This window comes from Kogia breviceps, chromosome 18 (genome assembly GCF_026419965.1).
Source record: "Kogia breviceps isolate mKogBre1 chromosome 18, mKogBre1 haplotype 1, whole genome shotgun sequence".
NCBI lineage: Eukaryota > Metazoa > Chordata > Mammalia > Artiodactyla > Physeteridae > Kogia > Kogia breviceps.
In genome coordinates, this window is record NC_081327.1 from 7,103,825 (window position 1) to 7,244,016 (window position 140,192).

Sequence of the window (140,192 nt, forward strand, 5' to 3'; positions counted from 1 at the left end):
CCCTATTTGCCATCCCAGAGGGACTTCCTCTTCTTTCTCTCCTAAGACAGGACAATGAGCACAGAGAACCCAGACCCTCAGGTCTCCCCTCCCCAGAGTGGTCTCAAACCCCTATAGCGGGAGGCATGCAGCCTTAAACACCCCGCCCCGAGTCTCAGCCACCTCAAGAGCCCTAGAGCTACACTGAGCAGAGCCTCCCCTGGTCCAGGGGCTGGGCTCGCCATCTGTGGACGGTCAACCTTGTGGCAACCGGCTCAGAATAGACCTGAGGCCACTGAAAGAAAAGTCAGAGAATCAGACCCAGAATCCTCTTGGTTCCCAAGTAAGGCAGCGCTACCCTCGGGGTCAGAGTCACATCCCCTGTGGCTCCGGGTGGAGAGAGGGATGGAGGACGCAGGCTTGCTGGGCCAAGGCTGTAGCTAGGAGACAAAAAGAGTGGGCTGCTGATACCCGCTTTCAAGTGAGGGTGATTTTTGTGGCGGTGACAGTGGTGATGTTGGCGATGGCCGTGGCGCGGATGGCGGTGATGACGGTGAGAGAAGGCGGTGACTCTGGTGACGGTGGTGCTGATGATCACGATGTGATGCTGATGGTGACGGGGGATGTGCTGATGGTGCCGATGGTGACAGTGGTGTTGGCACTGATGCTGCGAGTGCCACCTCAATGCAGATTCTTTTTTTTTTTTTTTTTGTGGTACGCGGGCCTCTCACTGTTGTGGCCTCTCCCGTTGCGGAGCACAGGCTCCGGACGCGCAGGCGCAGCGGCCATGGCTCACGGGCCCAGCCGCTCCGCGGCATGTGGGATCTTCCCGGACCGGGGCACGAACCCGCGTGCCCTGCATCGGCAGGCGGACTCTCAACCACTGCGCCACCAGGGAAGCCCAATGCAGATTTTTTATTGCCGTCTCAGATTCATTTTGTAACCTAAGAAGATTTGCATTTTTTAAGCCTGAGCTCGGGAATGTCATTCATTTACATTATATAGTAATAAGAGAACAGCAGACCAGTGCAGCTCAATCTCACTGGCAAAATGGAGAAAGGACTAAATCAAAATTGTACTCAGTAGCAGTGAAATTTGGAGCATGTAGTGATTTCTCTCCTTGAGGACTGAGGCAGAAGCTGGCACTGTCGCAGACAACCTGTGTGGCTTTGGACAAGTGTCTTCACCTCTCTGAGCTCCGTCCATCTTGAAGTCAGAGGGGGTATCCCTGGAGACGTGACCAGGGGATCTGACCAACATTTAAAAATAGGAATACAGTAGAATAAAAAACATCATGCAGTACAGGGTGGTGTTTGGTGAAACCATGTTGATGTGAAATGATTTCTTACTGCGCGTCTCGGTCAGAAAAGTTTGGAAGCCTCTGGTAGATGGCATCCATCATCATACACTGATTTTCAGACAACTGCCCACTAATAGCACCCGATATCAACTCCCTTTCAGACGCCGATTCCACTTCACCCAAAGCAAACGTTCCGGGTCTCCCAGCGGCTCTGTCTTAGCAGAGCTCCGCCGCCAGGTGGCGCCCGTGCCCCGCTGCGAGCGGATTCTTCTCCGTCCTGACTCAGCGCAAGCTGGTGATTTCCTGGGGGTCCCCCCTCGCCCAGAGGATCGAGTTTACTGGGACTAAACGTCTTGACCATGAATAGAATTCCCCGACCAGAGCACGGCAGGAGGGCGCAGGTGGTCACGAAGGGATGTGGCCATCCTAAGATATCCACTCAGCCCTTCTTGATTCCACAATGTTCATTAAATGCCTGTGTGCGCCAGACGAGGTCCCCCCTCCCAGAGCTCACATCCTCGGACAAGATCCCAAATTCAAGGGCTTCCCTGGTGGCGCAGTGGTCGGGAATCCGCCTGCCGATGCAGGGGACACGGGTTCGAGCCCTGGTCCGGGAAGATCCCACATGCCGCGGAGCAACTGAGTCCGTGCGCCACAACTACTGAGCCTGTGCAGCTAGAGCCCGTGCTCCACAACAAGAGAGGCTGCCGCAATGAAAAAGAGTAGCCCCCGCTCGCCGCAACTAGAGAAAAACCCGCGCTCAGCAACGAAGACCCAACGCAGCCAAAAATATAAATAAATAAATAAATAAAGAGCGAACTCCCAGGTTTCCTCAATAAGTCAAGCAAATCTATAGGAATTCGCCAAGTCAATTGATTCTTGACTGTAGACAAGGAAACTGGATGTTTGGGATAAAGACTCTGGAATCAGATGTTCTGGGTGGAAATCTTGGCTCTGTCTCCACATGTTTCTTTAGGAATGCTTTTAAATCTCTATGTGGGGCTTCCCTGGTGGCGCAGTGGTTGAGAGTCCGCCTGCCGATGCAGGGGACGCGGGTTCGTGCCCCGGTCCGGGAGGATCCCACATGCCGCGGAGCGGCTGGGCCCGTGAGCCGTGGCCGCTGCGCCTGCGCGTCCGGAGCCTGTGCTCCGCAACGGGAGAGGCCACAACAGTGAGAGGCCCGCGTACCGCAAAAAAAAAAAAAAAAAAAAAATCTGTATGTGCCTGTTTCTTATTTCCCTTAACGGTGACAATAATAAAACTTACCTCTTAGGGTTACTGTGAGAAACAGATAAATGAATGCAGGCAAAACCCTTGTGACAGTGCCTGGCACAGAGTTAAGCCTTCTGTGAACGTTAGCTGCCTTAACAGCCATTGTCATCGTCACTGTTGTAATAATAATATACTTTACTATACTTCTGTTTTCAAATAAAAGTAGCAGAGATCACAGGCTGTATTTACAGACCACGCCGAACCAGATATCCTCAGTTCTTTTTGCTTTGACATGTACAATTAACCCTTTAAAAATGAAGCAATTTCAAATTAGTGAAAAATCACTGATTTCATTAATGAAAACAAATACTTGGGGCTTCCCTGGTGGCGCCGTGGTTAACAGTCCCCCTGCCAATGCAGGGGACACAGGTTCGAGCCCTGGCCCGGGAAGATCCCACATGCTGCGGAGCTACTAAGCCCGTGTGCCACACTACTGAAGCCAGTGCGCCACAACTACTGAAGCCAGTGAGCCTAGAGCCTGTGTTCCACAAGAGAAGCCACCACAATGAGAAGCCCGTGCACTGCAACGAAGAGTAGCTCCCGCTCACCACAACTAGAGAAAGCCTGCACACAGCAACGAAGACCCAATGCAGTCAAAAATAAATTTTTAAAAAAGAAAACTTAAAACAAACCAACAAATACTTAATGAACTTTGACAAATGGCACTCTTCTAGGACAGGTAAACTATCTATTTTGTTAGACTTCCTAAGGATTCTTTGATCTATGAAAAACACCTCTCTGAAGAAAATACTATTCACAACAAAGAAGGGACTGGCCAAAGGTTAGGTCACTACTCTATCCAGTGGGCTAGCACAAGTTCATTGCATTTCCTTCTTTTGATTGAGATGTAACAGCCATACATTAAATTGTATGGGCTTCCCTGGGGCGCAGTTGTTGAGAGTCTGCCTGCCGATGCAGGGGACACGGGTTCGTACCCCAGTCCGAGAAGATCCCACATGCTGCGGAGCGGCTGGGCCCATGAGCCATGGCTGCTGAGCCTGCGCGTCTGGAGCCTGTGCTCTGCAGCGGGAGAGGCCACAACAGTGAGAGGCCCGCATACCAAAAAAAAAAAAAAAAAATGTACCAAGTGTATGTGAATAGCTGGATTAATTTTATGTATGCATATTAATTTCTAAAATATCAGAGGAAATCATACAACTCAATAGCAAAAGAAAGAAAGAAAGAAAAAACTGATTAAAAAAGGGCAAAGAAGCTAAATAGACATTTTTTTCCAAAGAAGATACACAAATGGCCAACAGGTATATGAAAACATTCTCAACATCACTAATTATCAGGGAAATGCAAATCAAAACCAGATATGGAAAAAAGGGACCTTTGTGCACTGTTAGTGGAAACGCAAATTGGGACAGCCATTTTGGAAAACAGTATGGAAGGTTCTCAGAAAACTAAAAACAGAACTATTGTTCTATAACATCTTATGGAAAAACCCAAATGAACCTTTTGGCCAACCCAATACCATATGATCCAGCAATCCCACCTCTGGGTATTTCTCCAAAGGAATTAAAATCAGGATCTTGAAGAGATACTTGCTCTCCCATGTACATTGCAGCATTATTCACAATAGCCAAGACATGAAAACAAACCTGAATGTCCTCTGGCTGCTTTAAAAATTTAGTCCTTGCTTTGATTTTCAGCAGTTTGACTATGATGTGCCCAGGTGTGGTTTTCTTTGTGTATTTCCTGTTTGGATTTTGCTGAGTTTCTTGAATCTTTGAGTTAATGTCTTTCATCAGCTTTGGACAATTCTTAGCCATTATTACTTCAAATTTTGCTTCTCCCTCAATGTGTTTCTCCTCTCATTTTGGTACTTAAGTTATATTTATGTATGGCTTATATTCATATGTATATATGTTCCTTATATCTTTTATCATTTATTCTCTTCTGTGTGCTTCTTGTTTTTTGTTTTTTTTTCAATTGCTCTCCGTGCTTCCATTTGGCTATTTCCTATTGACCTGTCATTGTATTCATGAATCCCATCTTATCATCTTACTCGGGACCCAATATACAATTAAACCTATTCAATTAACTTTAGTTTTAGATTTTGCATTTGCCCCCAATCTTGATTTGATTCTTGTCTAGATTCCAATTCTCTGTTGAAATGTGCCCTTATTTCATCTGCTTTTTGATCTTCCCTATTTTCTTTAGCAGCTTAACCACAGTTAATTTGAAGTGTTGCCTGCTCATTCCAATCTGGGTAATATATTGATCTCTTTCCATTATCAGGTTTTTTTCTAATTATTTATCAAATTTTCTGCTTCTACCCCAGCTTATGAAGTTTTAGTTTTAAGTCTGACATTATAGATAAAATGACTGTAAATGTACCACATGATATCTTCCCCCAGAACAGGTTTCTGCTTTTAATTTTATTTATTTATTTATTTATCTAACTATCTATCTATCTATTTATTTATTTTTGGCTGCATTGGGTCTTCGTTGCAGTGCGTGGGCTTCTCATTGCGGTGGCTTCTCCTGTTGTGGACCACAGGCTCTGGACACGTGGGCTTCAGTAGTTGTGGCTCGCAGGCTCTAGAGCGTAGGCTCAGTTGTTGCAGTGCACGGGCTTAGTTGCTCCGCGGTATGTGGGATCTTCCCGGACCAGGGCTCGAACCCATGTCCCCTGCATTGGCAGGCGGATTCTTAACCACTGCACTACCAGGGAAGCCCTCACTTACGAATCTAGATGCTTAAATAAAATATTGGTGAAGAGAGATCATTAAGACAGAGTATACTATAAGCAGGTGAGATTTATTCTAGGAATGTAAGGATATTTCTGCTCTTCTTAATGTACTATAGTTCAGCGTATTATTAGGTCAAATGAGAAAAATCAGCATCATCTTAATAGATGCCAATAAGACATTTGATAAAATTTAAAATGCAAGCCCGTCAAAGGCACAGCTGCATATTAGGGCAGGGAGGACTAAGGGTTGACCTTAAACTGTGATGCCACATGGATAGGATCCACCTTATGATGCCTCCCGGGCGAATCCCTAGCTCCTCCCCCAATGCTGTTAAGCGTTTACATAAATTCCCGGGGGGGGGAACCTCTAACACGTTATGGAGGTGAAGCTGGGGACATGAAAGAAACAGCATTCAGAAGGTGAGAATCCATGGAGCTGAGGCCAGACCGTGAGGTGGGAGAGGGAGAGTTGAAGGTGTTCTGGAAATGTCCCAAATCACCAAGATCACAGCCCCAGTGACCGCGACATACTTCCTTGTGCTGAACTTCGTCCGTTAAGTTCAGCTCTCTCTTCAGAGACCACATCCGTGAAGGGCTGAGAGTAGGGTGGGTGGGAGGCAATACTGATCTTCTGAAAAATCCCACAAACCACCCAGGGGACACCTTCAGTACCCAGGGGACCTCTTCAGCACCCAAGGGACAGCTTTGGCATCAGCTGCATGATATCTGGGCTATTACTGGCTTAAAAAAGTACTGTCAGCAGAGCTGATCTCAGAGCTGGGATGGGACGACTTAGATATTCTGGACACCACCGTGGCCGCCATCCCATAAGCCATCTTCTCACACTTCCAACCACCTGCAAGGCAAGGTCCTTGAGAGCGAACGTGCATCCAAAGGTAGGGCTCGTGGAGCTGATGCTAGGGTCGCAGGGAACACTGTGCATGGTGTGGAAAGGCCTCCGACCATTACACGTTGATCTGACAGATGGGGACCAAGAAGCGGCCAACAGAGGTGGGACGCCCACCTGAAGTGCAGGTCACGCCAATGTCTGGCAAAACGATTGTTTCTAAAATGCCATACGCCACCAACTAGAAGACCTCAGCACCAATGGTTTTGCTGTGCTATGTCTGCAAGGACGTAACCCAGGGCGTCCACAGTGAAGAGTTATCCATCCATCTGTGAACTTCTTTAAATTTGACAAAAGTCACCAGCAAGGCCTTAGTACCAAAGGTCTACGTACAGGTGGTGGAGGAGGACCCAGAAGTGCCCACATTCGAGAAAGGCTCCTACGGCTCCTACCTGCATTTGTGGCTACCCTGATATTCTTTATGCCACAAGCCACCAATGGGACATCCTCACCACCAGATGACCTCATTACCACATTGACGTTTTAGTAAATGAGGAACACTGACACTGCTACAGGGCCGCCTAACATGTTACACATGGTAGCAGCTCTGATTTGATTAAAGTTATTACCATGTACGTTAATACCACATAACCAGTGTGCTCGGTTGGGTGTGTGCACTTGCTACCCTGGAACGAGATATATAAATTTTCCTCTTGGCTTTGCAGGGGAAAAAAAAAAAAAGGTTTTGTTAAAGGCCCTCTGCAAAGTCCTTCTCAAGAATATTAAGTATATTAAGTGGCGCACCCATGTAAGCATCGGTGGCAATTCTTCAAATGTCACAGTCACTACCAGGCACCCCTCATGCCTACATACCTTAGACCTGTGCTTTCCAAGATGGCAGCAGCTAGCCACCTGTGGCTGTTTAAATGGAAGTTGATTCAAATTTAGTGAGTTTAAATATTTATTTATGTTTTGGTGAGCTCTGAATAAGATCTGTACCTGAGTTAACAGAATTGTACTGGAATCGATTTCCTGGTTTTTGACAACATTCTAAGGTTATTTAAGATAGTATCCATGGGGGGAGCTGGGTGAAGGGTACATGGGAAGGCTCTGTGCTATTTTTGCAATTTCTTGTGAGTCTTAAACGATTTCAAACTAAAAAGTTACCCTCCCCCCACAAAAAAATCACTTCCACAGGGGCACTAGCCGTATTTCAAGCCCTCAGAGGACCACATGTGCCTGGTGGCTAAGATACTGGATGGCACAGATGCAGAATGTCTCTCTCTCTCTCTGCAGAGATGCTGTTGGACGGCGCTGTCCTAAATCAAGCCTCCATTGGACATGGTTACCCCCCATTCCAGCTCTGGGGACACTGGGCCCTCCTTGTACCCCCACTGCCTGGCACCCCGCCCTCACCTATCCCGATGCACCCTCTGATGTTGCAGCAGGTTGCTGGGATGCGCGAAGCCCTTGCCGCAGAGGCTGCACCTGTAGGGCGTGTCTCCCGTGTGTACCTTCTCGTGGACAGTTCGGTAGTTCGGGTCCTTGAAGTGCTTAGGGCAGAAGCGGCAGGTGTGAGGGCGCACGGGGCTGTACACGCGGCGATGCTGCAGGAGCAGCGAGGGCCTCGAGAAGCCTTTGCTGCAGCCGTCTCAGGGGTAGGGCCGCTCGCCCGTGTGCGTGCACCAGTGGATGGCCAGGTAGGACGATTGCTTGAAAGCCTTGCCGCACGTGGCGCACGGGTAGGGCCGCTCGCCCGAATGCACGCGGAGGTGAGAGGCCAGCGCGTTGGACTGCTCGAAGGCCTTGGTGCACAGCGGGCAGACGAAGGGCCCATCTCCCATATGCACGCGCTTGTGCACCCGCAGCCTGTGGCGGTGGGTGAAGCGCTTGCTGCACACCCTGCAGGTGTGCGGCGTGTCCTCGCAGTGCTGCCGCTGGGGCAGAAGCAGGGCCGGCCCGGCCGCGAACGCCTTGCTGCAGCCCCAGCAGGGGAAGGGCCGCGAAGGGGCGTGCAGAGGCTCCTAGCGGTGCAGCTTGTAGGGGGTCTTAAAGCGCTTCGGGCAGGACGGGCAGGGGAAGGGGAGCTCGCCCATGTGGAGGCGGCGGTGCTCCTGGGGAAGAGGACAGCACCGGGAGTGAGGAGCAGTGGCTCACCTCTGCAGGACATGCCTCTCCAGGTAGGTTCTCCCCTACTCCTTGCAGGTCTCCGAGAAAGAGACCAAATGAAGATACACATACCAATTGTCTAAAATTTTTAAAATTACAAACCAAACTATTAAATAAAATACGTTCTTCCTCCCCCCTTGACAAATAGACCTTCACAATGACCCGGAAGGCCAGGTTCAAATTTATATTCTTTGGAATCCTCAGAGTTCCACACTAGAACTTGGTGGCCCAGGAGAGCTGGCTGGGGTTTCCCAGGCCTCGGGGGATATCGCACCCACAGAAGGACAGCCCAGCCCACATGCCCAAGCCTCCCTTCCACCCTTCCAGCCTAGAGGTTGTGCACACAGGCGGGGCAAAGTGCACCCCGGGGATGGTGGATCCAGAGAGCCCTGGAAGCAGCCTTTGGGCTCCTTGGGTAGGGAATCCCAGGGTCTCTTGTCCCCTTGGCCACACAAGGAGGGCCAGCAGGAGGGGGTCAGGGCAGCATCCAGCAACAGGAGAGATCCAGGGTAGGGCTCTGAGAGCTGAGCTGCCTCCAGGCTAACTCCCAGCCTCTCCTTTCCTCCCATCATGGCCCTCAACACCCCTCCCCAGCCACGGAAGCCTCCCTTTCCAGTACCTTCTCCTCCAAATCTGACCCCTATCTCCTTCTTACCTTCCTCGAAAACCCATCACCAGTTTCCTATCATCTCATGATCATCCCAGTTGCTACCTCCCGGAGTGCCAAGACCACTTCCTCTAAGCCTCTCCCCTCACATCTTTCCTGGGATTCTTCTACCTTCTAGCTCACCTCCACATACATTCAACCCCTCCCCACCTCGGCCTCCTGGTCACCCCGCCCACTTTCCCTTCAGGCCCAGCTCTGCTCTCCCTCTTCCGGTGGGCTCCGCCTCTCCCCACCGGCTCCCGCTCACCTCCAGTCCAAGGCCCTGCTCAGCCTGGTCCCAGAAAGCTCCACCCCTCCCTTCACACCCGGTCCTACCTTAGGTCCATTGCCTTGCCCTGCCTTTCCCCCGCAGGCCCCGCCCCTCGCAACAGGCCCCGCCCACCTCGGGTCCACCGCTGTCCCCCGCCCCTTTCGCGTAGGCCCGGCCTCTCGTCGGTCCCGCCCCCCTCTCCGCAGCTGCAGGCTCTTGCAGCCCGAGTGGCGTTTGAAGGCGGCCGCACACAGGCCGCAGCGAAAGGGCCGCGCCGCCGTGTGCACCACCTCGTGGCTCAGCAACACCCACGCGCGCTTGAAGGCCCTCCCGCAGGCCGCGCAGCTGAACTGCCTGGGCCGCGCCAGCCCCTCCCGGCCCCCGGAGCCGCTGCGAAGCGAGCCTGGCTCCTCCTTACCGGAGCGCTCTTTCGCCGAATCGTCGGGAACCAGGCGTGCGGTCGAGTAGGTCCCGTGCTCGTCGATGAGCTGCATCAGGGACGGAGCCTCCGCCTCGTCTCCTCCGGGCGCCTGGGAGAGGAGAATGGGCTCAGTCCTCTGGTCATCCCCCCCATCCCACCCCTGCCCAGACGTGACTGTGGATTTGGGGCTGCAGCCGCCTCATCTGTAAAATGGGCAGATAACGGGACCGCCCTCCTGGAGCGGCAATGCGGATTAAATGGGTTAAGATAGAAATTCTGCTCCCCCACCCGCCGTGCTTCCTGACGCCTTCATTTCAGCAAAAGGCAGCTCCTTCTTTCCTTCCAAGTGCTCGGGGCAAAAACCTGACACCCCCTTTTCACACACCTTCATCTAATCCCTCATCAAGCCTGTTGGCTCTAACTTGAAAATACAGCCAGAATCGGGCCGCTTCTCACCATCGCCACAGCCAGCACCCTCCTGTGAGCCAAAATCATCTCTCGCCCAGGCTATTGCTGTGCTCTCTTCTCTGGGTTCCCTGCCTCAGCCCTCCACCCCTCAGGTCTGTTCCCCACGCAGCCGCCAGAAGGCGCCGGTTAACACCTAAGTCAGCTCAGGTCCCTTCTCAGCTCAGAGGCCTCCCCTGGTTCCCCTCTAACTCAGGGAAAAGCCCAAGTCCTCATGACCCAGGAGGCCCTGCATGACCCGCCTGTGTTCCCTCTTTGACCTCCTCTCTCGCCTTCTCCTCTGGCTCACTAGGCTCTGGCCACACTCAAGGCCTCCTCAACGGACTTGGTGCCTGGAACCCTCTTCCCCTCCACAGCTGCACAGTTCCTCCCTCACCTTGGTCAGGTCTTTGGTCCAATGTCACTTTTCCCTGAGGCCTCTCCTTACCACTCTATCTGAAATCGAAACTCATGCTACCCTTCCGATTCTTCCTACCTGATTCCTGGCTTTACTTTTCTCCATAGCACTTATCTTTGGATGTGAGCCTGGACCTGCCTGTGTCCATCTTTTGCACCCTGTGGGAAGAGTCATCCTGGCAATGAAATATCCATAGAGGAGAACAGCCTCAAGAAAAGAGAGAAGACGGCTTTCTAGATCTAGCTTCCTAGATCTAGACAACACCTAGATCTAGCTTCACCTGAAGCATCCTTTCCTCCACTCTTTGGTTAGGTGAGGCAATAAATTACCTTTTGTTGCTTAAGCAAGTTTGAGTTGGGGTTTTCTGTCATACGGTAGGCTGAATAACGGCTTCTAAATATATCCAGGTCTTAAATATCTAGAACTTGTGAATGTTGCCTTAAATGGTAATAGGGACTTTGCAGATGTGATTAAATTCAGGATCTTGAGATGGGGAGATTATCCTGGATTATCTGGGTGACCTTGAATGTAATCATAAGTGTCCTTATAAGAGGGAAGCAAAGGGAGATTTGATGCAGAAGAAGAAGGTGATGTGACGGCTGAACCAAAATACTAAGCTGCTGGCTGTGAAGATGGAGGAAGGGGTCAGGAGCAAAGGAATGCATCTCTAGAAGACAGAAAAGGCAAGGAAATGGTTTCTCCTCTAACATCTCCGAGGGAGCACAGCCCTGCTGACACCTTGATTGTGGCTCAGTGACATTCATTTTGAACTTCTGATCTCCAGACTGTAAGTGAATAAATGTATGTAGTTTTAAAGTCACCAAATTTGTGGTAATTGGTTTCATGGGAAACCAATACATGCCATTTGCAGCCAAGACCCCACAGAGGAGACACAGCTAAAAAAAAAAACACCTTTTATTTGGCGTTTATTCAGCACCTTCTGGGTACTAGGCACCAGACTAAGTGCTCACAATAACCCAGTCTTCTGCAGGGAAACTGAAGCTCAGAGAAGGTGAGCCACTTGCCCGAGGTCACAGAGCTTGGGAGTGGAAAAGTCAAGATTTGAATACGGAAAGTAACACTGAAGCAGCCCTCACAAACCCATACTCATCTGTGAATTCGGGGATGGTGTTAGAGATAATGTGATTAGCTAATATTTATTTGATACTTAGAGGGTGTAGGTACTGTTCTGAGCAATTCGTGTGTATTAACTCCCTGAACTCACTCTATGAGGTGAGGACTTTTATAATCCCCATCTGACAGATGACAAAACTGAGGCTCAGAAATTAAGAAATATCCGGATCAGATCATAGAGCTGGTAAGAGGCAGAGGTGGGATTTGAACCCACAATATCCTACCCTTGTAATAATGAACCTTCATGTGATAGATGGGGACCCAAGGGTCCAGAGAGGCACAGAAACGATTCCAAAATCACTTAGCACTGACTGGCCTCTCCTGGGCTGGGACCCAAGCCAGGCTGCCTGCATGCTGTCCACATGGTCTGTGACCTCAAGAAGTCAAGATGCCACCCTGGACCTCAGTTTTTCACCTGAGAAGCAAGGGGTTGGGCTGGACCAACGTGTGGTCCTCAGAGCACCCCCATCAGAATCATGGGAGAGGCTGGTGAAACGTACTCACACACGAGTGTCACCCACAGAAGCTTCTCAAATCAGGAGCTTGGGAGAGGGAATACTCCCTACCATTCAACAGCCTAGATGATGGTGGTGGAGCAGTGAACAAAACAAGCAAAACTTCCTCCGCTCTACTGTGGCCCAGCAGAAAGTAAACAAGTAAAACATCAAGTATGGTGCATGAGTTTCCATTCGAACCAGGTTGAATGCAGCAGTTTGCATGAACATTTCCTTGTGCACAAGAATTTTAAATGAGCTGACAGCCAACGGTTTTCCTTGAAACAAATTTTTGTACCCAAAGGTTTCACTGAAACCAGCTTCTGCAGAGGACTTTTGATTAACATGAGCTAGTTTACAACTTTTTCATTTAAGTTACCACAAATAGGGGACTTCCCTGGTGGCGCTGTGGTTAAGAATCCACCTGCCAATGCAGAGGACATGGGTCTTCAAGCCCTGGCCTGGGAAGATCCCACGTGCCGCGGAGCAACTAAGCCCGTGAGCCACAACTAATGAGCCTGAGCTCTAGAGCCCGCGAACTACAACTACGGAGCTCGCGTGCTGCATCTACTGAAGCCCGTGCACCTAGAGCCCGTGCTCTGCAACAAGAGAAGCCACCACAATGAGAAGCCCGTGCACCGCAACGAAGAGTAGCTGCTGCTCGCCACAACTAGAGAAAGCCTGCGCACAGCAACGAAGACCCAACACAGGCATAAATAAATAAATAAATTCTTTAAAAAAAAAAGTTAGCACAAATATTGGTCTGGCCAAAAAGTTCGTTCGGGTCTTGCAGACAACCTGAACGAACTTTCTGGCCAATTCAATATATACGTTAGGGTTAGAGTTAGGGTTTTGTTTGTTGTTTAATAAATTCCTTTATTTTATTTTTGGCTGTGTTGGGTCTTCGTTGCTGCACGTGGGCTTTCTCTAGTTGCGGCAAGCGGGGGCAACTCTTCTTTGTGGTGTGAGGGCTTCTCATTGCGGTGGCTTCTCTTGGTGCAGAGCACGGGCTCTAGGCGCGCGGGCTTCAGTAGTTGTGGCTCGTGGGCTCCAGAGCACAGGCTCAGTAGTTGTGGCGCACAGGCTCAGCTGCTGCTCTGCGGCACGTGGGATCTTCCTGGACCAAGGGCCGAACCCGCGTCCCCTGCATCGGCAGGCGGATCCTTAACCATTGCGTCACCAGGGAAGCCCTAGAGTTAGGGTTTTTTATGAAGACTAGCTTGAAGGCAAACGTTTCGTGAAAGCCTGAGAAGTAAAGGAGGGAAAGGGGATAGGAAATGCCTGGGGTGGGATGGGAATGCCACCTGAAAGGGGATGACCTGGGAAGGCCCGCTGAGAAGGTGACACCGAAGCAAAGACCTGAAAGATGTACACGGAGGAGGAAGCGAGGGAGTCCTCACTTTCTCAAATGGCTCTCAAGTTTGAGATCCAGCACGATCATACATCTATCACTACCTCCTGTTCTAGGTACAGAAATAATGAATACATTCGTTGTGCAACTGCTCTGAATCTGACACCATCTCCTGGCATCCCCACGACAGGGAAGGTTTCATTCTCACAGAAGCAGAAACTAAGGCTCAGAGCAGCGTGTCCGTGGGTCAAGTCACAAAGCCAGGAAGTGATAGATCTGGGATCAAACTCACAGCTGCCTAAATCTCTATTCCTGCTGAGACCTGACTCTTGGGGTGGGTGGGCGTCGGAAGGCTCACCTCTTCTTCTGGGACCTCAGGCTCCTCCGGCTGTATCCTCAGTTGAGATGGACTGAACCCCAGAAAGTCTGGGGGGCGGTCTCCAGGACCCGCTTCTCCATCTCCCGCCTTCATTGGGTGCAATCTGTCCCAGACCCAGTCCTTGGCTCTGGATGCTGAAGTGGGGGTGAGGTGGGGCTACCGTCGGTCAGCTCCAAGGGGGCTGAGGAAGAGACAAGGGAGGTGACAGGGAGGGTTTTCTCCAAGCTGCTGGTGTTGGGAGAGAGGTCTCCTCCAAAGTCTCATTTGCCCTGGGGGCCCAGGGAGGCCCTCTCTCTCCAAGACCCTCCTCGGAGGGACGGCAGATATTCCCATGGCCTCCACCAACAGCTACACGCTGTACTCTCCATCCCCACAGCCCTGAAACCAGCTCATGCGTGGAGGCTCACCCAGCCTCCTCCAGGCCTCCCTGCCTCCAGTCTCCCCTCTCCAGTCCATCCCCCACGTGGCCCTAGAGGAGTCCTTCTATCCTCCGGAGCTGCTCCTGCCTCTTGCCTGCTCACATTCCTCCCATGGCTCCCCAGAACCCCCAGTAGAAAAACTGAGCCCCTCGGGACTTCCCCCGTGGTCCAGTGGTAAGGAATCCGCCTTCCAATGCAGGAGACGCCGGTTCGCTCCCCGGTCAGGGAACTGAGATTCCCCCATGCCGCGGGGCAACTAAGCCCACGTGCCCCAACTAGAGAAGAGAAAACCCGCATGCCACAACTAAAGAGAAGCCCGCGCACCACAGCGAAGAGCCCAGGTGCTGCAACTAAGACCAGATGCAGCCAAAAATAAAATAAAATAAAAAAACAAATCTTAAAAAAAGAAAAAAACATTGAGCCCCTCAACCTGGCATTCAAGGCCCTTCACAAGATGGCCTCTTGAACTGAACCTCTGTCTTCCTCACTTCACTTCCCTCTCCCCAGCTAGCCCAATGAGCCTCACAGTACCAAGGACCAAGCACAGCTGACAGCAGACTCCCAAGCCCCCTGGATGACCTGCTGACCCCTCACACTCATGGCATCTGTGCTGACCTCAGAGTCCTCCTCCGAACACACCCCTCCTCCTGGGGTCCCCATCTGTGCCCATCATTGCCCAAGCAGCCTCACTGTCTGCCCCGTCGCTGGGTCAGATTCTCAGAAAGTTCTCACCCCTCCCTCCTCCTCCTTCTTACCCCCTCCCGGGTCTGTCAGCCTCCCAACCTTCCCACGTTTTCTGTCTTTTATTCTCCCCTCTGTCCCCACGGCCCCTGCCACAGCTCAGGTCTTTTTTTGCTTGTTTGTTTTTTTGGCTGTGCCACACGCATGTGGGATCTTAGTTCCCTGACCAGGGATCGAACCCTCATCCCTTGCAGTGGAAGCACGGAGTCTTAACCACTGGACCGCCGGGGAAGTCCCAGCTCAGGTCTTCTCCTCTCCTCCGGGATTATCACCGCAGCCTCCTCTCTGGCCTCTCACCTCCAACCTCCCCGCTCCAGTCCATTCCCACACAGCCCCATACTGGTCTTTCTACACCCAGAGCTGATCTTGCTCCTCTCCTGCTCACAACCCTCCCGTGGCTCCCCAGGACCGTGGGACAGCGTCAGGCCCCTCAGCCTGGCAGTCTAGGCCCCTTGGATATGTCCCCTGCATACTCTCCAGTATCACTCTCGATGTATTTGCCCACAGGCCTTACATTCCAATGGGCAGACCCTTCTTCTGCAAGTGGATCCTTAACTCTTCCATCATGGGGCGTTTGCACCTGTTATTGGCCCACATCTCAGAGCCTCTGTCAGAATCTAACTCCTGCTTCAAGGCACAGTTCAAACCTGTTACCCGCGCACACACTCACCGTGACCCTCCCCATTCATACACGCAGAGGTCACTCCTAAGCACTATCCAAATCTCCCCATGCAAACAATGGTCTCTCCCAACCATTCATCCCCCTCAGTCGGACACACAATGAACTCGTCCACTCCAACGTCCCACCTCCCCACCCAATGAACTCGCCCATCCAGAGACCCCGCCTTCTTTCCCTGACAAAGGTCTTCCAGGCCCCGCCCTCTGCACACAAAGGTCTCCTGAAATCCTCTCCGCTCTTCTCCCAACTGTTTGGACCCCCTTTCCACCCTTCCCCCCATTTTTCTCCTGACTTCCGTGACAATGGTCTTACCCGCCAAATGGGCCCCTCACTCAGGCCCGCTCCTCCCACCCCTCTGCTGGAAACTTGGTATGTCCTGGAGTGATAGAAGGGAACGGGAATCGGGCGAGACCATTACCCGAGTGTGTGTGTGTGTGTGTGTGTGTGTGTGTGTGTGTGTGTGTGTGTGTGTGTGTGTGTGTGTGTGTGTGTGTGTGTGTGTGTGTGTGTGTGTGTGTGTGTGTGTGTGTGTGTGTGTGTGTGTGTGTGTGTGTGTGTGTGTGTGTGTGTGTGTGTGTGTGTGTGTGTGTGTGTGTGGTGGGGGAGAGGCATGAGGGAGTCCCTTCAACTAGGGACTGACCAGACCTCTGGCTCCTACGGTGCCTTTCAGGTTCGACCCGTATCTTCCCAAACTTCGCCGCCTCACCTTTCGGTCCAGGTATACTGCCGGTTCACCGGGGTCTCCTTTCACTGGAGGACTCGGGGCAGCGGCGCTTCCGGCCACCCGAATGCGCATGCGTAGTGCATTTCTGGTACCGTGGCCGCTTTTTCTCGGGAGGTTGAAAAGGGGAGTCTTCCCTCCCTCTGCAGCGCCACCAAATTCCCCTCAAACGTCAACCCAGTGCTTCAGTCTCTCAAAAAGAAACGGGAAGGGCTGATACATAGTAACAACCAGTTACTGATGTACTTAGCATGGGCTAAGGATAAGCACATTATTTTCAGTTCTCAAAACAGCCTTGGTTAGTTACTATTATCCCCATCTTCCACATGAAGAAACTGAGGCTCAGCGAGAAGGAGCGTCAACAAGTGCGAGACAGCCGTATTGGGAGCCTGCTGTGCATGACTTCATCCAAGCACTCTTTCTGCTAAAATGAGAACCACTGAAAAAGTGCAGAGGTGGAGGTTGAGCGGGAAACTACCCCCCTCTCTGCTGTGTCCTTAGGCAAGTTCCTGAACCTCTCTCATTTAATTTCCCCAGCTGGAAAACGGGCACAATGGGGTGTTTAGGGTGATCCTCTAGGTAAACCACCTGGCACAATGTAGTTCAGGGCTAATTAAATATCACCATGGGGGGCAGGCATAGGATGTTGACGAGTGAAGAAGGCCATATGGGGAGCTATGAAGAGAGTTCTTTACTATCCACACAGAGAAGAGTTACTGCTACCCGTCTCCTGCCAATTGTTGCTACAAAAACACAGGCCCATAGTCGGAGATGGCATGCTTCAGCAGACTGGATTTCAAACCATTTTTCTGGAACCCCAGAGTTCTTCCCAGGTGCATGAGGCCAAGTTGGGGGACGGGGTGGGGCAGGGAGGCAGGACGCTGTGTATCCCAACTCCTGCTTTAACTTCAGTAATAATTTTGATGATGACAGTCTTCCAAACACATCCCATGTGTTACCTCAGCTATTCCTCCAAGAAACTTATGAGATGGATACTACTGTTATTTCCATTTTACAGATAAGGAGACTGAGGCACTGGGCGTTTAATAATTCTGCAAATAACAATGTATTCCATGGAACATCCCAAGTCCTCCTCTACCACCCCCTCATTTGTTTTCTAATGTAACCCTTGTGCCCCGGTTCCTCTTTTATCACCTGAATTCCTGGTATCTATTCCTCTTCTATGTCCCCCAGCTCCACTATGACTCTGTTTCTCTAATACCCCCAATCTCCCCTGTAATATCACTGCTTCCAAATTCTGAATCGCCTCTATTCATTTCATCAACATAATTTATGGAGTATCCCCTGTGTGCCAGGCACACTCCTGGGCCCTGGAATTTTTCATGGTAAACAGCACAAGACCTCCCCCTAGTGGGGAAGATGGACAATTAAATGACAAATGACCGACAAGATAATTTTAGATCCTGATAGTTTCTGAAAGGGGAATGGAATAGTTGCTGGTGGTGGGAATGGGGTGGTGGCTACTTTAAATAGGGCTGTCCAGGGGATCCTCTTCTGAGAGGTGACATTTAAGTCTGAAAGGTAAAGAGCTGGATGGGCAATCCAGGCAGGGAACGGCAGGGGCCAAAATTGGATTAAGCTGGTCCTGTTTGGGGAACGGGGTGGAGCCCGCTATAGGTGAGGCAGGAGGGCAAGTGATAAGAGATATGGCTGGACTGTTAGGAACCGGGAAACTCCACACTCGCCATAATATCCCAATTCACCCTATATATCAGCACTGGCCAACAGAACTTTCTCCGATGATGGAAATGTTGTAGATCTTCAGTGTCCAATACAGTGGAGCCATTGAGTATTTGAAATGGAGTGAGTGTGGCTGAGGAACTGAATTTTAAATTATATTTCACTTTAATTGATTTACTTTAGCCACATGTGGCTACCTGCTAGGGTATTGGACAACATAGCTATACAACTTCCCATTACACCTCAAAACATCAAACTCTTCTTATAATTTCCGCACTCTCCCCAAACATCTCAATGTTCCCTACAAGCCTCCACTCAACCCCTATAAGAATCCTGTAACAATTGCACAAATGTTCAGACAACCCAATTCTCGGTTCCTTTTACATATGAATTCACCAACACACTCCCAATCCCTTAGTACCTCCCCAACTCCGCCTATGTCACACCGATTCCCCCATCACACTCTCCGTTCCTCTATGAGTACCTCAGTTACTCTATTTCCTCCCAAGACAGTCCTTAAACACCTTCATCTCACCCCGCCCCCTTCCGCTCCAGGGTTACCATGGCAACGCACTCGCAGCAATCTTGCGCGCCTAGCCTGGCCCATCACCATGGAAACCAGAGAGGTCTCCTCCACGCCACCACCCCACGCTGAGATGGCCGTTCTGGGACCCAGACCCTTCGGACCCGAGAGAGCTAGGAGAGACTAGGGGGCCCCACAATGCTCAGCGAGAGCAAAGTGTCCTCCCCATTCTTCTGCCCCCATCAGACTAAGCGCCCTGCAGCAGGTACACACTCCGGGGGAATGTCGGGTGGCAGATTCTACTGCGCAGGCGCCCACGCTTAGCGGACCGCGTTGGAGGCGCTCAGCCTGCCGGGAGTTGTAGTTTTCTGGCTGCAACAGCTGGAGACACAGGTGGCCAATGGGTGAGCCGGATAGAGAAAAGGTTACTGAAGCTGAGAATCATCCGGCAGCCTCCACTGTCACCATAGCAACAATGAAGCGTGATGAAGCACCAGCCCTACTAGCCAGTCTGCCATTTTTATTCTTTCATCTTTCTTGCTCAGGGCTTACTTTGCACCGGACACTGTTCTAGGCACTGGAGATAGAATGGGAAACAAAATAGAGCTTATAATTTGATGGGGGGAGATTGACTATTACTAACAATGATGAACACAAATCGCTAGAGAAAACGGTATGTTAATAGGTTATTGAGATGCTTCGGGAGAAGTGGAAATGCAGATCATGTGAGAACATTGGTACACACCTGAATTCATCTATCTCACAAAGCCCCGTGAGACAGGTACTGTTATTATCGCCAAACTGTAACAAACAGAGATTAAGCAACAGAAGGGCACATAGCAAGGAGTAGAGCTGGGATGTGAACCAGGACCATCTGGATTCATACTCTGTAAGCTTAACTACAGTGCTAAACTGGTAGAGATGTGTGGCATAATTTCAGGCAGTGTTAATTGTCGTGAAGAATAAAGCAGAGAAAAGGGATGAGATGACTCTTTAAATGGACTGTTCAGGGATGGCTTTTAGGAGCAGGTGACATTTGAGTAGAGGCCTGAGGGATTGTGCTGGGCACGGGGGGCATGTAGAGGTCCAAGGGTCACTGACCTTTGGATTTTTCTCTTGCCTTCCCCAAAGGCAGACTGTTACACACGCTGTTCCCTCTGCTGAGAATGCGCTTCCCCGTTCTTTCCCTGTCAAATGCATCCTTCAAGAGCCGGTTCTGAGGGACTTCCCTGGTGGTCCAGTGGTTCAGAATCCATCTTCCAGTGCAGGGGAGGTGGGTTCGATTCCTGGTCGGGGAACTAAGATCTCACATGCTGCGGGCCAACTAAGCACGCGCCACAACAAAGACCCAGCACAGCCAAAAAAAAAAAAAAAAAAAAGATCCACTTCTGTGAAGAAACTACTTCTCTGTCCCGTTTTGCTAACCATAAATCTCTTCCTTCTCTGGACTCACAACCGATCCATTCGTCACAATAAAGCTGCTAGGGGTAATTTTATTTTTGTACATCGAATCAAGCCATGCTCCTGCTTGAAAATTTTTGAATGGCTCTCCCACTGCTCCCAGGATAAAGACTCACCTCTTCCTGTACCTATAAGGCCCTGATGGTCACTATTAACATCTCTCCCTTTTTCACACCCTGACCCCCCTCTACTGACCCTTCTTCAATTTATGGTATGGCTTGAGCTCTTTCCCTCCCTAGGACTCTCCCTAACCCACATCCAAGAGTCTAAGGATAAAAGAGTCAAGTGGGGAGGTTTGGGACGTCGGTCTGCCCTGGACTGCTATTGGGTTTGCCTGCCCAGAATTCCTCCTGCCTCCTTTTGATCTTAGGTGGCCTCCGCCTTCAGCGGCTTGAAGCAGGATTTTGGTTCCCAGCCACAGATTGAAGTCAGGCCACTGCAGTGAGAGCACTGAATCCTAGCCACTAGACCAGTGGCCAGTGGCAAGGCCCCTGGCCCATCAGCTTTGTAGAAATGTACTCCCACAGAGAAACGGAAAGTAGTGAAACAAGTAAAGTGTTTATTAGGAGGAAAAAGAGTACGTGTGAATAGGCACAAACGGGTGGGCTCAGAGTCGCGCCCTTGGGGCAGTTTGAATCACTTATATGGAACATTTCTTCTGGGTTTCCTTTGGCCAATCGTCTTGCTTTGCCTGGCTCTAGATCTGTATTTGGTTTATCTCAGGGTCCTCCCCTGTGTGCCCACGCATCTCTTAGCCAAGATGGATTCCAGCAAAGAGGCCTATGGGTAGGTTGACATCACACCCTTTTTGACCTCCAAGGAGCCTTTCTGTGCATGCATTGTTGGGAAGGTCTCCTTGACTTTGAGAATGAGAAATACGTGGTCTCTTTTATCTGGGCAGGGCTCAGCCTCTCCTATTATCCTGCTATTATCTTCATCTTGGAGTATCTGTCCACAGGGGGCAAACTGCAGCTGCTTAGCCTGGGACCCATCTATCTCCTGCCTCACTTTCTTTAACAACCCCTCTCCTCACTCTCTGTGACCCTGTACATTGTCTGCCCTGTCAGTCTGCTACAAGAATGGGCAGATGTCCAGGGTGACGGCTCAGAGCAGACCCTCCAAAAATGGTCTCTGAAGCAGAAGCATCAGCATTATTTGGGAACTGATTAGACATGCAAATTCTCAGGCCCTACCTCAGACCTACTCAATCAGAAACTCGGGGTGGGAGGGATGTCTGTGTTTTAACATGGTCTCTGGGTAATCAATTTCCTGAGGCCTGCTCAAGTTTGAGCACGTAAACAAGAAACAATAAAAGGCACGAACAATAAATGCTTATCACTAACTATGTTTGAAGTGTCATGGTTGTTACACAGCATCAACATAACCATAGATAATTGATACTGATACACTTAGTAAACCCAATCAGCTTCTTCTTTGAGATTTGATGCTGGGATGCTGGTAGAAAGGTCTTTGGGGATCAAGAACGGCTTCAAGTCGCTATCTTTCTCAGTCAAAGGTTTAGCCTCCTTTTGAAGGAAGCCATGACATAAAGGGCAGAAGCACAAGGGAGAAACCTGACATTATTTGAGCCCCTGGATTCAGCTGCACTTGAAGACTTTAATGTCCCAGCGACGTGAATGGCTGGATGACCTTTTACATTAAGCTCCTTCGTTGCTACTCAAAGTGTGCTCCACAATCCAGCAGCAACCACATCATCGGAGAACCTTCCACAATCTTGGGCCCCACCGCACGCCGACTGGTGATTCATCTGTTCATAAAGTTTAAGAAGTGCCGAGCTATTTCCACCTGAATTTCTATCCCCTGCAGTCCCTCTGCACCAGTTGAGAGAACAGAAATCCCAACTCAAACTGCCATGAGTATTAAAATATCTTTTATCTTACTTAGGAAGCCCCCCCAACCCCAGGGCAGACTTCAGGGACTCAACCAGATGCAGATTTTCTTTTTTCTTTCTTTTTATTTTATTTTATTTTTTTGCAGCACGGCTTATGGGATCTTAGTTCCCCGACTAGGGATCGAACCTGGGCCCTTGGCAGTGAGAGCGCAGAGTCCTAACCACTGGACCGCCAGGGGGCTCCTCAGATTTTCTTCATCTCTTAGCTCTGTCATCCTCAATGACATCCTTCATTCTCACATTCTATCAAGAGGCTTGCAAGCAGGTTTAGGCCTAACCATCTCATTCTGGGGCTTCCCCTTAGGATTGAGAGAAACTTTAGAAGCCTCCCGCCCTAAGCAGACCCATTGGGCAGGATCGGGCCCCACGCCCATTCTTAAACCGGTCGCCGTCATACTGGCCGAGACTGGCATGTACTAGTCATTGGAGGATCCACGGATGTTGGCAAGCTGTTCCCATGGCATACTGGTCCGGGCAAGGGAGGAGGAGGCCTGAGCTGCCATGAAGATGGATTCATTTTGGGTGCCTGCATTCCAACAACAGTAGGGCCTGTTGATAGAAAAAGTCAAAGAATGCTGGACCATCTCAGTGGCCCTCTGGGTCTGGGCCTCCCACCCTCCCCCACAAGCCAAGAACTCAGCACGGAAACCAAAATAATACTGTTTTATTCCAATCTTGAAGCACAGAAGTCCAGAGGGTTCCCCTCCCCCACTGGAGAGCCTCCGGCCCATCCCACCAGACTCCCAGGGCCCCCTCTTCCGGGAACGACCAACCGGAAGGTGAAGGGGCTCCAAGACTCCAGGCGTTAGAGAAATCCCCAAGTCATTCCCCTCTCGTTTCTTCTCTCCCTCCTCTCCCATTCCTTTCCTTTGCCATCTCCTTTTTCTCTTCCCTCTCCTCCATCCTTGTCTCCTCCTCCCCTCCCCCACCCCGCTCTCCTCTCCTCCCTTCCCATTTGTCCCCATTTCTTCTCCATTTCTGCCTCCTTTCTTGTCCTCTCTCCTCCATTTCTGTGTTCCCTTTGTCTTTGCCCCCCTTCCCTCCTCTTCATTACCCCCCGTTTTTCCCTCCTCCTGCCAGGCTCTCCCCACATCCTCGTGTCCTCCCCTCCCCCAGCTTTATCCCCTTCCTTCTCCTGGCCGGACCTGACCCTGTCTACACCCTCTCGCCACACACATCTCCTCTCTGGAGGGAAGCCCTCAGAATCCACCCTGGCCACCACCATCTGCCACAGCTGCGGCTCCAGGACCTCCGAGACCACACCGCCTGCTTCCCCTCGGACCCAGAGAGGCAAACTGCCCAGAGGAAGTCGCTGGATGCCCCAGGAGGTGGCCGGGGGGGACTGCGGTGGCCTCCTTGGGCTCAGCCCTGTTATCTTTGGGATCGAAGAATGCCCTCCCGCCCCCACCGTGGAGGGTGACGGGCAGGTGCGGGCAGGCTCAGGGCTCGGGGGCTCTCCCCCAGCAATCCCTGAGCAGCTCCATGTGGAATAAGGCTGCCCCCGTGAGCAGGCGTGCGGCGAAGAGGTGGCGGCAGGGCAGACGCCGGGCGGCATGGATGGAGCAGCTGCAGCGCGTCAGGGCTCCGTCCAGGAAGAAGTCCGAGGTGCCATCCTTCAGGGCAAAGCCAGCTCCTGTCCAATGGAAACCGCGGGTCCCGTGCTGCCGGGCGAAGGCCAGCTCTTCGGCCACCAGCTCTGCCAGCTCTGGCCCGCAGGCCGCTCGGAACTTGGCCAGGGGCTCCCAGTCCACTTCCTCCTCCTCCGAGGGGCAGCAGGGCCTCTTTGACTCCCTTGCGCCTTCTCCTCCACTTCCTTCCTGTGCGCTCTCTCCGGCCGCCAGGTATGTCCTCCTTGTCACTGCCCACTCTGGGTCACCCTCCAACACAGTCCCCACGGGAGTGCTGCATGTGACTCCATGCCCCAGCCCTAGACGGCCCCCTGCTGTGTCCCCACACTCCATGCCCTGCCCTCCTCTGCTCTTGCGGCCCCCAGCCTGGGCTCCCCCTCCGTCTCCATTCTCCAGGCCTGTCACCCTTGTGTCCCCCAGCTGGACCACAACTACATCCTCCAGGCCCCTTCTCCTTTTGACACCCAACCTCACTGCGCGCTCTTCTCTAGTCTCTGGCCCTCTCTGTCTCCCATCTCCCCATTGGGGCCCCCTTAGGTCTCTGTTCTCGGGGACCAATTCCAGGGGCTTCTCCACATGGACCCTCCTCCAGTTTCTGACCTCCAGCCCCCTTTCCTTCTCTGCTTCCAAATGCGGCCCTTTCCAGTCTCTGGTTTTCAGTCCACTTACCCTCTCATCGTGCAACTGGGCCCCCCTCCAGGAGCTCCCGTCAAGACTGCTGGCTCTCTCATAATCAAACAGGGTCCCCCTCCCGTCTGGGGTCTCCAGCAGCCTAATCCTTCCATCCTCCAGCTGGGCCAGCCTCCAGATATAACCTTCCAGTCCCCAGTCTTTCTCACCCTCCAACGGGCCCCCCCTCCAGTCTCTGATCGCGGGCCCTCTCACCTTCTGGTTCTCCAAGTGGACCCCTCTCCAGTCTCGGATTTGCAACCCTCTCCCCTTCTCACTTTCTACCTGAGCCCCCTCCCGGTCTCTGGTCTCCGGGCCTCTGGCCCACTCCTTCTCTAACTGGCCTTCTCTCCGAAAACTTCCTTCCTTCCGCGCCCCGCCCCAGTTTCCGGTTTCCAGGCCCTTCATCCTCTCGTTCTCCACTTGGGCTCCCCTCCCCAGCTCACCCTCCAGCCAAGGGCCCCCATCGTCGGAGACATCCGGCGCCGCCTCCCCAGCCGCGTCGGCCCACTGCATGGCCACCAGGTCGCGCAGGCACTGCGCCACGCTGCGCGAGGGGCTCAGGCGGCGCAGCAGGCGCCGGCGGTGGCCGCGCACCAGGGCGCACGCGTCCAGGTCGCGGGCCGCCTCGAAGGCGCGGAAACGCACCCACATGTCGCGGCGCGGCGCCCAGTTGCGCTCGAAGTAATCGACGAAGGCGTCCGGGCCGTGGGCGCGCAGCTCGGCCAGCGCCTCGGCGTAGGCGGCGGGCGACAACGCGCCCGCCAGGCGACACAGGCGCGGCCACAGGCCCGGGTCCTCGCGGCCGGCGCCGCCCAGCTCCTGCGCCTTGCTGAAGAGCGTCTCCAGGCCCTGCGCCCGGCAGATCTGCACGCGCGCGCCCGGCAGCAGCTGGCGCACGGCGGGCAGCTGTGCCGCCACTTCCGGCCCGGCCGTGAGGCAGCGCACACGGCCCTTGACGTCGGGCGCGCTCTGCAGCAGCGAAGCCAGCGCGAAACGCAGCAGGCTCGGAGTGCCGGGCCGCGCCACGCAGCAGGCGGCCTGACGCGCGCGGCCCGCGCCGTCCACGCACAGCACCGCCAGCAGATCCAGCGCGCCCTGCAGTCCCGGCAGCCGGTCCACCAGGAGCATGCGCGGGAAGCGCCGCAGCATCGCCCGGGTGCGCGATGTCAGGAAGAACACGGTCTCCACCACCGCCTGGTCCTCCACGAACACCAGCTTCACCTGCGGGCGGGGGCGGAGAGGCGGGGAAAGAAGTCAGGAGGTGCCCGGGGTCGCCCCGACCACGATTTCCCCCTCTGGGGAAACGGGACTCCGTTCATGCGTTCTTTCATACGTGCGTGCATTTTTGACCAGCAGGAGGCAGTGCAGGGGAATGATTAAAAACGCGGATTCCGGATTGCCTGGGTTTCCGATGCCGGCACCACCATCTAAGAGCTGTGTGCTTTTGCCCACTCGACAGCCTCTCTGAGCCTCAGTTCCCCCTACTAGGAACTGGGTATTCATTCCTTCCTGCGGTCAGAGGCACTCTTGGGCGGTGGTTCTCAGAGTATAGGTTCTGGAGCAGCAGGGTCAGCATCGCCTACTGGGACCTTGACAGAAATGCATGTATTCTCAGGCCCACCGCAGCCCTGCTGAGTCAGAAATGCCCGGGGAGGGGCCCAGCAATCTGCTTTGACAAGCCCTCCCGGGGATTCCCACGCACGCTCAAGTTTGAGAGCCACTGGTCTAGAAGTAAAGCGCATAGACTGCGGGGCCAGATTGCTTGGGTTTGAGTCCCGGCGTCACCAACGCTTTTAACTACGTGACTTGAGCTCTCTGTGCCTCGGCTTCCTCCTTAACCTCCTCCTTTCCCAGTTCCCCTTTCTGGGAACTGAAGAGTCATTCTTTCATGCATGGAGTGTTGGGTCCAGCTATAGCGCCTGGAGCCAGACGGCCTGGGCGGAGACGCTGGAGCCCCCGTTTCCTGGCTGTGTGGCTTTCCGCAACTTCCCTGACCTCTATCTCATTTGCAAAATGATGATGACGAGAGTGTGATTGGACGGATGAAATGAATGAAAGCATTTGGAAGATCGCCTGGCACAAATAATATTACTATTATTCAACACTACTCGCCCAACAAATTGTAAGTGCTCTTGAAGTGGGACCTTATTACCGTAATTATCATCCCTGCTTAAAGACCACGTGCTTGTAAAGGTCTTCTCTGACCATCCCATCTAAGCGGACACCACAGCTCTCTCTGGATGCTTCCGGCCATGGCACTTACCAGCCAGAAGCATGTTACATCGTTATCTGCTGCTTTGCTTATTGCCTGTTTGCCCTCCCTAAGACGTAAGCCCCACAAGGATATTGCTTCATTTAACTTTTGCATCCCCTGATGCTTTGAATGGCTCCTGGCCTGAGCCACAGCTCAATACATCCCGAATGAGTGAGTGAATGAATGTGCGGTGATATCCACTGGCCACGTCTCTGGAGTGGAAGGTCAGGGAATCGTGGCTTTGAATCCTAGTTCTGAATCCTGGTTTTGTCTCTCCCTAGCTGTGAGACCTCCGGCAAGTCACTTCCCCTGGCATTTGTTTTTGGCTGCGCCGAGCTGGCTTGTGGGATCTTAGTTCCCCAACCAGGGATCACACCCAGGCCCCTGGCAGTTGAAGTGTGGAGTCCTGACCACTGGACCGCTAGGGAATTCCCTCCTCTGGCATTTTAGCTTCAGTTTCCTTTTATGCAAAGTGGGAATATATGTCTATTTAACGCTTGCGGTGAGGCTAAATAGAGATTATCCGTTTCCAAAGCTTGGAATGATGCCTCGCGTGTAACAAATCTCAGTATCTTTACCGTCTCACTTGAGTTCTCAGCAGCATTCAGTACAGGGATCCTGTCCCCTTTCTGGAATGTAGGTCTCTTTGGGCTTCTGTCACCCTGAGAAACTCCTGGCTTTCCTCCTTCTTCCCAGCCGTCTCCTCTGCTCCACCTCTAAATGTTGCTGCTCTGCAGAGCTCGTCCAGGCCCTCTCCTCTCCTCTCTCGTGTCTCTAGGCTCAGCCAAGGTGATCTCATCCAGTTACATGGCCTTTAGCATGTCTAAGCTGATAACTCCCAGTTCTGTATCTCCAGGCTCCAGACCCACCTACTTACCCGTCTCTGCAGCAGCATGGACCCTTAGACAGCTCACGTGTCCCTTGAGACTGATGGCCCGAAGGCACCCCTGATTCTCACTGCCCACCCACCTGCCCCACCTTGGTCGGCCGTCACTTCCACAACGGCTCCACCATCCACGTTATAGCTCAGGGCCCCGGCACTCAGGGCTGATTCTTAGCTCCTCTGCATGCAGTCCATCCCCAGATCCTAGCAGCGACCTTCAGAATCTGACCCCTTCTCCCCACCCCCACGGCCACTGGTCAGAGCCATCACCATCTGTCACCTGGATTATTGTAGCCGCTTCTGCCTGGGCTCCCTGTCTCTCCCTGTCCCCCACACGGCTGCTGGGGGGCATTTTCAAGACTCTGACCAGATCAACCCCTCCCCTCCTTAAAAACCTTTCCCAGAATTTCCCATCACCCTGCAAGTCAAATCCAGAATTCAGGCCACGGCTGTGCACTGGGCGATCAGATCCTTGGACCTCATCTCTGTCCCTCTCGTCTGCCTTGGCCTCAGCCACTCTGGCCTCATTAGTTTTGCACAGAAGCCACTTAGTGGGGTAGGGAGATTAGCAGCGATGAGCTAGGGTCCCCTATACCAGGCAGACGGCTAGAATGTTTCAGCCAGGCCCTGCAGAGCTGGCCCACGGCTGCAGAACCAGGATTGGAATACAGTTTAAACACAGATCTATCTCTTCACAAACCATTCTGCCATAATCTGACCTCGTCCTATGAAACCAGTTAAAATACAATGCACAGTTCTCCACTTTCAAGACCAAAAAAAAACCCAAAACAAAACCCCAAAGCCAAAGAACACAACAAAACAACTCTATTTTTTAAAAAAAATGTCTAGTGGAGTCCAAAAAGAGCAAGAAAATTGCTTTCCTCACCCTAAAATTATACATTCAGCATCTTAAATAGGAGAGGCATTCAATAAATTTTATGGAAAAGCCTAGTCAGCTTACTACTGAATCGGTTACAATACCACTATCATTTTTTTCAACCATCATTAATTTTTACACCTACTATTACTTTATGAGTTAATTTATCTTAGCAGATGTTTCCATCTAAGACAGTTCTGTCCAATACAGTAGCGATTTACATTTAAATTCAGATTTAAAAAGGTATAAAAATTCACTTGCTCAGTCACACTGGTCATATTTCACTGCTCAATAGCCACGTGAGGCTAGTGTCTGCTCTATGGGGCAGTGCAGATAGAGGACATTTCCATCACCACAGAAAGTTCTATTCGACGGTGCTGGTCTAGAAACTAACGTAAAGATAAAAGTCATCGGATGTGAACTAGACTTACTGGGGTGATCGTTTCACAATATATACAATTATCAAATCATTATGTTGTATACCTGAAGCTAATAGAATGTTATAGGTCAAATACATCTCCAAAAAAAAAAAAAAAGGATAAACAACAAGGTCCTACTGTACAGCATAGGAAATTATATTCAACATCCTGTGATAAACCATAATGGAAAAGAATATAAAAAATCATGTATATGTATGTATAACAGAATCACTGTGCTGTACAGCAGAAATTAACACAACATTGTAAATCAACTATACTTCAATTTTTAAAAAAAGAAAATTTTAATAGGCATAAAGGGTTAAAAAGAAAAAAACAAGCCTTACATGTTCCTATAGTATTAGGTAAGTTCTTACCTTTTTCTCCTTGGGAAAAGGAATAAAAGTAAAAACAGCAAAACGTATTTGCCTTGAGACTTTTCTGGAACTGGCCAGCACTTGCCTAATTAGAAGCTGACTTTCATTCTTAAAGAGAAAACTTAGGGGCTGGGCTTCCCTGGTGGCGCAGTGGTTGAGAGTCCGCCTGCCGATGCAGGGGACGCGGGTTCGTGCCCCGGTCCGGGAAGATCCCACGTGCCGCGGAGCGGCTGGGCCCGTGAGCCGTGGCCGCTGAGCCTGCGCGTCCGGAGCCTGTGCTCCGCGACGGGAGAGGCCACAGCGGTGAGAGGCCTGCGTACCGCAAAAAAAAAAAAAAAAAAAAAAAGAAGCAGATCTGTTAAGCTCATGCTTTTTCTCGCCCCCAGGTGGCTGGAGATTTATTCTGTGGAGGCGGTAAAACAGAGAGGGTTGCTGGCCCTGGGGACACCGGGCCCATCTGCTGGTGGGGCAGGGGGAAGTGGAAGCTCCGTGCATCTCGCTGACGGAGGGCCGGCTCCCCGGCCCGCTTCCCCAGCATGGCTCCCAGAAGCTGGCAGCCTGGCCTTTACCTGCCTTCCAGCCAAGCGGTTGGAGTTTTCTCAGGGGGACTTGACCGGCCCCAGAGGAAGAACAAAAGATGCTACCATCTGGCACACACAGTATACAAAGCAAGATGCAGAAAAGTGGGTATAACGAGCTGCCTTGCTGGGGGAGGGGACAAGGGGAAATAAGGTTAAAAATAAAGACATGCAAATGTATCTGTGTATACAGCTGTGCCGTTCCATCCAGAAGCCACTAGCCACATGGGACTGTCGAAATTTCCATTAATTAAGTTAAATTACTAATTCAGGGGACTTCCCTGGCGGTCCAGTGGTTAAGACGCCACTCTTCCACTGCAGGGGGCGCGGGTTCAATTCCTGGTTGGGGAACTAAGATCCCACATGGCGTCCGTTGTGGCAAAAAAAAAAAAAAAAAAAAAAAATTAAGAATTCAGTTCCTCAGTCATACTGGCCATATTTCAAGCACTCAATAGCCACACGCGCTACCCTACTGGACAGTGCAGACACACATAATTTCTAGCATCACAGAAAGTTTCACTGGACAGCACCATAGAACAGAAAGATATATAAAAGATGGATAAGCCACTGATACTCCAGCGGCCTCTGAGGAGGGGATCTGAGGGGCAGGAGGTGACACGGGTACTTTTTACTACATACACTTTTGTACCTTTTGAATTTAGGACCATGTGAATGTCTTACATAATCAAAAAGCCAACTTAAATGTTTTTAAAAAGGAATAACCCTTTCACTGGTCTGTCTCTTGGTTTTCTAGAACTTCTTCATTTCTTTAAAAAATATTAAGGTGGGCCAACATATGACTCTGCAATCCCACTCCTGGGCATATATCCTAAGAAAACTCTAATTTGAAAAGATACAAGCACCCCGATGTTCATAGCAGCACTATTCACAATAGCCAAGATGTGGAAGCCACCTAAATGTCCATCGACAGAGGAATGGATAAAGAAGATGTGGTATGTATATGCTGTGGAATATTACTCAGCCATGAAAAAGAATGAAATAATGCCATTTGCAGCAACATGGATGGACCAAGAGATGATCATACTAAGTGAAGTAAGTCAGACAGAGAAAGACAAATACCATGTGATACTTACATGTGGAATCTTAAAAAAATGATACAAATGAACTTATATACAAAACAGAAATAGACTCACCGACATAGAAAACAAACTTACAGTTACCAAAGGGGAAAGGCAGGGGAAGGATAAATTAGGAGCTTGGGATTAACATACACACACTACTATATATAAAATAGATAACCAACAAGGACCTACTGTGTAGCACGGGGAACTATACTCAACATTTTGTAATAACCTATAAGGGAAAAGAATCTGAAAAAGAATAGATATGTTTATATGTATAACTGAATCACTTTGCTGTACACCTGAAACTAACACAATATTGTAAATCAACTATAATGCAATTTAAAAAATGAAGGTGGGGCAAATCACAGATCCAGGAGCCAAACTTGGTTTAGGCTACATTTCATGACAGCGTCCAAACTGGGCGTTAAAAGGATGATCCCTTGACATTGAAGGCTTTCCATTATGAATATGCTGCTTCTTGCAGAGGCGACCCTACATAGGGTGTTTCCAGGGTAGAGCTAGAACTGACTGGGAGGGGCCCGAACCTCATTTCCAAACTGGGGAATAGCAGAGTGGTGAAGAGCATGGCCTTGGATCCAGACTGCGAGGGTCTGAAGTCCAGCTCTGTGGTTAAGTAGCTGTGTGACCTCGGGCCAGTTACTTGCCCTCTCTGTGCTTCAGTTTCCTTATTTGTAAAGTGAAGATGAGAATGGTGGATTCCTTTCTCACAGTGTGCTAGTGGTATTTTAATGGATTACAATTTATAAAGCACTTAGGGTAGTGCCCAGCACATAGTAAGTGCCTGATAAACGTTTCCTAAAGTATTATCAATACTATGCGTGGATAGAGGGCTGGGTTTCTGTTGGTGGATTGAAAGAGGGCTGGTTACTGGGCATGAGATGGGGATGGGGGGAGTGCTCTGGACTTGATTCTGGAGAGTGGGTTCACCCCTTATCTCTACCCTGAGTTGGGACCTCTTCCATGCACGAGAGAAAAGCACAGCCCGAAGGAGAAACCGATTTTCCTTCTTTCCTTCCTTTCCTTCCTCCCTCCCTCCCCTCCTTCTTTCTTTCCTTCCTTCCTTCCTTCCTCCCTCCCTCCCCTCCTTCCTTATTTCCTTCCTTCCTTCCTCCCTCCCTCCCTCCCCTCCTTCCTTCCTTCCTCCCTTTCTTCTCCCTTCCCTCCAAGCCCACCCTAGCCCTGAAGTTGGATCAAAGCAGCAGAAAGATTCCTCGTGGAGCAGTATTCTCACCGTTCCTCCAGCATATGGATCTCACTCCAGCCTCTGGGCCTTTGCACTGGCTGTTCCTTCTGCCTGGAACTCACTTCCTTCTGCAGACAGAATGGGGGATCCCCTTCCTCCAGTCTGTCTCCTTTGCTTCACCATCGTGTCCTCACAGAGGCCTTCCCTGACCACTCACATTAAAATAGCACCCTTACAACTGTCCACGCCCTCGCCCTATTCTTCTTTACCATTCTCTTCCCCAATCCATCGTATTATGTCATGTAGCACCCTCCCTACTAAGACGTGACCTGGGTGGTGGGCACAGGGGTGTTTTTAACTTTGTGAACACTCACCAAACTCTATACTTATCATTTTGTGCATATTCTATGTGTGTCGTTTCAGTTAAAAACAATTTTTTTTAAAATAGCACTTTGTGTCACTCTGGACCCTCTTCCTCCTAGCCCCGACCCTAATATCATATTTGGATGCGTCTATGATTGGTTTCTCCCCGAACAACTGCAAGGTTGTAGCAGCCAATCGCTGCAAGTGGCATTTAAAAATTCGGTTCCTCAGCCCTACTGGCCGCAGGGCAAGCGCCCAATGACCACGTGTGGCTTCGGGGCTACCATACTGGACAGCGCGGAATCACAAGGCATTCGCATCACAGCAGAAAGTTCTAGTGGAGGGCGCTGCCTTAGGGGATGAGTTCTCTGAGGGTAGGGACGGGGCCATATCTTGCGGGCGGCCGCCCCCGACCACCACCCCAAGCCTCGATAAATCTTGAATGAAGACGCGAAGGAACGAATGAGAGGCGTGAATGGATGAGTGGGCGGATGGATGAATGAATGAATGAACGGCCCGCGGGTCTTGGGCGTGGCTCTCCGCAGCCGCGCCCCCCGCCCCACCCCCACCCACCCCCCACCCCGCCTGCCTCTCCCGAGACCCCACCTTGGCCTCGGGGTCGGTGCGGAAGAGCCCCTCGAGCACGTGCAGGGCATCCAGGACGCCGTGGTCGCGGCCCTTGCAGTAGGAGAGCAGGCGGCGCACGTCGGCCGGGGCCACGAACTGCTTGGAGATCTTGTTGGTGGTGCGCACCGGAAGGCAGGCGTTGGCCAGCAGGTGGCCCGGGCGGAAGTAGTAGGCGAACTCGAGCGGGCAGGCCGGGTGTGAGTGGGTCAGCTGGCACTCTGTCACCACGAGGCGGTCCCGCAGCGGGCTCAGCTTGACGATGATGAAAGCCGGGCAGCCGGGCTGGGGGGACCTGCGGGAGGAACGACCACGGCTGCCAGTCACATCACCCTGCTTCCTGCCCTCTTCTGCCTCCTCTCTCCTCTCTCCTTTATGCTCGTTACGATTTTTTAACATTTAAGAATTGCTTCAAGGAGGGGAAGGGATTCATTAGGAGTTTGGGATTAACACATACACAGCACCCGTATATAAAATAGATAACCAACAAGAAACTATATTCAGTATCTTGTAATAACCTATCATGGAAAAGCATCTAAAAACAAAAAGAATACATATATAACTGAATCACTTTGCTGCACACCTGAAACTAACACAACATTGTCAATCAATTATATTTCAATGAAAATTAAAAAAACAATTGTTTCAAGCACAGAGAAGAGTAGAGGGCCTTAAGAATATGCCAGCTCTGTGACCTTGGGCGGGTCCCCTCAGGTCTCTGGGCCTCCGTTTCCTCTTAAAAGGGAGTAATAATCACCATACCTTTCTCATAGGGTTGTTGTGAGGATTAAAAGAATTGATACCTGGAAAGCACTGAAAAACACTGTCTGGAACGTGGAGGAGCGCTGTACGTTTGCTAGAATTCTGCACCCCCCCCCCCAGCTCTATTAAAGGTGAATGCATAGTTTATTATACTTACCTCAATCAACTTTAAGAAATAAAACATTTCATATACTCCTGTATCCGCTTTTGATCTAGTGATAGCAACAAGGCAAGCTGAGGCCTTCTGTGAACCCTGTCCCAACAAAGTCCCCTCCCTCCTTCTGACCCCAGAGGTAGCCACTGCCCAAATTAGGTATTGAGCATTCCCACATATGTTTTAATGTATCTGTAAACACACGCCACGGAGCAACTAAGCCTGTGTACCACGACTACCGAGCCTGTGCTCTAGAGCCCGCGAGCCACAACTACTGAAGCCTGCGCACCTAGAGCCCGTGCTCGGCAACAAGAGAAGCCACCATGATGAGAAGCCCGCGCACTGCAACGAAGAGTAGCCCCCCACTCACCACAACTAGAGAAAGCCTGTGTGCAGCAGAGAAGACCTAATGCACCCCCAAATAAATAAATAAATATCTTAAAATACACATTTTAAAAAAAAAACAGTGGAAGGTATGTTACCAGGTTTTAAAACTTTGTACACATGAAAAGGAGCTCAAACTCATTAGGCATCAAAGGAACACAAATCAAAACCCTAGGGTGTTATATATACACAATGGAATATCACTCAGCCACAAAAAAGGATGAAATAATGCCATTTGCAGCAACACAGATGGACCTAGAGATGATCGTACTAACTGAAGAAAGTCACACAGAGAAAGACAAATATCATATGATATTGCTTATATGTGGAATCTAAAAAAATGATACAAATGAACTTATTCATGAAACAGAAATAGACTCACAGACATAAAAAACAAAGTTATGGGGCTTCCCTGGTGGCGCAGTGGTTGAGAGTCTGCCTGCCGATGCAGAGGACACGGGTTCGTGCCCCTGTCCGGGAGGATCCCACGTGCCGCGTAGCAGCTGGGCCCGTGAGCCATGGCCGCTGAGGCTGCGCGTCCGGAGCCTGTGCTCCGCAACGGGAGAGGCCACAGCAGTGAGAGGCCCGTGTAACGCAGAAAAAAAAAAAAATTATGGTTACCAAAGGCAAAAGGGGGGAGAGGGAGAAATTAGGAGTTTGGGATTAAAATATACATGCTACTATACATAAAATAGATAACCAACAAGGCCCTACTCTATAGCTCAGGGAACTATACTCAATATCTTGTGATGACCTACAATGGAAAAGAATCTGAAAAAGAATATATACATGTGTGGGTAACTGAATCATTTTGCTGCACACCTGAAACTAACACAACATTATAAATCAAGTATATTTCATTAAAAAAAAAAACACCCTAGGGAGAGGTCACTTTACACTAGCAGATAAAAGAGACTGATAACATCAACTGTTGGTGAGGACGTGGAGCAACTGGAACTCTCAGATGTCGTTGATGGGAGTGTGAAATGGTACAGTCACTTTTGAAAAACTGAGTAGCAGTAATACTGAAGCTGAGCATGTGCCTCCTCTGTGAACAGCGTTTCCACTCAAGATAAATGCCTGCAGATGGGCACCGAAAGGTGTGTACTAGAATGTTCATAATGGCACCACTCATATTAGCCAAATACTTGAAACAACCCAAACACAGAATAGAATAGGAAAACAAGTTGCGCTATATTCCTAAAAATAACATACTAATCAACAGTAAGAATCAACAAACCATTACTCTGCCCCCAAACATGGACGATCTCCCAAACCTGCTGGATGAAAGAAGTCTGACACAGAAGAAGACCTACCACATGGTTGAAGTTTAAAGGAATTTCAACAACAGGCAAAGCTAACCTCTGCTGGCCAAAGGGTGGACAGTGGTTCCCCCGAGGGGTTATGGGGCATGGTGGAGGGGGGCTTCTTGGCACTGGATGTATTCTGTCTCTCGTACTGGGTGCTGGTTACATGTGCATTTTACTTGGGGAAAATTCATCAAGCTGTACATGCAGGACGTGTGCACTTTTCTGAATGTGTTACACTTTTTAAAAAAGTATACTTGGGGGACTTCCCTGGTGGTCCAGTGGTTAAGATTCCGTGCTCCCAAAGCAGGGGGCCTGGGTTTGACCCCTGGTCGGGGAACTAGATCCCGTATGCCGCAACTAAGACCCGGTGCAGCCAAATAAATACATGAATTAAAAAAATAAATAAGTAGAAATTTACTTGGGAAATTTCTGCTTTCTAGCATGATGTCGGGCGGAATGACAGCCCCCCTCCAAGGACATTCACATCCTAGTCGCAGGAGCTGGGCAATGTTACTGTACATGGCAAATGGACTTTGCAGACATGATTAAATTCGGATCTTGAGATGAGGAGAAGATACTGGGCCCAAGGTAATCACAGGGTCCTTATAAGGGGAAGCGGGAAGCAGAAACGTCAGAGTCAGAGAAAGATTGAAAGATGCTACGCTCTTGGCTTTAAAAGTGGAGGAAGAGGGCTTCCCTGGTGGCGCAGTGGTGGAGAGTCCACCTGCCGATGCAGGGGAGGCGGGTTCGTGCCCTGGTCCGGGAAGATCCCACGTGCCGTGGAGCGGCTGGGCCCGTGAGCCGTGGCCGCTGGGCCGGCGCGTCCGGAGCCTGTGCTCCGTAGCGGGAGAGGCCACAGCAGTGAGAGGCCCGCGTACAGCATAAAAAAAAAAAAAAAAAAAGTATATAAAAGTGGAGGAAGAGGCTGCAAACCAAGGAAAGTGGGTGGCCTCTAGAAGCTGGAAAAGGCAGCAAAACGGATTCTCCCCTCAAGTTTCCAGAAGAAACGCAGTCCTGCAGACACCTTGATTTAGCCCAGGGAGACCCGTGTTGGACTTCTGACCTTCAGAGGTGTTAGGTCACACATTTGTATTACTTTAAGCCGCTACATTTGTAGTTGTTCCAGCAGCAACAGGAAACAAATATAAGCATCCCACTCTATATATCCTTCTGTAGCTTGCTTTTTCACTCCTCAGCTCTTCAAGACTTTTACGTTTCATTACTTGCTGCTTAATATTCCACTCTGCAACTCTGCCAACTGTTATGTTGTCTCCAGTTCTCCCTTCTTACAAACAACACTTGAGTGAGCGCTCCCTTATACATCTCTGTGTGTGTGAGCAAGAGTCTGTCCCGGACAGCGGTTTTCAAACTGAAGAGCATGGCCCAGCACCTGACATCAATTTAGGGAGTGACATCCAGCATGGTAGAAAATGAAAGAGCGCCACAACTACTGAGCCCACGTGCCACAAACAGAGAGAAGCCCGCGCACTGCAACGAAAGATCCTGCGTGCCACAACTAAGACCTGCAACCAAGACCCAATGCAGCCAAATAAATAAATATTTCAAAAACAAAAACAAAACAAAACAAAACAAAACAAAAAAAGAGAATGGGGAAAAGAAAATCAGAGAATATTTCCCTGATAATATTTAAATTGGCATCTGCTGTCTGAAAGCAGATTTCTCCAAGGGGAAATCCTTGTTTCTCCAAGGGGAGGTAAGATCAGCATTTTTGGTAGATTTCATGTTTCTAGAGCAGGGGTCAGCAAACTTGTTCTGCCAACGGCCAGACCCGTAGATATGTCCTGTTGCTAAACTGCAGACACAGCATGGGTGATATGTAAATGAATGGGTGTGGCTGTGTGTCAATAACTCTTTATTTATGAGCTGCAGGTTACATTTGGCCCAAGGGCTCCTAGTTTGCCAACCCTTGTAACACAGACCATCTGGGGCCTGGCATATAGTTAAGGAGCCTGGCTCCCAGGGGGTAAATGCCAGTAGCACACCCCACCCCCAAAATGCTCCTACGTTCTTTCTAAACAGTTCCTGAGGAGGGGGATCCTTCTTTGGATCCACCCTGAGAACCTCCAGTCTAAACACTTAGGAATTGTCTTTGTTAAATCAGAAGGGGATTCTTGACACACCCCTTTTCTCCTCTCTGCACGAAGTAAAACCCTGGAGCCTGACAGAGTTTCAATATCTACATAAGCATTTGAGACTTTCTGCCTAACTTAAAGTAACAAAAATAATGCAAATTCAGAAAAATTGAAAGTGTAAAATCATTCTAAATAAAATACAAATGTGGAGCCACCATGATGGTATCAGATGCAACTCAAACAAATTTCCAACACCCAGCCATTTCTGACCTACCAAAATGGCAAGTTCATGGGGTTCTACCCAGTACATTTGTCTAGAAAAATTCACGGGCTTTGGGGAAACTCTCTGGTTTGACCTCTTTGGGCCTGGGTGTTTCAGCCCCTAGAACAAACCCCCGCTCAGGGGAGGTTACCTCTTCTGGGAAGCCGTGCATCTTACCAGAGAATGGCCTGTCCCCTCTGCGGGTTCCCAGTATCCCACACAATGGTCTACGGCAGCCTCAATAGGCCATTTCTTTCCATCTATCTGGGGGAATAATACTACCCCACCCCACCCACCCTCCACCCCCCGTAACGGTAAACTCCACATGAGCAGGAATTTTAGTCTGTTTTGTTTACTGCTGTATCCTAAGCACCTAGAACAGCTCCTGGCCCCTGGGAGGTGCTCAGTTCAGTGAACGAACGATGAGTGAATGACTGTATCCCCCCGTCTGAAACCCAGGTACCCAGGCACACCACTGATCTCTCATCCCACCAAAACCAACCATCACAAGTCCTATCATGCCTTTTAAACTCTCCAAATCATCCACTTTTTTCACATTTCCATTGCAACCAACTTACTGTAAGTTCTTTCCCTCTTCACGAAACATCCTTTTCCCTTCATCTAGTTAACTCCAACTCCTACTCATCCTTCACAACTCAGAGCCAGCATCACTCCTCCAGGAAGCCTTCCCTGACCATCCCCAGGCAGATTCCATCACATATTGGGGTGATGATTTGATCGATGCCCATCTGTAATGAATGCTCCCCACTGAATGTGTGGTCTCACTAAAATCCCAGCATCTAAAACATATACACCCTGCACATAGTAGGTGCTCAAAACGAACCTCTTGGATGAACGCACAAAAACACATGGTACCTAGGACCAAAATATCCTTAGGGTGTCGACACATGCAACTCTCTTATTAACGATCCATGACTGAAACAAAGAGAGAGAGGGAGAGAGAGAGGAGAGGGAGATAGAATGGTAATTAGAAACATGGGTTCTGGGGCTTCCCTGGTGGCGCAGTGGTTGAGAGTCCGCCTGCCAACGCAGGGGACGCGGGTTCGTGCCCCGGTCCGGGAAGATCCCACGTGCCGCGGAGCGGCCGGGCCCGTGAGCCATGGCCGCTGAGCCTGCGCGTCCGGAGCCTGTGCTCCGCGCAATGGGAGAGGCCACAGCAGTGAGAGGCCTACGTACCACAAAACAACAACAACAACAACAAAAAACATGGGTTTTGTAGTCAAACTGTGTGGGTCCAAATCCTGGTTTTCCCTCTTAGCAGCTGTGTTATCTTGTGAAAGTCCTTTAACCTCTCTGTGCCCCAGTTTTCTGGAAATTGGGGCTAATAATAATACTGACCCTGCAGGGTTGTTGAGAGGATTCAATAAGAGGATTAAATTATGTATATGGTTAGAAAAGGGGCTGGCACCTGGTAAACAGTTAGTTAAAAAAGTCGCTGCTATTTTCAAACATCTTCTTTTCTCCTAAATGTACCATTGCTAGGACTTCCCTGGTGGCCTAGTGGTAAGGATTCCGGGCTTTCACTGCCGTGGCCTGGGTTCAATCCCTGGTCTGGGAAGATCCCGCAAGCCACGTGGTGCAGCCAAAAAGATTTAAAAACTACCATTGCTTTGTTTTGTACTCCCACTTGTCCATTTCTTCTGGATCTTTCAGGTTCTCAAGATCTTTATGTTTCCAAAGGCTGGTGTGTGTTGGGGAAAGTTGGTAATCCTGTTCTAGCGAGGGAAGTGCCGTGAGAGGCTGGGGGAGAGTGGGAGAGCGCCGGAGCTGGAAGGGGAAAGAGGCAGGGACGGTGATTTGGAGGTCACTGCGCAACCTCCAGGAAAGGCGGAAGGGGCGGCCGGAAAGACGGCCCTTCTGTGTGTTCCCTGGACCCTAGCCCCAGCCACCTGCCTGGCCTCTGGCTTCTCTCCTCCAGTCCATCCCCCATGAGACCCCAGAGGGTCTTCCTACCCCCAGAGCTGACCCTACTCACAGCCTCCCAGGGGTCCCCAGTGCCCTAGGATAAAGTCCCAGCCCTTGGACTCAGCCCCGCAGGTCTGAGCCTGACACCATGCCAGCCACATGTCCTGCCTTTTCTAATATACGAATTCTCCAGACTCTGTCCTAGGTCCCTGGGCTGTGACACTGGTCAGGCCCTGCCTGAGCAGCTAGAGGGATGGAGGGGCTCAGAAGTGATGGGCCCCCTTCCAGGGAATATCCCACTGTCTGCCCAGGCACCTGGCCCAAGTGCAAGGCACTGTCTTGTCTCCTGCTGGTCTGTCACTCCCTCCCATCCCTTCTGCCCCCTGGTTCCCCTCCGATATTTGTAGAGGGACAGTGCCTGCATGTAATTATGTGCCATGTGTTTAAGTCAAATACTGTACATACACAAATATATAAACAAAGAAAATCCTTCAAGGCTCCACTTACTACTGGTCACCTCTTCCAGGAAGCCTTCTAGATCCACCCTGGAAACTCTCAGTAGAGCTGACCATTCCTCTTTTATCCTCCTCCATCTCCCTCTTCAATGTCTTTCTCACTACTTTGGGCCATTTTTTTTTTTTTTTTTTTGCGAGGGTGGGGTGTCTTTGTCTCCTACATTAGATCCTGAGCTGCTCAAGGGCAGAGACCTGCTCTCTGGGTTCCACACGCCCCTCGAAGAGCGTGCACACAGTAGGGGCTCAGTTAGTGTCTGTTGCTTTGCATTGGGTTCTGTTAACAAGGAGAGATTCCAGACTGGGCCTAAGCTTCCGGCAAGCTCTCATGTTCTAGGTATCTGGGTGATGGTGGGTGTCTGATCCTGTTCTGCTTCCGGATCTCCAAGTCTGTTTCCGGAACAAGCAGTGAGTAAGCGACCGAGAACCGTAATGCTCACAATAAATGCTTAATTCACTGTGAGTGAGAATCACCGGTTCCGAGGGCTCACCTGGGCTCTCTTCTGAATGACTGGCATGTACTCGCTCACTTAATCCTCACGAAACCTACGCCATCCATACTATTACTTCTCGCCTTTTCCCAGGGAGGCAGCTGAGGCCCAGAAAGGGGCCGTCACGAGCTCAGCGTCATGGGCTGCTCAGCAGTGGAGCCATGGCGGGCACCCAGGCTGCCGGCTCCCCGGTCTGTGCTCTTGACTCCTGTAACAGCTCTCCTGTACCCAGCCGGCCCGTGTTCCAGGCACTGGGTAAACGCCTTCCTGCTCACGGTACCCTCTTAACAGCCCCACGAGGCAGGTGCTGCGCTAACCCCCTTTCAGAGATGAGAAAACTGAGGCTTGGAGATGTGAAGTCCGTTGCCCAAAGAGACCCACCCCAGGAAGCTGTGGAGCTGGTCTTGAGCAGCCAGCAGGCAGAGCCTGTGTTCTTAAGTGCACCCCTCTGTCCGTGGCTGCCACCCAAGGGTCTCCAACTCACACGTGGACAGGGGCCAGACAGGCAAAACAAGGATGTAGCAAAGGATGAGGTGGCAGAGAGCAGGGGAGTCTGGGGCAAACCTGAGCGCCAGTGCCCTGTCTAATTGGGGTGGCCATCCGCCCCGTGAGAACAAGGTCTCAGCCTCTTCCCGAGCTTGAAGGGAAGCTGGAAACCCAACATTGTATGGGAAATGTTTAGGGTTTAAAATTGGGGTCAATTAAAACACCCCTGGCCACTTGGGTACGTTTCCTAGCCCTCTTGGATCCCTCAAGCCCTTTGTAGCATTACATTTGGAGGGAACTATTTGTGAGCTTGTTCATATCATGACAGTCTTCTGCCCGGTATGAAAGTTCCAGAAGGGCGGGGAATTTGTCTGTCTTGCTAAACTCCCCACTCCCCCAAGTGAAATATCCCTAGTTCCCAGCATGGGACCTGGCCCTGAATGGATGGATTTTTACTGAATGGATGTATTTACTGAATGGATGTGTTTTTTTTTTTTTTTTTCTTTCTATTTTTGTCCTGTGGCTTTCTCTGCAGCTCAGCCTCTGATCTCTTTGTAGGTGTCCCAAATCTGGCTCTCACCTGTTTTTCTGGCTGGCTGGTGTCTCTGGTGCCATGTCTCCATGTTTCTGGAATTTTCTTTTTAAGTGTCTCTTGGGTGTGTGTGTCTATCTTGCTCCCTGCCTCTCCACGGGTCTCTGTTAAAATCTCTAAGTGGAGCCCACCCTCTGTCTGTGCCTCCGTCCCTCCAGCAAACTGGCTCTGTCTCCGTCTCAGGAAGCTTCCCTCCTTGACCCTCTCGGCTTCTCTTCAAGGTGTATTTAGCGGTTTTAGTTGGCATCTCTCACCTCCCAGTCTAAGGGGTGAGGGCTCACTGCCCCCCCCCTCCCCCGGGCCGCCCTTCCCCCCCAGCCCCCAGCAGGACAGGAGGCTCAGCTCACGCACCCCACGGCGGGCCGGCTGGGCGCGCGCACGTCCTTGCACACCAGCCGCACGTAGCTGTACTTGAGCACATCGATGAGAGTGTAGAGCGGGGGCGCGCTGGCCCAGCGGCAGCGCGCCAGGTGCATGGAGCTCTTGACGAAGAAGAGCGCCAGCCGCTGCTGGCACCACGCGTCGAAGAAGCGGCTGAACTCGGCCCACGAGAAGAAGGCCCTCTCCCGCAGCTCCTGCTCCTCCTGCCCCGTTGCCGTGCCGGGTAGGGGCTCCATCCTGGGGCGCCTGAGTGGGGAGGACACGTGGATATCAGATCCATCCCCTCCCAAGGCGTCCTGCTTCCTCCATTCTCGGCCTGCCTCTTCGGTGCTGATGCCTCTATCCAGGTGGGGCCTGGGGCGGGATATACCCGTTAATTTCTACACATGAACCTCTAGCCCATCTTTGGCCTCCTTCCACCCCCCTGCTTTCTTCCTGGGACAGCTGGAACCTGTCATCCTGATCTCTAACTCCAGTTCTGGGCGCCTCCTCCATAAATGTGATCCCTAGGCACAGTTGGGGTCCCTCTCCCAATATATGATTCTTAAACTCAATTGTGGACACCTCCTCGAACGTGTTCCCGGCTTCCAGGTAGGACCTCCTCCCCTTCCAGATGTGCCTCCATTCATCTGGAACTCCCCCTTCCATGAGGGCACGCAGGGGCTATAACCCACATCCCGCTGTGCCCGCCTCTAAAGATGCTCCAGCTCCGGATGTGCTCTGCGCATCCAGTCATGGACCCCTCAGCCCCAGTCATATTCTTCATGCACCTGTGGCTCCTTCCTCCCCAGATGTGTCTCAGATACTGGGCAGCTGTTGCTCCTCTCCAACATGTGACCCCTATATGGGTTGCCACATCCAGCTGTGCCTCTGCTTCCCAGAGATGCTCCCATACCCAGACTTACTCCCCACACCTAGTATGGCCCCTTCGCGTACAAGTGTGTGCCCCATTCACTTGTGGCCAATTCTCAGAAGTGTCACCAATATTCATCTGTGGTCCCCACCTGCCCAGATGCACCGCCCAGCCCAGCTGTGGCCCCCTCCGCCCATCGCCATCTATCATTCTCCCCCAGATATGGGTCCTCGTCCTAGACACGGCCCGTCGTCCTTCGATGGGCTTCATCACCCCAGATGCTCCCCCACATCCAGCTGCGCCTCCGTCCTCATGAAGCCCCTCCCAACCGGCTCCAGCCTCCGCAACCCCTCCCAGCCCCGCCTGCCTTGGCACCTCCCATCCGGGCTGTCCCACCCAGCTGTGCCTCTCCCCTCCCCCAGATGTGCACCCTTCCCGCCCCTCCCCACTCACCTACCCGCCCCGGAGCGGCGTCCACATCCCACAATGCCCCGCGCCGAGGCCCGGCCCGGCCCTTGCTCCCGGGATGCCCCGCGCGGCCTCCCGCCTCTCTTCCCGCCGTGCGTCGCGCAGCGGCTTCCACCAAATCTCCCTTTTCCCGCCGGTCGCTCCGCAGACCCCCAGCCACACCCACTCATCCAGAGCAACAGAAGGCTCGGGGCTGTTTCCCAGCGTGCTCTGCGGGAGGGCTCGCCCCACTTCACCCCCTTTCCTGGCACTCTCGCGTCTGGGAGACTACAACTCCCAGCGTCCTCCGCGCGGCGGCGGCGCGGACGTCGCCCGGCCCCGCCCCTCGGCTCGGCCCCGCCCCCGCCTGCCGAAGTCTGCGCGCGAAGTCCGTGGCGCGAATTTGGGACTGCAGTGTAGCGCCGAGCGGTTCCGGGTGTGACGCTCAGCACAGCGGCGCGCGGGCTCGGCGCGAGGCAAGTGGCGCCGGCCGTGAGGGGCTTCAGGGTTGGGGAACGGCGCGCGTGTCGTAAACTCGGGGCTCATGCCTTCGCCTGGTCGGTCGGCTGCAGAGAGTGAACGTAGGGGTCGCTGAGGCGGCGGGGAGCGCGCTGCGGAGGGGAGAGCGCGGGCAGCAGGCCGCAGGAGGGGGCGGGGCTGCGTCCGCTGGGGGTTCAGGGCCGGGTAGAAGGTAGACGAGGGCCGAAACCCTTGTACGGGACAGGGTCTGAAGAGAGGCCTGGACCAGGTAGTCCCAGATACGGGACTACCTTGGAGGGGCGTGGTTACATAGGGATGAGGGGCGGGGAAAAGGCTGTCTGTGGGCGGGGCCATCCGGAAGATGGACGGGCCGGGGGAGGTGGGCCCACCTGGAACGGGGTGGGACTAGGGAAAAGTTTAACAGTGGGCGGGGCCGGGGGAAAGGTTGAAAGGAAGGTGGTCAGCTTTAAGGGGTGAGCCCAGGTAGATGGAGGTGGGACCAGAGGAAAGTCAGTGGTAAGAGCTAGGCCTAGGCAAAGGCCTTATGAAAGGTCTCGAACCTTCTGGACGGGTGGAGGTCTGGCCTTGTGTATGCTTGATGAGGGGGCGGGGCCAAGGGAAGAGCAGTGAAGGGGCGCCTGGACAGCGAGGAGGAGGCCAAGGCCTGGGAGGGGGTGGGGCCATAGAGGAGGTTAGATGAAAGGTCTGGGCTAATTGTTACCTGAGATGGTGGAGGGTGGGCCAGAAGAGCTTGGGGAGGGAAGAGAGAAGGATCACGAGGCCCTTAAGTGAGGGGGAAGCTTCAAGGGTAAGGGGGAGGGTACTTGGGAGGAAGAGGGGGCGTTTGGAAAGGAGAGCTGGCATCTGAAAGCTGAGGGGAATCAGTGAGGGGAGCCAGCGGAAAATGGGATTAAGGACATCACTCCTTGGCCACCATCCCCTTTTCAACACGTTTGAATCTCTGGCTTATTAGGCAGCCTGTGAAGAAGGCACGAGGAAAAGACAGGAAGGACGTGTTAAGTAAGACCTCCTTAATTTCATCTTACCTCAGGATTCCCTGGGAGCTCGGTAGGCCTGCAGGTTTCCCCCCTCCATTCCCAGGATTCTGATTCAGTAGGTCTGGGAGTGCCTGGGGGATATTTTAAACGTGAATCCCTGGCGGTTCTCAGAACCGGCACCCTTCGTTTATAGTATCCGTCATTGACCAGCTGTGTGGCCCTGGACGAGGCAGTTTCCCTCTCCTGTCTCAGCTTCCTGAGTTGTCTTTTGGGGGAATGCTGAGCTGTTTTAAACCTCAGAGCAGGAGGGAGAGTAGCATATTTACGGGAAAGGTGTAAAATATTTCACAGGGGTCGGGTGAGGATAGGGGACAGGTCAGGAAATGTGAGCTTTTACTAAATAGAAGAAATGCAGACTTGAGCCTTCTGGCCTGTCATCCTCAGACCATTCACTCCCTAAACACCCTTTTACATCCCCCTTGTTACCATGGTCTCCAGGTTTGAAAGATCTTGCTTATAAACCCTAAATTCTTTAGTAATGTTTTTGTTATCCCAATTTTTAGTAATCAAAGGGTGTGGGGGCCAGTGCATTCAGTGCCAGCACTGTTTTAGGTCCCGTGGCCATATCTTTGAACAAATAGACAAAATCCCTATGTTTATGGAACTTACATTTGAGCCCTGCACTGCTTAATACAGTAGCCATTAGCCACGTGTAGCTATTGAATTTTTTCGATGAGTAGGTATTACTTTTATTATTTTTTAATTTAATTTTTATTTTATACTGGGGTATAGCTGATTTATAATATTGTGTTAGTTGCAGGTATACAGCAAAGTGATTCAGTTATATATATATTCATTCTTTTTCCGATTCTTTTCCCATATAGATTATTACAGAATATTGAGTAGAGTTCTCTGTGCTATACAGTAGTAGGTCCTTGTTGATTATCTATTTTATACATAGTAGTAGCTATTGAAATTCAGATGAATTAGAAACAAAAAAACTCAGTGCCTCAGTCACACTAGCTGCCTTTCAAATGCTCCGAAGCCGCCTATGGCTAGAGCTCCCTTTCTGGACAATGCGGATAGAGAACATTGCTATCAGGCAGAAAGTCCTGTTGGAAGCACTGCTCTAGAGGGTGAGACAAATTCTAATTTATAAGGTCAGGTTGTGCTATGTGCTGTGAAGAAAAAGAGGGAGGGGACAGCATAGCAGACCAGGGGTGGTGGTGGCCGGACCTGAATCATTGGTAACTCCATTGATTTTTTTTAATAATAAAAAAAATTACATATAGTAAAATTTACTCTTTTCGGCGTATAGTTCTGTTAATTTTGAAACATTTAGAGTTATGTCACCACCACCACAATCAAGGTACAGAACCATTCCATCACCCCCAAAAATGATTCTGGGGCTCCCTTTAAGCCCTCTGTCTGGCAACCACTGATTCCTCTCCATTCCTGTAGTGTATCAGAAGATCACTCCTTTTTATTGCCGAGTAAGCGTAAACAAAGTTTAGAATATTCTACAATGGAATACTAGGCAGCAATTAAATGCATTGTATGTTGTACCACAATTTGTTCATCCATTCACCCATTGAAGGACATTTGGGTTTTTTACAGTTTTTGGCGATTATAAACAGACCTGTTGCTATAAACATTAGGTTACAGGTTTTTGTGTGAACATAGGATTTCACTGGGTAGATACCCAGAAGTGGGATTGCTGGGTCGATACGGTAAATGTATGCTTAACGGTTTGAGAAACTGCCAAACTTTTCCAAAAGTGACTGGACCATTTTGCATTCCCACCAGAAATATATGAGAGTTCCAGTTGCTCCACATCTTCCCCAGCCCTTGGTATTGTCACTTGTTTGATAATTAAATAATAGGTATGTAGTGGACTCCAAGGTTTTTGACCTGTGCAGCTGGGTGAAAAAAAGCTACCAATGCTGAGATAGAGAACATTGGTTGGAGGAGGGATAAAAGTGTGTGTGTGCGTATGTGTGTGTCTTTTCTAGGAGTTTGGATTTGGTCCCATTGAGTCTGAGATGTTGGTTACATATCCAGATGGAGACAGCACAGAAAACTAGAAATATGAGTCCTTGAGTTTAGAGGGGAAGTCACAGCTAGAGGTAGACATGTTGGGGTCGTCATCATCCCAGAGTATGTTTAAGCCATCAAACTGGATATGGTCTCCAACGGAGTGGGTGTAAATAGGACAGAGAGGAGGGATTGGGCCTTGGGCACTGCAACCGTTAGAAAGTGAGTTGCTACATTTTCCGTTGCTGCTGTAACATATTACCAGGAACTGAGTGGCTTAAAACAGCACACATTTTTATTCTCCTACAGTTTCCGAGGCCAGAACTCTAAAATTGGTTTCCCTAAAATCGAGGTGTTGGCAGGGCTACATACCTTCTGGGGGCTTTAGGGAAAATCATTTCCTTGCTTTTTCCAGCTTTTAGAGGCCACCTGCATTCCTTGACTGGTGGCCCCTTCCTCCATCTTCAAAGCCAGCAAGGTAGCATCTCCAATCTGACTCTAAGCCCCTCCTTCCACTTACAAGGATCACTTGTAATCACTTTTAAGTGATTACACTGGGCCCCCCTGTATAATCCACCGTACTCTCCCCACCTCAGAGCGATTAATCACATCTGCAGTCTCTTGCCACGTAAGGTAACATATCCACAGGTCCAGGATTAGCATGGGGACATCTTTGGGGGCACTTATTCTTCTCACCTCAGTGGCTAAGGAAGACTCGTCACAGGAATCCAGGAAATAGTAGACACGGAGGTGAGGGTGTGGTTTGAAGGAAGAATTTCAATGGAGCAAGGAGTCAGACGTTTCTAATGCTGCTGATGGGCCAAGATGAGGAACAGGAAGTGACTTTTGGATTTAGCAGCCTAGAGGTCCTCCCTCACCTTGATGAGCAAGGTCCAGCTGAGTGATGTGGGAAAACTTAAAGGTTCAAGCGGGGTTGGGAGGAGAGACACTGGAGGAGGTGCCTTGGGACAGTTCTTTCTATGACTTCTCTGAAATGGGGAGCAGAGAAATGGGGCGATAGCTGCTAGGAGCACGTGGGGTCAAGAGAGGGATTTTTGTTTGTTTGTTTGTTTAGGTGGGAGGAGTCCCAGCAGAATTGTAAAGCGATAGGGATGGTCTAGTAGAAAGAAAAGTTGATGATGCAGGAGAGGAGGGCGTAAGATCTGGTTCGCAGGCCGAGGGTCTGGCCTTCAATGAGGGCACAGCTGGGTGGTCGCAGTATCGACAGCTGGGAGCCGGAGCGCCTGCGCGGAGGCGCAGTTGCGGAGGCAGATAAGGTGGTGGGAACTTGTCTTTCTCCCGATTGCTGCCATTTCCTCCGTCGAGGAGGAGGAGAGTGGAGGCGGTGCTGGCGGCTGGAGAAGCTGGTGGGAAGTACGGTCTGGGAGAGCAGGAGGGTTGAATGGTCTGGGGGAATGGAGAGACTTGGACGCAGCCCGAAGGACCCCTGGGGACCGGTCCAGGTCCGTTCTGCGGGTGCAGGCACGGGGTAGGTGGAAAGTTGGCTGGAATCAGCAGCTTTGGGGTTTTGCTCGGTGAGACGGAGGGCGGGAGTTAAGAGCAAGAGAGCGACGAAAGACGGTAATGGTGCACCGGAATCTGCCCGAGTCAAGGCAGGAAGGGAGGACGTGATGCGGAAGGAAAGTGAAAAGAAGGATTGACTGGTTTGTAGACTTAGGGAAGGACTGGGAAACTTTGGAGTTGGGTTCCTAAAGGAAGTTGGCTGGCAATTTAGGGGTGGTGGTTGGAGAATAAATAGGCTGTTTGAGATATAAATCAGCATATAAATGGTATTTAACGCCAGGGCCCTGAGCCCTGAGCTTCGAATCAAGAAATTGGGTTTTAGTCGAGTTCGTTAATTTGTTTGTTCGTTCCTTCCTTCATTTTTTCCGGTCTCCTTGTTGGAGTGCTGAGTCCTATTTCATCCTTATATACTGTGCACATTTTTTTTTTTTTTTTTTGGCCGCGCCGGTGTATGGGGATCTTAGATCCCCCAGCAGGGATCGAACCCCTCCCTGCTTCCTGCACTGTTAGCGCGGAGCGTTAACCACTGGACCACCAGGGACGTCCAGTACTTTGCATATCTTTGACAGTGGGGCCCGTGAGGTTTTTCAAGAGAAGGGACTGGGTTTCCTTCCCTGTGTTGTCCCAGAGACTGAAAGTCTTGGGAGCCCTGCAGTGACATCTGCGTGAGGCTCTGTTCTTTCTTGTGTGGAAGTGAATTTAGGGGCTCCCTGGCTGGTTGGGAAGAAAAGATCTTGACTTTGACAGATAATTCATGTCCAGGATAGATTAGAACTTTCTCAAGTGAGGGACTTGTACCAATACTAGTGTTTTTTGAGGGGGAAAGGGACTGGGTTATTCACTACCTTATTGATTTTCATGAATTCTGAGCTTTGGGCTGTATATGCAAATTATATTTTTATTCCCAATTTTAGGTTACTTTTTCATCTTTGATTTATAAACACTTTCAGACAGAAAAGTAAAGCAACTAGGATAATATGCCACCACCTCGATTTTACAGCTGTTAACATTTTGCTATGTTTGCACCGTCTAATTTTTTGAATAAAAAATTTAACGTTTATTGTAGGAGTTTCAAACATACACAAAATTAGAGAGTAGTGTCATGAATCCCTGTGTACCCATTACCCAGCCCCAGGAATTATCATAATATGTTCATTCTTATTTTGTCTATATGCTCCTTAATTCCCCCCAAAACCCTGAATTATTTTAAAGCAAACTTCAGGCATTTGCTGAAATATTTGAACTAGTTTACAGACGTCATGACATTTTGTCCCTATTTATTTCAGCATGCTTCTTTAAGCAGTAAAGGCTTTTTCTGATTTGAGTTTCACACATTAAAAAATTAACAGAATTACTTACGGAAACTTGAAGTGGTGTACGGGTATGACATTAAATAACACTAACGCTCTTAAGGAGAAAGTGACTCCCTTTATATTCTCTTTCAGTTTGTCTCAGAAAGGCTCCGTGTGGTGCAGGGTGCCTTTCACAGCCCCCTCTAGAACTTGGCTAATTACCACTTTGAACAAACAGAAAGCAGCAGGTCTGGGCTCAGAGCCTCCAGCAGCCAGTGCTTTTAACTAGAACCTCATCATCTGGTTTTGTTCTTTTTATTTTTGCGGCTGTCTCCTTTTTGTGACAAAAGATGCTGTTCTGTCTGTGGGAGTGACAGAAATGGGAGTGCAGGGCGCCTAGGGTCTGGGGCCAGGTTGTCTGAATTTGGATCCCCCGTTGGCTGCTTACGAGCTCTGAGATTCAGGACAAGTGATTTAAGCTTGCTGTGCCTCAGTTTTCTCATCGGTGCCACGGGGACAACAGTTGGAAATGCTTGAGTGGGGGGCTGGGTAGTACGGGGTCACATTATCGTTGGTACAGTTGTTATCTCAACAGCCCCCAGGTCTAAGGTCACCTCCATCTGCCTCGATCCCAATATGGAGGGACCCCTTCCTTCCTCACCCTCAGAATGTTAGTGGTTAAGGACACGGACTCTGGAGCCAGACATCTGGCTTTGGATCCTGGCTCTGCAACTCATTAGGCTGTGTGACCTTGAGCAGGTTACTCGACCTCTCTGTGCTCCCGTCACCTCATTTGTAAAATCAGGACAATGATGAATTGTAATAGCTTTTGTATGAATTAATTAATATAAAGTTTTGGAAGAGTGCCGACCGCCCACTAAGCACCCCAGTTCGTAAAAAATTTATTCTTTCACAGAAAAAAATCATTCAGTAAAAAAAAATTCAGGGTTTCCCTAGATATGGTGGGAATTGCCAAGGTGGTATGAAGAATGTCTGAAGGTTGGGAAATAATTTCTGGAGGAGATGGGAGTGAACCAGGCACAGCCCCTTGGCTCCAGAGCCCCACATCTGTTTGGAAAGTTAAACTGAACGTAATCTGGGGACCACGGGGTGGATGCAATAAGTATGATGAGAGAAGTACTAATTAACCACCATGAGAGGCCAGGAAAGTGAGCTGCTCTTCCAGCAGGTGCCCGCGGGAGGCTTCCTGGTGGCCCATCAGCTCAGAGCTGGGCCGAAGGGGACTGGCCCTTGGCGGGGGGGACAGGACCTCGCCAGATGGAAGAGCCAGTGGGGGGCTGAGAAAGAGAATTAGAAAAGTTATCTGGGGCTTAGATTTACTATTTTAAAAAAAAGTCAAACAGGTAATAAATATGTATGGTTCAAAAAAAAATCAGGACAGAGGTACACAGTGACCAGTCACTCACACAGCCCATCACCTTGTCGGCCCCAGCCACTTCTGTTGCTTTCTTGGTTATCTTTCCAGAGTTTCTGATTGGCTGAAATAAGCAGTACTAACGAATATGTATATTCTTATTTTCCCTTGTCTTGCAAAATCAATAGCATATTGTATCCACTGTTCTGCTTCCTTTATTATTTATTATTATTAGTTAAAATGTTACTTACTAGATCTAGGCCTTCTTTCTATAGCAGTAATAGTGCCTTCATTCTGTTTTGTTTTTTACTTTTTATTTTGAAATAGAGACTCACAAGTAGTTGTAAAAATAGTACACCCATCTTCCCCCAGAGGTGACATCTTTTTTTTTTTTTTTTTAATTTTATTTTTGGCTGTATTGGGTCTTTGTTGCTGCACGCGGGCTTTCTCTAGTTGCAGCGAGCGGGGGCTACTCATTGTTGCAGTGAGTGGGCTTCTCATTGCGGTGGCTTCTCTTGTTGCAGAGCACAGGCTCTAGGTGCACGGGCTTCAGTAGTTGTGGCTCGTGGGCTCAGTAGTTGTGACGCACGGGCTTAGTTGCTCCACGGCATGTGGGATCTTCCCAGACCAGGGCTCGAACCCGTGTCCCCTGCATTGGCAGGCGGATTCTTAACCACTGCACCACCAGGGAAGCCTGTGACATCTTATATTAGTGTAATCCAGTATTAAAACCAGGAAATTAGCCTTGGACAATGCTGTTAGCTGGATTCTAGCCTTGTTCAGTTTTTACATGCGCTCCTGTGTGTGTGTGACTGTCTGTGTCTATGCAGTTTGATCCCATGCAGAGATCTGTGGACGCACCACCACAATTGAGATACAGAACAGTGCCATCTCCCCAGAGGAACTCCCTGTGCTACCTACCCCTTTATAGCCCCCGCCCCCTGGCAATTGTTCATCTCCATGTGAGTTTTGTCCTTTGGAGAGTGTCATGTAAATGGAATCATCCAGTCCGCACCCTTTTGAGATTGGTGTGCCCTCCAGGAGGGTCTGCCCTTTGTTTCGGTTAATAGTATACCTTAGAAACTGCTCAACAGCTGATTTATTTAGCCCTGTGGGTATGATTTAATGAACTGCCGTGTCTCACAGCCATTGTAGCATATTATATAATCACTGCAAAACATTTTTTCATTAACCTGAAAATTTAGCGGAAAAAAAAAAGCCAATTGAACAAAACCTTTTGGTCTTCAGCATGTCATTGTATTAGACAAAAAGCAGGCGCCATACGGTAGAGGAAGCACCTGTTCTCTGACTCGGACCCCTTTTCTTCGCTAATAAATCTCACCAGCAAGTCATTTTGGTCTGTAAATCTGGAGTTTCTTCTTGATGGGGAAACTCGTGTTTCTGATTTTGTGGGGTTTTTTTTCTTTCTGAAAAGAAGTGTCAATGTAAAGAATTGAGAAACGATCTATAATGGGAATAGAAAAAAAAGAGTTTTATTCGAGCCAAACGGAGGACTATAGATCAGGAGACAGCCTCTCGGTTCTGAGGAACTGCTCTAGAGAAGCATGGTTTTCAGCACAGTCTTATATCTTGTTAGAACAAAGAACGTACATCAAACATGACTGGGAGTACATTCCTTCAAGGTTTCAAAAAGAGGAAAAAAAAAAGATTAGCATGCAGACACAGTGAATCAGTATGGCCGTGGCACCTGAGAAGGGAACCTTGTCTTTGAAGGGCTACTAGCCTGGCTGTCATAGGAAGGGAGACATTTATCCCTGTCTTCAGAGTGGACGTTCTTTATTTCTGGTAAATGCATTCTCTTCTTTAGTTGGTTAAAACAGCTTTACGTTGTACGTTTGACAGGCCATATGATGGGCTGTTCACCGAGTGTAACGTTCAAGCCAGGTGATGTAGATTTCAGGGTGATTTCCCCAAACCTCAGTGTGTGAAAGTTTCTGTTTTGATCTCTGCACAATCAGTATCCTCACCAAGTATTTGGATGTCTACTTCAGGAACGGCCCATTGGAGAAGAGGAGGAGGAGAGGGCAGGGGAGGATTCTGACGCCATCATGCAGCGAAGTATTATGTAAGTACCCTCCCCACACCCCTGCCACTGGCCTACATACTCCAAGTTCTCTGCTCCCCTCTCTGACGCTGCGCCTTATCTTAGAAGAACTCGGGTTAGTCTGCACGTAGGGATTTCCAGGAGTTGAGCAGTATGGAAAGTGGGAAAGGGGAACAGAAAAATGGGTAGTGTAGTAACCAAAATTTTTAGTTGCAGGGTTCAGAGACCCTGACCCCTGGCTCTCAATCAGGGGCAGTTTTGTCCCCCAGGGAACAACAGACATTTTTGGTTGTCACCACCTGGCGGGAGAGGGAATTTTCCACTAGCATTTAGTGGATAAAGGCCAGGCAGGCTGCTAAGCATCCTATCCTACAATGCCCCAGGTAGCCCTCCGCAAGAGTTACCTGGCCTGAAGTGCCGGTAATGCCCGGCTTCAGCAACCCGGTACGCAGTCAGGCTGGCTTCAGGAAAAACAGAAAAGGAATTCTTTGGCTTGTGTAGTGGAAACTTGGCTTTTTTTTTTTTTTTTTTTTTTTTTTTTTTAATTTATTTATTTATTTTTGGCTGTGCTGGGTCTTTGTTTCTGTGCGAGGGCTTTCTCCAGTTGTGGCGAGTGGGGGCCACTCCTCATCGCGGTGCGCGGGCCTCTCACTGTCACAGCCTCTCTTGTTGTGCGGAGCACAGGCTCCGGACGCGCAGGCTCAGCGGCCGTGGCTCATGGGCCCAGTTGCTCTGCGGCATGTGGGATCCTCCCGGACCGGGTCACGAACCCGCGTCCCTTGCATCGGCAGGCGAACTCTCAACCACTGCGCCACCAGGGAAGCCCGAAACTTGGCTTTAACAGTCAGATCCAGTTGTCCAGACTTTCTCACTGGGACTCTGTCTCCATCGTTCAGCTCTGCTTTCTTGGATGTTGTATCACTCTGGCAGGCTGTCTTCCTTAGGCTTTTAGTATCCTAGAGTCAGCAATCCCGGTGGAAAGAGGCGGTCTCTCTCCCAGCTGTCACAACAATATCTAGAGTTAAGTTTCATTGGCCCGCCTTGGGCCGCATGCCGGTCCCTGAACCAGCCACTGTCGCAGCCCCAGGGGTGCAGGGCCTTGAGCGGCCAGCCCGGGGCCTGTGCCCTGGTTGTGGGTGAAAGGGCCGACCCATGCGAACCATAGGGACTGAGAGGATGTGGGGGGACGGGCATCACAAGAGGAACGTGGAGGGCTCTTCCCAGAAGGAGGGGATGGATTCTAGGCAGATCCAGACCTGGATGTCACCCCCAGAGACCTGGGAGTTGGTGGCTTACACAGACCCCAGGCTGCATTTTTCTCAGGTGATGAGAAATCTGGGGAGCCCCTCCTGGGATGATGGCACTTTCGATTGCTTTCTGTCACCTTGCTTTATTTCATTTTATTTTTAAATTTTTTCCTTTTTTGGCCGTGCCGCGTGGCATGTGTGGTCTTAGTTCCCTGACCAGGGATCAAACCCAGGCCCCCTGCATTGGGAGCACAGAATGTCAACCACTGGACCATCAGGGAAGTCCCTATTTTATTTTTTAAAGATTAAGTAAACTTTTAATTTTGGAATTATTTTAGAGGTACCAAGAAGTTGTAAAGATAGTACAGAGAGTCCCTGTGTACCCTTCACCCAGTGTCCATTGTTGACACTTTACATCCCTGTGGTCCACTAGTCACAATAAGGAACCAACAGCGATACATTCCTGTTAACTAAGCTCCAGACTTCATTTGCATTTCACCAGTTTGTCTGTTAATGTTCTTTTCTGTTTCAGGATCTGATCTGGAGCCATGTTGCATTTAGCTGTCATGCCTCCTCTGGGTGACAGTTTCTCAGGCTTTCTTTGTCATGACACCTGTAGCCTTACCCCCGGTTTGGTTTGTCCGATATTCTCATAATTAGCCTGGGGTTTTGGGCACTGAGGTGAGGTGCCCTCTCATTGCCTCATATTGGGGGTGCACGACGTCCCCAAGACATCGTAGGCAATGCTCAGCTTCCTCACTTGGCCAGGTCCCTGCACCATCAAGCCCCTGTTTTTCGCCTCTCTGGGGCAAGCCACTCAGCCTAGCCAGGCTCAGGTAGAGGGGCGGGCACTTTTATCTTTTTCAGAGCACGTGACGCCTTTGGACATCTTATATTTAGCTACTTGCTAATGTCTGCCTACCGCACTAGAGTGTCAGCCCCTCCAGGGCAGGGGCATGTGTGTCTGGGTCATTGCCCTGCCCCTAGCTTCCAAGGACAGGCCTTGGCCCATAGTAAGTGCATAGTTAATCCCTGTGGAATGGAAATTGGGGTGTGTCCTGTCTCTCAGGTGAGTGGCGAGTTGGGGCAGAAAAATAAGCAGAGCGTTGCCTCCTCCATCTGATAAGCCTTAGTTTTCCTTTTTAGTCCGAGGGGGTCGTTTGAAGTCTTCTGTTGCGTCCTGGGACGGGGACGGGCATCGGAAGCTGTGGAATGTGGTGTGTGTTAGAGGGGTTATTGGTTCTGTTATCATTCCCTTTCCCCCCCCTCCTCTGCTCCTCCAGGTCATTTTTCCAGCCCAAGAAAGAGGGCAAAGTGAAGAAGCCAGAGAGGGAGATATCCAACAGCACCAGAGAAGCAGAGTCCCCTCCAAAGTATGTTCTGGGGCTGGGATGTGGTAAATCTGTTCCTTTTATCAGGCAGGACCTGGCTCAGAATGTCTCAGGGCCCCACAGGGAAATTTTTGACTCCGGTAACTGGACAAGCCAAAGGTAGGGTCATCTTCAGGCACAGCTGGATCCAGGGCCTCAGAGTTGTCTTCGGGGCTCCGTCCCAGTGTCTGGACTTCATTCTGGAGTAGACCCCACGAGGCGGAGACCCTGCTACTGGCTGCATCTAAATAGGAGAGAACAATGTTCTTTCCTCCAGCGTCCTTGTCACAGATTCTCGGGAAGACCCTGCCCCTGGACTGGTCAGCTTTCCAAAGCATACGCACCAAGGGTGGATTTAGCTCACATCCCCAGTTTGGGAGCCTGGGCAAGTAACTTCACTTCCTGTACCCCCGTTTCCTCACGGGTAGCAGGGTGTCGTGATCTATATCAAGCTTCCTGTGTGGATTTGATGCATTAACACACTAACAACTTACAGAACAGTGCCTGGTTCATAAAAGACGCTCAGTAAGTGGTAAGAATGAGGTCATAATTTATCAACACTCTTGACTTTTAGATCCGCCCCTTTTGTGTTTGCACTGCTATACATACACACTTATTGTATGTGGTTTTATTTTCTGTGACATGTTTTAATGTCTTGAAAAATAGAGATCATACCGTTTATATGGTTCCTGAACTTGCTTTCTTCAGTGACAGTATGTCTTAGAGATTTTTTCCACTCCTGAACACAAAGAACCATCGGATCCCTTTTACCTTCTGCTTTGTGTTCTGTTTTATGGATGTACTGTAGAAATTAGTAAACATCCCCCTACCGATGGAGATTTAGGTTGTTTCCACTTTTTGGCTGAAACAATCCATGCTGCGATTTAGTCAGTATGTGTGACTTCTTGGGCACACATGCAGATTATTTTTTCTAGCATAGATACCCACATGTGGAATTACATACACATGGTAATTATTAATACATCAACTCAGCAGTAGGTAAATAAAAATTTGAAGTGCTTCCGGTGTTTACTCTCCAGAGAAACTACTGTTACCAATTTGAGGTATATCCTGCCATACCTTTTTTCTATGCATAAAAACATACATGCACCTAATACAGTTAGTTGTGACACATAGTAGGTGCTCAATAGATAATTGCTGAATGAATGAGTGTTTCTCACACTTATGTATTGGATGGCAGGGACTCTCATTTTGGTCACTGTTATATCTCAAGTACCTGGCACGTGCCTGACATACAACAGATAATAATACACATCTTTAATTTATTTTTAAATAGGAAAAGCAGGATTATTCTGTATGCAAGTTGCAGGTACATATGGGCAAACATTCATGTATCTTTTACATTCATGGAATCATACTGTATAGATTCATTTAGTCAACAGATATCTACTGAGACTCTACTATGTGCCGGGCACCTAGACCCTGTGGGTTTAGCAGTGAATAAAATCAACAGCAACTCCTCTCACAGATTTGACAGCCTGCTTTCTCTCCCCACAAAAAAATGTCTTAGAGCCATGCACTTCATCTAAACTCACTTTATTCTCTTTCATGTTCCATGACGAGAGCGTGCCATCATTGACCCAAGTAGGGAGGTGTTTGTGTACATCTTGGTCTTTGTCCAGACCGCGAGCTTTATGAGTGCAGAAACGAGTAGGAATCAGCTGTGTTCTCAGCCCCTTAAGCGACCTCCATCAGCAAGCATATTGGCTGTATTTTGACGGCCATGTCTGTGTTCCTCACCAGACTGGGAGTGCCTCAGAGCTGGTGTCAGGGGAGTCGCTGGGCTGCTTTACCAGTAACCAAAGTCATGGTGACTTGGTTAAAGTTAAAATGGCCTCTTTCTCACTTGAAAGATTCTGAGCTGTTTAAGCAGTTTGGGGCAGCTAGGCGACTCTGTACCACTTGGTAGTCCTGGGACCGAGGTTCTTTCTCTCCCTCTCTCTCTCTGCTCTGTCCTGCCCTCATCTGCATTGTCAAAGGGGGTCAGCAAGTCAAAGTTCTAGGGATAAGAGAGCAGTGAGGACAAGCAGTCAGGAGCAGGTTGCAGGTGTCAACATCCTATTGGTCAGAACTCATCACATGGCCATACCTGGCTGCAGGGGAGGCTGGGAAATGTAGTCCCTACCTAGGGGACTCAGGGACTTATATGACTGAAAGAGCATCTCCAAAGGGATGTTGAAGGCCAGTCTCTGCCCTCACTAGGGACTTCACGTGCTCCTCAGCATCACCCATCACAGGGTGGGCACACAGGAAGCCTCCCGAGAGCGGGATGGGTGGATGGGTGACTAAGAGTATATGCTGAGGAGGCCCCTAGAAAATGTTCGTTGAATGCTTGAAAGGCAAGGAAGGGAATGAAACATAATAAAGGGGCTGGAGAATTTGGGAGTAGCATCCCCACTCTTATCTGCTGGAAAAAAACCTCCATTTTCTCATCTTCCAGGGTGGCGCTGAAGGAGTGGAATAGAGTGGTACCTGAGGGCGACTCTCCAGTGAAGAGGCCAGGGAGGAAGGCGGCCCGGGTCCTGGGCAGCGAAGGGGAGGAGGAGGAGGAGGCCCCCAAGCCCCCCAAAAGCCAGGTAGGGCCCCAGCAGCCTGCCCACATTTACCAGAAGAAACCATCATTCCCTTTGGCCTTTGGAGCCGAGTTCAGTGGCTGCTCAGGAGAATTCTGGGGATGATGCCCCAGCAGGTGGAGGAGTTGAGTGGTCCTGCCTGGTCTCTGTGCTCCTAACCCCGCCTCTGCCCTGGGGCTGGGCTCGGCTCCCTGGCCTGGGGTGCCTGGGCAGCCTCAGCTTGCACGAGCTGCTTGTGCAGCTCCCGATAGATAGCCCTCGCCTCGTAGGGTGGCCGTGAAGGTTCAGTGAGTCAATTGACATACGGATTGGAGAAGAATGCCTGCTACAGAGGTAGGGCTCGGAAATCCGTCCAGTCTATCCTGCTGTGGGAGGGCTTTCCAACTTCAAATGCATCAGTTCACTTGCTCCTCTCATTTAAGTCATTTCATCCCTGTTGGCTGCTCTGAGGATAACGTCTGAAGTACAGCACTTCTCAGTCTGTCGATGGTGAAGTGAGATCCTGTCTCCCCTCTGCTCAAACCCCCTGGCGTTGCCAGCTCAGGCCAAAGCTGTTCCTTACAGAGCTTCCAAGGCCCCTCAGAAGCCTCTTCTTCCCTGTCATCTTCATCTTTTCCTCGGCTAACTCTGCCCCAGGGTGCTTCTATACTGTTGCTTGCCATCCCTAGATGCCCTTGTCCAAGTGAATGCCCACATTCAGCCAGTGGGAAGAGCAGGGCACTCCACTTGCCTTTAGGTGAATGTTATTTGAACCAAGGGACCTGTATATCCTTACATTGCATTGTGTAGACCTGGGGCTTCTGACCACACCTAGATGTAAGGGAGGCTGGGAAGTGTAGTCTTCAGTATCCTGACCACGCCTAGCTGCAGGGGACCCTGGGAAGTGTAGTCCTCGGGCTCCTGAGCACACCTAGCTGCAAGGGATCCTGGGAAGTATAGTTTTTAGTTGGGCTGTATTATGCCTAGCTAAAAATCAAAGATTCTGTTACTTTAGAAAAAAAAAGAATTGTTATTGGGGTCCATGATAGGGACAGTCTGGGACCACGAAACTACGCAGGATGGTGGAGGGATGGCCCAGGTAAGAGGGGATGGGGCCTAAGCGGGGCTGAGCCCCTCTGTACTCTCAAGCGTTTGGAAAATGACGTAGCTGGGTGCCTCCTCCTTCCTCCTCTTACTCAGGAATTGCTCTTTCTCTCCCCTTCCTGAAGCCTGCTCCGGATTCCCCACAAGCCTCCCCTCTCAGTCCTGGCACACTGCCTGAGAGCAGCCCTCCCCACTCCAGCACGTCTCCCATGGTCGTCTCCCCATCAGGGATCCCAAAGCGTCGCACGGGTAAGGACCTCCCGGCCTCGCCCTTTCAGTTGCCTGTCTTTGTCCACACTTGGATTTCTGCATCATTCGGCCATCCTCGTGACAGCTCCGATTTTAGCGTTGTGGTTAAGAGCATGGCTCCACCATCCACTGGCTGTGTGACCTTGGGCAGATGACTTCCCTTCTCTGGGCTTTATCCGGAAAACAAATGATAATTACAGTACCTCCCACCCAGAGCTGTTGGGAGGATTAAAAGTGAATACGTGTAAGGGCTTGGAACTGGGCCCAGCCTGCAGTAAGCGCTCGGTAAATGTAGGTTATTGTCACTGTGATGTGTGCGGTGCTGGAGGCCACACAGCTCACTGTGGGAGCCCAGGGGAGGGCCCCTGACTTGAGGGAGACTTCTAGAAGAGAGCTTAACCAAGCTGAGCCCTGAGGGACGGAAGAGGAGTGAGCAGGGACTGAGGAGGGGAGAGGGTTCTAGGCTGGGGGAGTATGAGTGGAAAAGGCCTTGGGGGACTGATGGCTTGTTGGTGCTCAGAGCGCGGGGCTGGGGACAGTGAGAGCAATGAGGCTAGAGAAGGTCCACGGAAAGCCCGTCGGAGGAGTGGCGCCCCTGTCCCCAGGGGGGCTGGGGAGATCTTTGCACAGGGGAGGGACAGGGGAAAGACCCCCTCATGATGCAGGGTGATACGGCCTGCTGAGACCCTGAACCGTGGTGATTGAGGAACTAAAATTTTTTTTTAAATTTTTATTGGAGTATAATTGATGTACAGTATTGTTAGTTTCTGCTGTACAGCAAAGTGAGTCAGTTATACATATACATATAATCACTTGCTTTTAGACTCTTTTCCTGTGTAGGTCATTACAGAGTATTGAGTAGAGTTCCCTGTGCTGTACAGTAGAGGAATTGAATTTTTTTTTTTTTTAAACATCTTTTTTTTTTTTTTTTTTTTTTTTTTTTTTTTTTTTTTTTGGGGTACGCGGGCCTCTCACTGCTGTGGCCTCTCCCATTGCGGAGCACAGGCTCCGGACGCGCAGGCCCAGCGGCCATGGCTCACGGGCCCAGCCGCTCCGCGGCACGTGGGATCCTCCCGGACCGGGGCACGAACCCGTGCCCCCTGCATCGGCAGGCGGACTCTCAACCACTGCGCCACCAGGGAAGCCCTAAACATCTTTATTGGAGTATAACTGTTTTACAATAGTGTGTTAGTTTTTCCTTTACAACAAAGTGAATCAGCTATACATATACATATTTTCCCATATCTCTTCCCTCTTGCATCACCCTCTCTCCCACCCTCCCTATCCCACCCCTCTAGGTGGTCACAAAGCACAGAGGTGATCTCCCTGTGCTATGCAGCAGCTTCCCACTAGCGATCTAATTTACATTTGATAGTGTATATATGTCCCTGCCACTCTCTCACTTCGCCACAGCTTACCCTTCCCCCTCCCCATAGAGGAATTGAATTTTTAATGCCACTTTAATTCAATTTAAATTGGAAGGCTGCCTCTAGTTTCAATTATTGAAGCCTTGCAATAATTTGATCAACTCGGATATGTGAAGCTACTTTCTCAACGGTAAATTCCATGAAATCTAAACACATTGAGTATTTCTGGTGAAAATTTAGTGCCCAATTGAGATGTGCTTTTAAGTGCATTGGATTTTGAAGACTTAGCATAGAAAAAAGAATGTTACTCATTTCTTTTAATATTCAAAACATGTTGGAATCATCATATTTTGGATTTATCAGGTTAAGTAAATGATATTATTCAAACAATTCTCCTGGTTCTTTTTCCATTTCTCAGTGTAGCCACTAGAAAGTTAAAGATGATGTACGTGGCTCACTGTATATTTCCACTGATGGTGCCGGTATGAGGAAAAATAGTGGTAACGCCAGATGCTCGGGGAGCTCTGGACGGAAGTGGCCCAGAGGAGGTGCCATCTGGCCTGAGTCTCGGAAGATGGGTTAGGGTTGGCTGTGCTGAGAAAGGGCGGTTGGGAAGTGTTGCAGCCAGGACAGCCTGTGCAAAGGCCTCGAGGTGGGAACAGCATGGCACATGGGGGAACCCCATACACCTCGGCGTCTCTGGGCAATCAGATGCGATTTGGGGAGCAGGAAGGGTTTGAGGATAGTGTGTGGCGAGAGGTGAGGCAGACAGGACGCTGGCTGCTGGCTCCTAAGATTAAGGAACCTGCTCGGGGTCACACAGCCAGGAAGCAGCAGAGGCCTGCATGGGAGCCGTGGCTGTGGGCAGGCAGAGGAGGGCAGGGGCCCAGAGCCTTCTCAGGCCCCCATCATTGCGGGGTCTGAACTCACTGGGCTGGGGCAGGCGGGCCGGCACGGAGGCCACACTGAGACCTTTGCCTTCCCAGCGCGGAAGCAGCTTTCCAAACGGACATTTCAGGATGTCCTGCAAGAGCAGGACAAGGATGAGGACGGAGGACCCGAGAAGAAGAAGAAGGAGGAGGAGGAGGAAGAAGGTAAGGCCCTGGGGTTGTGGGGTGTGGACTGACTGCGTGTGTGAGTGTGTGTGTGCGCGCGCGCGCGTGTGTGTGTGTGTGTGTGTGTGTGTGTGTGTGTGTGTGTGTGTGAGAGAGAGAGAGAGAGAGAGAGAGTGTGATCTGGAGGGGCGGGGGCCTGTCTGAGAAGGCAGGGTGTGAGGACCCCACTGATTTGACACCTCTGTCCAAGAATCCACACGAGTCTTGTCAGAATCCCGCAGTCCCACCCGGGGAATTTTGTCATGAAAACATTCTGGAATACATTCGTTTGGCCATCTTAATTCAGTACGAATTCATATACAGCTTCTCACTTTTCTCTTCTATTTTTATGTTTCTCATATGGAATATATTTTCCTCTAAATGGTTTGTTTTTTGTTGTAAATCTTACCAGAAAGCAGAGAGGTTCGCAAACTTCAGGGCCCGTGGTGCCTTCGTAACTTTCATGGTGCCCCAGGCAAGGCCAATACCTTTACTGTTCGGTTTGTTAAGTTGTTATGTCTGAACAACTATTAATTTATGTTCTAGCAACTTGGGCATTTGAGAAAATAATACATATAACGTTGAAAGGAAAAATAATATTTAATTTCAGTGTTAAATAATAATTAGTTACTAATTGTGATGTCTCCTGGGCACTGCACAATTGCTCAGACTTTGGAATCCAGTTGAACGCTGCCACTTTCCTTGTTGATTTTTGTGCAGTACTTGGTTGGTGTTTTTTTTTCGTTTGTTTTTTGTTTTTCCCCCCCGGTACGAGGGCCTCTCAGTGCTGTGGCCTCTCCCGTTGCGGAGCACAGGCTCCAGAGGCGCAGGCTCAGCGGCCACGGCTCACGGGCCCAGCCGCTCCGCGGCACGTGGGATCCTCCCAGACCAGGGCACGAACCCGCGTCCCCTGCATCGTCAGGCGGACTCCCAACCACTGCGCCACCAGGGAAGCCCCAGTACTTGGTTTTTATCACACCACCAGTGAGTACCCAGCCTTGCAGAAAGCTAACGTCAGGAATTGCCAAGAATGTGATCTTATACTGACAAGCAAAATACCCAGAGCTAGTAGGTCATACGGTGTCCAGCAGATGTCACCAATTTCCCTTGAAAATGTAAAATGTCCTCCGTGGGGAACACAGCCATAAAGACCTGATCCATTGATCATTTGGGGCCTGTACGAGATTATAATAATCATAGCCTTTGCCACTGTCAACCTTTGCCACTGTCAACCTTTGCCACTGTCAACCTTTGCCACTGTCAACCTTTGCCACTGTCAATTTGTTTATTTAATAAAAGGTCCTTACTAGGTTTATCTTTCCCAGGGAAGATCTGAGTTTGGTGGAGATTTGACTTCCATTTGGCAATTTTTAGTCAGTAACAAATTTTACTATAAATCATGCAGTTTTAGCCATTGTCTGTGTCTGGGGATTTTGGGGGGTGAGGTGGGGCTTCTTTCTACTGAGGCAGATTTTTCCCAAGTTAGTTGATGCAGTTTTTATTATTACCCTGGAGGTGGGTTTTTTTTTTTTTTCCAGTCAGCTTAAAAAAAAAAAACTTTATTTTTATCTCTAACAAGTTATTGTTGGCATTTTGAACCCTTTCCAGTTCTATTTTGCAGTGAATAATTCTACAATAATGGTTTATAAGAAAAAACTGGCCCTCTCTGTTTCTTAGCTGCCCAGGGAGCGTCGGGGTTGGTTTCCCTCAGGGTCCCTGCCTGGTTCAGGGCTGACCAGGAGCTCTCACACCTCCCGTCACTTCACAGATGTTCAGTCAGCACAGCAAAGAAAAAACGGGGGCAGAGTGTCTTGGGAATCGAAATGCCCTTTGTGGGGGGCGGTCATAGTGACTTTGTGCCATCTGGCTTTTTAAAAATCGGTCCTCAGAATTAGAGACACCACCAGAAAGCCTCACAGAGCCTGAAGGGGGCAAGAAGAAGGAAGCAGAAGGGGACCAGCCCAGATCACCCCCTGAGCCCCTGAAGACCTCCAGTGAGTTTCTGGTCCTCTTCCTCCCTGAAGCCCCACCTCTCTGGTTTTGGGGGTCAGATGTCTTTGGAGGACAGTTAATTTAAATAAGGCTCAGATGAGATAAGACTTAAATAAGATTCTCCAGTGTGTTGTCTAAATGCAAATTCTAGGGGAAATTATAGGTTCTATTGCTATTATTATTATTTTAAAAAATATTTATTTATTTATTTGGCTACGCTGGGTCTTAGTTGTGGCATGCAGGATCTTCATTGCCGAGTGCAGGATCTTTTAGTTGCGTCATGCAGGATCTAGTTCCCTGACCAGGGATCGAACCCGGGCCCCCTGAGTTGGGAGTGCAGAGTCTTAACCACTGGACCACCAGGGAAGTCCGCTGTTATTATTTTTATTGTTATTTTTCCTCCGTGCATGTGAGGAAAAAAAGAGCCAGTCATCCTCCAGCAAAATATCTTTCAGAAATTGTAGGCACTGTATGTTATTAATTGAGCAATAATTTTCAAATTTTTTAATTAAAAAAATTTTTTTTGGCCACACCACACAGCATGTGGGATTTTAGTTCCCCAACCAGGGATCAAACCTGCTCCTCCTGCGGTGGAAGTGCAGAATCCTAACCACTGGACCGCCAGGGAAGTCCCGAGCAATAATTTTTTTAAGTTAGATAACCAGGGTGAGTTATAAGATTTTAGAGGTTAAAGTTACCCTCCCAGGCCATAGAACAGCTCCTGCAGTGAGGTGTCCAGAAGACTCCCATCGCAGAAAGAACGCTGTGGGATATTATTAGGATGCAGGATCGTATCTGATTTTCCGCACCTGCAGAAGTGGGAATATTTTCTTATCGTACCGAGCTTTTTTCCCCACCATCCGTAACTCTCCAATCTCAGGCCAAATGCTAGAATTCCATGAGTTAGTCCTGAAGCATCAGGCCTGAGAGGCTCCAAAATGAAACTATGGAAAGGAAAAGGGCAGAATTGATTATGTCTTCCATCTTCAGGGTCAGAATGACCTTGAGGTTAAAAAAAATAGTCAAAATAGTTTGCATCACCATCTGACCTCTCTCGCTTTCAAAGCAAAGCACCCAACAGAAAGCGTTTCAGAGCCCAAGGTGGCCGTGAAGCAGGGACCACAGGAGGACGGCCAGGCTAAGCCTCCCCCCAAAGCTCCCAAGACGCTCAGCAGTTTCTTCTGTGAGTTTCTCCCCCTCACCTTGCAGGGTTGCACCAGGGAGAGGCGGGTGGATCTTTCTCCAGAGAGTGCGGCCTTCCCGTGGGTTAGAACGTCTAACTTGGTTAGAAAGTCTAACCCGCCTCTCGCGATGCTGGCTGGAGAGTGGTTGGCAGGGGCAGGGGCTGTCAGAAGGAGGAAGGACCCACCATTTCCCTGCTTCACTCCCAGCTCCCCGGAAGCCAGCAATCAAAAAAGAAGCGAAAGAAGAGGGACCCAGCGCTCTGAGAAAGGACGAGACCAAGGGGTGAGTCAGGATCTACTGTAGAGATGACAGCGGATTCAACAGGATAAGGCAGTGAGTCCAAGATCTCTCTGATCTGATTGTAGGTAGGCCTCCGAAAATGAGACCGGTAGTCACCATACATTCTTTCAGCCTTAAAATTTTGTGATTAGGGTTTAATCTAATAAAAATTTGGGGGGGATTCTTAATGGCAATTTTGTACCCCAGTTGAGACCTGATTACTGAGATTCAATGGCCCCATTTCAGCATGTTACTGCACTGTAGGAACGGTCGGCTCCTTTTCTTGGATGCCTACTGTGTGTCAGATCTGGTGCTAAAGGTTTCTGTCACGCCTTTTTACTTCATCTCTGCAGTGGTCCTGTGGAGGAAGCAGGTATTTCAGCCATTGCACAGACATTGAGCCTAGTAGCCCAGAGAAGTTAGGTCATCTTCCCTGGGTCACACAGGGAGGTGGGGGTAGGGCCAGGCCTGAAACCTGGGTCCACTTGGTTCCTAAGCCTGGCCTCTTTTTCACCACTGCCCCATCTTGCCTTCTGGGCCTGTGTCCATGCTTATGTTATTTATAAATAAGTTTCTCTAACAAAATCGTTGTCTGACATCAAGTTTTATGTCCTGATTTTTATTTCATGTGATACTATGATCGTTTTCTGGGGTTTTTTAAAAAATTAATTTATTTATATTTAGTTTTGGCTGCGTTGGGTCTTCGTTGATGCATGTGGGCTTTCTCTAGTTGCCGTGAGCAGGGGCTATTCTTCATTGCGGTGCACGGGCTGCTATTGCGATGGCTTCTCTTGTTGCAGAGCACAGGCTCTAGGCGCGCAGGCTTCAGTAGTTGTGGCGTGCGGGCTTCAGTAGTTGCGGCTTGCGGGCTCTAGAGCGCAGGCTCAGTAGTTGTGGCACACGGGCTTAGTTGCTTCGCGGCATGTGGGATTTTCCTGGACCAGGGCTTGAACCCATGTCCCCTCGTTGGCAGGTGGATTCTCAGCCCCTGCGCCACCAGGGAAGCCCTGTGATAGTTTTGCTTACACCATATTCCCAGTCTCATCTCTGATGGCTGCCACCAGGAGACAGACTTTCAGGGCCTCCAAATTCCTTGCTTTTAAAATGGGGACTTATCAGTGGCAAAAAGCACACTCTTCTGTCCACTGTTAACGGTGTGCCAGGCAGCAGGCAGTTGTGCCTTCCGTATCCTAATGCATCAAAGCCTCACAGCAACTTTGTGCGTCGTTTCTGTTGGTATCCCCACTTCACAGGTGAGAAAAGTGAGGCTTGGAGGCAGGACAGTATTGTGGAGAGGTTAGAAATCCCAGCTCTGCCTTTGTCAGCTGTGTGACCTTGGCCAAGTGACTTAGCCTTTATGGGCCAGTTTCCTCCTGAGGGTTTGAAGCATTTAGACTAGGGTCTGGCCATGCCCAAGCTCAGCAAGTTGTGGCTATTATTATTATTAGGTTATTATTGTTACTATTTACTATTATTATTATTTTATTGTTGTTATTGTTACTAATTTTGATTGCCTTGCCGAGGTCACCGGCGGGGTGTACGGTAGAGCTGGGTCTGAACCAGGCAGTGTGGCTGTAGAATTTCTTACCCACCGCGCTCTGCCGTCTCTCGTTGTAATGATAGGGAGGACTGGGAGGGCTACCGCTTGTCAAACGCTGAGTCCTTACAACTCACTGAGCATGCCTCGTGCAGCTCAGCCACCTTCAACCCCGTCTGCGCATCAGGATCAGCTGAAGAGCTGAAAAAAATCTGAAGTCTTCTCCCTCGCCCTTCTGTCCCCCCACATTTGGTAGAGAAATAGGCCTGGGGCTGGGGAGTCAGTGTTGTTCTAAAAATGCTCCCCACAGAGTGCACCCAGGAGTGGGAACCCTCACCGTATTTTCTTCCTTAACCTCATGACAACGTGTCAGGGTAGGGACTCCTGGTGGCTCCATCATATAGATGGAGACACTATGGTTCAGAGAGGGAAGCTGCTTCCTCACCACAACACAGCTGGTCAGTGATGGAGCCGGGATTTTAACCCAAATGAGTGGGACCGCGGTGGCTCTAATGGGGTCAGTGTGAGGCATTTCTAGAGGCATGTATAATGTAGAGGTTTAGAACAGTCTCTGGAACTGTGCTGCTTACTAGCTGTGTGACCTCAGGTGAGCTACTTAACCACTCTGTGCCCAGTTTCCTTATCTGGATATGGAGGGTAGAAGAGTCCCTGCCTACAGGAATGATTGCTAGCAGATGTAGTGCTCTTAGCACAGTGCCTGGCTCTTTGTGGCACCCAGGGACCGTACCCTCCTCCTGCTCTTCCAGCCAGAGTGTGAGGGAGGGATTGGCCGAGAGGCCGGGGGAGGTCCTTGCTTCTTGGACTGGACTTTGAAAAACATTCAGATCACACTGCTCCACTCCAGCCACGCTGACCCCTTTTCTTATCCTCAAACATGCCAGGCGTGTGTCTGCCGCAGGGCCTTTGCACTCACCATTCCCACCACTTGGAACGCTCTTCCCTCTGGTACCCACACTGCTCACTTCTCACATCATTCTGCCCAAATGTCTCCTCTGGCCTTCCCCTACCGCCCTCTAAAGTAGCACCTACCATCCCAATTCCTCCCCCTACTTGGTTTTCTAAAATATTTTTTATCTAAAATGATTTATTCACTTATGTTTTTTTGTTTGTTTGTTTTTTCCCCCTGACTCTCCCTCTGGAATGTGAGCTCCAGGTTAGCAAACTTGTTTTCATTCACTTCTGTGCCCTTGTGCCTGGAATAGTACCTGGCACTTAGTAGGTGCTCAATAAATATTAGCTGGAGGAATGACTTCCCTTCGACTCACGCATCTACCCTACAGTCTCCCTTTTCCCTCCACAGACACCTGGACCCATCCAGCTACAATCCTGCCAAGAACAACTACCATCCCGTTGAAGATGCTTGCTGGAAGGTGGGCCAGAGGTGAGGCTTGGCCCTCCCCAGACTGTCCTTCTCCAGTCCCTGGCGCTGCAGGAGGCCCTGTCTCCGGAGGCTTCAGTGGGAGAAAACTGGCAAATCTCTCCCCTCCGTGTTTTGGGAGACCGTCGGCAGCTCTGAAGGGGACGGAGAGAAAGCCCCAGGCAGTGGCTGGGCGGGGTCGCGTGCATCTGGGGATTTAGCAAGGCTGTCCCCAGGGAGGTGTGGGGAGGAAGGTGGCTGGAGGGGCAGCGTGGGTGTACGCACAGCTCCTGTTTTCTCTTTTCCTCCCGCAGAGTCCCTTACCTGGCTGTGGCCCGGACGTTTGAGAAGATAGAAGAGGTTTCTGCACGGTAATTAACCAGGCCGCCCTGGCCGGGGCCGCTGGGTGAAGGCCCTTCCGGTTCTGTCTCTCTGGCAGTCTCTGTGCCTCCAGCTGCTTAATCCTTTTAACCTCTCCTCTCTCAGCTTCACCCTGACACACAAGATCACAGGCCACGGGCATGGCCACGAGAGTGGCTGCAGGCCCTCTGGAGGCCCAGGCTCAAGAGGCCCAGCCATCATTTCTGCCTCATTTGTTGGTCAGAGCAAGATGTGAGGGTGAGCCCAGACCCCTGGCGTGAGGAAACAGCCCCCGTCTCCTGGTGGCAGGAACGGAGTCTAGCCTGAGTAGTCAGAAGTAGCTGCCACCTGGCTGACATGCCTCGACGTTAGAGGAAATCCAGGTCTTGTTTGTAGCAAGAACCCCATCTCAGCCTGATACTAGCTGTGTGACCTTGGGCAAGTTACACGATCTTTCCACACCTCCGTTTCTTTGCCTGTAAAATCAAATAGTATCTAGCTCAGGGGAGCTGTGAGAATTCAGGGAGTTAGAGAATGCAGAGGGCTTAACGCCAGTGCCCGGCACCTAGAAAACAGTCCCTATGCGTCAGCTGCTACTTCTCTATAGATGACGGTCACATGGAACTCCTTTACCCCGCCCCGGCAGCCTGCGATGGTGCTGTGGCTCGGGTCACACACCGGGCGCTGGCCGTGAGCCCTCGCCTCGTCTCTGTCCCGGATCGCTTGTATTCTGCCGCCGCCGCCCGGCTTTGGTCCTGAAATGCCGGGTGGTCAACCCCCCGCCCCCCTCGGTCCGCTCCTCCAGGCTCCGGATGGTGGAGACACTGAGCAACCTCCTGCGCTCCGTGGCGGCCCTGTCGCCCGCCGACCTCCTCCCCGTCCTCTACCTCAGCCTCGGCCGCCTGGGGCCGCCCCAGCAGGGCCTGGAGCTCGGCACAGGCGACGGCGTCCTGCTCAAGGCGGTGGCCCAGGCCACAGGTGAGGAGGGGGCTGTGGTGGAAGCCCCAGCTGTGGCGGGGCGGGCGGGCGGAGAGGCCGGAAACACCTGGGAGACGATGGAGGGGGGCTGGGAAGGTGCAGAGACAGGGAGGGTGAGGGCAGAGAGTGGGGAGCGGGGGTGGCAGGGCGGGGAAGAGCAAGGCCGGGCGAGACCCGGTCGGGGCGGGAGGAGGTGATGCAGGCCCGGAGCAGGGCGGGGGCTTGAGAAGGTGGCGGGGCTTTGACCAGCAGAGTCGTGAGGGGAGGGGAGGAAAGAGCAGGGTGTGGGGCGGGGGGGCGGCAGCCTCTAAGGGCCCGGAATGCTCCCTGTTTGTGACGGCGTCGGGGAGCTGTGGAGAGGTCCTGAGCAGGCAAAGGGCAGGGTCGGAGGACGGACAGGAAACCAGGAGGCCGGGGAGGAAGCGGTGGCAGAGGTGCCGCGGGAAGAGGAGCTGAGGCCAGGGTAGCTGTGGGTAGCAGAGGAGAGGGCAGGAGAGGAGAGAGACGGGGGCCAGGAGGGAACTGCCTGCGGGGGTCAGGGGTGGAGGAGGTGAGAAGAATACCCCAGGATCCATCATGACGGACCCACCACCAAGACAGGACGCCTTGAGGGGCAGGCCGGTCCAGGGGAAGTTACTGAATTCAGCTTGGGACCGACCTGTATCTGTGGGCCGCCCGACGATCGAGGAAGCGAAGCTCGGGAGGTCTGGGTCGCAGAGCAGCATCCGGGAGCCCTGAGCTTGGGGGCCTGGCTGCGTGCCGGCCGGTCCTCGTGCCCAGGGAGGGGGCCTCTGGGGCGGGGCGGGGCGGGGCCTTGAGTCACACCTTGGGCAGCACCAGCGCTTCAGGAAGAAGAGGTTTGAGGGTTTCGTGAGAGGACGAGGTGCCCGGGGAAGGTTGACTGGGGATGGAAGAGAGGCGTGGGGTCGTCGGAGCCAGCGGAGCTGAGATCAGCATCCTCCCACACGTTCACTCAAGACACGGTCGTTAGGTGCTGACGCCACACCAGACCCGCTGCAGACCGTGTCCATCAGGATACTCCCTCTGCTGGTAACACGAACCCAACCACGCTGGCGCAAAGGGAGAAGGATTTCTCCTTCTTACGTGGTGAGGAGTGGAGAGTAGGCGGCAGCCAGTGCCGCCCGGCCTCCCTGCCAGACGGGACCGGGACCAACGGGCCGAGGCCGTCTCCGCCCTTCCGTGTCCGCGCTCACACGCGTCTCCTCAGGCCCCTCGGAGAGTTGGTCGGGCGATGCCACTTGCAGGCACGGGGCCTGGCAACTCGCTCGTGTGTCCTCGTGGCTTCCAGATAAAGCTTTGGAATGTAATTGTTTTGGAAGTGAGTTGGCGTGGATCCAGACACCAGAACCTGCTTTGTATTTTGCCTATCCGCGATGCTATGGAGTAGATGAGCGTAGGTCGTTGTCAAAAAAAAATCTCTGGCTAAGTGGCGAGAGATTAAAATGTGTGCTGTTTCATTGTGAATTGCTTTCCGTCTCTCTCTCTCTTTCGTACGTGAGCTGGGGCGTTGTGCTGAACTGATATGTGTGGGTAAGTTGTGTCATCTCTGCGTGTCTTCCGGAGTAGAGAGGAGTGACACAAAGTGCCTGTCCTGGGAAGGGCCTGTGGTTCTGAGAGGTTGAGAACCGCCGGGCAGAGCTGTTAGGATAACTTGCCTCCACCTTCCCAGCCTCCTGCTCTTTTAAAAATGTGTTTTATTGCAGTATAGTTGCTTTACAATGTTGTGTTGGTTTCCACTGTAGAGCAAAGTGACTCAGTTATACATATATTGGGTTGGCCAAAAAGTTCGTTCGGTTTTAAGTAAAAAAGACACATTTTTCATTTTTACCAAGAATTTTATTGAACAGTGTATTCACTAACCAAACAAACTTTTTGGCCAACCCAATATATAGACCTTCTTTTTCATATTCTTTTCCATTATGGTTGATCACAGGATATTGAATATAGTTCCCTGTGCTATACGGTAGGACCTTGTTGTTTATCCATCCTGTATATAATAGTTTGCATCTGCTGATCCCAAACTCCCAGTCCTTCCCTACCCCACCCAGTGCCCTTGGCAACCACAAGTCTGTTCTCTGTGTCTGTGAGTCTGTTTCTGTTTCGTAGATAAGTTCATTTGTGTCATATTTTAGATTCCACATATAGGTGATATCATATGGTATTTGTCTTGCTCTGTCTGACTTCACTTAGTATGATAATGTCTAGTTGCACCCACATTGCTGCAAAGGACATTATTTCATTCTTTTTATATGGTTGAGTAGTACTCCATTGTGTGTATGTACCACATCTTTAGCCATTTATCTGCTGATGGATATTTAGGTTGTTTCCATGTTTTGGTTATTGTGAATAGTGCTGCTATGAACATAGGGGTCCTGCCGCCTACTCTTACAGCAAGGGGCGCCCAGGGGACCCAGCCTAGACACTAAGTAAGGCCAGAACACCTCCATTGTATTTAAATTGATGACTTCAAAAGGATAGGGTGACAGAAAACAAGCAAAGGCCCATTGGGCTCTTCCGGAGGGTGTTGATGAGCAACTAGAGGACAGGCAGAGGGTCTCCTGGCCGCCTTCTCCGTCTACACTTGCTCCCCTGGTGATCTCATTCCACCCCAAGGCTTTCAATCCCGTCTACACACTGATGACACCCCCCCAGACATCCCCTCTGGTGTAGACGGGTTCATCATCCAGGCCGCCGGGAGCCGGGAGCCGTGTGGCCACACCTCTCCTTGCCTTCACACCCTCTCTCTCCGCCCCCCAAGGCCGGCAGCTCGAGTCGGTCCGGGCCGAGGCGGCCGAGAAGGGTGACGTGGGGCTGGTGGCCGAGAGCAGCCGCAGCACCCAGAGGCTCATGCTGCCCCCGCCCGCCCTCACCGCCGCCGGCGTCTTCACCAAGTTCCGGGACATCGCGCAGCTGGCCGGCAGCGCTGTGAGTGGGCCGGCGGCTCACCCCCTCCCCAGACCCTTTTCCCCCGGGGACCCAGAAGGCTCTGGTTAGGCTGTTCAGGGCTGGATCGCCTTGGTCCTGCTTGTGGGATCAGAGCTTCCTCTCCTTCTGCTGCTTTCAAGACCGAGGGAACCCCTTCCTGAGAGTCTAGCCCTGATCTAGTGCGGGCCGTGGGACACGGCTCCATAAACACGTGCTGAGCAAAGCTAAGGTGGGAGGCGAGAAGAGAGCGAGCTTTTCACCGCGCCGAGCGCGCGGCTGTGGGATGGGGGTGCAGGTATTCCAAGGGTGGCAGCCCCCCAGGCAGCATGGATGGTGGGGAGGTGTGGTCCCCTCCCCTCCCTTCACCCCAGGCACCGACTGCCCTTCCCCCCATTTCTTCAGTCCACAGCCAAGAAGATGGACGTCATCAAAGGCCTCTTTGTGGCCTGCCGCCACTCAGAAGCACGATTCATCGCCAGGTGAGTATGGGGGCCTGTGAGGGTGGGGAGAGGTGAAGGTGGGGAGGGACTGGCAGCTGTATCACTGCTAGCGCCCCGACGGCCCTTGGATGAGAACAGCGTGCGAGAGGAGCCTGGGCCCTGCGGGGGCGGGATGGGAACATAGGTTTCCTTTCACAGCCGGCTCCTCTTCTCAGTAGCACTGCCTGGAGAAGGGTGGGGGCTCGTGGGTGAAGAGTGCCGCGCTTGACTAGTGATGTCTGCCTTGGCCTAAGTGGGGACAGTAAGCAGGGTAGCCAAGCGGTAGCCATCCTTGAGGTGTTTCTCTGACATAGTCGTTGGAGTATTTCTTGGGTACCCTGCCCCATGGCACGTGCTTTCTTCCTCCCTGCAGCTCTTGGAGGTGGGCCCTGTTAGTCTCACCCCAGTTTACGGAAGGGGAGATGGAGGCACGGGGAGGTGAAGCTTCCTGCCTGAGGTCGCTGGCTCAAAGCAAGGCATGCGGCAGGGACAGGTTCCTGACCATCACACTCTGGCGCCCCGGGGCGGGCTGCCTTCCAGTTCCAGGCCCAGCTCTGGCCCTGCCCCACCTTCCCCGAGCCACTCCAGTTTCTCAGAGGGCAGCTGAGGAGAGGGGCGGAGACGCCTGCAAGGCCCCTAGCTCTGTCCGCAGGCGCTGCCAGCTGTCGCGGTGGTTACCGGCCGGCCTCAGTTTCCTCCTCTGTTAAGTGGGGCCGTGTGATCTCAGGTCACGTCCAGCTCTGGAGGTTGCTCTGGTTTTGAGGAGAGGGTTGAGGTGGGGAAGACGGGAGGAGGGCGTAGCAAGGGGTAGAGGGCGGGGTCGGACAGATACGGACAAGCCCACTCCCCGTTACCTGCTGTCTCCGCAGAGCCCTGAGTGGACGGCTGCGCCTCGGGCTGGCAGAGCAGTCGGTGCTGGCGGCTCTCGCCCAGGCCGTGAGCCTCACCCCGCCAGGTCAAGGTGAGCCCCTGTGGCCCGCCCCGTGCTCACCGCTCGAGTTAACCAGGCCGCCCTTCTCCTTGTCAGAAGCCCACGCCCACACGTGGTTGCCACCTCCCCCTGCCACTCCAGGCTTCTCTCCCCTGTGGACACTGTCCCCGGCACCACCTCCCACTGTGGACGCGGGTGGCCGAGCGGGGTTGGGCCCATCCCAAAGCCTCTTCTGCTGGGGCTTGTCTTAGAATTCCCCCCAGCCGTGGTGGATGCTGGGAAGGGCAAGACAGCAGAGGCCAGAAAGACGTGGCTGGAGGAGCAAGGCATGATCCTGAAGCAGACGTTCTGGTGAGTTCCAGGGGCCCTGGGCAGAGCGAGAGGGGTGGGGGAAGCCAGAGGGGGGCGGTGGGCAGGGCCCGAGGGGTCATGGGTGAAGTGGGAGGGGCCAGCAGCCAGCAAGCATCCGTGACCATCACAGGACTAGTGACAGAGCACTGGGTGGTGATCCAGACGAGACTGGTGCCGGGCACAGGGATGATGACGGAGATCGGGTCAGGGACACGGGGGCCGGGAGGGACGCCGACACAGGGAAGAGGAGGAGGTATCAAGAGGTTTCCAAGTTCAGACAGGACTGCGCATGTGGAAGGGCCGCGAGAGCCCCAGATGGGGGCTGGTGACTGACGCACAGTGAGGGGTCGTGACAGTCACGGAGAGGACGTCTGTGGAGCGGTGGTGAGGGCTCCAGAGAGCGCCGCAGGGAGGGACCTGGCCAGCTACCGACCCAGGGCTGGACACGGCGGGACGGTGACAGCCCAGATGGAGTGTCAGCGGCAGGAGGGCAAACGAGCCATTCCACAAATGCCCACGGGGCACCCGCTCTGGGCCAGGCCCCTTGGGCGCCGGGTACATGAGGCAAACAAGCCCTGCAGAGCCTCTGGGGCCAGGGCGGCAGCCTTAACTCTGCCCCTGCGTGGGCACCTACAGACTGTCGCTCTCAGGCCTGCCCAGGCCAGGTAAATCAGAGTCGTTGCAGGTGGAGGCTGGCCTTGAAGAGACACTTTTTCGAGCACACCCTTGAGTGGCTGTGGCGTGACGTGTAGCCCAGGTAGAGAATCGCTCGTCTCGCGATGACAGGCCGGGGAGCGATGGTGAGCCCGGCTCAGGGGAGACAGAGTCGGAGTGCTCTACAGTGACACTGAGGGAGGACCACGACAGAGACAGGGCGACAAGGAGAGTCGGGGACAGGCAGGAGCAGACCCTGGGACCAGGTGACAGGCAGAGGTGGATCTTGCAGCCAGAGGGCAGAGTTCTAGGAACACGTGCCCCACCTCATTCTCGCCCCCCACCCCAGCGAGGTGCCTGACCTGGACCGGATCGTCCCCGTGTTGCTGGAGCACGGTCTGGAGCGGCTCCCGGAGCACTGCAGGCTGAGCCCAGGTACCAGCCCCACGGGCCCCTCTGCAGTCGGTCCACAGCCTCACCCTGGGCCCCAGGCGCTGGGCTGACCGCCTTCCGGCCCCGCTCCCTCCACCTGGCCTTGGCTTCTGCCCTCCAGGGTGGCCGTGGGAGGGCCCGCTGCCCAGAGAGCACCCGTCTCAAGCCGCAGGACCCTCTCCCCCAAAGTCAGTCCTGTCCCCTGTTCCAAAAGCCGTTCCTTTTCTGCTCGGGCTTCCCACTTCTGTGTTAGAGCTGCTGCACCAGAGATACCCCAAAAGGCAAGGCAGGCAGGCAGGCAGACTCGTTTTCTTGTACGTAAGAGTCCAGAGGGAGGCAGGAGGCCAGGGAGGGGCTGTGCGGCACCCCAGGGCTCAGCCACCCAGGTTCCCTCTGTCTCGCCACTTTGTCATCCTGAGGTTGTCACCCTGATGTGCCCCCCACCCCGTCTACCTGACCTCACTCTCATCGCAACCCCCCCCAGGGGTCCCCCTGAAACCAATGTTGGCCCACCCAACCCGGGGCGTCAGTGAGGTCCTGAGGCGCTTTGAGGAGGCAGCTTTCACCTGCGAGTACAAATACGACGGACAGAGGGCACAGGTAAGGGGGTGGACGCGTCCCTTGTGCAGAAAGGGGCACGCCGTCGAGCAGGGCCGTGGGGTCCCTCAGACCCGAGTTCCAGGCCGGCCGGCCTCTGCCACCACCGCCCGTCTGGTCGTGCGCATCTCGGGGCTGTAGTTCCCATCTCCGGGCGATGTGCGGTCGTAGCCACCCGCCTGGCTTCTCTGAGAATCCGTTTTGATGATATCGTCACCGTCCTGACCCACGGCAGTGGGAGTTCAGGCGGCGGCGGCTGTGCTTGTGCCCGCTGGTGGGTGTATTAATGTAACAGGTGCCTCCCGGGGCCGGAGATGTCCTTGGTCTGGGCTGTAAGGATGCTCCTTGTGGCTCTTCTGTCCTGGGGGGAGTTGGGGCCGGCTCCGCCCTGTTCCTCACCCCGGGATGGATGAGCGAGCTTGGTGGGCCCCACCCTGTGGTGCCTTGAGGAGGCCACACACGGTGGATTCAGTAGATGCTTAACTACACAGATGGATCTTTGAAATACTGTGCTGAGAAGAAAGTGAACGAAATGCGGTACCACAGTGACAGTGATTTAAAAAAATACATATATATATTTAAAGTCGTATATTACGTCATACACACACACTACTATTTCTTGGGATAATATACGTGTTAGGTGGCACATACGTAGCACTACTCAAGGACTGTGGCCCAGACATAGTAAAATGAATAAATTAAAATCATAAAAAACAATGATGTTTACGGCCTAACAGCATCCAGACAGATGAACACATACACGCAGAGCAAAGTGCCTGTGCTTGCGGGGGAGGGTAGGGACTGGAGAAGAAGAAGAGGTGGCGGGCACTTCCACATACACGGCTGGGAGGTGCTGTTTGAACCAAGGAGAGGCTTCACTCAGGTCTCTGCACCAGTACCTCCTCCAGAGCTTCTGGAACCGTCTGCCAATGAAAGTGGGGTCAAGAAGAGAAAGGAAGGGGCCCCTGGGGGGCGGACCCGGCCCTGAATCCCTCTCCGCTCCCCCGCTGTGGCAGATCCATGTTCTGGAAGGCGGGGAGGTGAAGATCTTCAGCAGGAATCAGGAGGACAATACCGGAAGGTACCCCGATATCATCAGCCGCATCCACAAGGTGGGCACCAGCCGCTGCTTCTCACTCAGGTGGGGGCCGGGGCTGCAGTAGGATGCTGTGGCTTAGGCTGGACCGGGCTCAGCAAGGTGGTGACAGGTGGACAGCTTAGCAGTTTTGGAGCGGAAACGGACAAGTTCACAGGGTAATTGAGTGTGAAGTGGGAGGAAGAGGAAGATGACAAAGGCTCCTTGGTTTCCAGTTTGTGGGACCAAATAGTAAGTCCTCAGGAAACATAGTATTTTTCCCCTCTCGGTGGGGAACAGGAGAAGGGGTCTGTGTTCACATGCCAACATGTCTGTGTTCACAACCTCTTTAAGGTTGATGTCAGTTTGTCAATGGATCTTCAGAGCTGCAGAAGGAAAGAGATATTTGTTTCCCTGCGTCTGTCTTTTGGCCTCATCCACCACCTCTCACCAGCCCTGGGTCCCCCTCTTCACCTTTCAGATTAAACTCCCATCAGTCACATCCTTCATCCTGGACGCGGAAGCCGTGGCTTGGGACCGGGAAAAGAAGCAGATCCAGCCATTCCAAGTGCTCACCACCCGCAAACGCAAGGTAGCCTCTGCCCCCCCTCCACCGCCTGCCCTCATCTTCCACCCAGTCCTGTGCAATCCCAGAGAGACAGAGCTGTCAGTTGGGTTGTAGTTCTCTCAGCCTTTTGCAGTGTGGCTGCCACAGCTCCAGCCATCACATTCTTATCCCAGCATGCCAAGTTGGAAGGAGGGAAGGCCCCTTTTCCAACATCTGTTTTATTATGAAAGATCTGTTCTAGGAGCCCCCACAACCTGCTCCCCAGCAATCTTCTTTACTCTCATTGGCCAGAGTTGTGTCATGTCACCCCCGTTAGCTGCGAGGGAGAGCAAATACCTAGCAGTGGTGAATGAGGTGGTTGGGATTAGCCAAGAGCCATCACAGTTCAGTGCGTGTGGCTGGCAGCATTGATGCCCTCACAGGTGTGCGGCCTCTTGGCTGGGGAGAAGCGGGGAGTGGCAGGTGACCGGGGTGTCTGCCTCAGGCATGATGGGAAGGGACCCAACTGGGCCCCGTCTCACCTTTTCCCGCTCCTGGTCTCCATCCTGCCCTGACCCAGGAGGTGGACGCGGCAGAGATCCAGGTGCAGGTGTGTCTGTACGCCTTTGACCTCATCTACCTCAATGGAGAGGTGAGTTCTGGCATCGTGTCCAGGTCAGCTGGGGCATGATTTGAGGTGACGGGGGAGAGCTTGGGAGCCAGCGGTTAGAGTTTCATCCCTGAGCCCGGAGGCCACACTCGCGCAGTGGTTCTCAAAATGTGGACCATGAGGCCCTCCCTTTCCCAACATCTGTGTGAGGGGGATTTTCTTCCTGTCCTGCAACCTGAACGTTTTGCAGCCGTCCGAATGCAGAAGCAGATGTGAGAATCCAGCCTCTGTTAAGCCAGACATTAGAGAATTGGCAAAAATATAAAATAATGCCCCTCTTCACACTCATTTCCATAAGCCACATGATGACTTGTGACCCATCCGCTTCCTGCTTCTCCCAGGGCCGGGCTCTCTTCTCTTCATTTCAGCCATGATGTCCCGTCTCTCTCATCCTGCCCCACAGTCCCTGGTACGTGAGCCCCTTTCCCGACGCCGGCGGTTGCTCCGGGAGAACTTCGTGGAGACGGAGGGCGAGTTTGTCTTTGCCACCTCTCTGGACACCAAGGACACGGACCAGATCGCCGAGTTCTTGGAGCAGTCGGTGAAAGGTGAGGGCATCCGCCAAGGTCTGTGCCCCCTCCGCCCACCCCCCAAGATCTGCACCCATCCCAGCCCCACTCTGGACGACTGGACCAGAACCCTGCCTGCGTCTGTTGTGAGGCTGTGAGCCGGGGCTTCACAGGGCTCTCGTGTGTCCCCCAGACTCCTGCGAGGGGCTGATGGTGAAGACCCTGGATGTGGACGCCACCTATGAGATCGCCAAGAGGTCGCACAACTGGCTCAAGGTGCCGCCCGCCCCCGCCCCCCTTTCTTGCTGAGCTGGGGACCAGAAGCCTGCCCCTGCTGGGTGGTCCATGCCCAGTCCCCACATTCACCCTGTTTGAGCCCCGGAGCCCTTTGATCAATCCCTCCCGCCTCCCACCGCAACCAGCCTCGGCTCTGCTCCCCCAGTGAGTCACCATGAGCAAATTCACCAAGGACTGGTGGAGAACCTCCTGGCTAGGCACCCCAGATGTGGGGGTGAGGGAGCCCAAGGAGCTTTCTGTTCCCTCTGAGCTTGCCTTCCGCCAGGAAATCAGCCAGGATGCAAACGGGATAAAGTCGGGGAGTGATGAGTGCTATGAAGAGAGCAAGTCCACTGGGGGCCAGGGAGGGTCTGCAGTGCTTTCAGTGATTGGGAAAAGCCTTTCCAGAGGCAGTGTTTGGGTCGAGACATGGATGATAGGAAGTGGTCAGTCATGTGAAGATCAGGGTACGGAGCATGTAGCTGGGGGTTGAGGGCGGGCAGCAAGTGCAAAGGCCCTGGGGTAGGAACAAGCTCGGTGTGTGCAGGGGTCGAGGACCGTCGAGGCATGAGGTGAGGTCAGGGCAGGGAGTGGGTCCCAGATCACCTAGCAGTGGGTGGTAAAAGAAAACTGGGTTTTCCTCCAAGGGTTTCAGGAAGCCAGCGGAGGTTTTAAGGGGGAAGTCACCTGGTCTGATTGTCGTTTGGCACAAGTCCTCCGGCCGCTCTGTGGGTGGTGGACGGGTGCGGGGCTGCTGGGCAGAAGTGCGAGCAGGCAGGCAGCTGTCTGGTAAAGAGGTGACGGGAGCTTGAGCAGAGAGGCAGCAGTGAGGAGGGGGCCAGGAGACCCAAGCGGGAGAAGCCGTGCGCTGAGCTGGCCGAGCCTGTGGACAGGGTTTCCCCGTGTGTGTGTTTTTCTTTCTTTGTTTTTTTAAAAAATATTTACTTACTTATTTTGGCTTCTCGGGTCTTAGTTGCGGCACATGGGATCTTCGTTGCGGCATGCAGACTTCGGTGCGGCATGCCTGCGGGATCTAGTTCCCCGACCGGGGATCGAACCTGGGCCCCCTGCATTGGGAGCGCGGAGTCGTACCCACTGGACCGCCAGGGAAATCCCTCCCTGTGTGTTTTTTAGTTGTTTATGGTCCGTCCCGCCCCCACTAAGCTATAAGCGGCTGTGCAGGTACAAACCTTGACAGTCTCAAGAAATATTCTCTGTTGTATCCCCACGGCTGAGCTCCTGCCTGGCACACAGTTGGCACTTAATTAATGTTTTTGGAATGAGTGGATAAATGTTCTCTGTGTGAAGGAGTGGAATGTGCCTCCATATCGAACGGAGTGGGGTTCCCGGGTGACCCCCGAGGTCTCCCCACCCGACCTGTCCCATCGATCCCGCCTCCTCTTCGCATTTGAGTCCCCTCTTTCTCATCAGCCCTTTCAGCCTAGAAACCTGTTCCACGTCCAGTCTCCTCCCAGTGACTGTCATGGGTCTTCTCACCCAGCCCCTCCTCACGCCTCTGCTTAACCTCCGGCGGCGGGAGCCACGGCCGCGCGTCCCACCCTCATCCCCCGCCTTCCCTCCCCCCAGCTGAAGAAGGACTACCTCGACGGCGTGGGCGACACCCTGGACCTCGTGGTGGTCGGCGCCTACCTGGGCCGGGGAAAGCGGGCCGGCCGCTACGGGGGCTTCCTGCTGGCCGCCTACGACGAGGAGAGCGAGGAGCTGCAGGCCATATGCAAGGTGCCGGGGGCGGGGGCGGGGCGCCAAAGCGGGAGGGGAGTGGGTGGGACTCAACCTCGGGGGGCGGGCGCTGGGGGAAGCGGAGCCTCTGACCCCCGTCCTCCTCGCAGCTCGGCACGGGCTTCAGTGACGAGGAGCTGGAGGAGCATCACCAGAGGCTCCAGGTGAGCCCCCCCTGCGCGTGCTTGGGGCTCTCGCCCTCCGGGAGGCTCGGGCCGTGCGCCCGGTGCTGTGGAGCTGGCTTCGGAGTCCAGCACGTCCCAGCGCACGTCCCGGCCCTGCCAGCTACCGGCCAGAGCCTCCGGTCAGGGAGCCTCGTCTCCCCGGGCTCAGTGCCTCGGCCGCACCCGGGACAGGCTCAGGGAGGGCGCGTTGCTTCTTCCCCGAGTTCGCTCTTAGGATGCCAGTGGAGCCCCCTAGTCCTTGGGGTGTTTGCTGTCCTGGTCGCAGGCATTTGGGGCGCGCTCTGGCTTTCCTGTGTGTTGGTGTCTCTGGTCCTGTCTCTCCCATTCTTGCCCGCCCCCCCCCCCCCGCCAGGTCTCTGACTCCCGGTCTCTGGGTCTCGGTTCCTCTCTCTCTGCCTTTAATTTCTTGTCTCAGCTCCCAGGGTCTCTGTCTTCCTTTCTCCCGTTTCCCCCATCCCCCCCCCTTCCACCTACCACCAGCTTTTTACTTGGAAGGGGCATCTGTATCTATCCTCTTGCCCCGTCTTCCTCCCTTTTTCCTCACTCTCCAGTCCCGCCCCCCACAACCCTCCCCTCAGCCTTGACTTTGAGATCTGAGACCTTATTCCCGCCACTGGCTGCAGGCCCTGGTGCTGCCCGCCCCACGCTCTTATGTCCGGGCCGACGGCGCCGTGGCCCCCGACCACTGGCTGGACCCCAGCGCCGTGTGGGAGGTGAAGTGCGCAGACCTCTCCCTGTCCCCCATCTATCCGGCTGCCCGGGGCCTGGTGAGTAACTGGGGGACCCTGGAATAGACCCTCCGAAGGAACCCCAGCTGGGAGGGTGGGGAAACGGGGGGAGGGGATCTTAGAGCCCATGTCTGAGCTTCCTGGGTGATGCTTAGGAAGACTGGAGCCTGCGTTTTATTTGGGTTTCAGATTATGAGGTCAAAGTCTCATTTAAAAAAAAAAAAAAAAAAAAATCAGAAATTGCCCAGGAGTAGAAAGAAAACCGTGAAATTGCTTTCTTTGATTTTTAAAAATTTTTTATTTTTATTTTTTAAATGTTACGTTCTTATTGGAGTGTAGTTGGTGTACCATGTTGTGTTAGCTTCAGGTGTACGGTACAGTGGACCAGTTGTACATACATGTATATGTATTCGGGTTCTTTTCCCTCTGTTCCTACAAAACATTGAGTAGTTAGTTCTCTGTGCTATATAGTAGGTTCTTATTGTTTATCTACTTTATATATAGAAGTGTATATCCGTTAATCACAAACTCCTAATTTATCCCTCACCCCCCCTTCCCCCTTTGCTAAACCATAAGTTTGTTTTCTGTGTCTGTGGGTCTATTTCTCTTTTGTATATAAGTTCATTGGTATCATTTTAAAAAAAATCTCTTTCTTAAATATCATCTCATATTCTGCTCTTAAGTAATTTTTGAAAACAGTTCTTTTCAGTAAAAATTTAGGATACTTCCTGTTGAGCATTTAGGTCCACTACTGCATTTCTTTCTCAACTGTAGTTAATTTTCACACTACCAAGTTTTAACATTCCTTGGCTAATTTCTCTCATAGTGGTTCTGTCCTCCGCAACTGCTAGAGGATCAGTGTCCCTGGGGGAACACTCCCCCACCGGCACTAGGACAGCTCTTAGCATCCTCCCGAAGTTCAGGAAGGTTTTTTTTTTTTTTTACTGTTACAGATATGTCTTTTATTAGCACAAAAATTCAGCTTATTGTCAACCAAGGTATTCAACCCTAAAGTCCACAGAGATCCCAAATCTTAATAACATTGTTAAAATGCAAATTATATTGTTTTCTCTTTATGGATTCTTAGAAACATCAGTTTGGAGGTTTTTTGTTTTGTTCTTCTTGTTTCTTTTAATTCGAGGAACAGGAAGTCTTAAAGTGCATACTCCCTTTGGGATTTTCTCTGATCCTTCAAAAGCTAGCATGTGCTTTTCTGCTTAGCCGCTGACTTCCACGTAAAGGCAAAACTCATACTTTTTATCTAGTTTCCTTCTTGAAATTTTTCACTCCTGCGCCGTCTCGGGAAGTCGGGGCCCGCTGGTAATAAAGAGACGGGAACAGCATTTACGGAGCATTTGGGTGAGGCAGGCATGTCACTTGTTCACACTCATCCTCACCAAGACACTGACCACCCCCATTTTACAGATGGGAAAATAGAGCCCCGGGCAGTGTAACTGGCTCAGGGTCACGAGGCTCTTGAGAGTCGGGAGCTGGGATTTGAACCTCACAGTCTGGTTCTGGAATCCGCCCCTCTTGGCCCTAATAATAAGAACCACAGCGGAAAGCACCGCCACTGAAGCCTGTGTTTCTTACACGCTCCTTCCTGCTCCAGGGGAGCGAGCGGCCCCAAGCACTAAATGACCTTATTTAATTTTTACAACGACCCGACCCATCGCTTAGCCCTATTGTGTGGATCAGGAAACAGGCCGGAGGCGCCGGAGTGGGGAGGAGACTTTGGATGGGGAGTTGCTGCGGGGAGCCGGCTGGATGCTTGCTCCGTCACCCCTCCACCCTCCGTGCCCCGCCCCGCCCCTGCCCCCGCAGGTGGATAGCGAGAAGGGAATCTCCCTCCGCTTCCCTCGGTTTATCTGCGTCCGTGAGGACAAGAAGCCGGAGGAGGCCACCACCAGTGCCGAGGTGAGGCCCGCGGTGGAGCCTGGGTGGTTGGCCCAGGGGTGGGCTTGCCCGGCCAGGCCTGCCTTTTGGAGAAGGTGGGCTCTGGCCGGGCTTGGCAAGGAAGGGGGTGCGGCAGCCCCAGGGCTTCTGACTCTCCCACCACCTGCCCTCTCGCTTCAGGTGGCCTGTCTGTACCGGAAGCAAAGCCAGATTCAGAACCAGCAAGGTGCAGAGTCAGACTCTGACCTGGAAGATTTCTACTAGGCCCCCTGTTCTCCCCGGGGGCTGGGGCGTCGCCTCAGGCGCTCAGCAACACCAGATTGCCGGGTCCGGGTTTTGATAGTCAGGTGTGTGGGGGGGAGGGGATGGTTTCAGCCGGGGTCTGGGGTTCTGTCATTCTTTTCAATAAATAATTGTTGAACACCTGCTCTGTGTCCGTGCTGGGCTCTGGGGGTTCGGCCATAACAGCTCACCCTTTGACAGCGTGTAACTGTGTCACAACTGTCGAAACCAGGGCCTTGCGGTAGAGCTCTCTGCAGTGGTGGAAATGCGCCGCGTCTGCGCTGGGCGGCGTGACAGTCACCAGCCGCGTGTGGCTGGTGAGCGCTGGAAATGGGGCCAGCGCGACTGGGGGCTCAAGTTTTAATTTTCATTTAAATAACCACTTGTGCCGAATGGCTGCTTTGTTGGACAGTGGCCGTCCAAACTCTCCCTATTAATTCCTTTAACCTCCCAGCAAGCCTACCAGGTAGGCACGTCGAGATCCTGTTTCACAGATGAGAAAGCACAGAGAGGGGAAGTAGCTTCCCCAGGGCTGCTGCTGGGAGGACCACACCAGGCTTCTGACTCAGCAGTCTGGCTTCAGGCCCCACACCTTTCCAGGACGGTCCCCATCCTGTTGGGAGACTGTTAAGTGCGGTTCCTTGTGTGTGAGACTCCCAGCTCTGCCACCCGCCATCTAGTGACCACGCCTGGCCTCTGAATCCTCAGTGCAGCTTTCCAGACCCGACCTGTGAGGGCAGGCAGTGGACATACCTGTTTTCCCCATCCTTACATCCCCCAGGCCATAGCACAGTGCCTGGAGTATAGTGAGTGCTACTTTTCCTGATCAGAAAGGAGACCTGGTTGTGGCAGCCCTTCCTTTCTTCCTGCCCTGACTGTGGATGTGATGCTTGGTGCTGGGGCTGCCACCTTGTGATCATGAGGAACAAACCAGGAGAGTCACAGAGAAAGCCACCCTGACAATCCTTAACCAATGAACCAAGGGCAGCAGCTGCCTAACTGAGCTTCTTGTCCTGGGGGTGGGGTGGAGGTGGGAGAAAAAAAAAACAAAATCCTGTTGTGATCACCCCACTGTAAAAATGAGGTTTGTTTCTCATAGTTGAAAGATCTCTTCCTTAAAGGATTGGCAATTAATCTGCATCTGTATTTATCCAGTTCAAATAAAACATTTAAGGCAAAATGTTTGATTAGGTGTTAAGTACTGTATGTCTGGGGATTCCAGTGACAGTCCGGCTCTGCGTGGATCCCCACGGTTCCCTTAGGCATGGACTGGGGTCTTCCTGAGGAAAGGGGGGGCCAGGGACATGCCCTTCCTCCCCATGCCCCTGCAGGGCCCCTGTGAACACAACCAGCCAGGGCTGCCCTGTCCCTCTGCCAGGGCTGGGCAGGGACAGACTCACTCAATGACCCTCGTGGCGACCCCACTAGGCAGGTGCTTTTGTCCTCCCCATTAAGCAGATGAGGACACAGGCACAGGGTTAGTTACTTTCCCCAGGTCTACCATCTGGGGGATGGAGGGCCAGGGTTTGGTCTGGGCAGTCTGCAAGAGACCCTGCACTCAGCCCCCAACTAGATAAAGTGCCTCGTGGCCAGCCCAGCCTGTGTGCCCCTAGGAGGGTGTGACCTTATCCTGCAGTCAGAGAAGCGACACGGTACGGTCTAGGGGTGAAAAGATCATGCTGACGGCTGGATTTCACAGACCCTGAAGAGATGAGCCTGGAGCTGAGGGGAGCAGCGGAGACCGTATTCCCCCTGGTGAAATGCTGTTTCTCCTCCTAAAAATTGTTGGAACCAATCAAGGGGAGATGATTCTTGGAGCTGGGCTCTGGGAAGAGTCATGCAGGAGGGGAGCCAGGGAGGTTTGCGGGAGCAAAAATTCATAATTGCATATGAATTGGAATGTGTCATCTTGGTTTGTTACGTTACTGATGATGTTCATTTTAATTATTGAAGAGAGTGTCTGCCAGGGACTTCCCTGGTGATCCAGTGGTTAAGAGTCCACGCTCCCAATGCAGGGGTCCCCGGTTCGATCCCTGCTCAGGGAACTGGATCCCACACACCCTCAACGAAGATCCCGTACGCGGCACAGCCAAATAAAAAAATATATATTTTTTTTTTTAAAAAAGGAAAAGAACGTGTCCGCCAAGTTTCCCCACTATAAAGGGACTCTCCTCTGAGATTAGTATTTTGTGAGGAGGTACTTTGAGCTCTGTAAGTATCAAACTTTCCACTTATCTGTATTTGTATGGACTCTTGGTTTCCTATTTATCCTATATAATTTGTTTTAATTTCCAAATGGCCAGTGGAACTTCTTCAAGCTGACCTCTGTGTTCTTTGGACGTGCCTCCATAACTCTTCGAGCACATTCTTGCTTTATGGCACAACAAGATGTAAATTTTAGGCTCATCTTCTAATATTAACACTTGTCCTGCTCCAGACATGAAAATCAGCCATTGCTGCTAGGAGACTTGGTTCCTATTTAGTGGAGGATGGTATTTAGAAGTCAGGATCTGGATGGTAGAGGTGTTCATTAATGCTGCGGTGTCACCGCTTCTGGGTCCTCTTAGCTAGAGAATATATGTTCCCGTGTCCCTACACACACAGCGACGTCTGTGTTGCTTTGTATATCCCTCTCTGTAAGTTGAAATCCCAGTCCCTCCCATTCCGATCCAACACCGCAGAGCTCCTGTTACCTTTTCCCCTTTCTATACTGTATCAGGCACTCCCTTTTCCAGCAGCGAGCAACCGGATTCCCATTAGCCTCAATACAATCCCGCGTGTAACCGGCCTCCCTTCTCCGTTGCCGTCCCACCCCCGTGGGGATGCCTTTCTCGCCGTGATCTGCCTTCAGCACCCTACACCGTGCCGCCTGCACTTTGCTCACAGTGGAAGCCCTCCCCCTAGGTGATGTGAGGCTCGCACGGAGATGCCCCAGTATTCCACGGCAGGCTGCTCTTGCCTGGGTTCCTCCTCACCTTCCCAGGCCCCGACGCTCTGGGCGGGGCTGCACGCCACCTCCACCCCCCCACACCCCCCTGCCGTGGCGACTCCCCCTCCCTTGCTCCGCTCTCCTATTTAAGGTCTCCGTTCCCCACACCGATGGCCCCCAGTCCCCTCCCCATTCCGTGCAGGCACCCTTATCGCCTCCTTGGGCTCTGACCACGCCCACCAGCAGGGATGGCTACCTTGCCCCTCCCCCCCCTGAACTATTCCGGAAGAAAGGAAGGGAAGAGAGGAGCAAGAGGAAGGACACATATCCCCCCTCTGAGCCACCGTGCATGTCTGTTCCTGAAGTCCGCTTGTCACGCGGTTTTTGCATCCTGCTCATTTCCACCCATTCCTGACTTAACCCTAGAGCTCCTGGAGGCCAGGTGTCCATCTCCATCTTCACACACAAAGGCCAGCAGCAGAGGCCAACGTGCCTGTTGAAACATTGTACGAATCGATGCCCTCGGCCCTAATCCTCATTTTCAAAACTATCCTTCCAGTTCTATTCCGGGGATAAAAGGTCAGAGCCTGACACTGGCCCCCCCCTCCATTCTCACGCCAGATGGGGAGGCAGGAACAACTGTGATCCCCCCCCCCCAACCCGAGTGGAGATTTCTGACCCAGCTGTCACAGCTCTAAGGGAGCCAAGGTGACCGAGGGAGAGGCCAAGAGAGGCAGGAAGAGTTGGCAAAGGAGTGCTAGGGGAGACAAGGAGGCTGAGCCACCAAGGGGGAGGGGACAGGAGGGAGGGGGAGCTGTCTTGAGACGGGCGCCTGGTGAGCTCTGCCCCGCCCCCTCCATGCAGTTTCCCATGGGCCCCGCCTGCATCTTCTTAAGAAAAGGCATCGCTGAGAAACAGCGGGTGAGTCTGGGGACAGTGAGGGAGGCGGGGGGGGGGGGGGGGTATCCTCCTCCTCCAAAGGGAGCTGGGATGCGGGGAAGGGAAGGGACAAGAGGGGAGCAGGTGCGGAGAGCACGAACTGAGAAGGTAGGAGAGTTGCAGGGAGCATCGTGGGGACACGTGGGTCAGTAAGATGGGTGAGGGTGAAATCAGAAGTCAGGACCGAAAGGTGGAAGATGCAGGAGAAGAAAAAGGAAAGGGGAACTAGGAAGATGTCACCGTTGATGATCATTATTCTTTTCTTTGACACCCATACTGGTGACGACGGAGGTGGTGATACCCATAGATGCTGCTTATTAAGTCATCGCCGTGTGCCCAGACCCGTGCAGAGGGCTTTGCATTCCTGATGTCGTTTAATCCTCCGGATGACTGCACGAGGTCCATAGTACTTTCGTTCCTATTTTACAGACGTGGGTACTAAGGCTCTGAGTCACGAAGTCCCTTGCTTTACGCTTATACAATTAGTAAGTGGCAGAGTCAGGTCTGTTTGTTTCCAACGGGTATGATTTTAATTGTTATTTTTTTAAGATCATGAGAGAGAGAGAAAGATTGAGAGAGAAAGATTTGGGGAGAAGGGGGTAGTAAGAAAGAGAAGCTGGGGGAAAATCTCCAAGGATAAAGGGAGAAAAGGGGGTGAAGGAGGCCAGGCGTCGATGGGATTTCCCAGGTGATGTGCTGTGTACCCAAGCCTGACCCTTCAGTTATGTCCAGGAGTGGGTGATGGCAACATGAAAGGTTTTAGGAATTGGTCGTGGTGGCAGTGATCAGCCTGCCTGGGTGCTACCGAACACAGCTTCCACAGCCAAGGGATTCTGACCCTTGAGAGAAAGCATGGAGGCAGGTGGAAAAACAGCCAGTGGGGTAGAGTGGAAAGAATTCTGACCTGGCAGCCAGTAGACCTGCATTAAGATCCCAGCTCTCAATGCACCTGAATTTCTGCATGACCTCAAAGGAATGATTTAACGTCTCCCTGCTTTGGGAGGGGATCTGCCACTTCTGAGCTGTGTGACCTCAGGCAGGTTCCTTAACCTCTCTGTCCCTCGACTTCCTCTTAAATAAGATGGGAATGATATTTGGCTCTGCCTCAAAGAACTTTAAATGAAATGATTGTGGTAGCCTGGCACAGTCAGCAAACTGAATATGTGAGCTGTGATTCTAAGTCTGGCTTTCTTCATCTGGGGAAGAAGGGGATTGGATTCCGTGGCCTCCAGGACCCATTTCGGCACAACAGGATGGGTGTCTATTTGGGAGAGGCAGGAGGAGAGAGACCAAGATTCAAGGATGGGAGAGAGGAAATGAGAAGGGGTGAGGAAGAGCAGGAGAAACAAATGGCCATGGAATGGGATCCCGTCAGGAGATGGGAGAAAGAAGGTGAGAGGGGTAGATGGGAACAAGAAAGGAAGAGAAACAGGAAAGGATGAGGATGAGATGTGTTTCAAGAAGTGAATGTGGATCCCTGATCCTCTGTCCAAATCCCCTGCCCCCTGCATTCCTTTCTAGGAAAGACCACTGGGACCAGATGAGATTGAAGGTAAAGCTCTCTCCCCTAAATGCCCCCACTTTGCCCTCCACCCACTTACCTGCTCTCTGTTCCTTTGTGCATTTCAATATAAATCCCTTGACATGAAAATTTTACATCACTCTCTCTTCCCACTCAACTGTGATTTTGTGGTGGTTTAAGTACCTCCCCAAGGGTTTAGAAACCATCCCCATGCCCAAGTGTCTCAGAGACCCACAGATGATGCCTGAGTTTTAGGATGAGTCCAAACTTGTTGTTTTTTTCTCTTGGTAGTTTCGAAGTTTCCCATAACGTCACCCAAAAATGTGAAGGACTTCAGTGCTATCGTTTCGTGGTCTCAGGAACTATTCTTTTTGCTAACGCATTTCATACATCACTCCTTTTAAAAATTTTTATAATGTATTCTTTTTTGAGGAGTCTTTAGTCAGTGCCTCATTGATAGTTTCAAGGGATGCTACTATTCCCCAGTGACTGTTTCAACTTCCCCAAAGTTCTTCTCTCTTAACTTTCAGAGCTCCGGGAAGCATTTCTTGAGTTTGACAAGGACCGAGATGGGTTCATCTCTTGTAAGGATTTGGGGAATCTCATGAGGACAATGGGTTACATGCCCACGGAGATGGAACTGATTGAACTGGGCCAGCAAATCCGCATGAACTGTGAGGCCAGGGAGTGGGAGGAATGACTGGGCTTAGGGGAGAGCTAAGGGTGGAATTAGGAAGGATATATGGAGGTTGAGAGTAGAGTTGGAGATAGGGAGGAGGGAAGAGGGGCTAGAAGTCTGGAAGGAAACAGTTCAGACTCTACTTAGCGAGGCGACATTTGTAGTGGTTAAAAGCGTGACTTTTAGGGATAGATTTGGGTGCAAGTCCCAGTTCTGTTATTTACTAATTGTAGTCATATAAGAAGTAGAGTTAGCCCACACTCTTGAGTCTCAGTTTCCCCGTCCACCCAGTGAAGATGATATCACTCCTTACCTTGTGGGATTGTAGAAAGGGAGGGATAAAGATGTTAATACAGGTAAAGGCTTAGCCTCTAGTAAATGCTTATTAGATGTAAGTTATTACTATCACCACTAAGATTCGTCAGTGGAGGGCAACACTGGAGTTGTATTTGATGCTGGAAACAGACTTGGAGTTGGAGCCTAATGTTGGTGAATAATGTTACAAAAAAAGATAGGTTTTTAGATGGAGACAAGCTGATTTTGTCATCGAAGCTGGGATAAAATTGCTACGGGGTTTGCTTCTGGGCATGTTACTGAGTAAACAATGCTGAATTCAAAGAGGTGATAGTATTCATATCTGAAAGGGATTTAGTGCTCATTTAATTCATACTCTCCCTTCTCCAGATCTGCCAGATGAGGGAACCTAGATCTGAACCAATTAAGAGATTTTCTCAAGGTCACACCAACAGTTAGTTACTTCCACCGTAAGGCACCCCATCCACTCCTGTTCAGACGAGAGGGACAAGAGGGCATGAGTTGGCTAAGAAAGGAAGCTCTTAGAAGGCAGAGAGATGGGAGCAGATCTATTTCTTGAACAGAGTTGAAGGGCAAAGTGAGGTAATGGAGGGTTGGGGACATATGGAATCTCACTAGACCTGCCTCTTCTGTCCTCAGTGGGTGGCCGTGTAGATTTTGACGATTTTGTGGAGCTGATGGCCCCCAAATTGCTTGCAGAAACAGCTGGGATGATCGGTGTCCAGGAGATGCGAGATGCTTTCAAGGAAGTAAGTTTCATAATGTTGGAGGTGGTTGAGGGAGACCCAGGAGGTCTATGATTAGCCATTAACCATGGACAGAACCCACCAAAACCAGTTATTTTTCTAACTATGGTGGGATTTATAGGGAAGGAAAATAACATATTTCAAGCACTTGCAATGGACAAGGTCCTCTACCTGTTTCATCTAATTTTGTCCTCACAAATAACAATAGGAGTAAGTAGTCATGTATCCCAATACTACATATGAGGAAACTGAGGCTCATGGAAATTGCATATCTTATCCAAGATCCTGCAATCTACAAAACACATGCTAGAACCTCTAATCCTCATGCCTGTAATAGGAAGAGGGAATCCAAGAATTTGAGAACTCAGAAAGAAGCTCCAAGACATCATCTGGTTGAAACTACCTGTTGTAGGGATGCTTTAAGAAGCTGAGATCCAGGGAGGGTAAGGGGCTTGCTGAAATTCACTTAGATTCCTTGATAAAATGCTCTTCTCTCTCAGAGAGCTTTCAACTACCCGAGGCAAAAATAAAGAAGAGTATAGTGTTCGGAAGGGGACACCCTGGAGTCAGGCAAACACGGGTCCAAATCCCAGGAAGATCTCTACCTACTAGCTGTGTGGTTTTCTCTCTCAGCTTCATGTAAAGATCTAGAGCTGCATCGTCCAATAGAACTTCCTGTGATCATGCAAATGCTCTGTCCACAGTGGTAGCCACTGGCCTGAAATGTGGCTTGTGTGACTGAGGAACTGAATTTTTAATTGTATTTAATTTAAAAAAATTTTATTGAAGTATAGTTGATTTACAATGTTGTGTTAATTTCTGCTGTACAGCACAACGATTCAGTTATACGTATATAGACATTCCTTTTCCTATTCTTTTCCATTATGGTTTATCACAGAATATTGAATATTGTTCCCTGTGCTATACAGTAGGACCTTGTTTATCCATCGTTTATATAACAGTTTGCATCTGCTGATCCCAAACTCCCAATCCTTCCCTCCCCCACCCCCTCCCCCTTGGCAACCACAAGTCTGTTCTCTATGTCTGCGAGTCTGTTTTTGTTGCATAGATAGGTTCATTTGTGTCGTATTTTAGATTCCACATATAAGTGATATCATATGATATTTGTCTTTCTCTTTCTGACTTACTTCACTTAGTATGATAATCTCTAGGTCCATCCATGTTGCTGCAAATGGCATTATTTCATTCGCTTTTATGGCTGAGTAATATTCCATTGTATACACATAATAGTATTTAATTTTGATTCGTTTCAATTAAATTAATTTCCATTTGTATTCAATTGAATATAATTTCAATTCATTTGAATCTAAAAATGAATACTCACTGCAATTATTGGAAAACTTTCATTTGGAACAACTTGGGTATGCAAATCTACCTTTTCAACTATATACTTCATGAAACCTACATGCAGATCGAGTATTTCTGATAACATTTGATGTCTGAATTGAGATGTGCTGTGAGTATAAAATACACACTGGATTGAGATTTAGTAGCTTAGTTTAAGTATCTTTGGAGGGTAGGTGTGTCAACTAACCATGCTAAGGACATACTAAATAAGTCCTTAGCATGGTATTATGCTAAGTCTTATGAAATCCAGTATGCATAAAAAGAATATAACAGCTTTTCAGTGACTGTGAAGCTGGAGAGATCCCGGCCAGGAGAAGGACGTTGGGTGAATAAGATGGTTTGATCCCAGAGCAAACAAGAGAATGTAACATAGTTCATTAATAATTTTTATTGTTTATTTATTTTTCTTTTTTTGTTTGTTTTTTGTTTTTTTTATGAATAATTTTTAAATTGATTACATGGTTAAATCAATTTTAAATTGCTTACATTTAAAATTTTTTAAATGATATATTAGATAGATTAAGTAAAATCGATTATAAAAAATTAATTTCACTTGTTCCCTTAAAATCTGTGTATGTGGCGGTAGGAGGCTGTTAGAAAAATTTTAATTACCCATGAGGTTCACATTGTATTTCCTTTGGGCAGTGCACTGCGCTAGGGGAAATCACACCCCAGGGTTAGAAAGCAGCAGGTACAAACACTGGAAGGCAGGAAGGCATGTCTGAGGAAGCGCAAGGAGCCTGCAGTCCTCGGAGAGGCATGAGCCGGAGAGAGTAGCGTGAAGTCAACAAGAGTTGCTGAAGGCAGGACCCCATCCCGTAGGAGTTTGCGTGTCACGGAGCGGGGAGCGGTGTCAGGATTTTCTTCTGAGTGGGATGGGAAGCCGCTGGAGGACTTTAAGCCAGGGAGGGACAAGATCTGATTGGTGTTTTAAATGAACACGAATGTCAAGTCCCAACGTGTGGAGGACAGATTATGTAGGACCACAGTGGAGAAGGACTGTTGGCTCCCAGATAACATTTGGACGTAGAACTTACGTTCTGAGACTTTCTAGTGGATTAGTTAAAGGTGTGCAGCATAGGGAGGGCTAAGCATGGAACAAAGAACAAGGCTCCTTGAACCTGCCTTCAAGGAGCTGACTTTTAGAGGATAACGTGCAAAAGCTCTCAGCTGAGTTTTGTTTGTTTGTTTTGGCCGCACCACATGGCTTGCGGGATTGGACCCAGGGCCACCGCGGTGAAATTTACGATGATTTACAGTGTCGTGTTAGTTTCAGGTATACAGAAAAGTGATTCAGTTTTATATATATATATATAACTATAGATTCAGCTATATATATAAATGTATATATTCTCTTTTTAAACATATAAATGTATATATTCTTTTTTCTGCATTCCCTTCTGCATTATAGGTCATTACAAGATACTGAGTATAGTTTCCTGTGCTATACAGTAGGTCCTTGTTCATTATCTTTAGCTAAGTTCTTGACTCACGGTAAGTGATCAACAAACAGTGCTATTATTATTATTATTGCGGTCATCGTTGCTAATATTATCCCCTGTGCTCCAATTCAGTTTGATGCCAACGGAGACGGGGAGATCACCCTGGGGGAGCTGCAGCAGGCCATGCAGAGGCTCCTGGGAGACAAGCTCAGTCCCCAGGAGATCTCCGAGGTTGTCCAGGAAGCCGACATTAACGGAGACGGCACCGTCGACTTTGAAGGTGACGTTGTATAGGGGCAGCCACCTCCACCTCCCCCGTGTGGTTTTTTTGCACGTCGGCCATTCCTTCTCACTCTTCCCCCAGTTTGAGGCTGGAGGAGGGGGCTTAGATTTTGGAGGTGTCTGTTTCATCCCTTTCTGCCCACGTCATTTCCAAGAGCTCAGTGCCTCTCACCTCTCCTTGTTTCTGTCTTGGCCACTCCTTGGAACACCCTGTCCAGAAGCCCATTCCTACTCCACCTCTCCCATCCCTTCTTTGTTCCCTGGATGCCTTTATCATAGGAAAAAAATGTCCCATCAGAAGGAGAGTGGATCAGTTAGCCGCTGGGATGCTGGGGTCAGATTCATGGGTTTCAAATTCAGGATCACCTCTTACTAACTATGCGGCCTTATCCTAGTCACTTCCTCTCTTTTAGTGTCAGTTTTCACATCTGCAAAATGGGAGTAAAGAGGATACCTTCCTCCCCAATTTTAGAGAAAAACTAAAAGAAATCATGCACTAAGGACCCCTTGCTGCCATTGCTTATGTCCTGCCTGTAAAACCCTTTCCTCCTTCCTCTGGCTAAGTCTTAGCTATGCCCCTGGATGGGGCCCCATCTTTCTTATCAGGGTCGGCATCCCTCGGTGCTCCGGTAACACCCACGATGCCTCTGCAGTGATACTGGCACATGACGTCACAATAGCTTCCAATCGTTGATTGCCTGTTTCCTTCTGAGGCCACAGACTAAATCTTTCATCATCCTACCCCAATTCCTAGCAGAGAGCTCAGCACATGTGTTTTGAGTGATTGGATAAATGAGAAATATCGGAGTCTTGAGTGGATGGGAGGGGGATCCTTTTTGTGGGAGACGTCGATAGGGCACGTCAAGTTCTCATCGTGACATTCTCTGGTTCAAATTCTTAGTCTGATATTCAAGTGCATCCATGATGCTGCCCCAGTTACCCACCCACCCGGCCTCTATCTTCTACAACCACTCTGAATTTTTATGCTCTGGTGCACACTTGGTACTGCTCTGTGTTCTCCAACTTCTGTTCCTTTCTCCCCGATGGTCCTTCCACTTACCACACCTTTCCCGTGTTATCAATGCATTTTCAAATCCTATCCATCTCTCAGGAGTTCATGCCAGTGCAACCTCTGCTAAGAAGCTTCCCTTTATCCTTATTGGGTGTAGTGGTCCCATCTGTGAAGACTTAACAGGGATTTCTCTCTTCCTCTCCAAAGGAAGTTATGACTGCAGACCTTGAGTTACATTTGCCTCCTGGGTTGTGAATTCCTGTGGGGTAGAGGGAGCTTCTCTAACTCCCTCTACCCCACAGGAATTCACAACCTGTAGAGAAACTTAGTAGATGTTTGTTGCATGGCTGCGACATAGCAAATGTTTGCTGGATGCCTGCTGGATCTAGCCGGGCTCAGGTGTAGAGTAGGCATGAATGAAAATCTGGGAGAGGTACAATGGTTTGAGGAAATAGTTCCTCAGGCCAGTCACAGGCAAGGGAAGGACAGAGGGGCCTCGAGACCTGGGTGGGACCGATAAGTCCACCTGACACTGAGTCCCAGCAAAGTCAAGTACCGCCTGGGTTCATTCCAGGGTTCTCCATTCACCATCCACGTGATCTCAGACATGCCGGTCAACCTCACCAGCCTCAGTCTGCTTACCTGTAAAACGGTATTTACCCCTCCAAGATGGGTTGAAAAGTTGAAATCAGAGACTCATAATGACGATTTATTGAACACCGACCGTGTCTTCTAAGCATTATATTGTTTAACCATCTTAAAAATCATAGAAGGTAAATAGCAACCCTATGATCCCCACTTTGTAGATGAAGAAATCAAAGCATAGAGGGGTCAAGTTATTAATTTCCCGAAGAACCCCAGTGGTTCCTGACACATAGTAAAGGCTGGAAAAAATAATGGCAGCTCCTCTTACAAATAGGCACCTCACTGAGGGGGGAGGGATAAATTAGGAGCTTGGGATTAACACACACACACACTACTACATATAAAAGAGATAAACAACAAGGACCTCCTGCATAGCGCAGGGAACTCTACTCAACATTCGGCAAGAATCCAAAGGGAAAAGAATCTGAAAAAGACTGAGTATATCTATATGTTTAACTGAATCACTTTGCTCTACACCTGAAACTAACACAACACTGTAAATCAACTACACTCCAATAAAAAAAAACTATTTTAAAAAGCAAATGAAGAAAAACAACAACAAAGAGGCGCCTCACCGGAAATTTCGTTTTTGCAGAGTTTGTGAAGATGATGTCTCGTTGAGGAGGTTCTGGAATATCCCCTGGTCACTCTCCACGTGTCCAACATGGATCCAGCCCTGGCGGAGGACCGCATCCCCACGGGCCCGCGAAGGAGAGAGGGAGGGAGACTGGCATGGCAGCACCATGGATTGAGGTTAGACTAGAAACGATAGCTTTGTCTATCGTAGGGGTTAGATGGGGTAGGGGAACTCGTTTAACACTGAAGAGTCCACGTGTGGAAATGTGAACAGAAGCGTCTAGTTGCTGCTCCCCAAATTCCAAAGACCAACGACGTCTTTTGACCGCACGTTATCCTAAATCCCGATAACCTGCCAGAGTCTCTTCCCGCAGTTCCCCTGGGTTCAAGGGGTCTTTTCCCCTGTTAGACTCAAAGAGTTCAGCACAGAGTCTACCCTTCTCCCTTCTCGCTTCAGCTGCTTCACATCTCCTCAGTTTCCTTCTCTCGGTAGAAGGAGGCGTGTCAAGCATGAGGCTAGAAACAGCGTTCTCGTTCTCCATAAGACTGGGCATGGAACTGGTTAATTAAAGAGGCCTCCGAGTGAGATTACCGCCCCCCCCCCCAACCCCTCCTTGATTTCTTGGAAGCAGAGTCTGTTTTTATCTCTCTAGCCTCCTACTTCCTTCTCCTTGTGTCAGATACTCAGGGCACTGAATTAAATCACAAATCTGGATTATCAAGGTTTAGAGCAAGCTGATCCGCCAGGGAATTAATCCCCCTCGAAATGACATCATGCAAAGAGAGAGAGGATGGGTTCGCTCAGCCGGGGGGGTCGCCGCCGCCCCGCCCGCAAAGCCATTCCTGGAAGCCCCCTGCCTCTGCGTGGGTCTGCCCTGGGCTGCTCAGGGAGGCTCCCTCTGTTAGATTCCATCCCTCACCTCCTGACCCTGATCTGTGCTGGGAAACTGGAAAGATATATTCCTCCTTAACCTCTGCCTGCTAGCAGGACACTTCAGTAACTCAAAGGTCTTCCGGGGGCTTCCCTGGTGGGAGGCCCACGTACCACAAAAAAAAAAAAAAAAAAAAAAAGGTCTTCCGAATAAAGAGTTCATTTGACACCTTCCTCCGAGTTTTTCTCACTTTCGAAGTCCATTAAGTAGACGTAGAGAATGGGTCACCTGGTTCAATAGCCTCCTTTTCTAAAATTTAAATTTAAACAAGTGGAACCAGGGCTTCCCTGGTGGCGCAGTGGTTAAGAATCCACCTGCTAATGCAGGGGACACGGGCTCGAACCCCGGTCAGGGAAGATCCCACAGGCCGCTGAGCAGCTGAGCCCTTGCGCCACAACTACTGAGCCTGCCGCTCTAGAGCCCACGAGCCACAACTACTGAGTCCACGTGCCACAACTACTGAAGCCTGTGCGCCTAGAGCCCACGCTCCGCAATAAAAGAAGCCGCCCCAATGAGAAGCCCGTGCACCACAACTACAGAGTAGCCCCCGCGACTAGAGAAAGCCCGCACGCAGCAACGAAGACCCAACACAGCTAAAAATAAATAAATTGAAAAAATAAAATAAATGTATTGAAGTGAGCACATGTGAAGAAAAATGTTGAGTCCAGAATATTCCTGGCGGTGGGCAGATGTGGCAAGTCTGGAGGGGGTGACACTTAGAAGTTTAGGAAACACAACTCTTGACCTTTCTGTTCTGTATGATGACAGGGACTTGATCTTTTACACCATGTATCCTCAGAACCTAGAATAGCGACTTGCTCATAGCAGATGTTCAAGAAATAACTGACAGAATAAAATAAGTTTGGAAAACACCATGTGAAATAGAGGGTTTTTTTGTTTTTTTTTTTTTTTTGTAATGAGGGATTCCTTGGAAGGGTCCATATGCAATTGAGGATTGTATTAACAGGAGTGGTACAGAGTATATTGAGATAATCTTTTTTTTTTTCCCCCACTACTCAATAGTGCTAGAGACTAATGGTCCCTGAAACACATCTTAAGAAACGCAGGGCTTCCCTGGTGGCGCAGTGGTTGAGAATCCACCTGCCGAGGCAGGGGACACAGGTTCGTGCCCCGGTCCGGGAAGATCCCACGTGCCGCGGAGCGGCTGGGCCCGTGAGCCGTGGCCGCTGCGCCTGCGCGTCCGGAGCCTGTGCTCCACAACGGGAGAGACCACAGCAGTGAGAGACCCGCGTACCGCAAAAAAGAAAAAAAAAAGAAATGCAGTTCTAGCCCAAATTCTTTGCTTCGTGGAGAAGGAAATGAAGACCCATATAAGATAAGGAATGATTTAATGTTAATACCTTTTTTTTTGAGCAGAGCTAGAAGGAGAACTTGGACTTTTCATCTGCGGGTCCAGGATTACAGCTTCCCTCCTTGCCTTCACCTTGCCGCGTTCCCCCTCCCTCCCTCCGAGATACAATGCTGGAGTACTGTGTGTAAGATACTCTGATAGGTCATGTATGCATGTAGGTACGTGCCCGTCTTCCTGCATGTGTGTGCATGCGTGTTAGCTCATGTTACAAAGATGGCGAGGCAGAGCTCCCAGGTGCTACCCAAACCCAGCATCCTTTTCTTTCTCAGCTAATGGCTAGAATCCATTTTTCAGCCTCTCTTTTAGTCAGGTGGGGCCATGGACTAAATTATGCTTCATAGAATGTGGGTGAAAATGATGTTATCATTTCCTGGCTCATAAAAAACACAAGTCCCAAGCAACCCTCCATACTCCTTTGTTCCTCTGTCTGCCCACTGGGTATAGAATAGTGGTTCCCAATGGAGAAGGGGCAATTATGACCCCCCCCCAGAGGATATTAGACAATTAGACAACGTTTGGAGACATTTTTGGTTGTTGCAAGAGACAGAGGGAGGAACTGATAGCTGTGCTACTGATGTCTACTGGGTAGAGGGCAGGGATATTGCTAAACATCTCACCATGCACAAAACAAGAGTTCAGAGCAAAGAGTCATCCCATATGTCACCAGTGCCAACGTTGAGAAACTCTGATCAAGAGGACCCTGCCGAGAATGCTGCGGCCCTGGGGGACGGTGGAGCCACAAAACGGAAGGATCCTGTGTTTCCGAATCACCACACAAGAGGCGGCCCACCAAACACCCACACTGAAGTTTAGACAAGTTCAACGTGAACCTCTCCTGAGTTAATCCACTGACATTAGGGAATTGTTTATTACAGCACTTCGTCCGTGACTAACACAGATGGGCAAGACACGGTCTCTCTCTTCAAGATCTGGAAGCTAGTAGCCCCGCTGTTGTTCTGGATCAGATTCTTACCCTGATTAGAGGCCATGATCGGGTTGGGAGATGATGGGTTGGGAGAGAGTAGAAAAGGCAGACCTCCATTTCTGAGACTCACCCATGGGTGGACGGAATTAGGGATCCTTAAGTAACATTGAATTTTCCGCCTCTGGATCTCCTCTGGGTCTCAGAACCGTTTGGTCTTAGTCTGGTAAAGTTTAAACCAGTTAATATCTAGAAAGTGCCTAGAAGGGTAGCTGGAGCATGGCCAGTACTCAACGAAAGTTCGCTACCATCGTCTTCATCAATGATCTTCCTCAACCCGGGGCACCACTGAGTATACGGGATGCTGGTGGTAGCGGGGAGGGCAGGCAGGTACCCCCTGTACACAGAACTCAGTTTATCCTTTGGGAGTTGTTACTAAAAATCAACACATAATAGATACTATTAGCCATCTGTAAAGTAATCCAGCAGATGGTCTAATCTTCTTAACTGGGTTCAAATCCTCCATAATCGGAGCCCTGCTGACCTCTCTGTTCTCGCTCCCAGAGTAACATTTCCTTGACCGTTACTCCATGTTCTTTGTCTTTGGAGTTTCGCTCGCGCGGTTCATCCTCTCCACAATGACTTTCCTCCCTGCTCCTCATTCGTTAAGACTTGGTTCAGCCTGGATGAATTCTCTGACCCAGTCTTTATAAATGTACCTACCAATTTTTAAAATACTATTATCTGTTTATGTATCTATCCCTTCCATTCACGGTGAGCTGTCTGAGTGCAGGGCATGAGTTTTATGTTATCGCTATGTTTCTGGCCCATAGCACAGAGCCTGGCACTGAGGAATCACTCAGTAAATGTGTATTTTGAATAAATTAGTCTGTAAATATGTGCACGGGGGCCTTGGGGATACCAAGTTTCAGCACAGGAACGGGGGTGGGATCTCAGGAAGGCAGGGCCAAAATGGGACAATAACTAGAAAAGCTGACACTCCAGTACACTGTCTGAATAAACTGTGCCTTCTTAACCTTCTAGGGACTTGTCAGTTCTTTTGAGAACCCGACCCTTCTTTCTAGGAAAATGCTCATATGCTCTCGTGGTAGAGACTGCTGTGTGTTGACGAAAAACAGCTTTGTTTTCCTCCCAAACCCACTGCTAAACTACTTTTCCCAGACGCCCTTGCAGTTAAGGATCCTGTGAGTCCCGCCCAAAAAACTCTCCTGCAAGACCCTCCAGGCTCTCTTGATCCTTGTCTATCAGCTAAAAGCAAAAAATCCAGAGTACTCTGATGCCCTAAGGGATGGTGGAGCCCTGAGATGGAAGGAGCTTGGATCCCTGCTGACCCGTTGTACCCTCACTGGACTTTGTAGGAACAAGAAATAAATCATGATTGCGTTAAGCAGCTGATAATCTGGAGTGCGTCTGTCACAATACATATCCTCACTATGCTGATAATTACACATCTTTTTTATACAAATCCAGGGTTTCATGGACTCTAGAGCTTGCCAAGTGGCTCTAAACTAGGAATCTCTGGAATATCGAAGGTGATCATTGAAGACACTTCATGGGATCAAAGTGCATGAATATGAGAATGTTTCTTGAACCTTATCCAAGGGAGAGAAGTGTGTCAGGCAGAAGAAGACTCTAATATTGAGGGTGTTTCGCCATAGCTCGAGTGAACTGTGTATAATCGACGTCTCTCTCTTCGTTCTGCTTCCACGCTCACCAGACAATCTTTGAGTGGTTAATTTAGATTCCTAGGTACATTGTGTGTAGCTTGACACCCACCAGAATGGATATTATTTTTTTTTTAAAGCAGAAAATAACAAGTTGGCAAGGATGTGGAAAATTTGGAAGCCTAATTGACTGCTGGCGGGAATGTAAAGTGGTACAGCTGCTATGGAAAATAGTATGGTAGTTCCTCAGAACATTAAAAATAGGATTACCATATGACCCAGCAATTCCACTTCTGAGTGTATACTCAAAAGAGTTGAAAGCAGGTTCTCAAAGATACACTTGTAACACCCATGTTCATAACAGCATTGTTCCCAATAGTCAAATGGTGGAAGCAATCCAAGTGTCCTTCAGTGAGCGAATGGATAAAGAAAATGTGGTGTATATATCCGTATACAAAGGAATATCAACCATCTTTAGAAGGAAAGGAAATTCTGACACATTCTACAACATGCATAAATCCTGTTGACATTATGCTGAGTGAAACAAGCCAATCACAAAAAGACAGATACCGTCTGATTCCACTTGTATGAGGTGCCTAGAGCAGTCAAATCGATAGAGTCAGAGCATATAATGGTGGTGGCCAAGGACAAGAGGGAGGGTGGAGTGGGAGTTGTATAATGGGTACAGAGCTTTAATTTTGCAAAGTGAAGAGTGCTGGAGATATGGGTTGCACAACAATATGAATGTACTTAGCACTACTGCACTGTACGCTTAAAAATGGTTAAGATGGTATATTTTATGTTCTATCACAATTAAAAAAAAATGAATATAAAGGGAGTGTCCAAGTAGGGGGGTCTGAAGTTTCAGTCCATTGGAATTATAGAGTCCCCCCTTTTAAATTAAAATATTTGCATGCCCCATACCATGTGCTGAGTCTATGAAAGATGCTTATGTCTGTTATTTTATTTAATCTCGCAAATAGCCCCATTAAGTCAATGCCATTATTCCTCTTTCAAGGTTGAGAACTGACTTCAGAGAGGTTACATTGCATGACCAAGGTCACACAGAGAAAACGTGGCAGATCCACGGTCTCAACCCCATGTCTGTCTGAGATTTCTACTAAGGTATCTCCTCCCTACTTGGATCCAGTCATCTTTACTTTGGTCCACTCATTCTTTCCAGTTTCCAAACCCTCCCCATCATTTCCCAGTACACTCACCTCCACTCGTTTCACAGGAGTAGAGGAGGAAGGTCATGCATCCCAACGGGTAACGGGACCATCCATTCATCTTGGCTGGCTGCTTCTTTCTGGAATGAAGGAAGACAAAAAGTTTGTTCCCATGGGTTTCCTTCTTCTTCCACTAACTCCCAGGTTTGATGTCATGCATGCCATTTTCTTTCTGTCCCCAGAGGGTAACAAAGCTTATTATTACAGAAAAGACGAAAATATATATACTGTCATCACGGAGGGGAGGGTGTGATGGAAAGGAGAGACACAGCATGTGCTGAGCCCTTATTATGTTCCAGGCTAGATGCCTAACACACTTCATGACACTGGGTTCTCATAAATCGAGTGACAGATATTTTTTCGGGGGAATATCAACGAGTCTACTTGGATCAAGTCGTGGATATTAATAGAAAGGACGTTGGGGGTGGTTCAGTGCAAGGATTGAACTGTAAAGTGAGCCTTAACATCCTTAATAGCTGAACGTCTGGAACATTCAACTTACTCCTCGAGCACCTGCATATTCAAACGCTTCGGAGGACACTTTGTCCCAGGTCATGGGGTAGCTGGGGCTGGCATCCTGCCACGGTCACTATATCGTCGGCTGGTAGAAAACAGTGGCGCTGGGGCTTTGGAGTCAAACCAAAGTCAGATGTGGGTGCAGTTTTCCCGATCACCGAGTGAAGGAGAATAAAACCCACCCCGAGACCTTGTTATAAGTGCAATGGATGCTGGAAAGTACTTTGTAAATGGCGGAGGGTGTACAAGCTAGATAATAATTACCATTTATGGATATGGAGGAGAGACAAATTTTACCATTTCTTCTAAACTCTTTACCACCTATAGTTTTATGCTTATATCCCTGTCTCACCAAAAAAAACACCCCAATATCTATACCTCCATTAATTTATTAACCTCAAGCTTTCATTGCTATCCCTCTTCACAAGATTCAAATTTAATTAATAACTTTTGGCCTGTATACTAAGATCCCAAAAGGCAGAATTTCGGAACACTTAAAAGTGCCTGAACTCGGTTAGAAAGCTTTGCCTCTTACAACCTTTACGGCGTTAAGAAATTTACTCGGTGCTCTGGGTACCAGTTCTTCATCTGTAAGATGAAGACAATGAGGGTGATTGCAGCTGCTTCAGAAAGTTAGGGTGAGGTGGTCAGTAGCTGCTCGTACCCAGATACCCATCACCACCAAAGAGATGTCCACGCCCTAATCCCCGGAACCTGTGAATATGTTATATTACAGGATAAGAGGGATTTTGATTGAGTTAAGGAATTTGAGATGAGGAAGTTACCCCGGATGATCTGGTTGGGCTCAAAGTAACCACAAGAGTCTTTATAAGAGGGGGGCAGGGGACATCCCTGGTGGTCCAGTGGCTAGGACTCCGTGCTCCCAAGGCAGGGGGCCCGGGGTTTGCTCCCTGGTCAGGGAACTAGATCCCGCATGCGTGCTGCAACTAATGATCCTGCGGGCCACAACTAAGACCCGGCACGGCCACATAAATAAATAAATACTTTTAAAAAAATAAAAGGGAGGCAGGAGGGCCAGGCAATCAGCTGTAACGATGGAAGCAGAGGTTGAAGTGACGCAAGGAAGGGGCCACGAGCCAGGGAACACAGGTGGTCTTGAGAAGCTGGGAAAAGGATTCTACCCTATAGGACCCCCAGAAAGCACACAGCCCCGCCAACACCTTGACAAAACCGTATGAGGCAGGAACTAATATTAGCTTGTGTTATAGAAGATTAGGCATGGAAAGGTAAGCTAACAGGCTATATAAAGGTAGACACGTAACTCAAACCAGGCCTACATCTCCACAGAGCCAAGTTTCCTTTTTTTGAAAATAGTTTATTAATTCATTATAGGGACAGATACATGATCAGTGCCTTGGCTAACACTAAAGACTATCATAATTGTAAGGAGGAAAAAAATGCTGGGAAAATAATTAAATAATACAGCAAAACTAAATACAGACAAATAAATGAGCAGGTAGCAGTTACACTTGTCACGCATCAAGAAAATGTTTTTAAATGAAACCCCAAAACCGTAAGGCATCGAAGGTAGGTGACAAAGGGATTAATACCCTGTAAAGGGCCAATGGACTCTTTTCTAATAAAAATACAGCTACAAAGCCACAAATCTAACACTTCCAAATTACCCAGAGCCCAAATCATATATAATACTAGTGAGTAATGGCCACGTTCTTATCAACTGTGAGTTACAGGCAGATTGATTACTTACTTCAGAGCCATGTTTCTTGAGAGAATAAAATGCAGCTGTGGACTTTAAAACTCTCTTAACTGTAAGATACCATACCTGTGGTTGTTGCTAATCACTGCCTGCTGCCTGGAAGTACAGCCCAGCTTTGACACGAAGGGAAATGAGTCAGAGGATGGGGTACCATCTTAGGTTGGCTGAAGAATTAAGGATGCAAAGAAGTGCCTGTCCGAACTGTCATGACTTTCTCCGCGCAGTTCAAAGTCTGACTTCAAAGCTAATATCTTAATCACGTGTGGGACCGTTTGTCATGAATCTTCACCTTGCTTCCTCTAGCATCCTTTTACGATGACCTTATCAGCTATCAAACCAACACACCTCAAGCCTTTAAAGATTGTCAGCTCCCCCAACCCTTCCACCCCCAACAATTCCCTTGTGACTCTGGCTCTCCTCCCTCAAACAAGGGTCACATTTCATTAAGTTTGCTAAAGACACGTCAATTACAGGAAACCACGATGTTCCAAAATATCTGGACAGGGGTGTTCATAATAGCAATAACTGGAAACAAAACTGAATGATGGGGACTTCCCTGGTGGCGCAGTGGTTAAGAATCCGCCTGCCAATAAAGGGGACACGGGTTCGAGCCCTGGTCCGGGAAGATCCCACATGCCGCGGAGCAACTAAGCCCGTGCGCCACAACTACTGAGCCTGCGCTCTAGAGCCCACAAGCCACAGCTACTGAAGCTCGCGTGCCACAACTACTGAAGCCCGCATGCCTAGAGCCCGTGCTCCACAGCAAGAGAAGCCACCGCAATGAGAAGCCCGCGCACCACGACGAAGAGCAGCCCCCGCTCCCCGCAACTAGAGAAAGCCCACGCTCGGCAACAAAGACCCAACACAGCCAAAAGTAAATACATAAATAAATTCATTAATTATTTAAAAATTAAGTAGATAAACAACAAGGACTTACTGTATAGCGCAGGGAATTATATTCAATATCTTGTAATACACTCTAATGGAAAAAATAATATGTATATGTACATATATATATTTGTATAATCAAATCACTTTGCTGCTGGGCTTCCCTGGTGGTGCAGTGGTTGAGGGTCCGCCTGCCGATGTACGTGAGCCGTGGCCACTGAGCCTGCGCGTCCGGAGCCTGCGCTCCGCAACGGGAGAGGCCACAGCAGTGAGAGGCCCGCGTACCGCAAAAAATAAATAAATAAAAATAAATCACTTTGCTGTACCCCTGAAACTAACACAGTATTGTAAATCAGCTATACTTTAATTAAAAAAGAAGACTACAGTAGGGTGTGTTTCAGAATTCCCAATGAATGTTGCTTTTCAGAGTTGTGAAATGTAAGTGACCATAAATGGTGCGTTGCTTCTTCCCAGAACTGCACAGCCGCCGGCAGCTCATTAGCTAGATCACCAAGGGCCCCCAGAGAACGGTGGCCCACACTGAAGGTTCACAGAGCTTACACAGAAATGCTTGCATGAGCAAAGCAAACCTGCTCCCCCAGGCAGCCTCCAGGGCATTCTTCAGCCCTGGCTTTCAAAGACGGGGAAGGTCCAAGACTTGGAAAAATCTCTGATTGCTCCTGTGATCTCTGTTGTCATGGAAACGACTGGAAATTCTTCACGCGGACTCTTCTAATCCTTGTCTTGTTGAATGCCAGTTTTTCATTAAGTGCTTCTTTTTGTGTGTGTCTTCCCTATGCAAGGGAGGTGGTTTGGCTTTGGGGCAGAGAGAGAGAGGGAGAGAGAGAGAGAGAGAGGGAGAATGACGAGGAGGAGGGGGAGGGGGAGAAGGGAGGTGAGAAGGAGACCGGGTATTAGAAGTAGGATGGGGACGGAAGAAGGAGGAGACTGAGGCTGATGGAAAAACAGGAGAAGGAGGAGAGGAGGAGGAACAAAGGAGGAGGAGAAAGGATCCGTGGCTATAAAATCCTGGAGGTGAGCTTGTGGACCACTGTTCCCTGGACGGAGGAGCATGGCGCTGCCTGTGGCACTTCTGTTGGTTTGGACCTGCTGGTTCCACAGTGTGGCCGGTCTCCAACATAGAGGTGAGCAGCGATGTGACAGCGTCTGGGGCTCGATACCCGCCGTATGTAATCAAATCAGAGATGCTTGCTACGTGCTGTCGGCTGGGCTGAGCCCTGACATATGTTTTGATTTAATCCTCACAACAAACCTATGAAATTGATGAAAAGACCCTTTTCTAACAGATGCTAAAACTAATTGCATCTCATTTTAAACGCCAAGGACAAGTCAAGCAAATGTTTGCTTCAAATCATACTTTCCAGATAGTACTGAAAAGAAATAGAATAAAACAAAACAAAGCAGAAAATAAATGTGAAATGATAAAACACATTTTTCCTATTATTATATGGTTTATTTTGTAGAGAAGTGTGGAGAAAGTAAATCATTTACTTTTGCCTGCTGAATTTGTTTGTTTCAAAAATAACTTTAATAATTTCTTATACATTAACAATATTTGGAAAATACACTTAAAGCAAAAGGAAAAATTAGAAATCACCCACAATCACACTACTGAAAATAACATTGAAATTTTTATGTATCACCTTCAAAATATTATTATTCTTTAAAAAATTTTTTTTTAAATTTTTTTATAAAACAATTTTTTTAATTGAAGTATAGTTGATTTACAATGTTGTGTTAGTTTCAGGTGTACAGCCAAGTGATTCAGTTATACATAAAAATATGTTCTTTTTCAGATTCTTTTTCATTGTAAGTTATTACAAAATATTGAGTATTGTTCCCTGTGCTATACAGTCGGTCCTTGTTGGTTCTCTGTTTTATATATAATAGAGTGAATATGTTAATCCTCCCAAAATTATTATTCCTACTAGAATAGAATTTGGTAAAATATTTTATTTTTATTTTATTTTAAAGGCTAAATCTAGAGAAATAAATATTTGTTTAAAATTATGTCTTTCAGGTGAATATTCACCAACTATGGGTGAGTTGATCAAAACATTTTTAAAATTTTGTAATAAAATATTAATACTATACTTCTTTTCCTGGTAAGAAATCATATTTTTCTTGAAACTACTATTTTATGTCATCGTATATAAGATAAAGTACCTTCCATGTTAAAAAAAAATAGTTAAGGAGAAAGAAGAGAAAAATCATAATTTTACTATCTGTTAATAAAGATAGAATTTTTACTATCTGTTAATAAAGGTAGTAATTTTACTATCTGCTAATAAAAATAGTATCTGCTTTACTGTTAATATTTTTGAGTGATCAAATATTTCATTACATAGAACTTCATAATGTGATTTATTTTTATTTTTTATTTTTTTATAATGTGATTTTATTCTTGCAAAAATAGTCTTATATAATATAATGAAATAGAAAATGTTTTTGTCACCTAAAGACAAAGTACAAATGTTTCCATATCTATTTATGTGCTCATCTTTGCTGATGCTTCCATGATAATATAAAGTTATATTTTATTTTAAAATTCCTTTAGTTTGATATTTTTGGATTGTTTTTTTTTGACTGTTCTTAACTGTGCTGAAATGAACATCCTTAACCCTAATGCATTCCACCTGAAACCAGGAAAGCACAGAGGTGTCTATTGTAAACAGTACTAATTAACATTATTGAGAGGATATCACATATTTTTCTAACGTATGTGATATTTCCAAAAGGACATAATCTGTAAGCCTACAGAACATAACAGGCAAAATTATTTTATGATTGTATACTTAAAACCCTTAGGAAAACTAGTAAAGATGACTAGTTTTAGAAAGAGAATCAGGTTATATGGCTGGATTTAAGATAGACATACAACAGTCAATGGTTTTTCTCTATACTGGTAAGGACCAACTAGACATTGATAGAAAAGGAAACCATTCTGCTTTATATCAATGCCAAAAAGTACTTTGGGGTTACATCAGCAAGAAATATGCAGGACTTATATAAGGTAAATGATAAAATCATACTGAAGAACCTAAAGCAATTTCTAAAAAACGTAGAAGATCATGCCAGTGAAATAAACGTCAGCTTCAATTTTTATTTTTCAGAAACTATAACTCACCTTCCAGAAGTCAAAGGTAGGTTGATCAGAAAACTTCTGCTAAAAAGCACATTTTCTTTCAATTTTCTAAAAATGGGGAAATCAATGGGATTTTTTTCCTGGTAAAAATCTCTTTTTCTCCTTTCATAAAATGTAATATAAGTACCTTGTAAACAAATAAAAAAAGAGGATTCCCTGGTGGCGCAGTGGTTAAGAATCCGCCTGCCAATGCAGGGGACACGGGTTCGAGGCCAGGTCTGGGAAGATCCCACATGCCACGGAGCAACTAAGCCCGTGCGCCACAACTACCTAGCCCGCGCGCCGCAACCACTGAAGCCCGCGTGCCTAGAGCCCGTGCTCCGCGACAAGAGAAGACACCGCGATGAGAAGCCCGCGCAGAGCAAGGAGGAGTAGCCCCCGGCTGGCCGCAATGAAGACCCAACGCAGCCAAAAATAAAAAAATAATAAAAGAAAAACAAGAAAGAGAAATCACACTGAACTTCCCCTGGCGCTTTATGTTTCTACTCTTTAATTTCTGCCAATCTAATAGAGAATACCTGATTTTAAAGTTCATACAGAACAACTCATATGTTAAAAAAATGTCCAATAGTAATTAGGAATATTATGAATAAAAATAGTACTGGGGTGGAGAAACACCTTGTATTATCAGGTATTTAAACAAACCACAAATATAGTAATATAAATAACATGGTATCTGCATAGAAAGTGTCCAGTAATAATAATAATAATAATAATGAAGAGGAGGAGGAGGGAGGAGGGAGGAGGGGGGAGGGGGGAGGAGACGGAGAAATATTTTCTGTTGTTTGTTGGCTCCAGACCCTGTCCATTTCACCACCATCTACCTCTCCAGTAATTTCAAGACCTTGATAGAAAATATAGAATGGATCCCAGGATATATTAGAATTCAATACATGGTTTCAAATGTGTGGATGGTTAAATGTACAGGTGGTTTATTTTACCATCAGTTTGTCTTATTGAATATCTACTCAGAAGAAAATAAAGTTGCACTCCCCTCTTGTATCATATACAAAAGTAAATTCCTGTCCAATCAAATACTAAATGTAAAAGAAACAAAAAACATTTAATGTAAGAAGAAAGTGCAGGGAAATACAGATGTGCCCTAAGAACCAGGAGATCTTTTCAAGCAAGACAGGAATCACCTGTTAGAAAAGTCACCATTTAAAAAAGTGTATAAATGCTTCATGCTGGTGAAAATTCAGGTAAAAGAGCTCATTGGTAGGAAGGACGAATTGCTATTATCCTTTGAGAAAAGCAACATCCATCAATGTTCAAAATTCATATACGATTTAACCAAATAACCTTGCTTTGGGGATTCTATCTGATAGAAAAAAATGCTTTGATACATAAGAATTTACATACTGGGATGTTTGCTGAACTTTATTTACAGCAGGGAAAAAAATCTGAATATGGGAAATATTGAATAAATTGTGGTAAAATCCATAGCACAGAATGAGAATCAGCAATAGGAATGAGAGCTACAAAAGTTGAAAGGATAAGTTTAAAAGGATTTCTATGATGTGTTAAGTTAGAGACTCAAGTTATGGATATAAAGTATGATTCATTTGGGGAGGGAGCAAAAAAATCTGTGTATGTGGGCCTGTGTGTCTCTGTATGTGAATACTAATATTAAATAACACATATGTTGCATGGTTTTATATATATGTTTTATGGGTGGAAATAGATGATTGATAGAGAGAGAGAGAGATACCCACATGGGCATGGAGAAAAGTGTGGAAAGATACAAACCAGGCTATCACATTGTGTGTGTGTGAGTGTGTATGATGGTGGAAGAGGATGAAGAAAAGAGATACAGCAGGATGTGGTGGTAATCATTTAATAGACAGATGCCCACATTTATGTTTGTAAGCTTAAGGTATATTTCTGGAACTGGGGCCAAATGCTAAGCAAAATTTCAAGACTGTTTATGCCATGGAAAAAAGTGGGACAGAAGTAGGAGTATAGAACAAACGAACAAAAAACCCCTTTATTAGTAGAGATCCAGCAGCTGTGCTATTGTGTGACTGAACATTGTTCCGTAGAAGTAGGTCCTAGCTCAGTGCAACCCCTGGCCCTCTGCCCCTACACCCAACAGGAAGTACCTCTGTAGCATCTCAACTAACTGTCCCAGAGAGAGATGAAGAATTTTTGTTTTCTCTAGATGGCAAGTGTTTCTTTCCGTTCCACTATAGAGATGGAATCTTCTATGACTGTGTCAAGTTCAATGCAAAACACAAGTGGTGCTCCTTGAATGAAACTTATGAAGGGTATTGGAAGTATTGTTCTGAAGAAGGTGAGTGTCTTGCCTCTGAATACCAGGTGGCCATCTTTGTCGTGGGCGCTGAGGGTCGGTGAGGTCACAGGAAGGTTCTGAAAAGGGAATCCTCAGTCGATTAATTTGTGAAAATAAGGGATGCACAGTTCTCTGACAGTACGAAAAATCACATTGTACCAACCATGTTACCTTGAAAAGAAATCTTTCAGCAGAACCTCAATCCCTCACCAGTACTGCCTTCATATGCTTCTGGTGGAACAGAGCAGAGCTAATGGAGTGGGAAGTGCGTGCGTGCGTGTGTGTGGGTGGCAAAGAGGAGGTACGAAATAGAATCCTGATTCTGACTGCTTCTCCCTTCTCTGTAGACTTTGCAAAATGTGTGTTTCCCTTCTGGTACAGACACCTGATATACTGGGAGTGTACCGAAGATGGAGATTCATTTGGAAAAACGTGGTGTTCACTGACCCAGAATTATAACAGGGACAAGATCTGGAAATATTGTGATTGACGGTGAGATTTATTGGGGGAGGGGATGAAGAGGTTTAATCGTTCTCATGGCAAAGATTCTACAGTTTTTGTCAAGGAAAGGAGGATGTGAGACCCTCATTAAAAGGCTGTTGTTTTTTTTTTTTTCTGAGATATGAGTTGAAGGTCATCCAGCTGTAAATAAGTTGGTGTTTTGATTAGGGACTCTAGGTTTTGATATGGAAAACTATATTCCAGCCTCAGTACTTTTCTTGCTAACTGTGTAAAAGCAGACCCTTAAAAAAAAGTGTACGGACTTTGGGCGATAATGAGGTATCAGTGTAGGTTCATAGATGGTAAAAAATGTGCGTGGGCGAGGGTGCGGGCTATATGGGAAATCTCTGTAACTTCTGCTTAATGTTGCTATGAACCTAAAACTGCTCTAAAAATAAAGTGTATTAAAATGCATTACTTTAATAAAAGATTTTTTTTTTTGCGGTACGCGGGCCTCTCCCGTTGTGGAGCACAGGCTCCGGACGCGCAGACCCAGCGGCCATGGCTCATGGGCCCAGCCGCTCCGCGGCATGTGGGATCTTCCCGGACTGGGGCACGAACCTGTGTCCCCTGCATCGGCAGGCGGACTCTCAACCACTGTGCCGCCAGGGAAATCCTTTTTTAATAACTTTAGAGTCTGTAGTGATCATTAACTCTCTCATTACTGATATTGAGAATTTGTGTCTTCTCTCTTGTTTTCCTAATCAATCTGGAAAGAAATTTCTCAATTTTATTGATCTTCTCATAACTAGCTTTTGGCTTTATTGATTTTCTGGGTTGTTTTTTTTCTCATTTGTTTTTTAGTTTTGGTTTCTATTTCAGTGATTTCTATTGTGATCTTTATTATTTCCGTAGCTAATTTGGGCTTTATTTGCTCATCTTTGTCTAGTTTCTTTTTTTAAAAAATTTAATTTATTTATTTATTTATTTATTATTTTGGCTGTGCCAGGGTCTTAGTTGCAGCCCATGGGATCTTCTTTGTGGCATGCAGACTCTTAGTTGCAGCATGCATGTGGGATCTAGTTCCCTGACCAGGGATAGAACCTGGGCCCCCTGCATTGGGAGCACGGAGTCTTACCCACTGGACCACCAGGGAAGTCCCTGTCTAGTTTCTTAAAGTAGAAGCTGAATTCATTGATTTGAGACCTTCCTTCTTTTCTAATTCAGACATTCAGTGATATAAATTTTCCTCTACGTACTGCCTTGGCTGTAGCTCACAATTTTTTCTATATTGTGTTTTCATTTTCATTCAGGTCAAAATACTTTCTAATTTCTATTTTAATGTCTTCTATAAACCATGAATTGTTTAGAAGTATAATATTTAGTGTCCAAATAGTTGGGTATTTTTCCAGATCTCTTTCTGGGTTTGACTTCTAATTATACTCTTTTGTCATCAGGGAACTTCCTTTGTATGAATTGAATCCTTTTAAACTTATTGAGATTTGCTTTATGGCCTAAACAATGGTTTATTGTGGTAAATGCTTTATGTACACTTAAGAAGAATGTCTATTCTGCTGTTGTTGGGTGAAATGTTCTATAAATGTCAATCAGATGGCAAAGTCAAATTGGTTAAAAGTGGTTTTTAAGGCCTCTATATCCTAACTGATTTTCTGCCTGTTTGTTCTATCAATTATTGAGAGAGGGGTACACGGAATCTGAAGAAAGGGAGAGAGGGGAGTCCTGCCTGCAGTCTTCAAGGATTAGAGCTTCTGAAAGACAGGCAAATGTAAAAGACAGTGTGTTTAGGGTATTCAAGGAATAGTGCATGTGGTGGGGGAAGTGCTTGGTTTGAGGGAGGGATGGGGAACGTCAGAGGTCAGATCAAGTAGGGGCTTTGGCGTCCTTTCCTAAAGTCTTGAAGGCTATCAGGTATTCTCATCCTAGAAGCAACAGTATCTTTCTCTGGCTACTGTGTGGAGAGAATTAGGGGAAGCAGAGGTAAAAATCAGGGAAACTGGTTAGGCAGCTGTCATGATTCACTGGGAGAATGATCGTGGTTAGATTAGAGAGAGAACACTGGTGAAGTGGGAAGTAGCTGACTATGGAGAACAGTATGGAAGTTCCTTAAAAAACTAAAAATAGAGCTACCATATGATCCTGCCATCCCACTCCAGGGCATATATCCAGAAAAAAACATAATTCAAAAAGATACCTGCACCCCAATGTTCATAGCAGCACTATTTACAATAGCCAGGGCATGGAAGCAACCAAAATGCCCATCAGCAGAGGAATGGATAAGGAAGATGTGGTACATCTATACAATGGAATATTACTCAGCCATAAAAAAGAACAAAATAATGCCATTTGCAGTATGGAGGGACCTTCAGATTGTCATACTGAGTGAAGTAAGTCAGACACAGAAAGACAAATATCATATGACATGCTTATATGTGGAATCTAAAAAAAGGGTACAAGTGAACTTATTTACAAAACAGAAGTACAGTCACAGATGTCGAAAACAAACTGATTACCAGGGGATAAGGAGGGGAAGGGATAAATTGGGAGATTGGGATTGACATATACACACTACTATATATAAAATAGATAACTAAAAAGAACCTACTGTATAGGGACTTCCCTGGTGGTGCAGTAGTTAAGAATCCATCTGCCAATGCAGGGGACACGGGTTCGAGCCCTGGTCCGGGAGGATCCCACATGCCGCGGAGCAACTAAGCCCGTGCGCCACAGCTACTGAGCCCACGTGCTGCAACTACTGGAGCCCGTGCACCTAGAACCCGTGCTCCACAGCAAGAGAAGCCACTCCAATGAGAAGCCCACACGTCACAACTAAGAGTAGCCTCCGCTCGCCGCAACTAGAGAAAGCCCGCGTGCCACAATGAAGACACAATGCAGCAATAAATAAATAAATAAATAAATAGATAGATAAATAAATAAATAAAAAGAACCATAAGAACTGTGTAGCATAGGGAGCTCTACTCAATACTTTGTCATGGCCTATATGGGAAAAGAACCTTAAAAAAAAGGAGTGGATATATGTATACACATAAGTGATTCACTTTGCTGTACACCTGAAACTAATATAACATAGTAAATCAACTATACTCCAATAAAAATTAAGAAGAGAAAAGAAGAAGTAGGAAGTGGCTGGATTCAGGATAGATTTCAGTGGTAAAGTCTGAAGGGTTGGCTGGTGGATTGGATATAGGGTGAGAGAGAGAGAAATCAAGGGTGACTCCGGTGGGACCCATGCATCCAGGGGAACGGTTGTGTCGTGTACGGAGATGTGATAGCAGAATGAGTAGTTTGGTGGGGAAAAGAAAGAATATTTTGATGACCCTCATTTAAAAAAATTTTTTATTTTTTAATTAAAAAAAATTTTTTGACCCCAATTTTATAGATGAGAAAAACCAGATTGGAATAGGTGAGTCCAATTCCCGAGAGTCTCACAGTGAGAAAGAGGTGTATATTACACTGAAGCCCAGGCATTTCTGGCCACTAACAAAATGCTCACCCACTGTCTCTTCAATCCTTCTCTGTGTGCCTGTGAATTCTCACAACTCTAGTTCCTCTCTCTCTCTCATTCTCATTTTTTGTTCTGTTTTGTCAGCGAAACAAAAACGGATCTTGCGGGATCTTAGTTCCCCAACCAGGGACTGAACCCAGGCCTTTGGAAGTGACAGCACAGAGTCCCAGCCACTGGACCGCCAGGGAATTCTACCTAGTTCTCTCCTGAAATTATCAACTGCATGAGAGCTGTGGATTAAATTAAGTTCCAGTTGTCTACACGTGGGTATGGGTCAACTTTTCCAAGAATCAAGACATCTTTGTTTTTTTATGGTGATTCTCAATTCATGCCCACGATCTCAGATTCTCCCATGGTGTAAATGAGACTGAGATCAAAAATCTCATTTCGCAGACATAAATCAGGGTATTAGGGACTGAACTGTGTCTCTCCCCAAATTCACATGTGAATGCTCTAACCCCCAAAGAGACACCAGAGATCTCTTGCCTTCTTTCTTTCCTTTTCCCCCTCCCTCCTTCCCTCCCTCCCCCGCTCCTTCCCCACTCCCCATACAAGCACAGAGCAAAGACCTGAAGCACAGCAACAAGGCAGCCTCTACAAGCCCGGAAGAGAACCTTCTCCAGAAACCAAATTCTCTAGCACGTTGGTCGTGGACTTCTAGCTTCCAGAACCATGAGAAAATAAATGTATGTTGCTTAAACCACTCAGTCTGTGGTATTTTGTTATGGTCTCCCGAGCAGACAAATACACAGGGTTTCAGGATTTACTTACTTTATCTACAATTCCTTACCCTTAAAAGACAACAGATACTAGTAAGGTTAAACACCTGCTATTCGTCTTGTGCTGTGCACCTATGAAATACAGACATGAAGCAACCCTTGTAAACAAACAAAAAAAAAATAGTGGTTATTTCGTTAGCGTTCCCAGTGAATAAGTGGGAGAGTTGGGATTTCAAAGTCAGTCCCTCTGACACTAATGCCCGTATATTTTCCACTGGTTCTAGAGTTGGCATTGCAAGAATTCAAACCCAGTGGCATACATCTCTTCATCTTTGCAGAAGATACAACTGAGCCCCACATCATCTCCTTGCTGCTAGAACCACTGGTAATTTCTCTCTACTTCCCTGTGGTTAGAGGTAGTCATATGGAATCTCTAGGGTGCAAGTCAAGCTCTGCCTCTTGGTACGTTCATGACTTTGATCAAGTTGCCTTTTCATCCTTACCCCATCCCTCCCAGTACTGTCGGCTAGACACCAACTTTGGTTTTGAAAAATAGTTTATCACAGTGGGTTGAGCAGCTTGGAGCATAATGGCTATTCAGTTGAGGAAGAAAGGAATAATGTGTTCTCTCTGACGTCTACTTCAGCCCGTCCAGGGGGTAGGATGTTCTGAGCCCTGCTCACAGTATCCTGCCCATGACTTTAGGGTGTGGGGTGGGATGGATCTCTATAATGTGTCTCCCCAGCTCAGCACACATTCATCACCGCCTCTGTAACCTCATAAATATTCAGGAATATAACCTCCCATTGTCTTGGGGAGAAGTTATAATTAGCACTGGACTTTAGTTTCTCCATCCTGCATTCGCTTGAGGTGTCCCATGGGTGGACAGCTGCAGTGGCTCATGGCTTGATCCTTGTAGAACTGGAATGGAAGGCAATAGTCTTTGTTTACAGTGCCCCCCGTTGGTCACAAATTCGACCAAGGTTTGGGAGGCATCTGGTGACCAATTTGTATCACAACTCTATGGCGTCTCATTCCTAGGTCAGAGGAGAATTTCATTGATAGGACACTCAATATGCTATTTTTGGATGAGGCCCTGTTGATAAAGGTGTCTGGATTGTCTGTCTTACTAGTCTATTATAATCCTGATTATGTTCTCCCTTGTTGCTTCTTCCTGTACCTAGAGCTGCACTATTACAATTATTCTATAGAGTTGTCTATGTGATCAATTGCCTCAAGACATTTAGCCATCATTCATTTTGTCAGAGGCCTGATTACCCCTTGGGTAATGCAAGAGACAGCAATCATATAAAATAGACAGGGTATAAATAATATAGCTAGTAACATTAATAAGGTCATAGTATAGCAGAGAAGGACACGAAGCATAAACAGTTTGAAAACCACAAAGAGAGAGCAAATTAAAATGATTAGTATAACTAGTTTTAATCTGGATTGCAATAAGCCATCAGGTCCAGAGGGGAGTCAGCTGGAGAAGCCAAAATCTGGAGGGATCAGGTAGAGAGAAAAAGATAAATGTTTCATCTTTGTTTACAAAGGTACACTTTATCATTTTGCTGTAAGATGTATTTAGCATAAGAGGAAAGGGTTTCAGGAAAACAAAGATTAAAAGCCAGTAATATTTCAGGCAGTCACAAAATTATAAATCATATTTATCAGTTCATTCAGTCCCATGTAATTAATTCCTATTGATCTGGATGAGGCCATCAGGTTTTCCATTAGAATTTTTAATTTCTTACCCAGCTCAATGGTATGATCTGAAAGTCATCAGAAACCTTATTTGTCAAAAAGTCTATTTTATGAATCGTCTTGAAGATCTTCCTTTTGTAAAAGCATCAGAGTAAAACAATGACTGTCTATAAATGACAAAAGACTTAAAGTGGCATGGTTAAAGATCTGACTATAATGCATTTGAAGAGAAACTTGGTTATTTCTGTGACATACAACATTTTAAGACAATAACTAGAATTATTACTGATAACATTACACCAGGACATACCAGATTTTTAAGAATTCCATATAATTTTTGGAATATCTATATTAATGATATTTACCCATACAGTATAACCTAAGAAGCTTTATCACCTCTTATTTGACAATGTTTCCCATGTAATTTAAAATACCAAATAAACTCAATTAATTTAATTTATCTCTTTGGGCTGTTTCAGGGTCCCCTTGAAACCTCACCCCAAAGTTAGCTAGAGGTCAAAAGAAATTCATTTAGAATTTGACTTGGGGAAGTTTGTTAAAGATATCAAAAGGTTTTAAAATACTTGGTCAAATAAGATCATAGGTTATTGTGAAACAGTACTTATTCATTCAACTAAAGTGACAATAAAAAAATTTAAAGGCAAATACAGAAAGTTACCACAGATTATTGAAAAGGTAAAGAAACTTTACAGTCCGTTGTCAAAAGCAGATCAATATTCCAAAAAACCTTTGTTCTCTTAACACAGAGAGAAAACAAAAGTCTAGTTTTGTACCAGCTTACTTTTAATATTTAAATGTATTTACTCAAATTTTATTTTAACTAAGGTGTAAGCAATTACAAACTGTCTTTTATATTAGCATTCTGTAGATTGGCAGCATTATAGACACTATTTATGATTTCCAAAACCTTGTGCTTTTTTATAGAAAACTTTTTAGTGTGGCAGCAAACATTATTTATTAATAGTCCTAAAAATATTTCTCTGTGAATTCAGTTTGGGGTGAGGGAGACTTTGCAGCAGCTTGAGTCTAAAAAGGCCTCTTTTTGAATGAAATAATGCCATTTGCAGCAATATGGATGGACCTGAAGATTATCATACTAAGTGAAGTTCGAAAGAAAAAGGCAAATACCATATGATATCACTTATGTGTGGAATCTAACATATGACACCAATATACTCATCTATGAAACAGAAACATAAGTGCAGATATATAGAACAGACTTGTGGTTGCCAAGGGTGGGGGGAGGGATGGACTGGGAGTTTGCTATTAGCAGATGCAAACTATTGTATATAGGATGGAAAAACAAGGTCCTACTGTAGAGCACAGGGAACTATATTCAATATCCTGTAATAAACCATAATGGGAAAGAATATGAAAAAGAATATATATACAGATATATATATATGAATCACTTTGCTGTACAGCAGAAATTAATACAACATTGTAAATCAACTATACTTCAATAAAATTTTAAAAATTTTTTAAAGTCCTCTCTGAGCCATAATGGAATGGCTTTGTATTTTCCCAGCTCTAGCTAGCTAGGACCAAGGACACAGCTGAATTTTTCACAAGTCATGATGAAACAGAAAAACACACACAATACCTTTTGGCAAAACAACAATTGAAATTGCTCAATTATTTATCATTTTGGAACTTCATGAGAAGCTGGGAAGTCTCAACAAAATAAAAATGTTCTCTGAAGGTTCCAAGGATATTTTAAAAGTTTCCTATTGTCCTTTTAGAATGTTTGCAGTTTATTACCTTTATTGGAAAATACAAGGAAATAGGAGGGGAGGGGGCATGGAAAAAAAAAACAAAGAAATATAAATGTGTATACACATGTTTATGTGTACTTGACTTTATAACACCAATATTTTGTTTTTTAATGTTTTATTGATGCTTTCCTAATAGATTACATCTTTATATACTATAACACAAAGATAAAAGGATTGTGGGGCTTCCCTGGTGGTGCAGTGGTGGAGAGTCCGCCTGCCGATGCAGGGGACACGGGTTCGTGCCCCGGTCTGGAAAGATCCCACGTGCCGCGCAGTGGCTGGGCCCGTGAGCCATGGCCGCTGAGCCTGCGCGTCCGGAGCCTGTGCTCCGCAACAGGAGAGGCCACACACAACAGGGAGAGGCCCGCATACCGCAAAAAAAAAAAAAAAAAAAAAAAAAAAAAAGATAAAAGGATTGTGAAAAAAAATGGACATTTTATTTTTCAAATAGTTTTAAAATTTGTTTAAAAATAAAAAAAAATAAAAAGACCTATTTACTCCCCTCATCCTTTTTTTCCTTTGGTTTCAGAGTCTACCTGATTGAGCGAATTAGGTTCAGTTTCATGTCATTGTGGGCTATATTTACATTTCTAATTTGTAGAGATTTGCAAGACAAAGACAGTTGCTTTTAATTTCCCAAAGAACTGGTCTGCTGCCTAACTGATATCAAAAGATTGATTTACCCAACTACATTTTTTAAAATTTGCTTTTATTAGTCCCTGAATATTAGCCCCCAGTTTTTACTTTATAGTGTGTGGGCTCAGGCAACACTATTGGTTTCCTTTAGTATGTTTAATTAATAATGCCTGAGGAGCAGGACTTCCTTGGTGGCGCAGTGGTTAAGAATCTGCCTGCCAATGTAGGGAACACGGGTTCGAGCCCTGGTGCAGGAAGATCCCACATGCCACAGAGCAACTAAACCAGTGCACTACAACTACCGAGCCTATGCTCTAGAGCCCATGAGCCACAACTTCTGAGCCCACGTGCTGCAATTACAAGTAGCCCCTGCTCTCTGCCACTAGAGGAAGCCCACACGCAGCAGCAAAAACCCAACACAGCCAAAAAAGCAAATAAAAAAAATTTTTTAAAAATATTGCCTGAGTGCTTCCCTGGTGGCGCAGTGGTTGAGAGTCCGCCTGCCGATGCAGGGGACGCGGGTTCGTGCCCCGGTCCGGGAGGATCCCACGTGCTGCAGAGCGGCTGGGCCCGTGAGCCGTGGCCGCTGAGCCTGCACGTCCGGAGCCTGTGCTCCGCAACGGGAGAGGCCGCGATAGTGAGAGGCCCGCGTACTGCAAAAAAAAAAAAAAAGCCTACCAGTGAACCATTGGTCATTCTGCTATATTAGCTACAATTCCGATGTCAAGTAGACAGAAGAAATAGATCCAGGAAGATATGTATTGGGGTCTTCAGATCTTCCGCTAGATCTGATCTCTCTATCTTATGTTCGTCAGGCATTACTGGAGGCTGGAAAAATTACTTCATGGTGGCCCAAGCTGAAACCTTTGATAAAATATTCCAGGAGAAGATAACAGATCTTCCTCAATAGCTGTTCCCATGGGGATAATGTTCCAAAACTTCTAGCTCTTATATGGAGATTGATATTTGTTCTCCTGTCCTTATACCTGTGAATGACTGGCGGTAATTGCATAAAAGCTGTTATTTTATCCTGGAGTCTTGAATTATCACATCTCTGCATCTTTGATGACTCGACTGTTAAGAATTTTCAGAGTAGCCCTAGTTCACCTTGCGGCGTCCCAGTTTTTTAAAAATGTTTATAATGTTTCATTTCATTCATACAGATTGGTAAAGAAATAATATAAGTATTACCTCAAATTATGTCAGTTTTTAATAAAATGGAGAAATAAAATTATGGAGCAGTTAAGGCGCCTTCTCTTTCCATTGCCTGTATCTCTCCAATTTATTGTTCTTATGACTTTGAAGTATATAATTCCCCAACAAGCAGTATTCTCTTACTATGTGGAGTTTGACCATAAGCAATATATTTATGTATTTATGGAGGCTTTTTTTAACTTTAGAAAAATGGCATACTGTATAATGCATTCATCAACTTACATGTCCACTCAGTATTTTATATTTGGGTGTCACTGCATGTTGATTATATAACTAGCTCAGTATTAGGTACTGAGATTTATAATGTAGTTACCCATTCTCCTGCAGATGAATTTGGATATCTTCCATGCCAGTTTTTCCCTATTTAAAACACTGCTTTAGCCTAACCTATAGTCTAACCTGGAGAATGTTCGACAGATAAGTGGGTAAAGAAAACGTGGTATATACAAACAATGGTGTATTACTCAGTCTTAAAGAAGAAAGATATTCTGCCGCTTGTGAAAATATGGATGAACCCGAAGGACATTAGGATAAGTGAAATAAGTTAGATGGAAGGACAAATAGTGCATGATTCTACTTGGATGAGGAATCTAAAATAGTCAGACTCATAGAAAGAGAAAGCAGGACGGTGGTTGCCAAGGGCTTCCTTTCAGGATGGTCAGGACACAGCCTGAGATTGTGGAGGGGAGGTGGAATTGAGCCCAGGAGAGCCTCCTAGGTGATGGCCAAGATTCCTGGGTTCAGAGGGGGTGGGAGGATACTTAGGGGCACCGGTCTCCCTCCCCCCTGCCCAGGGTGAATCTGAATCTTATCTCCCTCCTCCCCTGTCCCCAGAAGGCCCATAGGGACTTGCCCACCTCAGCTCCTTCTCCTGGAATAGAGGGAAAATTAGATCCTCCCTGCCCTCCACTACAGTGTCAGGGTTTGAGTGGGTGGGGTTTCAGTGGTCTTGTGTGTGTACATTCTCACCAGAGTCTGTGGGGTAAGCGAGAGGGGCTTTCATTATATCCTGGGAGTCGGCCTCTCCCTCCCCCCAGCACTCCACTCCAGAGCCTGGCACGTGACTGCCCCCCTCCCAAATCTGATCTAATTCTCTCTCTGCTCTGCTGAGGTTGGCCTGGCCTAAGAGGATTGGAGCATTTGCTAAATGGGACCAGGACAGGGTCAGAGGACCGGCTGTGGGGAGACTCAGGGGCCAGGATGGCCACAGGAGGGCGGTAGAGGAAGAGGTTGATGGGGAGACAGAGGTGCGGAGAGGAAGGATGAGAGATATTCCTACAGCGTTTGGTAAAACCAAGGAGGGGATAACACTCCCTGGCTCTGTACGAAACAGCGTTCACCAGATGACCATGAACTTTATGAATTTTCAAATTATCAAGCCCAAAACAACATCCAGATAAGCTGTTAGAATTTTTTAAAAAATTGAGCCAGGTCCCTGGATACAAAAGAAATATATCAGTCAAATCCTAAATAAAATTAAAATTTTCTAATTTAAAATTAAATTATAATCATAAAATAAAAATTATAAAATAAACATTTCAATACCATCTAAAATGTCAGGCAATAACAAAGTGCTAGAAATAAACCTACAGAGAGATATACATAAGACCTACTGTGGTTAAATAATAACACTTAATGGGGAGTCTTTGTAGACGACCAAATGCATGAATAAATAAGTAATATACCTAGATTGGAAAGCTCAGTTTTGTAAAGATGTCAATTAATTCCAAAACCGTTTATGGATTTAATGCACTTTTAAAAATCCACACTTGTTTGAAACTACAGGCAAGGGTAGGGACAAGCCAAAACAAAAATTTCTAGACATCAAGGGAAAGTAAAGATTTAACGCGATTTTAATTAAATTCACTACGAGGCTGGTGAGGGTCCTATAGGAAGTTCTTGGGAGCATCCAGGAAAGCGAAATGTACACTGCGAACGTAATTCCACCTCTGACTTAGGCACTGACAGAAATGCCCACGTGCCCCCCAAACACTAACGGCGGGGGGACGTTCAGAGCTGCGCGACCCGTGATGGCCTCACAGTGACACAAAAATGCCCCCTCCGCAGGCTGGATCGAGGGAGGTGTGGACAAGTGGCTGAGAGCAATCAGCTGTGAACCCCAAGCGGCCACCGCTTCCTGCATCCGCGCCCACAACGCGCTGGTCCCCTCTGGCCCCGCGGGGTCTGCAGGGCTTTTGCGGGGACAGATGACCCTATAAGTTCAGTAACCACTTGCGGTCTAAGTCGTGCTCACCCACAGACTCATCTCTCTTTGGGGACCCAGACATCAAGGGAGAGGGGGACCCGGGGGAGGGGTCTTGGGGTGAGAATACCGCTGTAAAATCGGGAATTGGAAAAGGATCTGGGCCAAAGTTGGGGGCGTAGGGGTCCGGAGGCCAGGCTGGGCCGGGGGCCGGGGCCGAAGCAGCCTGGACGGGCGCCTGCGCGCCTTGTGCCGGGGCCCACGGGGCGCGGCCGCGGCTGGAGACGCTGGGCTCGGGCGCGGCGAGCGCCCCCGCGGGGCTGCGCGGAGGCGGCCTGCGGAGCCCCGGGCCGTCTGGGAACGCGGGGCCGGCGACGGCGGCGGCGGCGGCAGCAGTGACGGGGGCGGGCGCGGGGCCCGGGGCGCCGGGGATCCCGGGGTCCGCGGGAGCATCGCGGGCGCTCTGGCGCCGGCCCTCGGCCAGTCGCTGCAGCCGGGAGCGTTGGGCCCGGCGGTTCTTGAACCACACCTGGGGAAACGGGGGCCCGGGACGCGGCGTGAGAGGCGAGAGGCTGCGTGCGCTCGCCTCGGCGCCGGGTGTGAGGCCGCCCCGCGCCGCTGAGAAGACGGCCGTACCTCCGCCTCCCGCTCCCAGACCCAGTCTGCGGCCCCTGGGGTTCAGGAGGCCGCGGGGAGGGGTGCAGAGGGCAGGAGGGGTGCAGAGGGCGGGAGGGGCGGGGCTTGGGCACCCAGGGGCCTGGGGGCCACGAAGGGGTCTGCCCGAGAGGGTCCGCGGGTTCAGAGGCCCTGAGGTCTGGGCACTGGGAGACCGAGGGGGGCGTCAGTCCCGGCCGGGTGCGGTTGGAGGGCTCGTAGGGCACAGGGTTGAGGCGGACTCGGGGTCCAGCCGTGGCTCCGCACCCGGGAGACCCCTCGCTTGCTGCGGGACCCAGGGCGGCACCGGACCCCTTTGGCCTGGCCGATCCCCTCGTGCAGAGCGAGCGGGCGGAAAGGTGGCCCAGAGGCAGCGCACTGGATAAGCGGCGAGCTGGGAGCGCGTCTGGTGCGGGGCGGGGAGGGGCGGGGAAGGGCGGGGCCTGGGGGGCGCCTCAGACCTGCAGTTTGTGCTCCTCTAGGCTGAGCCTGGTCGCCAGGTGCAGGCGGTCCTGGTAGCCGGGGTACGCGTTCTTCTGGAAGTATTCCTTGAGCACGTCCAGCTGCTCTTTGGTGTACACGGTGCGCTCCTGCCGCCGCCTCTTTGGGGGTCCTGAGCTCCGTGTGGGGCCTGGCCAAGGGGGAAGCAGGGTCACATGAGCCCCAGCAACAGTCCCCAGCCCGCCTGGCACCCTCTCCCTACCTGCGCCAGGCCCTTGTGGGCAGCCGAGGGGCTCAGGCCTGAGGGCGGCAGGCAGTGCGTGGAGAAGCCTGCGGCGTCGCGACCAGGTGTTGTTGGTCAGACTCAGGCTCTCCGTACTGCAGCCCCAGCCCCTGTACCTCTCTGGGCCTCAGTGAACACAGCTTTGAGATGGGCCTGATCACAGCTCCTGGAGTATTCCAGGGCCCCCAGCCTGGGAAGGCAAGCAGGACAGGCTCCTTAGGGCTGCCCCTCTCCCCTCCAAGGGCTGGAGCCACCCTGACGTTTACAGGGGACCACTGCGTGCCAGGCTCTCTGCTTATGTCACCCCAATGATGTAATTCCATCCCCAGACTCCGCTAAGCCCTCCCCACGGCACAGCGCGGGAAGCTCTCTCGGACAGCCGGGCCCTTCTCTGGGCGCCCAGGAGGCCTCCCAGCCTTGGCCCTAGGACACCCCTTGCACAACCCCACCGCCGGCCCAGGCCCCTCTCGGTGGCCCAGACTCACCCATGAGAGACCTGGGTTCTCGCTTCCTCCTCACTGCTGCTCTGCTGTCTGCATTTGAGGCTCTGCTCACAGGGCCTGGGGCTTACATCCCGGCTTTATGCTGTGTCCACCTGGGCACACCCTAAGGGTCCTGGAACCCACCCTCTCTTGCCCCGCCCCCAGACTCACTCCCTTGCAGGAGATGCAATAATTGATTCATCCTTTTTTAATTGAGCAGCTACTACTCGCTGGGCCTTTCCTGGGAGCTGCTAATAACCCTCTGTGTTCAGACAGCCTGAGTCCTGCCCTCTTCCCTTTGGGGATGAATGAGCTGGGTCTGGTAGGCCTGTTCGACTCAGGATCTTGGGTCTCAGGAGCCCGGCTTCCCACCTCTCCCGGCTGCGTAGACCTGGGACTAAACATCAGACTGAACTCCTGGCTTGTGCCAGGGTCTCCTGGGTTCGGGGGGGGGTGGACACAGCTTATTATGCTCATCCCCAGGGGACTTTTGTTAAAATCAGTGGGAGATGACAATTAAGTAAGTGATCAAATACAACAGGAAACAAAGCAGAGAGGACTTGCTACTCGATTTACGTCACTCTGAACTGTTGCTCACGGGAACATTCTAGCGTAAGTGGACATATACTCAGCTCCGTTTCTGGCAACATTTTGCCATACGTGGACACCTCTTCTGCTTCTTGGGCCGCTGGGAATACATTGGTCACCAAGACAGTTGATGGAGCTGCTGTCGACAGGGGAGAGTCTAGTAATGTCCTTGATCTGTAAGATGTGACTCGAGGCCACCTTCTCCCTACTTTTTATTATATTTTATTGACATATAGTTGATTTACAATGTTGTGTTAATTTCTGCTGTACAGCACAATGATTCAGTTATACATATATAGACATTGTTTTTCATATTCTTTTCCATTATGGTTTATCACCGGATACTGAATACAGTTCCCTGTGCTATACAGTCGGATCTTGTTGTTTATGCATTCTATATATAATAGTTTGCATCTGCTAATCCCAGACTCCCAATCTCTCCCTTGCCCTCCCCACCACCCCTCCACAGCCTCCATACTTTGTGTGTGTGTGTGTGTGTGTGTGTGTGTGGTTTTTTCCCTTAGATTTTTTTTTTCAACCCATTTTTCCCACACTACCATTTTGGAATTTATACACACTTGCTGCCCCTTTTCGCCCCCCATTAAACTTTAGAAATTCGAACATGCAACAATGTTTTGGGTTAAAAGGATTTAAATTTGCTTCTGCTAGTTGCCTTGGGGCATCACACACTGGGACCACTTTAAACTCAATTCTTAGCTCTAGATTTTTTTTCCCCACATAGGAAGTGTACATTGAGGGCACACATGTTATGAATACCGGCTCGTGGTTATGAATTCTCATGGGAGATTTTTCTTCCCTCCACCTTGCCCCAGGGTAGATAAAGCCCTCCCTACTTTTTAAAGGAAATTAAATGGAACATAGTGATGTTTAGCTGGGCAAAGATTTTTTTGGTTTTTTTTGTGTTTTTTGGCTGCGTCGGGTCTTAGTTGCGGCCAGTGGGCTCTTCTTTGCGGCACGCGGGCTCCTCCCTAGTAGTGGCGTTCAGGTTTTCTCTTCTCTAGCTGTGGCACGCAGGCTCCAGGACATGTGGGTTCTGTAGTTGTGGCACTAGGGTTCCAGAGAGCGTGGGCTCTGTAGTTTGTAGCACGCAGGCTCTCTAGTTGAGGCGTGCGAGCTCAGTAGTTGTGGTGAGCGGGCTTAGTTGCCCCGTGGCATGTGGGATCTTAGGTCCCCGACCAGGGATCGAACCCACGTCCCCTGCATAGGAAGGTGGGTTCTTTACCACTGGGCAACTAGGGAAGTCCCTAGATGGGCAAAGATTGAGAAGAGGCTCCATGACTCGAATTGGTAGCTGAGGGGTTGGGGAATCTGGCTTTCTCATGTTTGGGGGTGTAGGTTGGTTTTTGAGACATACTTGGTGATTGTTGACAATACAGTCAGCCAAAGACCATCAAGAAAGCACCAGTATTTTAGCAAATGTATTGTCTCATTGCAATGAGGGAGAACACATACCATGGGAACCATAGGGGCATTTCAGTAAGAGGGTGTTTGGAAGGACCTGTATAGGATTTGGACTTGTGTTAGATGACTTCAGGGAAGGTTCCTAAAGAAGTGACCTTTGTGCCCCAAAGAACTGAAATCAGGGACTCAAACAGATACTTGTGCACCCATGCTCAAAGCAGCATTATTTACAATAGACAAAAGGTGAAAACAACACTGATGTCCATTGATGGATGAATGAAGCACTAAAATATGGTATACCCATAAAATGGAATATTATTCACCCTTAAAGAGGAAGTTCTGATACATCCTGCAACATAGATGAATCTAGAAAGTAGTATACTAAGTAAAATAAGACAGACAAAAAAGACACATGTTGCATGATTCTACTTATACCAGGTATCTAGAATAGGCAAATTTGTAGAGACAGAAAGATTCAAGGACTTATATGAAAGACCTAGAATAGACAAATTCCTAGAGACAGAGAGTGGATTGGAGGTGATCAGGGACTGTGGGAGAGGAGTAGTGGTGGGTTTTTTTTTGTTTTTTAAAAAATTTATTTATTATTTTTATTTATTTATTTTTGGCTGCGTTGGGTCTTCGTTGCTGCGCGGGCTTTCTCTAGTTGAGGCGAGCGGTGGCTACTCTTCATTGCGGTGCACGGGCTTCTCATTGCGGTGACTTCTCTTGTTGCAGAGCATGGGCTCTAGGCGCACAGGCTTCAGTAGTTGCAGCACGTGGGCTCAGTAGTTGTGGCTCACGGACTTAGTTGCTCCGCGGCATGTGGGATCTGCCCGGACCAGGGATCGAACCCTTGTCCGCTGCTTTGGCAGCTGGATTCTCAACCACTGTGCCACCAGGGAAGCCCAGGAGTAGTGTTTGATGAGAACAGAATTTCAGTTTGAGCTGATGGAAAAAGTCCTGGAGATGCATGGTGGTGACGCTTGCACAACATTGTGAATATAATTAATGCCACCTAATTGTATAGTTAAAAATGGTTAAAATGGTAAATTTTGCGTTGTGTGTATTTTACCACAGTTGGGGGGAAAAAAAGAGTGGCTTTGCTGTGGGCTAGATGCTGTGAGGAAATGGGAGTAACTCTGAGATTAAGTATCTTATCTAGAAGGTGAGAAGGATGGAGTGTGGTTAGAGCTGTGATTTGTATAGAACGTGTCACTCATGTTAGCTTGGATGGGGTACATGGGTCACTTTTGTGGTTTGGACAATGTTTGTATTTCTCTCTGCGTTCAGACATTATTCCCAAGAGATCACTTCAACACGATCAAAGACTGACCCTTTGTGAAGTGGTTTGTATTCACCAGGAGGTCACCAAGGCTTGGTCGAGTGCCAGACCATCTCCCAGCTGTTGGGAGCTGCTTTTCTTTCTCGTATTTGGCAAACTCCCTTGAGTTCAACATCCCAAGCGCAGCGTCTGAGGGGTTGGGAATCCCTGGAGGCCCTTATCATCACCACTTGCCTGACCTTGGACAAAGCCATCCTCCCCCAGCCAGTCCTGGTTTCTCCCACCCGGACAACAGAATTGTCTCAACGTCTGCCCTGCACATGCTTGGGAGCAATGAGGCTGACATCTGCTCGGGAAAGAAGCTGTCCCGGCAGCTCAGAGAGCCCACTTCTGTTCCCAGAGTTTTGTCCGCAAGGCAAAGTCGCGGGAGGCTGCCTAGCCCCCGCCCTCCTGGAGATACAGATCAAAAATTTCGGCACGGGCTTCCCTGGTGGCGCAGTGGTTGGGAGTCCGCCTGCCGATGCAGGGGACGCGGGTTCGAGCCCTGGTCTGGGAAGATCCCACGTGCCGCGGAGCAACTGGGCCACAACTGCTGAGCCTGAGCGTCTGGAGCCTGTGCTCCGCAACGAGAGGCCACGACAGTGAGAGGCCCGCGCACCGCGATGAAGAGTGGCCCCGCTCGCCACAACTAGAGAAAGCCCACGCACAGAAACGAAGACCCAACACAGCCAAAAGAAAGAAATAAATAATAAACTCCTACCCCCAACATCTTCTTTAAAAAAAAAAAAAAAAAAAAAGATGACATACTGATATTTTTGTACATAGACAGGGGAACGACACAACAGCCCAGTGAGCATAAACCTTGTATCTGTCAGCTGTTAAGACATTTATGTGCCCATCCTTGGGTGGCAGTGTCAGTTCCAATACCATATATGAAGACAAACCCGGTGCAGGGCAAGTGGTCCCTTCCAGAGCTCTCTCACGGTTAGCTTCGTCGGTTGGAAGTTTTGCTAACACAGTATGAAACAGTAGGAAAAGCACACTCATCTTGCAGGCTTTCCAAAAGCCATGTATGTGGTGTTTGACATATGGGAGTTGCTGGCACAAATTACTGCTGTTTTTGTCTTTAGGACATTTGTCAATTAAGTAAGGAACAGAGCAATGAAGGCCTGGGGTAAATTGTGCTACTTTCTAAGGACTGAAGACAGTGTCAGACAAGGGGTGGACACATTAATACATTGGAGAATTTGGACCTGGAAGGTTAAGCCAGAGAGAGGTCAACCTAAGTATGTGGTAACATCAGGAACATCTGAAAAGTCAGTGACGGATATTATGAGGGGCCTATATTTGTCGTGTATTGACCAAGGAATTTGATGACAGATCCAATAATTGGTTAGATTGTTTCTAGTAGCTGTACTTTGTAACAACTTTAATAAAGAATTTCCCTCCCACCCTGAACATTGGGACAAATGTATAGCTAGCAGTAAAACAATAACTTTCCATTTTGACAGAGAGATAGACCTGTCTTACAGGCCTGGTCTGGACTCTCGATTTCTTGAGCTTGTAAAAGGAAATCTTTTACTGGGTTAGCAGTATTAACTTGTATCCAGTGTCCTTGTGAAATTCTCACATTAATTCTAAACGATTATCTGTAGATTCTTTGGGTTTCCCAACTAAACTATCATGTCATCTGTCAACAATAATAGCTTTATTTCTTTCTAAACTATGATACCTTTTATTTCCTTTTCTTTCTCTATTACATCTTTATTTCCTGATTACATGGATCTTCAGTACAGTGTTGAAGAAAAGTGGTGAGGATTAGACTTTCTTGTCTCATTCCCAGTAATAGAAGGAAATCTTTCAACATTTCAACATGAAACATAATGTTTTCTGTGAGATTTTTTGCAGATACCCTTTATTAAATTAAGGGATTTGCTTCTGTTCCTCTTTTCTAAGAGTTTGTTCTTTTTAGTCAAAAATGGATTTTGAGGGACTTCCCTGGTGGTCCAGAGGCTAAGACTCCACGCTTCCAAGGCAGGGGGCCCGGGTTTGATCCCTGGTCAGGGAACTAGATCGCACATGCCACAACTAAGAGTTCCCATGCTGCAACTAAAGATCCCACATGCCGCAACTCAAGATCTGTATGCTGCAACACAGGTCCTGTACGCAGCAACGGAGATCCCATGTACTGCAGCTAAGACTTGGAACGGCCAAATAAATAAATTTTTTAATGGCTTAGAAATGAATTTTGAGTTTTATCAAATGCTTCCCCTGCATATATTGAAATGATATTATCTTCTCCTTATTATATTAATGTGCCAAATTACCTTCCTTGGTTTTTTAATATTAAGCCATCCTTGCATTCCTGGAATAAACTCAGCTTGGTCAGGTATTATCCCTCCTCTGTATTATATGCTATATTCCATTTACTAATGTTTTGTCTAAAGTTTCTATATCTAAGCTCATGACCTATAATTTTCGTTTATTTTAATGTTCTGACCATGTTTTTGATATCAAGGTTATACAGGCCTCATAAAATGAAAAATGTTCCTTCTCTTTCCATTATCAGGAAGTTTGCATAAAATCAATGTAATTTCTTTCTCAATTGTTTTGTGGAATTTGTTTTGTGAAGACAAGTGAACATGAAGTGTTCTTTGTGTGAAAAATTTAAATTATGGATTACTCTTCTTTAATAGCACTATTCAGATTTTCTATTTTTGTGTGTTCTTGCCTTGGTAAGTTATGTTATCCTAGGATCTTGTCATCTAAATTTTCAAATTTCTTGCCATAAAATTGTTCACAGTATCCTCTTATGATCATCAATGTCTTTAGTGTAGGATCTTTAGTAATGTCCCCTTTTCCTTCTTTATATTGGTAATTTCTCTCTTTTTCTCTTAGTCTTTTCAGGAGCTATTGCTTTTATTAGTCTCTAACAAAACTTACGTGTTTGTTGTTTTTTCTGTTGTACATTTTTTATTTTATTAATTTCTTTCTTTTTTTTTTTCTTTTTTGCGGTACGCGGGCCTCTCACTATCGCGGCCTCTCCCTTCGCGGAGCACAGGCTCCGGACGCGCAGGCTCAGCGGCCATGGCTCACGGGCCCAGCCGCTCCGCGGCACGTGGGATCCTCCCGCACCGGGGCACGAACCCGCGTCCCCTGCATCGGCAGGCAGACTCTCAACCACTGCGCCACCAGGGAAGCCCTATTTTATTAATTTCTGCTCTCATCTTTATTCCCTCATTTCTAACTTATTGAGATGATGTTAAAGATGGTTGATTTTAATCTTTCTTCTTATCTGATATCTGACATATCACTTAATACTATAGATAAATCAAATGGAAATTCGGATATTCTGAACAAGGGTATGCCAATAAACTTGGCAACTTAAAGGAAATGTACAAACTCCTGGAGAAATACAACTTTCTGAAACTGACACAGAAAGAAATTTTAAAATATGAACAATTACATGTATGCTAAATGAAATACATAATTAACCTTCCTAAAAAAAACTCCTCCAGACTCATATGCTTCACTGTTGAATTCTGTCACATAGTTAGAGAAGAAATAATACCTTGCACGAACTCCCCTTCCTGACATCTGTCTTGTAATTTATTTCCCTAACTAATCTCCTCTGCTCTGCTTTCTGTTCCTCCTTCTCGGAATGTATTTTCTGCTCTGTTTCTACACCCTCTTGATTTCTTTCCCTCTTTTTCATCTTCTCCATAGTTTGAGGGGCTGAAAGCATCATCTCTGAAGTCACCAAACAGGGGGTGCATTTGCAGCCTGTGTGGTCCCAGGGCCATTCCATTCTCATCTCCCAGTCTCTGTTTCTTCATCTTTAACTTGAAAAGCACCAGGATGGGTGGAACAGGATCCCAATCAACTTGGGAAAGTTACTTAACCCCTCCTGATCCATAAAATGGGGGAGGTGGGGGGTGGCCCCTACTTCATGAGGTTGCAATGAAATTTAATAAGGGAGAAATATGGGAGAAGTGGCTGGCACATAGTAAAGTGCTCCATAAAGAGTTTAGCTGTGATTTTGTTATCATTGTGTGTCCCAGGCATGATTTCACATGGAGGGGATAAGGGTGGAGGGGGGCATCACTTAGTTAAAATTCAGTTGTCTCCACAAAGTACCCTTCCCCCATGGGTCATGCGTCTAAATCTAATTCCTGCTAATTCTCCTGCCATTCTGCTGAGGCTGGACCATCATAAGAGGATTGGAGCATTTGCTAAATTAGTCCTGTTCAGGGAGAGAGGGAACATCCAGGGAGGGGCTCAGAGATCAGGAGGAACAGGAGGGAGGTCAGAGACATATGGGGGTGAGGAGAGAGATGAAGAGAGGAAAAAAGAAGAGAGAAATACCCTTGAGCTTGAGACCAAAGAAGAAAGAGACGGGCAAGAGAGAAGCAAGAGTGAAAGACAGGATCGAAAGTGGAGAGGAAGGGGCAAATGCCGGGAGGGTCCGGAAGGTCTGCACCCTAACTTAAGGACTATAATCCTAGTTCTACTTCCTCCTAGTTGGGGGACCTTGGGCAGGTCACCTGACCTCCCTTTGCCTCCGTTTGCTCATCTGTGAAGTGGGAATAATCACAGCATCTATCTGATAATAATAGCATCTTTCTGGTGGATTGTTTTGAGAATTTAAAGAGTCAGGACTGGCTTTCTCCAGACCTGGCAAATAGTACCTGCTCAGTAAATTTTTCTTTTCTTTCCCTTCCAATGTATTGAGTTATCATTTATATACTATAAATCCCACCTATTTTAACCATACTTGAGCAATCACAGACAGTGGTGGAAACGCCACCATAGTCAAGATATAGAATATTTCTAGTACCTCAAAAGGGGCCCCTTGCGGTGAATCTAACCCATTGATTCCCCAGCTCCCGCCAATGACTATTCACTTTCTGCCACTATGGTTGTATCTCTTCTAGAATTTCATGTCAGTGGAATCGTATCATATGTACGGCTTTGAGGCCGGTTTCTTCTACTCATCATCATGCTATTTTTCTGCTTTGTTATATACACCAGGAGTCCATTCCTTATTATTGCTGAGGAGTATTCCATTGTCTGGATGCACCAGTTTTTTTAGCCATTCACCTCTTAATGGACATTTGGATTGTTTCCAGTTTGAGGCCATTGTGAATAAAGTTGCTACGCATGGCACAAGGTTCAATTTCAGGAAAAATTTTAGGTTGAGATAAACATGTAGCATAACGTCTTCAAGGTAGACAGTCGGATGGTTTCCATCCTTTTGGTTACTGTGAAGAGTGCACCTCTGAACGTGAGCGCACGTGTTTTTGTTTGAGCACCTGTTTTCAATTCTTTGGGGTATATACTTAGAAGTGGAATTGCTGGGTCATTATCTAATTCCAGAACTTTTTCATCACCCCAAAGAGAAACCCCTTCACCCGTTAAGCAGTCACTCCCCAGTTTCGCTCCCACCAGCCCCTGGCAAACACTAATCTGCTTTCCATCTCTATGGATTTGCCTATTCTGGACTTCTCATATAAATGGATTCATATGCTATATAGTCTTTCATGCCTTGTTTCTTCTGTGAATGTATTTAATACCACTGAGTTGCACACTTTAAAATTTAATAATGGTCAATTTCATGTGATGTGCATTTTACCATAAAAATAATAAGTGCTTACTGGGCTCTTAGCATGGACCAGGCTTCAGGACCAAGTACTCGACATAATGATGTCATTAAATTCGCTTGAGGTAGGTCTTCTCAATGCCTCATGTTACAGATGGGGAAACTGAGGTTGAGAGAAACAAAATTGCCCAAGGTCATAGGCAGGCTCAGACAGCAATTTGTCTGACCTCACCAATTCAGTGTTTGATACACACACACACACACACACACACACACACACACACACTTTTTAACCCAGGGCACAGAGATTGACAGGGACAGAAGAAGAGCTTGATGACTTGGAGTTGGAGAAACAGAGAGACAAAGACTAAGGAAAAGAGAAGAAGGGGAAAGAAAGAAAAAGACAAAAACCATCAAAAAGAAATGGGGACCTGGGAGTCTGAGACTCAATAGTCAGGAGGGAAAAAGAAAAAAAAGGAAAGAGAAAGAGAAAAGAAGAGAGATGGAAGAGAAATGGTGGGAAATCGAAAGTGACCAGGGAGAAGAGATGGAAAGTGGCAGGTATGGAAGGGGAAAGGAGGAGGTGTGAGATGAAGCTGCAGAGGACTAGAGGCTGATGAGGAGGGTTTAAACCTCACGTGGACCGGGACTTCCCTGGTGGCGCAGTGGGTGAGAATCCGCCTGCCAATGCAGGGGACATGGGTTCGATCCCTGGTCCGGGAAGATCTCACATGCCACGGAACAACTAAGCCCATGAGTCGCAACTACAGAGCCTGCGTGCCGCAACTACTGAAGCCCGCGCGCCTAGAGCCCATGCTCCGCAGCAAGAGAAGCCACCTCAATGAGAAGCCCGTGCACCGCAACGAAGAGTAGCCCCTCGCTCGCCGCAACTAGAGAAAGCCCGCACGCAGCAACAAGACCCAACGCAGCTATAAATAAATAAATAAATAAACCTCACATGGACCACTGAGTCAGGAAGCATGGTCACCACCCCCTTGCAGCGAGGGAGGGGCCCAGTGAGGTGACAGCCCATGTCCCTGCCTAACTGGCTTTAGGGAGATATCACGGAAAAGACGGTGACCAGCCAGAGAAAGCACATGGACGCACCCATGCCCCCAGAGAAAGAAGGTGGGGGAGAGAGGGAGGGGACAGAGAAATCCTTGTTTTTACTTCCCCAGGTCCGCAGCTCCATGGAAACAAACAAAAAAATCACCCAGACTTTAAGCGAGATTCAACATTTTAATCATTTTCAGTCCACAGGCGGCCGGCGAAGGGAGATCTGGAGTTCCAGTGAGCGGGAAAGGGGAGGACGGTAGGCCTGACACAGAGTGAGGGAGGCCCCTTGCCTCTTGTTCTGTCCCGAATTCCCTTGTCACTCTTCCTGGCTTTAGGACTCCCCAATGGACATCTGAAGAACCAATGTTCGGGAGGCTGGCCCAGGGAAAGGAGCCCGGAATCTCCCAAAAGATTCGACACCTCCCTCTGTCCAACTCCTAGAGAGCTCTCAGAAGACACCAGGGTAGGGGTCTCTTGAAGTCTTGGCCTGTGACTGCGACTCCCCCATCCAGCCGCTATTACTTTCCACCCTCCTCCAGAATATCGTGTCCATCCTCCAAGCCCTCCCTGGACCTCCTTACGGAGCTGCCTTTGAATTGCTTGCTCAAGACACAGCCTCCTCTAGGAATGGGGAACTCCGTGGGGCGGGGAGAGACTCTTGTTTACACCTGAGACCCCAGCCTCCAGCTCAGAGCGTGGGAGTCTCTGCAAAATGACTAAGAGGCATGGCATCCGGGTCCCAATGCCATCTCCTACCTGTCTCTACCCGGAAAATGTTGCCTGGATCCCCCCATCTCGCACCCCAACATACGCCGTCCTTCTCTGTTTATTCATTGCTTCCCACAGTGGACTCTGGACCTCATGTCCCAGCACGACTCAGACCCGTGAGAGATGATCGGGAAGCAGGTTGAGTAAATCACCTTCGTGGGCTCTAATGATTGCAGTGTGTCCTTCGGGGTCCAGGCTGTGGGGACCTCTCCTGACCTGGACCCAGAAAATTCATCCGCTCTCTCTCACCCTCTCTCTGCACTGTGCCTTCCTCCTGACATTCCTTCCTGCACTGGGGGCCTGGAGCCGGCTTGTCCTGGTTCATGAGCACAGATTACAAGCGTCTCTTCCCACCTCCGAGGTCAGGGACCTCAGCTTGATGCCCTGAGATCAGCCACGGTGGGAGTATTTACACCATGGAAATGGGCATCCACTACAGATCAGGGCTTTCCTCTTCTTTCAGGAATCCGTTGTTAAGCATCTCCCAGCACACCACCCTCTTACTTTCTTTCACCCCTTGCCTTGTGAACCCCCCCCCCATGCAGTGAAAGGCTCGTGGCTCCTGCCTTCCCCACCCCAAAAATGAAAGGAGATCTCAGACTGAGGAGGCAGGTGCCAAAGTACCAAACTTCCAACAGTGTCAGAACGCCTGAATCCTTCTTCAGATTCTCACACTGCTTGTCTCTGTGGCCATGGGTCAGACTGCATTGAAAGAAATATGGTGCTGCCCCAGGAAAACTTCCCAGGCCCAGCTCTGTTTATTGTCCAATGCCTCAATCGAAACTGAAAACAGAACATCTAAAAGAGGGAATATGTGTTTGGGATGTGTTTCTCACCCCCGCCTCTTGTATATTTACAGGTGGGAAGCCTGTCCACCTCTTCTTCTCTTTGAAATACCCACAACCATAGTCGGTGCACCCCACACAACAACGGCGATTCCTCCACTGTGTGGGTGAAATTCACCTTTAGAAAACGCTAAAACAAAAGAAAACAAAGCAGACGTGAAACAGGCAACTTGCCTTCCATTCTTTCACACAATATGCCCGTTTCCAATGTCCAAATGAATGAATAATGAAATGTCTTTAAGAAGGAACTAAGAAGAAGAAGAAGAAGAAGAAGAAAAAACATATATATATATATCAAACAGCCCCCTAAGCCTATCATGTAAATCTGACATTTGTGAAATCTGTAGTCAAATGAATTTCTGAACTTAACTGTATAACTGGCCTAAGGTTCCATCCTGGGGGTTTGTAAAGTCTGTCTTTGGAGTTTCTAGAAGGATCTCTACCCATATGCTAAAGAAGTGTCCCAAATGGAAAGTGAAGGAATCGAGCCTCCCTACCTGTTTGTTCAAGGGCACCGTGATTCCGACCTAAACGTTACCCCAAATCAGCTGCACGTTTGGTTTCATTTTGTCTCAGGGCGAATTCTCAGCACCGGTTTCTGGAGTCCGGGGCTCATGGTTTGAAACGCCGGTTGGACTCCGTGTGAGGCGGCATCGGGGCTGAGGGGGTGACTAAGACTGATGGAGCTCCCCGCGAGCAAAGGGGTGGACTGGGCTGGGCTACGTTGCACTGGAGCCAAAGAGGCCATGACCTTTGGAAGGGATGGTCAGCTCCCGCCACCTTCTCAGGGATGCCGCCCCAGGGCATGTTGAGACAATGTGCAGGGAGGCAGCTGGGACAAGAGATGGAGCGAGATGGAGAGGGGGTATCTTCTACAAGATCTGAAACTTCCAGGCACTCTGGTCCTTGTAATCCAGGGGGTCCATGGGGTTGTAGGTGAATTTCCAGGTGCCTGTGGGGTCCTTGAATTCTAAGCTGTCCACAGGGCTGTAGGTGCCATAGCTCTGGCCTGACAGAGAGGTGGGGGACTGGGTCAGGGAGGGCCCCATGGAGGGGCCGGAAAGGGGGCTGAGAGCCGGGCCCCCCAGCTGGGGTACCATGGGAGAAAGGTAGGGATCCAGGCCACTGAAATAGGAGCTCGGCGACCCATACGCCGAGGGAGAAGAACAGAAAGCGGAAGCGGGGGCGTAGGTCATGGCGTAGGGCGCTGACGTCAGAGAAGGGCCCGAGGCCACTAGCCCAGCCCGCTGTGCCTCGGGCAAAGGGGACTCTGAGGCCGGACTCCAAATGGACACCGTGGCCACTGCCGTGGTGGGAGAGCCTGAGGGCCCGGGTAGAGGGGGGCTGTAGGGATCTGAGATGCCCAGGGGGTCTGGACAGACATCCGTGGAGGATCTGGGAGAGGCGCCCGCCTTCCTCTTGGCGGGACGAGCCTTGGCTTGAGCCCCTGGGGGCTGCTGTTGCTGTTTCTGCTGCTGCCGCTGCTGTCGACATTTAGCCCTGCGGTTCTTGAACCAAACCTGGGGGGGAGAGGGGAGGTCGGGGTGGGTGAGTGGGAAGGAGGCCCAGGGGAGCCTTCGCGGCGTCCAGGAACGATGATGCTTGTTGGCGAGACCTGCCAGAGTCACGGTTCTCCGCTCTGCAATCAGCTATGCGCCGCCCTATTCATCTACCCAGTCATCCCTTGCATCGTGCACACATACAGTTGTACACACACACACACACATACAACCACATGCACATACGTACAATCACGCACACATACAGTTGTACACACACACACATACATACAACCACATGCACACACGTACAATCACGCACACCTAGAGTTGTATACACACATACATACAACCACATGCACACACATACAATCATACACACATACAGTTGTACACACACACATACATACAACCACATGCACATACGTACAGTCACGCACACATACAGTTGTACGTATATACATACAGTCATACATACATAAACGCAGTCATCCATCCAACCATATGTACACACATAGTATCATACAGCATACAAACATATACACATACCTCCGTCCATCCATTCCTCTAATCATGCACACATACATGCAGACATACAACCATACATACGTCTAATCATATGCACATACACACAATCAAACATACGTGCAGTTGTGTGTATATACATACAATAATACATACACACATGCTTTCATCTGTCCAATCCTACGTACAGATGTACACATACTATCATACAAACAAGCATATATACATTCACACATACATCGTACACACATACAATCATACAAACGCACGTATATAGGTCTACCCACCCATCCATCCACCCATCCAATTGGTTAATAAGCACAGATTAACCATCTTCTACTACTTTGCGGACGCACAAGTGAAGCTGACATTCTAGCTGAGAGAGACAGGTTAAAAATAAACAGGGAGTAAGCAACTCACATAGTATTTAGAAAGTGACAAATACCATGAAAGAACCAGTTGATCAGGATAAGGGCGGGTAGCAGGGTGGGGTGGCAGGGGAAAGTTGCGGCTTCAGATGCCAAAGGGGGTGTAGGTCTCATTGACCAGCAAGGTGACTTGATTGGTTGACAAAGACTTGAAGATGGTGATGGAGAATATACCTTCCAGGTAGAGGGAACAGAAAGTGCAAAGGTCCTGAGGCAGGAGTGTGCTTGCTGGGCATGCTAGAGGAAGGACCAGGGGCCCGTGTTGCTGGAGTAGAGTGAGAAGGGGTAAGAGTGTAAGAGAAGAAGCCAGCGAAATAACAGAGGCAAGGGATTACTAGGACACTTTATGACTGTGGCTGTTACTTTGTGACCTCTCTCTCTTCCCTTCACTCTGGCTCCCAGGAAGGACCAGAGGCCAGAACATCCCACCTGAACCCTGGACTCAGGCAGATTGATCTTCAGAGCCACCTCCTCACGGGCATACACGTCC

General features: G+C 49.1%; 6 protein-coding genes and 1 long non-coding RNA gene across 16 annotated transcripts in view; 4 read left to right on the plus strand and 3 right to left on the minus strand.

The window, feature by feature from the left end:
• Nucleotides 1-23,328: 23,328 nt before the first annotated feature.
• Nucleotides 23,329-43,858, minus strand: ZSWIM9 (zinc finger SWIM-type containing 9). 4 transcript variants are annotated; one of them, XM_067018343.1, is made up of 4 exons: nt 43,601-43,858; nt 42,265-42,540; nt 32,924-33,236; nt 23,329-25,501 (listed from the first exon to the last, which is right to left on the minus strand). In XM_067018343.1, exons 1-4 carry the CDS (start codon nt 43,783-43,785, stop codon nt 23,420-23,422), a joined length of 2,856 nt encoding a protein of 951 aa, XP_066874444.1. In that variant the 5' UTR covers nt 43,786-43,858; the 3' UTR covers nt 23,329-23,419. The 4 variants fall into 4 exon arrangements, with proteins under 4 accessions (XP_066874444.1, XP_066874447.1, XP_066874445.1 ...); XM_067018346.1 differs by having other exon boundaries at nt 42,265-42,648; XM_067018344.1 differs by having other exon boundaries at nt 42,265-42,648; nt 43,605-43,688.
• Nucleotides 25,266-32,403, plus strand: LOC136792982 (uncharacterized). 3 transcript variants are annotated; one of them, XR_010837648.1, is made up of 4 exons: nt 25,266-26,402; nt 29,474-29,770; nt 30,420-30,618; nt 31,939-32,393. It is a non-coding gene; the product is annotated as an uncharacterized lncRNA (long non-coding RNA). The 3 variants fall into 3 exon arrangements; XR_010837649.1 differs by lacking the exon at nt 29,474-29,770 and having other exon boundaries at nt 25,413-26,402; nt 30,450-30,618; nt 31,939-32,403; XR_010837650.1 differs by lacking the exon at nt 29,474-29,770 and having other exon boundaries at nt 25,431-26,402; nt 31,939-32,392.
• On the plus strand, nt 43,858-84,519 carry LIG1 (DNA ligase 1). 4 transcript variants are annotated; one of them, XM_067018347.1, is made up of 29 exons: nt 43,967-44,074; nt 45,052-45,142; nt 53,310-53,383; nt 55,893-55,982; nt 58,441-58,576; nt 59,782-59,905; nt 62,259-62,366; nt 64,256-64,360; nt 65,425-65,541; nt 65,750-65,825; nt 68,681-68,761; nt 69,052-69,108; nt 69,903-70,075; nt 72,855-73,021; nt 73,424-73,500; nt 74,370-74,461; nt 74,683-74,782; nt 75,786-75,871; nt 76,353-76,468; nt 77,482-77,577; nt 78,022-78,132; nt 78,668-78,739; nt 79,161-79,305; nt 79,460-79,542; nt 81,130-81,282; nt 81,393-81,446; nt 82,091-82,234; nt 84,020-84,112; nt 84,272-84,517. In XM_067018347.1, the coding sequence occupies exons 3-29, from the start codon at nt 53,367-53,369 to the stop codon at nt 84,353-84,355; spliced, it is 2,757 nt and encodes a 918-aa protein (XP_066874448.1). In that variant the 5' UTR covers nt 43,967-44,074; nt 45,052-45,142; nt 53,310-53,366; the 3' UTR covers nt 84,356-84,517. The 4 variants fall into 4 exon arrangements, with proteins under 4 accessions (XP_058901723.1, XP_066874448.1, XP_058901724.1 ...); XM_059045740.2 differs by lacking the exon at nt 45,052-45,142 and having other exon boundaries at nt 43,858-44,070; nt 84,272-84,519; XM_059045741.2 differs by lacking the exons at nt 45,052-45,142; nt 65,425-65,541 and having other exon boundaries at nt 43,975-44,070.
• A 3,641-nt stretch (nt 84,520-88,160) lies between these two features.
• On the plus strand, nt 88,161-96,873 carry CABP5 (calcium binding protein 5). Of its 2 annotated transcripts, XM_059045793.1 has the most exons (7): nt 88,173-88,223; nt 89,116-89,118; nt 89,763-89,793; nt 90,294-90,437; nt 91,397-91,506; nt 94,446-94,593; nt 96,848-96,873. In XM_059045793.1, exons 1-7 carry the CDS (start codon nt 88,173-88,175, stop codon nt 96,871-96,873), a joined length of 513 nt encoding a protein of 170 aa, XP_058901776.1. The 2 variants fall into 2 exon arrangements, with proteins under 2 accessions (XP_058901775.1, XP_058901776.1); XM_059045792.2 differs by lacking the exon at nt 89,116-89,118 and having other exon boundaries at nt 88,161-88,223.
• A 10,327-nt stretch (nt 96,874-107,200) lies between these two features.
• Nucleotides 107,201-112,059, plus strand: LOC131745303 (binder of sperm protein homolog 1-like). The gene is made up of 5 exons (XM_067018731.1): nt 107,201-107,255; nt 108,152-108,172; nt 109,245-109,274; nt 111,438-111,569; nt 111,917-112,059. Exons 2-5 carry the CDS (start codon nt 108,169-108,171, stop codon nt 112,057-112,059), a joined length of 309 nt encoding a protein of 102 aa, XP_066874832.1. The 5' UTR covers nt 107,201-107,255; nt 108,152-108,168.
• An 11,522-nt stretch (nt 112,060-123,581) lies between these two features.
• On the minus strand, nt 123,582-126,296 carry LOC136793075 (tetrapeptide repeat homeobox protein 2-like). Its single transcript, XM_067019643.1, is given in 5 exon segments — nt 123,582-123,821; nt 123,823-124,359; nt 124,946-125,115; nt 125,325-125,398; nt 126,289-126,296. Coding segments are annotated over 5 exon segments (1,029 nt in total).
• An 11,826-nt stretch (nt 126,297-138,122) lies between these two features.
• Nucleotides 138,123-140,192, minus strand: part of CRX (cone-rod homeobox) — a 2,992-nt gene continuing 922 nt past the window's right edge. Inside the window, exons 2-3 of the mRNA XM_059045779.2 lie at nt 140,132-140,192; nt 138,123-138,770 (exon numbers count right to left, since the gene is read on the minus strand). The exon at nt 140,132-140,192 is cut by the window's right edge and continues 91 nt beyond it. Coding sequence (XP_058901762.1) covers nt 138,123-138,770; nt 140,132-140,192 — 709 coding nt within the window. The remainder of the gene's footprint in view (nt 138,771-140,131) is intronic.

Excerpts from the sequence above, each read along its gene's own strand:
- LOC131745303 (XM_067018731.1), top strand. Across the intron at positions 109,275-111,437 it reads TCACCTTCCAGAAGTCAAAG|ATGGCAAGTGTTTCTTTCCG; the intron begins GTAGGTTGATCA and ends TGTTTTCTCTAG. Across the intron at positions 111,570-111,916 it reads GAAGTATTGTTCTGAAGAAG|ACTTTGCAAAATGTGTGTTT; the intron begins GTGAGTGTCTTG and ends CCTTCTCTGTAG.
- ZSWIM9 (XM_067018346.1), bottom strand. The coding sequence starts at position 43,785 with ATGAGTGGGTGTGGCTGGGGGTCTGCGGAGCGACCGGCGGGAAAAGGG. Across the intron at positions 42,649-43,600 it reads CGCCGCTCCGGGGCGGGTAG|GCCCCACCTGGATAGAGGCA; the intron begins GTGAGTGGGGAG and ends ATCCCGCCCCAG. Across the intron at positions 33,237-42,264 it reads CCCAGCCGGCCCGCCGTGGG|GTCCCCCCAGCCCGGCTGCC; the intron begins GTGCGTGAGCTG and ends TTCCTCCCGCAG.
- CABP5 (XM_059045792.2), top strand. The coding sequence starts at position 88,161 with ATGCAGTTTCCCATGGGCCCCGCCTGCATCTTCTTAAGAAAAGGCATC. Across the intron at positions 88,224-89,762 it reads GCATCGCTGAGAAACAGCGG|GAAAGACCACTGGGACCAGA; the intron begins GTGAGTCTGGGG and ends ATTCCTTTCTAG. Across the intron at positions 89,794-90,293 it reads GGGACCAGATGAGATTGAAG|AGCTCCGGGAAGCATTTCTT; the intron begins GTAAAGCTCTCT and ends CTTAACTTTCAG.
- LIG1 (XM_059045740.2), top strand. Across the intron at positions 55,983-58,440 it reads GAAGCAGAGTCCCCTCCAAA|GGTGGCGCTGAAGGAGTGGA; the intron begins GTATGTTCTGGG and ends CTCATCTTCCAG. Across the intron at positions 70,076-72,854 it reads GGCGGTGGCCCAGGCCACAG|GCCGGCAGCTCGAGTCGGTC; the intron begins GTGAGGAGGGGG and ends CCGCCCCCCAAG.